This window comes from Spinacia oleracea, chromosome 4, assembly GCF_020520425.1.
Source record: "Spinacia oleracea cultivar Varoflay chromosome 4, BTI_SOV_V1, whole genome shotgun sequence".
Lineage (NCBI taxonomy): Eukaryota > Viridiplantae > Streptophyta > Magnoliopsida > Caryophyllales > Amaranthaceae > Spinacia > Spinacia oleracea.
The window spans coordinates 183,742,539-183,886,717 of NC_079490.1; the positions used below are offsets into that span (position 1 = coordinate 183,742,539).

The following is a 144,179-nucleotide window of genomic DNA, read 5'->3' on the forward strand; positions in this document are numbered from 1 at the left end:
TTAAATTAAGCTGGTGTTTGACAAATGATAATAATGCTCTTTTTTTTTTTTTTGATAAGCAAAATGTATCATTTTCAAACCAAAGCTACTACAACTCAAAGTAGACTAGAAATTCTACTGGGAAGAACCCTGGGCAAGAAGCAGTCAACTAAAGAAAACAAACTAGGCAGCACATACCTAGAACAAACTAATTACAGTTTAGACTGTCAAACCATTCTTTGTCAGGCTGTCAGCTAAACTAATTCGTCTAGGACAAACAGCATGAATTCTACTTTTTACAGTATTACTACAGTATTGTCTATACTAGCAACTTTCTGCTCCTACAAAGAATCATTCCTGACTCGCCATATCAGGTAGATGACTCATGCTCATTTAATATGAGAGAATAATGTGGGGTGGAATTTGCCAGCGGTGTGAAAGGAATAGCCTTAAATCATGAGTCATTGAGCCAAACAAAATGTAATATTTCTAAATGGCATGAGCTTCACTACAAAATATTGAAATCTAATAGTTTCTCCTTTGATAGCCGAACAGAGTATCAAGTCGCTTCTTCTTGTTTCTCTACAGATAATCAAATAAAGGATTGCAGAAAAGAATTTGATAATCAAAAGATTGTAAAACTATACGGTATTTGATCAGATTCTATATATAAGTAAAAAGTCTCTACATATATGAAAACCAACATATTCGTGAAATTCAAGCACAAGATATATGCCCTATAGCACTCGAGAGTGATAGCACTCAATGTTTATGTACATTCCTTATGTTCACCATCCTGGTATAGGCATGTTAACACCACATTTTGCACGGAATTACTTGAGACCTCTTCACAAACTGGGAAGTATACACGTGAACTCAAACTTATTTTGCCCCTTTAGCCAAGTTTTAGTTCAATACTATATTGTATAAGATGTACCGAACATATTTGAAACACCCAAAACAAACCAAACAAGACATTCAAAATAAAAGAAAAGAAATTATATTCTTTCATCATGTATTCAAATGACTTGATTTTTCGTTTTGCTTCCCCTAATAGCCCATTTGGTAGCCGGTAATAAATGTTGCTAATGAAAATAAATTTGTAAGAGAAGTCAATGTACATTCCCATGATAATACTAGTTCACCCAAATTGTCTGTTTTTCTTCATAACTTTTCATTATCATCCATACGATTTGAGTTGGTATTAGGAGGGAATGAAACTCCATGAAGAAAAGATAAGTTAGGGGATGAAATTGCATTAAAATGGACAAGCCGTAAAAGAAATATGCTCAAGCACTGTTCATATCAAGTACCTTTCACATCCTATACACCTAATACATTTTTCTCCCAAAAATGGACATTGTAATTCATAATTTGATTTACAAAAAGGAAACAACATTACTGAGGAAATTGAAGTTATTTTCCCACTATTATACTTCAATTTATTCTCATTGACACCTTTTATTATCGGATATCAAACGAGCCGTAACAACAATATGCTCAAGCATTTTTCATATCAGGTACCTTTCACATCCTATAAACCTAATACATTTTTCTTTCAAAAATGGACATTATAATTCATAATTCGATTTACGAAAAGGAAACAACATTATTGTGGAAATTGAAGTTATTTTCCCACTATGATATCCTCGAAAACCACCCACCAACTCACGAGTTCATGACAATATCACCTTCAACAGTTATGAACTTATAGTCTATGTAACTCACACTCTTTCATTCCACCTTAAGTTACTCGTGTCCGATCCTAGACACTCTGACATGCCATAGAACACCTTGACAATTCATTTTAAGCCAAAACATGGAAATTTTGCTCAAAATGGCCCAAGTAAGACACTTGGACACATACCCGTGTCAGACATGAGTATCCAAATCCCAGTAACATATGTTAAAACTCCGTAATAAAACTCTATGTCAAATAAATGAAACAGAATTCCCAAATCTCCCTAAGACTGTCAGCTAAATTTTTTCTAATTACACTACAACAATTGCACTTAACACAATAACACAATAACAACCAATTGTCTGTCAGTGGTGATTGGGGCTGAACTTGATAGGGAGAACTCGTGTTCGATCCCCCGTAACAACAATTGGGAGGGGACTGGAACCTATCCACCCAGAACTCGCCCCGAATCCGGATTAGCCTTACGGGTGAACCGGGTGCTAACAAAAAAAAAAAACAATAACACAGTAAAAAGGGAAAACAAAAACGGAGTACTCTCTAGCCCCTACATTGCACATGACCACGAAAATACAAATGGGAAAATCTTTAACGAATAGAGGGAAGTATTAAACAGTAAAACATTATTTCCAAATTACACAATTTTGCACGAAAAAGAAGGAAACAAAAAACAAACCAGCGCAGGCTTTTGAGGATGAGACACATCGGCAAGAAGGTAAGTGTAGGTAGAAGAATCCTTCTCTAAAAGCTGGCGAAACAGATACTTTGATGCATGAGACGGCGTCGTATGCAAACCCATTTGGAAGCTAAGATTGATTATGGGTAATTTGTAAATGGTGATTAGAGAAGAGGGTTTTTTGGTAGGGAAGAAATTGCAGAGTTTTTGGGGAGAAATCAAGGAAGAAGAAACTCTGAGTTGATGAAACTTCAACATTATATTTATATTTTTGTAATTATAGTTCTAGTTTCTTCAACAAATCTAAGTCAACAGGCTGATAATTGAAGTTCGGATGTGGTGAATTGATCTGGGTGATTGGGAAAGGGGCGAAATGGGAAATGGGAAACTTCGTCGATTATTTATAGTTGTAGTGTTGTAGGTGGTGAACCGGTAGTGATCATGTTGTGGCCCCGTATGGCCGTATCTCTGCCGATTCCAAGCATTTGCCTACTGTCTCATTCCTCCTTGCTTTGCAACGCTCAGATTGTGCAGGGGTGTGCAGGGTGCTCTTGGTGCACCTGTCCCAAAACACACATAAATAATAATAAAACGCTACCAAAATAAAAACCGCAAAAAAAAAAAACATTAACAAAAGAACATTAACAAAAAGAACATTAGCAAAAAACCAAAAAGAACACTAATATTGACAAATTAGACAAAAGGTACAAATATAAAAAGCAGTTATATTTTTTCTTGTTCTTTTAAGTTCTGGAAATGTTCTTTTCCAGCCAATTTACAGTATGTTCTAATTAAAAAATAAAACGACGAACCTTTGATGAACTTTAAAACCAGATTTATATTTTTTCTTGTTCTTTTAAGTTCTGGAAATGTTCTTTTCCAACCAATTTATGTTCTTAAAAAATAAAACGACGAACCTTTGATGAACTTTAAAACCAGATCTATATTTTTTTTCTTGTTCTTAAGTTCTGGAAATGTTCTTTTTCAACCAATTGATGTTCTAATTAAAAAAATAACACGACGTAGAATTTTAAAAGTCGTTAGTGCACTTCTGATATATATTATTATTTAAGATTAAAAATATGTTTTAATTCCGTTATTTTATTTATCAAAAAATATTTGAAAACAACACTATAAATATGTAAAAAGAACAATTGCTGATTCTAAAAAAGAACACACTATTTTGATGCCACAGAAATAGAAAGTTATAAGAAAAGAACATTAAAATTTAAAAAGAACATAGAATTAAGAACGAGAAAATTTACCTTAATCACCCGATGCACCTTCATCAACAACATAAACCTCTTTGAATGAATAAAAAAAATTAAAAAATAGCGAAATTGAAATAATATTTCGCTTAATAAACTAGTTTTTTTGTAAACATAATTCAATTAAAATCACATTTCAGAGAAAGAAGGAGGAGAAATTTGGTTTTGAACTTTCTCTCTCATAAAATCTCTCTTTTGTTGGGAGAAACTAAAAGCTCTCCTCTTTCTCTCTCAAGAATGTGTTTCTAAAATGAGAAGTTATGAATCCAATAGGAGAAATATTATATATATATATAGAAAATGAAAAAAAAAAGAAATAAAAAAAAGGGGGAAGGAGAAGAAATACAAGCCATGTTCATGATAAGAACGGTGCACTTGTTTTTTTTTGTGTTTTGTTGTTCAGTTCTTTTATGTTTATTATATATAAATCGTATTGTTCTTTTATGTTTGTTCTTTTTTCAAAAAGTACAGTATTGAAGAGCAAATGAAGCTTTTACTTGACCAACAACAAATGATGTTAAATCTTCAAAAACAACTGAAAGAACAAGAAGAGAGGCTGAATAAACAGAGCAATTCCTCAAAAGAACAAAAAGAGGATGAACCTCAAAGAACATTATAAATAAAAGAACATTATAAATAAAGAAAAAGAACATTATAAATACAGAAAAGAACATATCATGTAGAACACTTATTTTAACCATGTAAAACAACATTACCAATAAAAAAAACGAACAACAATAGAGCATAAAAGAACATAATAAAGTAAAGAAAAAGAACATTATAAATAACAGAAAATAACATATCACGTAGAACACTTATTTTAACCATGTGAAAAAAAGAACAAGAAAAAAGATAAAAGAACAACAAAAATGGTAAAAGAACAATTTGATCTGAAGTGTGTAATATCAAAAGAACAACAAGCTAAAGCAAAAAAGAACAACAAGCTAAAGCATAAAAGAACAACAAGCTAAAGCAAAAAAGAACAACATGTTCAATAATTATTTTATGTATTATTACAATCTCTTAATACATATATGAGAACCAATATATAAAAGAACAAAAGATAAGACTAAAAGAACATATAAAATCGAAAAAGAACAAAAATCAAAATCATCAGAAATATATAATCAAGATACATTAATCATCAAAATCATCAAAATATAGAATCAAAATACATTAATCAAAGTTATTGAGAAATGCAGAAACGAAATGATCAAAAAAATCAAAATATATGGAAATGATCAAAATAATGAACATCGAAATCAAAATCTATCATAAATAAGTAATTCGTTTTTAAAAAATTGAAAAATTACCTTCACAAATCGGATTATCGGCAGAGGAATTCAAATTTGAAAAAGAAGAATCTATAGAATTTGATATTGAAGTAGAAAAATCAACCAATATCTGAGAACTTTCCATTACTTTCTCTCTCCTCTTCACAGTTTCTCTCTCCTTTCCATAGTTTTTCTCTCTCCTCTTCACAAATTCTGATTCGAAAATTATAAAAAAGAAGGTATATATACCAGAAAAATGGATTGAAAAACAAAAGAACGAAAAAAAAGGGACAGAGTCGTCATTGTTCTTTTTTTTAACAAAAGAACAACATTTGTTCTTTTTTTTTTTATCAAAAAACAACGTTTGTTCTTTTTTTCTCCAGATTCAACAAGATATCCGCGTTTTATATTTGACGCGTGTCGTTTGGACACTAGTGCACCAAGAGCACCATACACACCCCTGCACAATCGTATTTGCGCTTGCTTTGTGCATATTTATAACCCCTTTCACATTTTCTGCTTATAAATAAGGAAGAAAATAGGAGAGAGATGGAGAATTTTCAATTAATCTCATTAATTGGAAAAAAATTCCAATCAAATGACATTTTCGTAAATATTTTGCTTGAAAACTGTAGGTGGTAAGAATTTCCGAGTTAATCTCAGTGATTGGAAAAAAATTTCCAATCAAATGACATTTTTGTAAATATTTTGCTTGAAAACTATAGGTGGTATAATGTTAGGTATTGACTGTATATTTGTAGTTATTGACTGCATATTACTCGGTGTTGATTGTATATCACTTGTCGTTGACTGTATATTTTATGATTGTTGATGAATTACTAAAATACAATATTGTTTGTTGGTAAGTGATTGACTGTATATTTATAGTTATAGATTGTTTATTAGTAGAAACTTATTGTATATTGTGAGTTGTTGACTGTATATTATATAGTTGTTGATGTATTATGAAAATACAATAATGACCGTACAAGTGGCCCATATTTGATGACATGTCATTGTACTTCAACCCACATTTAATGGCATTTTCGTGATAAAATCATCAATTATTTACAAAAATGTCATTTGATTGGAAAAACTTCTCAATCACCGAGATTAACTCGGAACGGCTCAGAGAGGTGCACCTTATATGTTAGTCGGGTTAACCTTACATAATTATGGCCTGATGGAAGTTTCTATTTTTCTTCAAAATAAAATAAATAAATTTCTTGTATTCGATATTAATAATTGTTATTATTTGTGAATAAAAGAGAGAAATGAGAGAAAATATTGTTGTGAATATATTGCATATAGTATGGATATATGTAGAAATAATAGTTAGGATTCTTCTTGTAAAACAAAAATCTTATAATATTATGGAGATATTGACAAGGTGAGTTATAATGAGAATCCATATAATATTGCATAACTTCCTGTCCATTATACAAAAAAAATCTCTTAAAATAGAATATTTTGTAATGCATGTGAAATTTTGACTTATTAAAAACTTTTCCAGCAATATTCATTGGGAAAACCATGGTGAAGAGAAATACACAATCCAATGTGGTAAACTAACTTCTTGAAAGAAGCAGTTGGAAGCGTCTTGGTAATAAATCTATCAAATTTTCACTTATACGAATTTGTAGAACACGTACATCACGGTTCTTCTGTAGTTCATGAATGAAGAATCTTTTTGGTGAAATGTGCTTTGTTCAATCACCTTTGATGTATCAGTCTTTGAGTTGTGTAATACATGTTGCATTATCCTCATACAAAATAATTGGAGCTTCTTTTCCGATGGATATACCACAATCTTCTCGTATATGTTGACTTACAGATCGATCTTAACCATACACATTCATGACTAGCTTAAATCTCTAAATGGTTTGAAGAAAAGGCTGCAATAGTTTTCTTCGTGGAACAACAAGAAATGCTAGTACCACCACACGTGAACACAAATCCAGTTTGTGATCAAGCATTATATATAGGGATCAAATAAGTATCTTGCATCTGCAATATCAATCGATCAAGTCTTCTTTGGGTGGGTTACAAAAGAATAGACTATATCTTTCATACCTTGGAGGTAGCGAAGTACATGCTTAATCTCATTCTGATGCCTTTGAGTTGGACATGAGCTAACCTTACTCACGAAAAGTGATATGCCATGTTTCCTATGACTAGGAAGGTACATCAATGCCCTTATTTCACTTAGGTAAAATACTTCAGGACCAATGAGTTCTTCATCCTTTTCCTGAGGTCAAAGAGGGTATTTATCAACATTAAGTGATCTTACTACAACCATTACCGTGGTGCTACTCAGCGGATGTGCTTAATTGATATTGGGTTTTGTACATGTTAATCTTGTTGTGAAATTAATCCCTAGATTATGATCTCATGCAAGACAATCAGATCGACAATTAAAATTGGCCAAATACACATAGGTGATACATGTCTTTCATAACCGCGCTCAAACCAAATAAGATCAGAGATTCAGGACTCCAAGTGTCGTCCTTATGTAACAAATCCACAATACGTTTGAATTCTCCTCGAATGTCCTAACTTAAAATGCTAACTCAAGGTAGATGTTTAGGATCAAGGGGATTCATACTCTTGTATAGTTGTATGGCTAAATAACCTATATGCCAAATAATGAGGAGGGCACCTCATATTTTATTTTGAATTAGAGATATAAATATGTAGTATTAGAAGAAATGCAACCGGAGTATTGTAACTCAACTTTTTAGGGGGTTCGTTGTCAATGTTACAGAAGTTGATAACAATTCTCATTTGAAGTAATTGACAGCTTATTTTATACTTCGTAGTTATTACAAGAACAAGAAGTATCTATTTTTATTTTTATACAAGGCCTCAAGAAAGTATTGGTGTAGTCTTGTAGATAAAGGTACCATATAATACCTTTGCCTGACATGTCATCTAAATTTATAACATGTTACTGCCTCCATAAGCTAATAAATGTTGTTTGAGGTTGCACATGCTTAGGTGGTGTTAGTGTATTGACACTGGTACATTATTGTTCCGAACATAAAAGGGATTATTGATTCATATCATGTGAGAAACAATTAGACTCGAAGCAATTGAATTTCTTCAATTGCTTCGAGAGAGTATGAAGCAACTAAGATTTCAATTGCATTTCACCTACCAATATTTTGAAGCATTTGATCGTAGTAAGTAGGAAAAATACTAGCAATTTCTTCGCACCTAACAATGTTTTAAAGCATTAAAAGTTTCAATTGCTTCATGCTTATGGATTATTCAAATCAATTCATTGAAATAATTGCTTTGGTCTTAAACATATGTGAAGGAAATAATGCCCTTGGTCTAATTTAATTTGCATTTAATGCATTTAATGCTAAGTCCATAAATGCGGTTCAGTATTAATTAACAAGTTAATAATTCAGTGATATCAAGTGACCTGAATGCCTATCTAAAGGCCGCTTCAGTTCAAGTGGAATTAATAATATTAATCCACAACTTACTCTTGACTGAACCAGTAGGGTCACACAAATAGTGCGTGAATGGATCAAGTATTTAGGAGAATATAATATTCAGTAAATACTCTATTTATGGACATTCGGAAAACGATGGATCTTGGTTCCAGTGGGAGCTGAAATCATCAAAAGGAAAAGAAAGAATATTTGCCCGAAATGGAAATATGGTTCATGACGGAAATATAAATATTATCGAAGTCGAATATATTACCGGAAAAGGAAATATGGTTTGTTTCGGAAAATATTAACGGAAATAGAAATATTGCCGGAATCGGATATATTGTCGGAAACGGAAATATTATCAGAATCGGAAATATTATCGGATATCAAAAAATATTGCCGGAATCGGAAATATTGTCGGAAACGAGAATATGGTTCGAATCGGAAATAAATTCCGGAAACGGAAAACGAATGGGAAGCACATCGAGCGATTACTCGACTAGCAAGCCCGCAAGGCACCAGGCCCAGCGTCCAGCAGGCCTGCCGGCACAAGCAGCAGCGATGGGCTAGCAACGCCTAGCGTGGGATGCGAGGGTAGCGTGGGCGACAAGCAGCAACAGCGTGGGCTTGGTGCCAAGCGTGGCCCAGCCTCGTGCACTTGTTGGCTTGGGTGCCAAGTCTACTTGCGCGGCAAGTATCTTGGGCCTCAAGCTAACCGTTTTCCTAATCCTACGTAAACTAGAATTTTAGGATAAATTTAATGATAATAGTGTTTGATTATTTCTAAAATACTAAGAGTTTAAGATTAACTAGAATCCTAATTCTAATGGATTTAGTAAATCCAATCTTAGTAGGATATGACTACTCTATTTCCTACCCTATATATATATGTGATCCATGATCACAAATATACAACATACAACACACATTGAATTCAAACGAATATAATAATTTGCCTATCACTTATTGTGAGTTCCCGAGTGCACATAAAACCTTAGATTATATCCTAGTTGGTTGAACCTAAGACGGATCCGAACATGTTGTGGACTATCTGCGTAGGGGCGATATTTGGAGCTCTGTACTTGTTCTTGTTCGGTTCGGGAGCAGCTAGGGAAGGCACGCATCACATATTATGTATACTAAATTATGCTAATTGATTATGTGGCAATTAATTTGGATTCCTAGTTTTATGGTTTTTCCGCATGAATTAGTTTATTCATAACCTTACAATATGCCCCTAGCAATATATATACAACTTTTTTAAAAAAACTTATGAACAACATCTCCATAACATATGAAGCAATTTAGGGTACAATGCATACCACCATCATCTATTTCCAAAGAGTCTTACCATTTTGTCCCAATATTATGGAAACACAACCTAAAATATTTAACTACAACAAAATATAATCCATAACAAAAACAAAACCATTAACAATTCAAAATCCATAAAATCATCTTAAAACGGCATATCTGTCACAAGTTGTCCAAAATATCAAAAAATATACAGTAAAACAAATAAAACTACAATGTGTTAGGTTATGATACATATGACATTTACATAGATCATGCGGAAACAACCATTAACCCAGGAAACATATTATTTACACATAATCATATAGCATAATTTAGATGCATACTCTTTGTTGCGTGCCTTCCCTAGCTGCGCCCGAACCGAACAAGAACAAGTCTTTTAGGACTCCAAGTGTCGTCCCTCCGTAGATAGTCCACAGCACGTCCGGATCCGCCTTAAGATTGACCAACTAGAATCGCCCTTAAGGTACTAGAAAATTCGGCACTTTTATGAGCAAGATGTGTTTTAATTTTCTCTCAAAAAACTCACTTTTGAATACTTTTAAACTTATGTATAAATTATGACCCCTAGGCCTTTATTTATAGAGTTATGGAAAAGGAATCGTAATCCTAGTAGGATGCGAATTAATTGGAATTAGAATCCTACATGAATTCTATTTAATTAATTTATCCAATTAGGAATAGACATTTAATCATACACTGACTCTTGCAGATTCAGGAATCACGCATGAGCACAAACTCACACACACACGGCAGCCACAAGGGCTGCCCATGCGCGTGCGAGCAGCAGCCCGCGCATCACGGCCCACGCAGCCGTGGCCCTTGGCGCGCGCTGGGCCTGCCTTGCGGTAGGCCTGGGCGCTGCCTTGGCTGGGCTTGTGGCGCGCATGCTTGCTGGGCGATGGCCCCGGCTTCGTGCTGGGCCTTCGTCCGGCAAGCCTCGTCCGATGCTAATTCGTACGATACGCTTCCGATTAAATTTCCATTTCCGGAATCTATTTCCGATACGAACAATATTTAATATTTCCGATTCCGGAATTAATTTCCGTTTCGAACAAATATTTAATATTTCCGTTTCCGGTAATATTTCCGATTCTGGTAATATTTCCATTTCCAATAATATTTTCCGATACGTACCATGTTTCCGTTTCCGGCAACATCTACGACTTGGATAATATTCATATTTCCGATACGATCCATATTTCCGTTTCCGGCAATATCATCGTTTCCGGAGTATTCATTTCTTGCCTGTGACGATCTTAGCTCCCACTGAAACCAAGATCCGTCGGTTCCGAATATTCATAGATGGAGTATTTAATGCCATTAAATACTTGATCCGTTTACGTACTATTTGTGTGACCCTACGGGTTCAGTCAAGAGTAAGCTGTGGATTAATATCATTAATTCCACTTGAACTGAAGCGGCCTCTAGCTAGGCATTCAGCTCACTTGATCTCACTGAATTATTAACTTGTTAATTAATACTGAACCGCATTTATTAGACTTAACATAGAATGCATACTTGGACCAAGGGCATTATTTCCTTCAGTCTCCCACTTGTCCTTAGGGACAAGTGTGCATTTCCTAATTCCTTTGTCGCTCGATGCTTGCTCTTGAACATAAGGTAAGAGTTGTCATCCTTATTATGTCCAGAGGTGTTCCTCGGTTTCAGAGTTCAACTGATCAAATAAACAGATAATCATAGCCTATGATTCATCCGAGCACGGCCATGCATTTCACAGTTTCTAGCTCTCCGAGTGGCCTTGTACAACTTTTAAGCATCTCATCCCGATTTATGGGAGGACAATCCCAATCTTGCGATCTTGAGATTAGACTTCGTTTGATAGGTGATTACCTGAGCGTTGCCTTTATAGCCTCCTTTTACGGTGCGACGGTTGGTCAACGTCAAAGCAACCAGTTCTCAAACAAGTAATCTCAAATCACTCAGGTATTGAGGATTTAGTGTCTAATAATTTAATGAAATTTACTTATGACAGACTTTCATCTCTTACAGTAAAGTTTCATAGGTCTTGTCCGATACTAGTCTTCCCAAAGTAAGTATCTATGCAAATGATTATGACATTGCCATGTCCACATAGTTCAAGAAACAGAACTACTAGTCATCTTGCACTCTAATCGTCTAACGTTTTCTATGCGTCCAATCTTATAGAGAACTCCGATTAGGGACCATTTTCAACCTTTGACATTCAAGTTCACTTGATAGACATTTCTTAGTCACAGGACTGGTCCTGACAGTCTATCTTGAATATATCGTCAAGTTGAAGGGACTCATCATTTAATAAACCACAAATTAAATGGAAAAATGAATTTCTTTCATTTATTGTGAATGATTAACCAATAATGTTTTACAAAGATTTAAACTCTAAAACTTTAAAACATTAAACAGAGACATCAAAGCCATTCTCCAATATGCTTGATTCCCATAGCTGCAGTGTGCGAGTTGTGCTTCGCTTGCGGCAGAGGTTTAGTTAATGGATCTGATATGTTGTCATCAGTTCCAATTTTGCTTATCTCGACTTCTTTTCTTTCAACGAACTCTCGTAGAAGGTGAAATCTACGAAGTACATGCTTGACTCTCTGGTGGTGTCTAGGCTCTTTTGCCTGTGCAATAGCTCCGTTATTATCACAATACAGGGCTATTGGTCCTTTAATGGAGGGGACTACACCAAGTTCTCCTATGAACTTCCTTAGCCATATAGCTTCCTTTGCTGCTTCATGTGCAGCAATGTACTCCGCTTCAGTTGTAGAATCCGCAATGGTGCTTTGCTTAGCACTTTTCCAGCTTACTGCTCCTCCGATGAGGCAGAAGACAAACCCAGACTGTGATCTGAAATCATCTTTGTCGGTTTGGAAACTTGCGTCCGTATAGCCTTTAACAATTAATTCATCATCTCCACCATAGACCAGGAAGTCATCTTTGTGCCTTTTCAGGTACTTCAGAATGTTTTTGGCAGCAGTCCAATGCGCCTCTCCTGGGTCTGACTGGTATCTGCTCGTAGCACTAAGTGCGTACGCAACATCCGGGCGTGTACATATCATAGCATACATTATTGAACCAATCAATGATGCATATGGAATCCCATTCATTCGTCTACGCTCATCAAGTGTTTTTGGGCACTGAGTCTTGCTTAGAGTCATTCCATGAGACATGGGTAGGTAGGCTCGCTTGGAGTCCGCCATCTTGAACCTATCAAGCACCTTATTGATATAAGTGCTTTGACTAAGTCCAATCATCTTTTTAGATCTATCTCTGTAAATCTTGATGCCCAATATGTACTGTGCTTCTCCTAGATCCTTCATCGAAAAACATTTCCCAAGCCAAATCTTGACAGAGTTCAACATAGGAATGTCATTTCCGATAAGCAATATGTCGTCGACATATAATACTAGGAAAGAAATTTTGCTCCCACTGACCTTCTTGTATACACAAGATTCGTCCGCGTTCTTGATGAAACCAAAGTCACTGACTGCTTCATCAAAACGTATATTCCAGCTCCTGGATGCCTGCTTCAATCCGTAGATTGACTTCTTTAGCTTGCATACCTTTTTAGCATTTTTTGGATCCTCAAAACCTTCAGGCTGTGTCATAAACACAGTTTCTGTTAAAACGCCGTTTAAGAAAGCAGTTTTGACATCCATCTGCCATATTTCGTAATCGTAATATGCAGCGATTGCTAACATTATTCGAATAGACTTTAGCATTGCAACTGGTGAAAAGGTTTCATCGTAATCCACACCGTGGACTTGCCTGTAACCTTTTGCAACCAATCTAGCTTTGAAAACTTCAAGTTTCCCATCCTTGTCCTTTTTCAGTTTGAAAACCCATTTGCTTCCAATGGCTTGGTAGCCATCTGGCAAATCGACCAAATCCCATACTTGGTTTTCAGACATGGAGTCTAATTCAGATTGCATGGCTTCTTGCCACTGCTTGGAGCTAGGGCTCGTCATAGCTTGCTTGTAAGTCGCAGGTTCATCACTTTCAAGTAATAGAACGCCATAGCTCTCGTTCGTCAAAATACCTAAGTACCTTTCCGGTTGAGATCTATATCTTTGCGATCTACGCGGGGTAACATTTCTAGATTGACCATGATTCTCACCAGATTCTTCTAAAGATCTCTGAGTTTCATCTTGAATGTCATCTTGAGCATTCTCTAGAGTTTGTTGTTCGACTCGAATTTCTTCGAGGTCTACTTTTCTCCCACTTGTCATTTTGGAAATGTGATCCTTCTCCAAAAAGACACCATCTCGAGCAACAAACACTTTGTTCTCAGATGTATTGTAGAAGTAATACCCCTTTGTTTCCTTTGGATAGCCCACAAGGATACATTTGTCAGATTTTGGATGAAGTTTGTCTGAAATTAATCGTTTGACGTATACTTCACATCCCCAAATCTTAAGAAAAGACACATTTGGAGGTTTTCCAAACCATAATTCGTATGGAGTCTTTTCGACAGCTTTAGACGGAGCTCTATTTATAGTGAGTGCAGCTGTATTTAGTGCATGTCCCCAAAATTCTAATGGAAGTTCGGCCTGACCCATCATTGACCTTACCATGTCTAGCAAGGTTCTGTTCCTCCGTTCTGACACACCGTTCCATTGTGGTGTTCCAGGAGGAGTCAATTCTGATAGAATTCCACATTCTTTCAGATGGTCATCAAATTCATAGCTCAGATATTCACCGCCTCTATCAGACCGCAGTGCCTTAATCTTCTTGCCTAATTGATTCTCTACTTCACTCTGAAATTCCTTGAATTTGTCAAAGGATTCAGACTTATGCTTCATTAGGTAGACATAACCATACCTACTGAAGTCATCAGTGAAAGTGATAAAGTAGCTGAACCCACCTCTAGCATTTGTACTCATTGGTCCACATACATCTGTATGGATTAAACCCAATAGTTCATTTGCTCTTTCTCCAACTTTAGAGAAAGGTTGCTTTGTCATTTTGCCAAGTAAACATGATTCGCATTTACCATAATCCTCTAAGTCAAATGGTTCTAGAATTCCTTCTCTTTGAAGTCTTTCTAAGCGTTTCAAGTTTATATGGCCTAATCGACAATGCCACAGATAGGTGAGATCTGAATCATCCTTTTTGGCCCTTTTGGTATTTATGTTATATACTTGTTTGTCGTGATCTAATAAATAAAGTCCATTGACTAATCTAGCAGATCCATAAAACATCTCTTTAAAATAAAACGAACAACTATTGTCTTTTATTATAAAGGAAAATCCCTTAGCATCTAAGCAAGAAACTGAAATGATGTTTTTAGTAAGACTTGGAACATGGAAACATTCTTCCAGTTCCAAAACTAGCCCGGAGGGCAACGACAAATAGTAAGTTCCTACAGCTAATGCAGCAATCCGTGCTCCATTTCCCACTCGTAGGTCGACTTCACCCTTGCTTAACTTTCTACTTCTTCTTAGTCCCGGTGGATTGGAACATAAGTGTGAGCCACAACCTGTATCTAATACCCAAGAAGTTGAATTAGCAAGTATACAGTCTATAACGAAAATACCTGAAGATGGAACGACTGTTCCGTTCTTCTGATCTTCCTTTAGCTTTGGACATTCTCTTTTGTAATGGCCTATTCCATCACAATAAAGACAGCTTGATGTGGACTTGTCCTGCTTTGATTTAGCATTGCCCTTGGACTTTCCACCTTTCTTGAATGGTCTCTTTCTAGCCTTGAGTAAATCTTTGGCTTCACAGTCCAGTACTATTTCAGCCTTTCTGACAAGGTGAATAAATTCTGCAACTGTTTCTTCTCTTGGTTCACTTAGGTATTGTTGCTTGAAGCGACCAAACCCACTGTGTAGTGAATTGAGCAAGACAGAGACTGCCATCCTTTCGCTTATTGGTGTTCCTAGTAGACTTAGGCGATCAAAATATGAACACATAAGATCCACATGGAACCTCAGTGGGACGCCTACCCTCTGTTTAGTGCGAAGGAGCTGAACATGTGTTTCTTGGACCTCCATCCTATAACACCTGTTGGGAGAACTAACCTTTAGACCAGACATTGATTCAATCAACTCATGGACGTTCAGGTCCCTGTCCTCCGTACTTCCACGACAGATATCCCTCAGATTCTTGATGAGCGTAAAAGGTTCATAGGCTACAAACCTTCTGGCCCAATCATCAGGGATATTGTTCAGCATGAGACTCATAACCTTTTTGAGATCCGCATCCCAGGCGTAAAATCTCTCAGGGGTCATGTCTCTGGCATAGTAGCTTGGCATGGGATGTGATAGTACATACTCAAGTCCATTGAGTTTGACTATTTCAACTAGCTTAGCTTCCCATTCAAGAAAATTTGTCAGGTTCAGCTTGACCATAAGCTCAGAACCCATGATGATGTTTTGATTGTTGTTTGCCATATTAAAAACTACAATTGAAAAGAATAAACAAATAAATAACCATTCACAGTTTCTCTTAATAAACTTAAATTCTAGCATACATGCATAATTCAATGTTTATTAAGCATTTTATTCAAGTTATGTGTTCCGGCAGGTGTGAATAAAATGATTCCAAGATCCTAAAATCATTGAAGAACTAAGCACAGTTTGTCGACTTAATCCTAGAACATCTTAGGTAAGCAAAAGCCTTTTGCTAATAGTCTAGAAACTATTCTTGGTTGATAGGTACGTCTAAGAACTTATTAGGTAAACCCATCGAATTTGCCACGACATAAAAGGACTCCTTACTTATATCGTTGAGTTTTACCAAAACTAACATGTACTCACAATTATTTGTGTACCTTGCCCCTTTAGGACCAATAAGTAACACCTCGCTGAGCGAAAAACTATTACTAGATTGATGTAAAGGATATCCAAGCAAGTGTATATTTTGGCATGGCACCTTTTAACTCAATTTTTAAGTTTGGAACTTAAGGCTCTTACTATGTTGGTTAGATTTTAAGTGAACTAAAATCCTTAATCATGCAACATAATCAAGCTTTTGATCTCATGCATTTTAAGACATATTTAAAGCAATAAATAACTTAAAACATGCATAAGATATTTGTGATCTAGTATGGCCCGACTTCATCTTGAAGCTTTGACTTCAAAGTCCGTCTTGAAAATCTCCGTGGGAGGCACCATTTTCTTCAAATAGGATAAGCTATAACTAATTACAACTATTTGATGGTTCGCACACCATATTTGAATTGAAAAATAACTTTGGTACTTTAGACCAATTACATTCAAATTAATGGTACGCAGACCATATTTTCTATCCTATTTGGGCCATACTAGTCACTTCATAACCTGCAAAACAGTACATATACAATATATACCATTCACCCATTCATTATCATGAATGGCCCACATAGCTGGTTAGTAAAACACATTATGCATCACGTAAACATTTGCAGCAATTAATCAAGGGCACCAATAATCTACCAATTATTCAGTCCTTATTAATTCTAATCGAGTTGTTTTAACCTTAAGGATTTGTAGACCTAATCAAGAGTTTATGACTAAAAAGCGCTCCCACTCAAACCAATAAATTCATATGCTTTACTAATTTTAAACATAAAATTGTATTTCTAGTCTAACCGGAAACATACAAATTTAATTAAAATTTAAAGCTCATATAAATTTATAATTGAATCCAAAAATTTAATTTAATTTCAGTCGCATTTAAATTAATTCATGATTTTAATTTTAGTAAAATAATTAGAATAAATTCCATTTATTATAATTATAATATTCAAAATCAAAATCCAAAAAATTAATTCAAATTATTAATTTTAAAATTAATTAAAATTACGTGAACTGAAATTTTCAAATTAAACATTCAAAACGATCTAATCGTAACGCAAACACCCTATGCGTTGCACGCCCATGGGCCGCACGCACACAGCCATTGCTGGCCATGTGCGCGCAGCTCATGCGCTCGTCGCATAGCTGCTGCTGTCCTATCGCAAGCCTCCGCACAGCGCCCCATCGCACGCGAGCTATCGCTCGCAGTGCGCGCGCGCGAGATCGCTCGCTGGGCGCGCTGGCTCGCTCGCTGTGCGCGCGAGCCATCGCTCGCTGGGGCGCGACATCGCTCGCTGGGCGAGCGACATCGCGCGCTGCGCGCGCGAGCCATCGCTCGCTGGGGCGCGACATCGCTCGCTGGGCGAGCGACATCGCGCGCTGCGCGCGCGAGCAGTGCTGGGCGCAGCGCTCGTGGCACGCGAGCTTGCGCTCGCTGCGCGCGAGGCTGCGCGCACTTGTGCGAGGCAGCGCGCGTTGTGGCGCAGCTCGCTTGCTGCCCACACGCGACTGCCTTGGCTCGCCCTTCGCCCATGCCCATTCGTTCATTGCTCGTGGCACACGACACAAGGCAGGGCTGCTGCCTTGTGCTCGTGCACTACGCCCTTGCTCATTGCATTCGTGCCGCACGGGCGACGAGCTCCCTTGCTCGTCGTCGCATGCCCGCATTATACAACACCCCTTAAGGGTAACACGAAGCGTCCATTGCTTCGTGCGTGCAAGTTATTTGAACGAATCGCATAAAAATTTAAAATTTATATTTAAAATTAATGACAAATTAATAAATATTATTAATTTCATAATTTTAGGGCGAAAAATCGAAAATTTATTATCCAATTGATTTCCGATTGTTATGGATTCAAGTCTAGGTCATAAAAATTTAAAATTTATCATAAATTTACAATTTTTATGGTGGTTTTTAATCATAGGTTTCTAATTAAATTACAATTAATTATGAAAATCAAATTAATTCTAAATTATTCTAATTTTCAACAAATTAATCATAATTACAAATTAGATTGCATAATTAACAAGACTAGGCATTCAAACTTGTTAAACATATGCAGTAGGTCAATCAAAAATTCAAGATTTATCAACAGGAATCGCAAATATTTAATTTAACATCTTAAATTTACGAAATTTTGCATTCGAAAAACTAAAACCTTCGAAAAGTCATAGCTAGGCTTCGAATTTGAGAATTCTGGGTTCGGCAGAAAAATACTATTTTTGTCAAAATTTTAGAATGCCTTTTACATGCGGAATTGACACAAAAATCACTCAATTCGGATGAGTAATGAAGAAACTGCCGAAAAACTGCGTACATATAATTAAATAAACGCAATTTGCAATTAATTAACAATTACGAAAATTAATCACCCCTTTTAATTCTTGCAAATTTGTAATATTTAACCATGTTCATGCAATTTAGATTATGAAAATAATAAGGGGCTCTGATACCACTGTTAGGTTATGATACATATGACATTTACATAGATCATGCGGAAACAACCATTAACCCAGGAAACATATTATTTACACATAATCATATAGCATAATTTAGATGCATACTCTTTGTTGCGTGCCTTCCCTAGCTGCGCCCGAACCGAACAAGAACAAGTCTTTTAGGACTCCAAGTGTCGTCCCTCCGTAGATAGTCCACAGCACGTCCGGATCCGCCTTAAGATTGACCAACTAGAATCGCCCTTAAGGTACTAGAAAATTCGGCACTTTTATGAGCAAGATGTGTTTTAATTTTCTCTCAAAAAACTCACTTTTGAATACTTTTAAACTTATGTATAAATTATGACCCCTAGGCCTTTATTTATAGAGTTATGGAAAAGGAATCGTAATCCTAGTAGGATGCGAATTAATTGGAATTAGAATCCTACATGAATTCTATTTAATTAATTTATCCAATTAGGAATAGACATTTAATCATACACTGACTCTTGCAGATTCAGGAATCACGCATGAGCACAAACTCACACACACACGGCAGCCACAAGGGCTGCCCATGCGCGTGCGAGCAGCAGCCCGCGCATCACGGCCCACGCAGCCGTGGCCCTTGGCGCGCGCTGGGCCTGCCTTGCGGTAGGCCTGGGCGCTGCCTTGGCTGGGCTTGTGGCGCGCATGCTTGCTGGGCGATGGCCCCGGCTTCGTGCTGGGCCTTCGTCCGGCAAGCCTCGTCCGATGCTAATTCGTACGATACGCTTCCGATTAAATTTCCATTTCCGGAATCTATTTCCGATACGAACAATATTTAATATTTCCGATTCCGGAATTAATTTCCGTTTCGAACAAATATTTAATATTTCCGTTTCCGGTAATATTTCCGATTCTGGTAATATTTCCATTTCCAATAATATTTTCCGATACGTACCATGTTTCCGTTTCCGGCAACATCTACGACTTGGATAATATTCATATTTCCGATACGATCCATATTTCCGTTTCCGGCAATATCATCGTTTCCGGAGTATTCATTTCTTGCCTGTGACGATCTTAGCTCCCACTGAAACCAAGATCCGTCGGTTCCGAATATTCATAGATGGAGTATTTAATGCCATTAAATACTTGATCCGTTTACGTACTATTTGTGTGACCCTACGGGTTCAGTCAAGAGTAAGCTGTGGATTAATATCATTAATTCCACTTGAACTGAAGCGGCCTCTAGCTAGGCATTCAGCTCACTTGATCTCACTGAATTATTAACTTGTTAATTAATACTGAACCGCATTTATTAGACTTAACATAGAATGCATACTTGGACCAAGGGCATTATTTCCTTCACAATGGTAGATAACTCTAACAATTATACGTAAATGTCTTAAAAACTAATAACAATATTTTTTTACCACCAAAGTAATATAATTTATGAGAATACAAAGTCCAAAATGTAACTTATTGAGCCCAACAAGTTAAAACTTCAAGTCCATTAAGGTTTATTTGTCTTAAAATCCTGCAGAAAAAACTATAGAAAAAACAACGTTAACATATCTAATATCTATAGAGATCGTTAATTTAAATATATTTCCACAAATGTGTACCTTGAATAGATTTTCACTTTCACTATATGAATGAACTATGTCAAACATGAAAGCAGCCTAGTATATATCTCTATTGGTGTATTCTCTGTAGGAAAAAAATGACAACAAGAAAGACGTGAAACAGGAAAACACATAACAAAAATTACAAATTGGAAAGAAGCATAACCTCCATATGTGGTTTACTAAACATGACTCAAAAGTATACCCTACACATGCCGTTTACTAACTACTGAGTATACCCTCCATATGTGGTTTACTAAACATGCATACCCTACACGGACGGCCCATGTGGTTTGCTAAATGGTGCAACATGGCACGAATGACTTGTCTCATAAAATGCTAGACCTTACGTACAATAGCTTAAATAACTTCCTTGCATGCGAATAAACCATACATGCATAAACATACTTGGACAACATGCTTGCTATTTAATTCAACAAACATAATCAACAATAACATGTTGCTCACATAATCAAACATGAATCAATAATCCAAGTAAACATGAATCACAACAATAAAAAAAAATATGTATCCACATGATTAAATTGGCTCAGCCTAGACTTGTATGTACCTTGAATATCTAAGAAAATGGGTCACTTTGTAATTCACTTTCAATTAAGCTAGAAATTGCCTCCTATATAAGAATAAGTTAAATTTAATCATGTTCATTAAATTTCCAGCAACTTTATTTAATTTTTAATCACTTGAATTAATTATAAATTAATTGTTAATAATAAAAATAATAATTCTAATTAATAGTTTAAAACCCTAGCATGAAATCTAATTAATTTCATGCATTTAAAATTCATCTGGAAATTACTATTGATTATCATAATTAAAATTGACATCTAATTATGCTAATCAATTAATCATACGAGTTTAATCAAAATTCTAACTCTAATTCATCATTAAACACAATTAAACTCATAAAATTGAAGCTTTAATATTTATTTCAAATCTGAAAATTATTACTACTATAATTAAAATCATCCTCCATAATCTAATCATCAAAATCCTAAACTTTGGTGTTCATAAGCAATCCTAAATACAATGTAAAACAACAATCATAATACTCCATCCGTCCCAAATTACTCGTTACACTTACCTCTGCAGTCTGCACAAAGTTTTAGGTGATTCGTGGTTGTTTGGTTATCAATTGATATTTTATTGAAAAAATAATGTGATAGGAGTTAGTGGGATATTTTTTTAATTTATTGAGAGAGGTAGTGGGAACCAAAATAATTTAGTGGGAAGAGAGAGACAATATAATAATTGTGGGGTCATTCCTAATTTAGAAGTGTAACAATTAATTTGGTACGAACGAAAAAGGAAAGTGTAACAACTAATCTGGGACGGAGGGAGTAAATAATCATAATTTAAAAACATAATTTAAATAGAGATAGATTAGGAAGAAGAGAAAGCATACCGGCCTACACATCAACGGTCAAGGTGGGTCGTCACCGGTAAAAGGGGATGAGCAAGAACAGAGCACGACAACATCAGTGTTGCGCGTCTGCGGTTGTTGTGGTGTGGCTTCGTGCGAGCAACGCTGGCGAGGAAGCAAGGCAGGGGAAAAGCGACGGGGCAGGGGCATCGACGAGAGAGAGAAGCAGCGCCGCGGTGAGATGGGACGCGGGCAACGACCTTGGCTGGGAGTGGGTGCTCGACGCAAAGAAAGAGGGAGTCGGTTGGAGGAGAGAGAAAAGTGAGGGAGAGAATTTGATAGTTTGTGAAAATTACGAAAGTTGGGATTTAATGAAACATGGGAGGGTATTTATAGGTTTCACTTCCTAGTTGGGCTAGGATTAGGAAACATTAAAGATGGGCTTCATCAAAAGAATTGGGCTTGCTTTGCTTGATTGAGCTCGCAATAGAAACTGGATTGGGCTAGAATAATACAAATCGTTTTGCTTTTCAAAACCCAATTAAATTCCCCAATTAAAATAAATTCGTTTTCTCACTATAATAAATATTTTTAATTAATAAAATTTATTTAAATAAATAATTAAATGCGACTTTAATTTATAAAATAATAAAACGATTTATAAATATAATTAAATATTTTTATAATTATTTTAAAAATACGAGGTGTTACAAAAAGGGTCGGGAGGAATACGGTCTCATCTTGTGGCGAGATGGGACATATATAAAGGGTAGTTCTGAACTTATTTAGATGGACACTTTCCCCCAAAGTCTTATAACTTTGGCAAAAATTGATTTACATTAATATATATCGGGCTAATGATTCCCTCAAAAAAAAAAACTCAACTAGACCCGACTCTAACCAAACCGAAACTCGATTACGTAGTAACTCACACATGGATCTCACAATTAGGGTTGTTAAATCGGGTCATTGGATCGGTTATAAACGGTTCGGATCACTTGAAATCGGATAATGTTGGGTCAATATTTCTGTTCTGGTCAATTCGGATCGGTTAGGATAACTTTGCTTCGGGTGAGGTCGAGTCATAAATTGTATCGGATTGAACTCAATTTCGGATCTGGTAACTTTGGTTCGGTTCAATCTCTGGTTCGGTTGGAACTGGTTCTAGTTTATGACGGTTTTGGTTCGTGTATATGTCATATTCAGATACAATTTGATCGTTTTACTTCGGGTATGGGTCATGTCCGAATCGACTAATTAAGTCTCAGGTTCTGGTCAATTATGGGTCGGTGAGTCTCGGGTTCGGATCAAGTTCGGATAAGACGTACCTTGTATTCGAATCAATTACCGATTGGATTGGGTTTGCGATTCAAGTTTAGTTCGAGTTAAGTTTGTAATCTTATGTTCTATTAATCGAGTGACTCTCGAGTTCACGATAAAGTCAGATCACTTTATTATTCTATAACTTCATGCCATATAATGATTTTTGAAACTTATATTACTTTGTTTCCAAATTATTTTATAGGAAATTTTGTGAAACACTACCTTTAAGTTTGGTGGTTTTGTGAATTGCTACCTTATAAAAACTTTTTTTAATTTAACTACCTTATAAGTTTGGTTTGTTTGACTAACACTACCATTTGACGTTTTTCGTTAATGTTTTCCGTCGTGTATTTCTTCTATTCTTTTAAATATCTCTGTTCATTTGTCATTTTGTGCATTTGCCATTTTAAATAACCGTTGTAGTGGAGTCCAAAGACGTAAAACATTAACAAAAAACGGCAAATGGTAGTGTTAGTCAAACAAACCAAACTTATAAGGTAGTAAAATATAATTTCCTTTTTAAAAGGTAGCAATTCACAAAACCACCAAACTTAAAGGTAGTGTTTCACTAAATTTCCTATTTTATATAAAATAAAACATAGAATAAATCTTCATGTATCGAGTTGGATTTACATAGTTAATAGTTCAATTCGGTTAACTTGAGTTAGATTAATGACGAATAATTGATAGGATTCGGGTAAAATCATATCGGGGTTTTTTTTTAACTGGGACGACTTTTGTTTCGGGTTAACTCGAGTTGGGTTATTTTCAGATATCGGATTTAATCGGGTTGGATTGACAACAATTCAGTTGAATTTAGATTTCGGATAGACCCGGTTCTGGTTAAATTGGAAATCGGGCGTTACCGGTCGGGTTGATTGCGGTTGTTATCTGATTTTTCGGATTGCTATTGGATTGGATGCGGTTTCGATTTGGTTAAAAATTATCGCGTGCAAATCGGGTTACGGGTCTCCTCGGGTTGCTAGTTATCGCAAGCGCCAAGCCCACATGTCAAATCTTATTTCGGGCCAACAACGAATCAATTCGGGTCGATTTTGGGCTGAATATTTCTTGAATATATACAATTCGAATATCGGTTAATTTCGGTCGATTTTTCTGGTCTGGGTGAGTAGTCACAACTCACAAGGTTCCTTCAAGGCTTCAATTGTAAAGAAGAAAGCATCAAGAAGTTGACCCATACATAGATAGTAAATTTTCTTATTTTTTAACTTTAGATAAGTTAGGATACAGTCTTGAGAGAAGACTATCCTAACTTTTATTGTATCTTTCTGTTTTAAAAAAAAATTGTAAAGAAGATAACATTTGAGTCTTTATCACGTACTCCACTAGTCTATATATCCTAGTCACGCACCTGATTACGTGTCCAATGTCTAGGAAGACCAGAACCCCGAATTCAAGCCAGCTGCCTGCAAAACGACCAAATACGGACTACCTTCTTCTTCATCGATCCGTTCTTCTTCAAAATGTTTCATTAGCTAGCTGCAGTTACAATTTTTTCCTTTTATTTTAAAAAAATACCAAACATTTTGTCGGTTTGTCATTTCGTTGAAATTCTACATCCCCAATGAAGCCATCGTTTGACCCACACTCAGCATTCAAAGTTCCCTTTACTCAAATCAATATCACCCCTTTCAATTATTTAATTTAATTACATGATCCTGTTTTTTGTTGTTAATCAAGGGTAATTTTAACTGGGTTTTTTTGATATTACTCAAAAAAAAAAAAGAAGAGAAAATGGTGATAACAGAGATTTCAATTATTCATCATTTGGGCATTGTGCTGGTTTTGCTATGGGTGCTTAATTCCTACGGTTTTTGCCACCCTGTTCTTTATTTCATCTCTTTGATTTACTTGTATCAGGTTTGGATCATTTCTTCCCCTTTTTAATTTACATGATTTTTTTTATAGGGGACTTTTGGGTATTAATTGGATATTTTCTTTAGGATCATGTTGTCATCAGTTGTTTACTTATTGGGGGGGTTTTGTGGGTTTTTTTGGATGATCATGTTCTTCCCAATTGCTTACTAATTGCGTTAAATTTCATGTTTAAGGATTTACTTATTGAGATTATAATTTTGGTTTTTAAAGTACAGAAGATGTTGGATAATTGCTAAGTTTTGGCCTTTTGTTGTGGGATTAGGTTAATGAAAGGTATACTATGAGATTGAGGAGAAAGTTGCAATTTGATGAAAGGAAAGCAGCCAATCAAAGACGGGTATTCATTGTTCTTTTTTGTCTAATGCTTACCTTTTTGTACACTGTATCTAGTTTTTGTTGATTAATAATTTATACAAAGCCACTTTTGTGTTTACCTTTAGAATTTTGCATGCCATTTTTAGATGTTGAGAATGTGATTAAAGTGGGTTGAATTTTAATTGGGTATTTGTCTGTTGTTTGTTCAGATACTCACAGATTCTGAGACTGTAAGGTGGCTGAATCATGCTGTTGACAAAATGTGGCCTATTTGTCTCGAGCCGATTATCTCCCAGAGGATTTTTCTTCCTATTATACCCTGGTTCCTACAGAAGTACAAACCATGGACTGTAGTATGATTCAATTTTTCCTTTAATTTTTGGATTCTTGATCATGACAATATTTTGCTTGTTCAAGCATCTAGCTATGATTATTAACTTGTTCATAGTGAGATTGCATACATATGAACCCCAATCTGCCCAGTTGTGGGATCAGGGCACTGGGTCACTTGTTGAGTCAAGGAAGAATCGGATAATTGTTTAAATGGGGGACGCAATCACTTATTATTAGTTAATAAACTGTAGATACATTTGGATAGGTTGAAGTTCTGAGTACTGTAGGAACTAGGAAATTATATATGTAGTGTATAGTAATTATCTAGTAGACTAGAATGATACCTATCCTTTGCAATTGAATTGTTTGCATCTCATATGTCAAGTTAATTGTACCAGATCTAATTGCAGATTCTCATGCATAATGAATCTGTTTCAGTCAGCATCATAGATTTGGAATTTGAATAATTATCAAAGATTAGATTTGTTCTTTGATTGCCTGAAATCTTTATAAGTAATAACATGGTAAATTCTGTGTTGAAGCTTCACATGCACTCTGATTACTACTAATATTTTCTTCTTAGAGATACCATGTAGCCAAGTTATAAGATTTTTATTTCTCAGCATCTTTGAACTTTGTTTGTAATGCAGTTAAATCAGTTTGTTTAGGCAGAAGTCATAAGAGGCAATAATCGCAATATTATTATGCTATTAAACGAAGAAAAATGGGTCAAGGGCGGAAGATCTCTTTGTTCTCTCTTCAGTAGTTCAATGACACTTTATTAGAGGCCTACGCAGCCTGTTAAACATATAGTTTAAATTGTTTACCCCAATTTCAGTAGATGAATGTTTATTGCTAGTTTTATTTTACTGATGAATCTTGTTAATCCTAGAAACGGGCCTCAGTTCAACATCTTTACTTGGGAAGGACCCCTCCTTTGTTCACTGATCTTCGTGTTCTTCGTGACTCTACCGAAGATGACCATTTGGTATGTTTGCTAGTCTCTGTTTGAAAATAATGAAGGCTTGCATCTTTATTTGGAAACGAAAAGACATGACTATTCTTTATATTTAGGTTTTGGAGCTCGGCTTGAATTTCTTGACAGCAGATGATATGAGTGCAATTCTTTCCGCGAAACTGAGGAAGAGACTTGGATTTGGAATCGCTGCAAAGATGCACTTAACTGGCTTGCATGTTGAAGGGAAGGTATGCACACTACATCTTTTCATGTGCTGATCTTAAATTGGCATTTATGGTAAAGAATTTTGGCAGCCTGCCAGACATTGGTGGAGTTGTCTCACACGACTAAGAGACATATGTTCGGATGGTTTGAAGACCAAGTATGGGAATAGTAAGATAATCACAATATTATCAAAATGCATAAAAATACTTTATTGCGGAAAAACCACGTCCCAATTTCACAACTTATTTTGACTTCTCTAAACTTATTTTGTCTGAAGTTGTGGGTATGTCTGAACTTATTTTATTTTAATTTTATTTGTCTGAACTTATTTTATTTTAATTTTATTTGTCTGAACTTATCTTATCTGAATTTCATTTGTCTTGAAATAAGTCAATAAGGTGAAGAGAACTCGCCCTTGATCGAAACTGTTGTTAACAATATAATCCCATAACCTATTTCTCTCAGACTAAACTTAAGCTCTGAATCTTAAGCATATCATTTACAATGGTGCAGAAAGTATTTACTAATAATACCATAGCTAAGTTGCCGAATCTTATGGAAATCATCAAAGTTTACATGCAGCAAAAGGTTGAAGCTTTGCAACATGGACCGATTATTAAAGTCCATAGCTTTTGGGAATCTTTGCTGCACAAACTTGTGAACATTAATATCTGGACTCCGGACTATTCAGAACCCATCACCATATTGGGTTAATTTCCTACACCTTGTTTAGAGACAAGTCACACCAAATTTTATAATTTCCTTTGAAACTTGAGTAATGACATACTTGTAGTACATAGGGATATGGTGACCTAAAAAGCTACTTGGAGACTAAGAGTTTAACCCATAGCCATATTGACATACCTTTTTTGAAGTCCTTTTTATAAAGCCGATGTTGTGAGACCTATCATTCAAACTGACTATACAACCACCAAAATATTTGAGCCTTAATAAAGAAGGGTCTGTCTACACCTGAACCAAGATGACATCTGTTTTTATCCCTCATGTAGATCCTTCTCTACCGCTCACCCTTTTCTGATGCAATCATGCAATATGACCAGTTAGACCAAATCGTTTTATGTCTTTGACCCCTTCATCGCCCAACTTTTTTTAAATGACTATTATTTCAGCTCTCCCTTCTGCCGACCGGTTCCTCTAAATGTAGTGTTCAACTTGGAAAAATAATTGCAGTCAACTCTCTTTTTCGCAGTTTTCAGTAGTGATACCTCATTCTGGATTATATTTCTTTTCCTACCAAACATCTGCCTCAATATACCTAACTTTACCAAATTCATCTTTTGAAAATGATATTTCTTGAAATCCTGACAATTGAACCCGTAGGGATGTAGAGTAAAGTTGTGTGGACAACAGTCCATAAGAATTTCCTTTCACTTGTAAGGAACATTTTAGTTATACATTCCTGATCCTCCTTCCTAATTGAGGTATTGAGAGAGAATCCTTGCCAAACATCTTAATTGGTGTTTTGATAGATCCCAAGGCCTCAAATACATATAACACTCATTCCTAGGTACTCCCCCCCCCCCCCCCCCCATCCCCTATCTAGTTTCATGATATCTTTACTGGGGTCCTCTTACATGGAAATACATACTCCATATATTTTTAATTTTACTTCAACTCAGTCTTAATTCAGAGTTTCTTTCAACTCTTATCCGTTAAGTTCTAGCTTATCATTCCCACATATTTATCATTCCCACATATTTGGATTAATCCACTAGAACACTATTTCATCATACATCATAACACCACAACTGGTATAATTTTGTCGACTAGTTGATGACTGGTGCAAAAGGGAAAGGACTTTGTAGAGATTTTTGGTGTTACCCAATTGTAAAGGGGAATTTTTCTTACACTCCTGTATACATTATAAACCCTTGCTCTTGAATCTTTATACATAGTTATGCTGATATGTTTGCGATATCTGTAGTTTTATAGATAGCTTTGCAAGACCGCTCCTTTGTTAATGCTACCAAAGTACCAATATACCTTTAGTAGTCATAAGATCTCTCAATATCGATAAACTCATGTAAATTTTCTTCTTCTTTTTACGATATTGCTCTTAGAGATGTCTTAAATGTGAATGGCGTGTGTAGTTAATCTCCAGGGCATAATCTAACTCTTAAATCAGACACTAACAAATAACAATTGTTTCCACGGACAATGCTTAATTACCCTTTCAATACCCTTGGATACATAATATGTTTGCGTATATAGTTTCAATACCCTTGTGTTGCTCCTTTATTCTTGTAAATTGGCATTAAAGTATGTTCACCATTCAAGATCAACCTTGCATAAACATCACCGCACTTAAGTTCAAATCTATACCTGTGATACTGGAGTTGATTCCCAAGTTAGTATAATAACTTTATTTTATTGTTTCAGTTATTGGGTCTTGGTTATTTTGCAAGTATAGGTTGCATTTATTGGGCTGAATGGTATTTTTATTGGATCGTTCAATATCTGTATGATATTCAAGATGGTGGAACAATTTCAAATAACGGGATTACGTGCTGCTGGGAAATGATGTATACTGTAAGTGACACAGATCAGAGACCGGCGACCGCCATGCTGCTCAGTAACAGACCAGAGAAAGATCTGGTTTGAGAATTAAAAGTGTGTTCCTCTTCAAGCAATCCCTTGAGAAACTAAAAGACTAGCTAAAAGCTTAGAGTGCTTGAATAATCCAGAAGTGAGGAGTTTTAGTTTACTGTGATAGTATGTTTGATGCATGTGTTGAGGAGAATCAGTTTCAGTGTTTGTGTTGCTTTGCATGTGCTGATGATATATGAAACTTCGTATTCAAAACTGCTTTCAGACATTTTGTGTGTGTTGTGTTTGTTGGGTGGGGGGATGCTATGGCAAAGAGTCGGGGAATGGTATAGATCATAGATGGTCTAAAGTTGTATTCATGAGATATACTTCGTATATAGTTGGACCGCTGGACAATTCATTGAAGGGTGCTTTAATTGTTGGTTGAAACAAAAGAGTTGATCTGGTGGAATCCCTACATATGACTATGTGAGACCTTTTTTGTTGCTGGCTTTGAAGTAATGACACCACTAGCCAACAAGACAGGCCCTTGTTGCGATGATATCTTATGAAGTATCACTGTGTGTGAGAATGAAAAAGGTCCTTAAATCACTGTGGGTGGTGCTACTATTTATTGCAAACCATGCATGAACATTATGAATATTATTGTAATGCCTGTGGTGAGGCTCCCATGATCCTGTCTAGGGTGGAATAGAGGATCTGACAGGAGGTTTTTTCAGGAGATACTTGTTCTGAAATATTTTTGAATCAGATATAATCAGGTTTACCCACCTACAAAAAGGGGAGTTGTTTCCCTTGAAACTTTGATCTGAAACAAAATTGAAGTCTGCCATTTCACAACTAAAGCAGACGTGTATTCAGTTTGATAAGGCATAAAGGAATTTGACTTAGTCCATTTATTGGTAGTTAAGAACATTTAACGGTGTCAAGTTGTTAGTTGTTACGGTGCCCAACTTATTTCCTTTGTATTATTTATGGCAATGGAGTAAGCATTATATAGCTTATTTCGGTCAAGTCATCGCTCCGTGTTATCCCAAATTCCCATAGTAGGCGAAAGAATGAGGAATTATTAACTGTTACAAACTGTTGGAGACCAAAGGACATGATGAGAAAAAAGGCGTGGTTCAAATGATTTTGAGTTCTTGTAAACTGACTTGTTTGACTTGGTATATGTTCTCTTAGTAGAATTAGAATTGCTGATCACTAAAATTCTTATCTAAACCTTTCTTTCGTAATACAAAGCTTAGAAAGAAATAATTCAAAATCAAGGAGGTCTGAGGAACTAATGTTCTTTTTCCTTGAACCGGGATTCAATTATGTTTGATAATTAGAGATGAGATAAGGTGCATGTTTGAAAAAATTAGTTGTTTTCTGTCATAGTATTTGAGTAGTTATTTGCAGTAGATGTTAGATGTTTCTTTAACAAATACTTGCAATTTTTATAAAACTAGGTGGTTCATTGTAAAATGCATAACCATATTCTATTTCAAAAGCTACAACTTTTTAACCTTTCCAAAACAATCTCAACCTCTAAAAGTTATTTTTAAATATTTCTTGGGACACAGTTTTTTGCCTTTAATATGTTTTGACCTGATTAAAACTGTATAAGCTACTTGAAAAATAGGGTACTTTGTGTTCTTTTTGCTGGCTCCTTTCATTTATAAACCTGTGGAAAGGCCCGAATCTTATTCATGTTCAATGATGGTTAATTTTCTCAAGTTTGACTTTTTGTGGATAAACTACATCAGAGGATTGTGTAGATTAAATCCACAGTTGACATTTACAACTCCCTTTTTCCTAATTGATTGCTTGTAGGTACTGATTGGCGTGAAATTTCTACGCTCTTGGCCATTCATAGGACGGTTGCGTGTATGTTTTGCTGAACCTCCATACTTTCAGATGACTGTCAAACCGCTCTTTAACCATGGTCTTGATGTAACAGAAATACCTGGAATTGCTGGCTGGCTGGTAAATCTTTTTTGCATTAGTTGTGTTTCTGTCAGTTTGCTCAAGTATTGTTGTCTCATATGAACACTGCTTCATGATAAATTCCTGCGGCTTAGGATAAACTGTTGGCTGTTGCCTTTGAGGAGACTCTTGTTGAGGTAATTCTTACAATTCTTCTCTTGTACGCGTACACATCATTTACTAGAAAATTATTGCATTTTTCATTTGAGTTTTACTAAAATTTACGTGTACATAATTTGGCAGCCCAATATGCTGGTTGTTGACATGGAGAAATTTGTTTCACCTGAACCTGGTAAGTTATTCAGCATTACTTCTCTGCAGTACCTCATACATAGTGCCATATTGGTCTGTTAATAGAATTGGTTCCTTCCTGTTTTTTTTTTTTTTTTGTTATTTAGTAATTTAGTTAGATAACTCTTATCATTAACCATTTGGAGGTAGTAAGAGGATTGGTAGCAGATCATTTAGGGAAAGAGTGGTTTTTATTAATTATTTATAAGGAAGTTAGTAAATTAACCAGTAAATTTATAAGATGATCCCTGTTTTCATGGGTAGGAACGAGGAAAAGGGATCATTTCATTAGTTGAAATATGTGTACAGGCCTAAGGTTGAAGTTCTTGATGCTTACTGCTTGTATGTGCACCTTTTTTCTTTCCACTTTCAAGGTCATGGGGTCAACTGCTCATAGGGGTTGCTGGGCAAGGGAGCTATTTTATTATTTTCTGATCTTGTCACTTCTTCCCCTGGTCATGTATGGTTTTTTGTGCAAAAAGTTTGTGCAGGGGAGCACTTATTTTGTAAAATTATCTTTAGTGCTGGATTTATGGTTGGGGAGGCCAACTCTGTTCTTATATCTGGGATTTGGGAATTTGGAGAACTCATTCGCAGAGCAATGAGTTCTGTTACGGTTATTGATTAGCTATCTTGGAACTCCTTAGTTCTTGGTCTGCAGGATTCATTTTCTGATTTTCTTTTATATGTTTTTTATCGATCAAGATTCTTTACCTTATTATCTCCCGTAGTCTCACATCAGTGCATACTTCCCTAAAATGGACATCCCAATCCGTTGCACACTTCACTTTTCAAATAAATATTGCCATATCTTTTCGATGTCCTATCCCACTTTCTTTTACTTTTTCTCTTTATAACCCACCTGAAATTCATTCCTAAATTACGTTCTCTCCCTCAATGAAAAATAATATGGGAGTACGGGGCAGAAGGAATAATAGTTTCTAACAACTACAATGGCGTAGAGGCAACTAGATTTTAAAAATAACTTCTCAATTTGCACTATTATGTTTGTTTGGATGCGAAGTATTCCTTTTTGTGCGGTGAAGTTACATCTGCTTTACGTAATAAGAATGCTAAATAGAAATGTCCTTATACATTCTTTCCTTTTCGCTTCTACACAATATGAAGTGGAGAGATATTAATATTGATGTCTTGGTCCTTTTAAATTACCGTAAACGTAGGAAATAGGAACTTCCAACGTTTAGCTTTCATATATGCATTTGGTGAGCCTTTTAATTCATCATATCAGGCCGTTGATGTAGGGTTAAATAACATAGGACTTGAGAAAGAGGAGCGTAAAATAAGCAATATGGTTTGTGAATAATCACACATCAATTCATGGAGATTTGACCGATCTGTCAGCATTTCTCCCCGATTGGGATGTAAAAAGAAAAATTTGCAGCCAAATGTAGGGGGAAAAAGGTCAAAATTGGATAAATAAAGTAAGAAATATACCTTGAATAGTTGAGCCTCGCAATCAGGAACTCAAGATTGTGGGTAAATTGTGCTGGATAAAGGGTTAGAGGAAAATTAGAAAAACAGGGTCACCGTGGTTGTGGAATGTGGGGTGTGTTGAATTTTGTAAACTCTATATCTCTATGAATAATGAAGAAGGTATTTTGTCTATGATGAAACAGAAAATTGGTTCTCCGTGGATGTGAAAGAACCTCTTGCTTATGCAAATGTGGAAGTTATCGAAGCGGTGGAACTGAAGGCATCAGACCTCAATGGTCAGTGCCTATTTTCCCTTTTACTTTCTTGGACATTGAGTTTGTGAAGTGTTTATAACTTGCAACTTTTGGTAATTCTTCAGGTTTGTCTGATCCTTATGTGAAAGGACATCTTGGTCAGTACAGGTTTAGGACTCAAGTACAGAGGAAGACATTGACTCCAAAATGGCAAGAGGAGTTCAAGGTTCCTATTTGTTCATGGGAGGGACAAAATGTGCTAGCAATTGAAGTTCTTGACAAGGACCATTTCTCGGCGGATGATGTTATTGGGTTAGTCCTCAAGCTCTTATGTGGCCTGTTTTAAATTAGTATACTGGTGATCCAGCTAGTGTAAATGATTGAATTGTGCATTGATTGATTTTTCATGTTTACTCCTTGCGGTACACCCATACACCCAGTTTGACCAGCCTAGTCATGTTATATATTCATTTCATTACTCAAAATGTTATTTGGCCTTTTGAATGTTTTGAACTTTGAAGTTCTTGTGTGTGATTTTAGTCGAAGAAATATGAGATCTGAACTTATAATTGTCTTTTTGACACATGTATGGTTGCCAGATAATATCATTATCATCTTGACTGGTGCTTTTTTATTTTTCTGTCTGCCCGTTGTATTAAGAGTAGCATAAAGTTTGAGAGGATAGGTCATAAACTAGTAAAATAAAGGTCAGGTGGTGGTTATGAAAGTAATAAATTAGGAGATTTGGCCTTTTTTAGTATGATTTTTATTGTCAGTAGCTACAGAAGCAGTTAAATTCTCTTGTATAAGCTTTCACTACTTTTGTACATTCATATACGTTAGCATATTCATTTGTATATGTACCGTCAGTGAGATGAAGACACGAGAAGAACCCAAAAGAAAAGCAATTGCAGTTTTTCTTCTCATGCATGAATCAGCGAATTCCGGCCTTTTCCTATGGGGCAATAGATTATTCTTTAGCTTTTGGATGACAATGAAATAAATAAAAATGGCTCACTTAAGTTGTTTTTGCTTCTTGTTGATTGTACGTTGTCACATATAGGATTGGCGGTTAATCCCTTCTTTTCTGGGTTAAGTTTGTCATATCCAACCCCTCTCCAGTCTCCACAGTCCCCCGACCCAGTTTTGTCTTTAGAGGCCATAGATGATAATAATTTATATTTTGGCCTGAATCAAAATGAGCTTTTAGTAGTGACAAAAAAGTCATATTTCTGCCATTGAATATAAACTGATTTAAATATGCTTGTTGAACTAATCATACATGTTTGTGCACTTTTGGCGATATGGTTTTGTCTTGAGTATGCAAAATGACATGGTCACCCTTGTGTTTATGACAGAAATTGTTCAGTAAACATCAACGAGCTCAGGGATGGCTATAGGCACGACATGTGGCTGCCTCTTGAGAATGTCAAAATTGGAAGATTGCATCTAGCTATAACGGTTGTTGAGGCAATGGGAAAGGTAGTTTGATTGTGTTCATTGGGTTTATTGGGTTTTTAGTGTATGGAGTCATTTTATTGTGAATAAAATTGGAATAATACACTAGGTTTTCATCTAATAAGAATGCTGCCAGGGTAAGGAGCAGAGTGAGCAGAAAGCTGAAGAAGTGAAGTCTGTGTCAAAGAAACCAGCATCAGTTGAGAATGAAGAGGGCGGGAAACAAAGACCTATCTTGACTGCAAATCCGCAACAATTTGCTGATACATTTGAACCAATTGATGTTGAGGGACAGAAGGAAACTGGAATGTGGGTCCATCATCCTGGAAGAGAAGTTTCTCAGACATGGGAACCTAGGAAAGGAAAGAGCAGACAAAATGATACCGAGATCCTCTCAGTGGAGACACCAAAATCATCTGTGCTAATCGACAGTAGTAATAGTAGTACTAGTGGTGATGAAAGTAAGGAAGACCAGAAAATAAAGCGAGGTAATATTATTCAAAGGGGCTTGGACAAGGTATTCCATAGAAATCACGAGAATGAAGATGAAACGAAGAGCTGTGAGGTTGCTGCTGATCTATCACCGCATGCTAATGTCCAAGCCGCTCACATTAAAACGGTTGGAGTTAACCTTGTAGTGGATAATGACCTTTCTGGACCTCTTTCCGGTGATGGAAAAGTTGGAGGGTCAAGTAACGAGGGAAGTGGAGCGGAGGGTTCAAACAAGCTCGATGTGAAAGACAGGGCTAAGAACATTTTAAAGACTGCTAGAAATTCAGCACGCCATTTAAAACAATCATTTTCAAGGAAAGGATCCAAGAAAAAGAAAGATACTACTGAGGTTCCTTTTGAGTCTGATTCTTCTGATGAAGACTCATTCTCGTCTACTGGAATTCCAGTTTCTTCAACCTTGATATCAACTAATGGTACTGACGAGGCAGATATTCACACGAATGATCCAATTAAGCCTAGCCTTGATATTCCTGCCCGGAATAGTACTGACAATATTATCACTGCCTCTCAAGGAGATCAACTGTTGTCGGTAGCAAATCCTTGAAACCAAAACCCAACCATTTTCATTTCATCTCTTGAAGTTTGTACATCAGACTATCTATCTGAGAATATCTATGCTTCTTTTTTTCTTTTCAATTTCGCAATGTATACAACTTGTATAAAGATTTAGATCAGGCTTATTGTCCATATTCTAGTGATTACAAAATATACTTCCTTTTTTTTTTTTTTTTGAATATTGTATTCCTAGAAATTGAGAATGTTTTTAGATTCCACGTCGCTTTACGTAAAGAAAGACAAAGACCTTTTTTTTTTTTTTTTTTTTTTTTCAAGTTGTGCATTTTCAAGAACATTAATCATGCTCAACAGGAACACAGTATACGGATTACGGAGTAGCAGGTTTTTGATGTTTTGAAACTAATCTTTGGATACGTATGGTACTTGAACTATACTCCTCCATACTCCTTCCGTTCCGGAATACTTGACATGTTTTCCTTATCGGGCCGTCCCTTAATACTTGACCTGTTTCTAAAAATGAAAACATTCTAACAATATTATATTATTTCTCACTCCACCCCTATTAACCCACTTATCCCCTACTCCATACAAAAAATAATTAAAAATTCAACCCCTACTCTCCCCCAACCCCACCTCTTAACACATTTCCCACTAACTACATTAAAATAATACCCACTATCAACTACTCCCTCCGTCCCATAATATAGTGCTTGTTTTTCTAAAATGGTGTCCCTAAATGATGTGCCTATTTCTATTTTAAACCATTAATTTTTACTTTGAAAATTGTATTTTTTGACTTTTATTCAACCCATGTGCTTGATTTTTGTCTTTTTTAGGCCTATTTATTATGTACACACCTTTAATCTCTAATTTCTCTCTCCATAAAAGCCAACTAACATGTACTTTATCTTGAAAGAACAAATAATTATTGTTTTTATTATCAATGTTATACTTTACCTTAATAACCGTGATTTTGGTCAAACGGGCACTATATTATGGGACAGAGAGAGTACTACCTATTAAATTAAATAAGTCAATTCAAGTACCTTAAACTCTATGCCGGTCAAACCGGGTCGAGTATTCCGGAACGGAGGGAGTACATGATAGCATAACATAATGAAAAACATTCCCAAAATGGATGGTACATAATTTTTCATACGACAATTTTTTAGACGTCTCATGTACCCAACATTGAACATAGTCAATACATCCACCATCCAAACAACAGTAGAAAGTACACCCAGCCACCTAGGTATATGCAAGAAATGTACCTTGGAACAGTTGTATTCCCAACCTCTTTGGGTATTTTTGTTCTTTTGCATTAGACCACTGAGTTTCGTGTTTTAAGTTTGACAATTTTATAGACCAAACCACTGCAGCGATAATCTTTAGGACACAATCAAATTGCTAATCCTCTAAAATTTCATTAAGAGAAACTTCAGGAGCATTAGGAAAATTCTTCTTAACAACACTTCTCCACATCCCCATCCTCGGTACGAACCCTACTGAAACCATACTCTTCAAGACCCAATCAACATCTCTTAGCATATTCTCTTCACATAGTCCCAACACCAACAACTTGTAAGACAAAAAGCTTGGAATCAAGGCCTTATACCTCATCATATGTACAAACTTTTTGGCAACAACATATCTCTTTGATTTCAGCAATCCATACAAAACCTCTTGATAAGTTCCTTTATTAGGTTCACAACCCATGAGCCTCATTCTATCTAATAACTCCATTGATTCCTCAATCCTCCCTTGTTTTTGCAATCCTGATACCAAAATGTTAAATGTGACCGCATCCGGCGAAACCCTTTCCTTTTCCATCCTCTTAATCAACCCAAATGCCTCATCCACCATACCCTTTTCACACATACAATGCATTATAGTGGAAAAAGTCATCTTATTTGGTTTACACTTTTGTTTAGGAAATTCGTCGAGCACTTGGTATGCATCCTCCAACCGCCCACATTTACACAACCCTTTAATCAAAATATTAAGCGTACAAGCATCAATCTCAACCCCAAGCTTAGTAGCACCCAGAAAAACCTCGTATATCATATCAAACTGCTTCGAACATACAAGATAATTCAGCACAAAGTTGAAGGTTTTCGTCGAAGGCCAACAATTATACTCAGGCATATCGTAAAGGGTTTCGATTACCCTTTTATTCAAACCACCCAAATTACCATAAACCTTGATTACATTGTAGAAAAACTCATCAGAAATGTGGCAATTTTTCTGGGTTTTGATCATCTTCAGAATATCATCAATGGCAGCAAAGTTTTTCGCTTCGCCGAGCTTGGCGACGATCACAGTAAAAAGGGATTCATTGGGTTTATAATCTTTGCGCTTGGATATGTGATCAAATATAGGAAGAACTGAATTGGGCTCTAATGTAGTGAAGATTTTAGCAACTTCATTTGGGGATAACCAATCCTTGTGAAACAGCTTTTGTATGCTACTACAGGATTGATCAGATGAACACGAAGATGATAATGGGGTTGATGAAGCATGTTTATGTATTAATCGTTGGTTAAATAATTGTCTAAGAATTGTTGATTGAAGTAGATTTTGGGAAGTGCTGGCGCAGCGAAAGGCTTTCATTCCGAATGCTTTCACGAGTAAGAAGTTGCAAAATGACGAATGTGAGCTAAATGATAATCATAGTCCAAACTATCCCCAGGCCATGTTGATTGTGCCGAGAGATGGGCATGGGCCGGACTGGGCTAGCACGACACGTGACACCAAATTGACCCGACACATAAGGACCTTATTGTAAGTCCGGCTCGGTATAAGAGGTGAGTATCACCATCTATTATTTATTACATTATACTAAAACAGACACCAGGAATGACAAATGTCACTTCCTGGTGCAAAATTTTCCCGCCAAAAAATATTTTCAAAAAAATCTCATCTTTATTTTATTTTATTTTAGTTTAGTTTTCTATCTTTTTTATTAACTGTTTATATATGGAAACTCAATATTTGAATATAGATTATGAATAATAATTACGTGCCACAAAATAATTTGCTAAAAATAACTTTTGGTAATATTTTAATCAAATCGTTATAATAATAATGGATTTACTTAATATTTTGATCAAATATGTTAGTATATCGAATATTTTGGTCAAATTAACTTATCAAACATTTAAAATATGTACTCCGTAATATTTAGTAGGAAAAATATTTTAGTACGGAGTAGATGATTAAATAAGTATGTTAAATATTTATTTATGATGTAATATTTTTAGAGAAATTTTTCAGTCAAGTACTACTAGAACTGGTCAAATAATTTAAGAATATCCATGCATGCACGGGACCTAATCTAGTAGTCAAATAAATCCTAACTCAATTGTTTTTACTTTCTCCTTTTCTTTTTGCCTTAAATATTTTTTCTTTTCCTTTATTCTTTTTATTTATTTGATTGAAATTAATTTTATTATTTCAGAAATTTTTAAAAATATTTTTTACCAAAACTAAAAATCAGATTTTCATTTTTCTTAGTGGTTGATTCTTTTGATTTTTTCCCCAAAAAAATATGTAAATTCTAAAAAGAAAAATTATCATCTTTATTAAATGAAATCTGAAAATTTGTAAAAAATATGAAAATTTGTCAAACTAAATATAAAAAATTAGAAAATTATCATCAGGAGTTTGTGACAGAGGTTGGACGGAGGTTGGACGGGAGAATCGAGGAGAAGCGACGTTGGGCGGTAGGGGAAAATCGTGGCTGGGCGGCAGGAGGAGAACTGGCGCTGGACGGCATGGGAGAATCGTGGCTGTGCAGCAGGAGGGCGCTGGGCGACGGGAGGAGAAGCTGCGCTGGGAGGCGGGAGGAGAAGCTGCGTTGGGAGACGGGATGAGAAGCTGCGCTGGACGGCGGGAGGAGAAGCGGCGCTGGCGGCGGGAGGAGAATCGAGGAGGAGGGGCGTAGAGAAGAGGGCGGATAGGCGCAGAGGTTGTGTAGTGTTCTTGAGTGGAGGTGCGCGACTACGTAGTCCTCTCTACTTTTAAAAAAATGGAAGAAGTAGTAAACAAGAAAAATGGTGCGCGATTACGTAGTACTCTCTACTTCTAAAAGCTCCTCCAAATATTTTAGGCTAAACAATTGACTTACTCTCTCCGTATTTTTTTAAGAGATACACTTGCCATTTTTAGTAACTTATCAACCCCACCATCTAATTAAATAATACATCTAATATACCATATCATCCACCATCCTATTAAACAAATATTTTCATAAACCCACCCCACCCTCCACCCACCAAAATGACATGGTCCCCACATATTTAATTATTAAAATATCTATCCAACCCCACTTGCTTTATTATTTTATTTCATTCAATTATTCTTCTTAATACCCGTGCCCGGCCAAGTGTATCTCTTAAAAAAATACGGAGGGAGTATATTTTAGTTGATTTTTAACAAACGTCTGTATACGGAATACTATGTTAAAAGAGAGGCAAATTGATGTACCCGCTGACAAATGCCGCTCTGATTTGCCTCTTTTATATTATTGATAACTAACCTATGATAAAAATAATTAATATACTTAATATATATGTTACCTAAAAATCTAAAATCTTCTAATTACTTATGTCAATAATCGATTATACTACGAATTACTTATTTACTCATGTCAATAAATTTCTTAATTTTAATGAATATACTCCCTACTATACTAAAAGATAGGCAGATCGATGCAGAGATGACAAATGTCGCTCTTTGGTTTGCCTCTCTTATAACATAAATAATGACTAATTGTAAGTACTATCAAGTTTCGTTTAGAGTTTGTGTCATATACTGAGTACGGATATGTAAGAACGTTCCTTAGGTCGATTATTATTTGTAATCCAATGAAAAATCTTTGCATACAATTTTTGATAGCCGGTATAGAAAATCTTATAATAGTTTAACTTGGACTATCAATTATATTATTATAATACTATCAAATTTTTAAGAACTTGTGTCATATATTAGTACGGATATGTACAACAAAAATTAACTACTCCGTATTGATTTAGTGTATTTAACAAGGTCTTCCCAAACATTTTATAAGCCCTTTATTTAGTACGAAGCCTATACTTAATCTTAAATATCAAAAATAACTTTTGCAACATTCTCATTATCTCCGCATTCAATATATAATAAAATTCTAAATAACAAATTGATAACACAAACAGTTAGTCATTAGTAAATTTAATTTAACTAATTTAATACATGCTAAAAGATGTTAAAATACTTTCATTTATGTTTTAGAAAAATCATTGTCACGTGGTTGTGAATATTGTGATATTGGAGTATATTCGGTATAATTCTTTTAGTCAATTATCTTGTTGTATTGAGTATATATTCAAAGCATGTTCAATTAGTACTTAGTAGTATATTTAAATTAAGAAATTTACCGGCATCAACATAAATATATCTATTATAGTTAAGATGTTTAAATTACACTCCGTATGCACTAAGATTCTATATATTACACATGTTAAAACTTAATATTTTCGGGAAGTGTGCCAGATATAAGGTTTTGAACAATACAGAATTTATCTTAATGTTAAATGGTGTGTATGCATAAATATCTCAAATTTATTGTTAACTGATGAAGAATCAGTTATATTTGTTAACTGACAATTTATTTTATATATTATGTATGTTAAACATAGAATAACAGTCAAATGTCGGTTAAAAGTTTAGGCCAAACGTATAAATGGTAAACTCGGGGTTAGTGCATAAGCTAAATAGATTATACGATAGCTATGGTTATAAGTGACTAATTTTTATGGTATATAAACCGTATAAATTTCAAATACTTAACCTTATGCGATGTATGTTTGAATTAGATTATGTGTAGAATTTGATTATGTATACATATATAGGAAATCCTCTATATAAGTTGGTAAAAATATTGATGAATCTTTTAATTCTTTATGCATTTTTCCATATTAGTTTTTGTTACCATAAAATACAGTAAGTTGGACATATTACATGATATTATTGGATTTTGAAATATTGGTTGCTTTATTTTTATTTTTTAACTTAATTATTTATATTAAAAGAGAGGTCAATCAATAAGTGACATTTGTCATCACCACATTGATTCCCTCTCTTTTAGTATATTAATATAGATAGATGAAATTAATAACTTAAGCACTGGAATTAATTAGTTAAGAAATAGAACAAATAAATTTATTACAGATATAAAGAAAGTATTTGTTAAGTCTGAAATTCAATAACTTAAGCCTGAAATTAAATTAGTTAAGCAATGAAACTAACTAGTTAAGCAATGGAACCAATTAGTTAAGCATTGGAACTAATACTTAAGATTTTATGAGTTTTAGTTAATTAATAAGTTTGTTTAAAATTCATAACTATTCGACTCATAAGTTTAACTATTTGTCTTTATCCCTTAACTATTTTGTTGTTCAATTAGTTATAATTTTATTATTTTTAGTTATGTTTTACACTAGTTTAGGTAGTAAAATTTTTTTTAACTTTTTTTAAATAAAATTTTAACTTTTTTTAATTAAAAAACGACGTCAGCATGCGCGCCAACAAGGCGGTCTTTCCTGTCAGGCCGCCTGACACAAAAGTTGATGCAAAATGATATATGGGGCAGGAAAAAAAAAGGAAGGTGGTCGGAGGGATTGAGGGAGTATATGTCATATACAAATTTTATTTAAAAGTAGTGTGCAATAAATATTATACATCGGAGTAAAAGTTAAGTCAAATGTTTAAAAGTTACCCCTGTATAATGTAAAAATCATCTACTCTTTAGTAATAGTAATTTTTTTTGCTTCTTTCAAAATTACTAATACTGTATAAAAGTAACTATGTAAACTTTTTTGCTTCTCTTTTAACATAGTATTCCGTAAAAATATTAAAATGTAAAAGTTAATCAAAACATATTAAAAATTATCAAAAACTGGATAAAAATTACCCTAATGTGCACGATCATGCAAGACCTTTTGTGACAGAAATTTCTTGAACACCTTCCATTGGTAGTAAACGGGTCTTACGCGCTAAATCTAATGAATGACTTTGAAAAGGTCTGCGTTGAAAGCTGTCATAAGTCTTTCTTAAGGGCTTTTCTCATTCCATATGCTATTGTATTTGTAGCACACACTTGGTTTTCTTTCTCATCTAAACAATAAACCTGAAATTGTTTGAATCTCTTTATAATAATGTTATATAATAAGTTTATTTGTGTGGCTGTCCAAAAAAAAAAAAAAAAAATGTTATATATGAAAAAGTTAAAGTGTTGGCCAAATCAGGAAAAGAAGAAATGTGAAAACAATTTCATAAGGAACGGAAGCTTGCTACAAGAGGAGCTAATTTCATTCTGTAAGGGTAAAAATCTTCCTATCCATGTTTTCTCAGCTAAACAAGTGAAGAAGATGAGCGACTTCAGTTTATCGCAGCTTCTGGAAGAGGATGCTCATTTCAGAATATACCGAGGCACAATAGAAGATGATGGCAACCGAACTGTTTCCATCAAAAAATATTTCAGCACAATTACATACGTTGGTATACAAGGTATTTTCCGAGAAATTGTAATAGCAACACAAATGAGCATTCATCAAAATTCTCTTAAGATAATAGGGTGTTGCCTTGAAACAGAATTTCCAGTTATAGTGTATGAGTTCCCTGATCAAGGATGTCTCAGAAATTATGTTTACAGGGACGAAGGAACATTACTGTGGAAACACAGGTTAAAAATTGCCTCTGAAATTTCATATGCCCTTGCTTACCTCCAAAATGGTTTTCACAGGCCGGTAATTTTTAGAAACTTGAGCTCTAAAGATGTGTTTCTGGACAAGGATTATGTAGTCAAGCTTACAGGGTTTTATTTTTCAGTATCGATCCCTGAAGGTGAAGTTCATGTGAATGATGCAGTAGTCAGTACTATAGGGTATGGTGCACCTGAGTATATGGCATCAGGAAGGTTAACAGCAAAAACTGATGTGTATTGTTTTGGCCTGTTACTTCTTGAGCTTTTAGCTGGCTGCAGCAGATTTAAACTTCTTGGAATGATAAGAGATCATAACCAAAGTATCGAGATCAGTATGGTAGTTGATCCTGCAATTTCAACACAAGTAGAAGAAAACGGAAAGCAACAGCAATTGAATGATGTGATCAAGCTTGCTTTGAGATGCAGTGTTAGTAATGAGGATGACAGACCAAGTATGATTGATGTTGCTACTCAACTTAAGAAAATTTTACACTCAATTTAGTTCTGCCCAATTATCTCAAATTCATGTAATTTGCAATCTTAATTTTCCAGGACAACGTTTAATACTGGTACACTAGTACTAATCTGTATTTTGTATATCATTTCATTATTCTCTAGCTACATACACACAATTAAATTCCTATTTTTTTTTTCAAAAAAACATAACCTATGTTATTCACAGCTACCTAAGGATCTGCTAATGTGGCTGGACTATACATGGACAAAAATAATCTACCGTGAGCAGCCTAGCCTAAGTGCGCTTCTTCTTCCCTTGAAGAATAGGTTGAATATGTAATCTCCTATTGTACGCTTCGTTGAAAAGAAAACGAGTTTGAAAGGCTGATATAATCGGAAGCCAAGAGAAGGAACTAATGGGGGCAAAAAGGACCACGCCCATACCATAATCATAAGACCGAGCAAAAACCCTAGCAAAGTCCCAAATTCCAGTGTTCTCTATTAGAGGCCTGAGAGTTTGTGCAATCTGAAGGGGGACAAAAAACAGTAATAACAAGTTAAGGTTTATATTAAACTCCTAGATAAAAGGGAAAAGGAATACAGAAAAAAGGAATGTTTTCAACTAGCTTACCAATATTAAACCCCATCCAGTGGGCAGAAAGGCCAGGCAGCATACAAGCAAGTCCATGATAGAAAGATCACATACAAGCGAAAGTGTGATAATTGTTGATATAACAGACAAGAAGAGGCATGCTTTGAATAGTCTGAACAGAAACTGATGACTAGCACTTAGCCAGTGCCTTCCCATATTCACTATCTGCATAAGCAATTAAGCAGTTTAACATTAATTAACATCATCTCAATCACAATAATATCCAAATCCAATTTCACAATTAACAGTTAAGAAGTGAAGTGAGTAGATCAAGCATAATTCAATGACCAGGTGGTAAAAAGAAGTCCAAACTATTTACTTCAAAAGTTGGGGACCATACAATCATATGACTAGATGAGGAGACAGTTTTTCAAACCAAGAAAATTCTCTGGGATAACTCCAGCATAATACTGGATGAGCCATTTGATGAATTAAGCAGTTCTTCCTTTTAGTTAAATATGTTTGCAAGTTATCATCATTAACTTCTACTTTCTATAGGGGAGCTGTTACTTTGTTATTGTGTCTCGGGAACTGCGTCAATGGATTATATTGTCAGTTAGAGATGTGAAGGGTCCTCAAAAATGTTCTCGCCTGATCAAATCAGAACTCCCAGATTCCCCTTACTAGATGCAGCCATGCAGGTGATAAGTACTAACAGGATCAGATGGTCATAGTATGATATGGGGGGGTCCCTACATTCGTACAGAATTCAGAATTCTGACTTCACCAAAAACACTTATCAGAATCAGATCCAGCTTTACGTTATACTAGGAATTCATTTCTGTTTTTTATTTTTAATCTGCATAGGACCATAAGAATTAAAAATTTAAAATTGTATAATTATTTCTAACAAATTATGCAAAATAAATGTGATAAATAGAAAATGATAGATTTTACCTTGACCAAGAGAAAAATCACTCCTATGACAACCCATGAGAAGACATAGACAATAAAGTTGCTGCTGTTCTTGGAAATGTCCAGCTGGTATACCAGGCCATATTGATAGACAAAAAACCGTAGTGAGAGAATAATTTCAATGATCCTAGAACTCCATCTGGAACGACGAATATGCTCCTGCTCATCATCCCACCAAGACTGCCAGCTCTTATCAGGTGGGATTCCTATACCACCTTGCTGCCTTATCCATTTGTTCCAATCTCTCCAGTCATCGACAATTATTGGCCAGTCAAAACCAGAAGGATTAAACAGAAATGGAGCAAACAACCATGTCAGAGACAAGAACCAGATAGCATATGTGATTAGGACATATGCCATGCTTCTTTGATAGGATTTCCGATACAGATCATAAACAATCAACAGGAGCAGCAGCTCAAATCCTTTCACAAAGTGGCTTCTTGAATACAATCTGTAATTCTCTGTAAAGCTAGCATGAAATATCACAACCTTGCGACCTGTAGGAATATATTTGGCACCACCATGTAGAATCGTTCTACCATAATAGTGAGATTTTGCTCCACATGAGAAGGTGAAGAATACAGAAGCTAGTTGCAGCTGCAGTAGGACAAAATCTTTAAGGGCTGTATAGAAGCCCCTTTCCAATGCAATCTCCATAACCATAGGTAGACCTGTCAAGAGTCCTAGCTGTATAAATGACTGTGAAGCCAGAGCAGTTTCTAAGGATTGTACGTTATGGACTCTAGCTTCAAGTATAAGTGCTTTCTGCAGTCCACTAAGAACGAGGTACAGCTGCCCGTAGAGGAACACATATACGGAAATCACTGACACCTGCAATGTTTCAGCAGCAAAATCGGCCAGGTTAATTTCCCCCCACCACATAAATATAGTTACTACAAAAGACTTAGAATATTTGCTGGAAGATAAAAAGAAGATTTTAAATCAATAAAACATGCATATGATGTTAAACCAAGGTAGTAAAAAGAAATATGTCACAACCATTATGAAATAGCTAGCCTAAGGGGGAGGGGTAGTGTAGGCAATAACAGTTTAGTTGCTATAATTAACTTGAAGGAGGAGTAAGTTAGTTAGACTTAGAAATGCTATGAAGAGGAGATCAGCGAGAGAAAAGGCAAAGAAGAATGATGTTGAATGAACTTTATTTTATTTTGCTTTAGCTTATAGTTTTGGAAGTGTCTAGCCACTGATTGTAACCACCATCTGGTGATTTATTCACATCAAATTACAACCAACTATCTATTTATCCCCCAACTTCTTTCTTCTCCACATTTCTTGAAATCTGAACTTCCAGTCTATAACACATTACATATTGTCTGAATTAGCATAATAAGGAAAAAACAGCATGCACAATAAGCAGGAATTACAGAAAGGATATATAGGATAAACAGGGATGCTAATTTTAGAATCACTCAAAATAAGATCTCATAGAAACTAATATGATACAAAAAGAGCTATAGAATGGGAACAAAAAAGGGAATGCCGTAACAAAACATACTAGGTTACTGAAATAGAAGCCAATGGTTGTGTAATAGCATGATAGCATCCGGAAGAAGTCAAATTGCTGCCCAAGACGATATATGTCACGGCTTAGAGTCTGTTCACTGTTCCCGTTGGCTACTTTTGCTTCAAATTTTGATATCTGGATCAGTCCTACATCGCGACCTTTGCCCACTTGGATGTATTCCTGATATGTAACATATCCACGCCGCAGTACAGAGTTGAATCCTGCACATAAATGTTGCCTCACCATACAAATCACACAGAATATGCTAACAAAAAATAAAAATAAAAGCCTGCAAATTTCTACCGGCAAAAACATCCTCGCTTAGGTTTATCGTTTTTGAGGCTTTGCTGATACCACCTCGTGTTATGTGAAATATCCTATCAAATAAATCTGGATGACCATAATGAAACCGTACCCTGTGTACAAATAAGTGAAAAGCAATATCAATGGTGATCCAGGAATCAGATTTATCATCAATAGGATTTATCTACTATATTGAAAGATATAATTATGGAAAGCACAAAGCATATTTCATTCTAGCAAGTAGCAAATGAGCATATTTCACGTGCACTTGTTGAATAAGGCAGAAAACGAGCTCAACCATGGTGGTATTCAGTCATTCTTTTGATAAAAACACTGTGGTAATAGCCCATATATTACCTGAGAGGATTAGCTAAAATTCTCTGGCCAATCGTCACAAAGCTTGTCTCTTGGTACGACATGAACCATGCTAGGGTAGAGACACTGCAGTCACCAATAATTAGACACATCAAGTTAACATACACCACGATTCATGTTTATTAATAATAGTAATAACTTATTGCCAATTTGATAGCGCCACATAGGCACGGTCCATAAGACAAATTAAAGAGAGCATGTTAAATTGAATTTTTTGAGCAGGATACTTTTCCTCACATCCAGGGAGTTCATTCGGTTTATGAAAACAAAGTGTACAAGACTCAAAATTAGGAAAAAGATCAGGTTCTATAGGTAAAGTTTACAGCATAATCTATAAGAAATTATACTCTTTTTTTTGTTCAAAAGAAAAATAGAGAAGGAGACAACTTATTTATGGAACAACACAACAACCAAAAATTTTATATCAGAAAGTGGAATTCAGTAGCTATGATGCTTGGGCTCTTAGAAGCTACAAAAGGGTGTGGACACTTCAATTTTGGCCAATGACGTGGAAATGGAGATCTTTTATTAATTGCATAGGCATTTATAACAAACCATTGCATCCTTGTCCACGTATCCCAATCAAAACTATAGACACTTGTAACCATGACCCCACATCTTCAAGTAAAATATTCATGTAAGACTCGAACTCATACCAGCCTGACACACAAGTTCAACCATCATAGGCAACAACATGCACATCATTGTGTTCATAAGAACTGACCTTCCAGTAAATACGTGTTCTCTCAAACCGACTATAGTGGGAGCCCGGCGTCCTCGATCTTCCAAAAACTCTTGCAGTATGTTTCTCATTTTGTAAGCTTCTTCCAAATAGTTATCCTGAGAGTACACATTATACAAGTGAGGAAGGCATGCAAGTTTCGTAAAGAATCTCTTATAATTTACCTAGTGGGAGACATACTTGATTCATATCTATTGTCTGGAGGGCTTCACCACGCGTAAAAATTATTGCATGGTTTTGGTTTTCTGGCTTTCCTTCACCTATATTAGGCGGACCTGGAAGCTTTATACGATACACTTCCTGCCATGAATCAATCAGCGTATATAGTATTCTTATTATCATATGACATGAGTAATCAATACATCAAAACATTTATTGAAATACGAAAAACCATAACATATGTGTTTCTATCACATTAAAGTACTCCCTCCGTCCCGGAATACTTGACCTGTTTTCCTTATCGGGCCGTCCCTTAATACTTGACCTGTTTCTAAAAATGGAAATATTCTAACAATATTATATTATTTCTCACTCCACCCCTATTAACCCACCTACCCCCTACTCCATACAAAAAATAATTAAAAATTTAACCCTTACTCTCCCCCAACCCCACCTCTTAACCCACCCCCCCACTAACTACATTAAAATAATACCCCACTATCAACTACTACCTATTAAATTAAATAAGTCAATTCAAGTCCCTTAAACTCTGTGCCGGTCAAACCGGGTCGAGTATTCCGGGATGGAGGGAGTATTAAACATTCTATTTATTCAACCAAAAAAAATTGTCAAATAATATGTCAAAGAATTTCGTATGATATAAAAGTTTATTACAACTTATAAGTGAAGATGCAATGACACGAAGATGCAATCTCATTATACTTCGTACTCCAAATGATATAATAGTTATTAAAATAATTACTCTATCATCACTCCACATACCATCAGAATAAATACCCAACCAAAGCAATATGCTCGCATAAAGGAATCTATAAAGCAGGAGCGAGAACTATTTACAGTTTGTTAGTAATCTGGGTAAAATCAAGTGCATCGCTGTAAAACTGGTGCTAATACTAAAAAATAAGACTGTGAACAAGTTCATCAGTTGAATTTGTGCAGGGAACTAACCCAAGCCCTTGGTGCTAATCACTTGCGCAAAGAGGAAGCCGAATGGAAAAACTCTGATTGAGCATCAGAATTAGTTATGGAAGAATGGGAAACGTAGCTAAGGTATTTCACTCGAAGTTATTAGTTAGAATCATCGAGTATTGCGCAAGGCAGTATAACGTAATGTAATCAGTAGAGTTGAGCAGCGTATGTGGTATTTAGAAAAGCTTATAGAGATATACACCTTGGGAGAGTACCAACGTCTCGAGAGTTGGTTTAGGCTGTATTGGTAATTAATCAACTTGATTTCATCAATAACAGTCATATCTGCTCTGCTTCTCCTAAATGATTTCTAGCATTCTTCTTGATAAATTTCTATTGTGTGTGTTGTAGCGGGTATATGTGTTTGTGGTTTACAGCATGAACTTGGTTTTGGGAGTTTGACCTTGAAGTTCAAAGATTTGAAGACTCATATTAATCTTTTTCATGACTCTTGATATATCTTTTTCATTTCACAAGTAATATGTGGTATCTTCATGTGCATCTATAATTTTGTCAAAGATTCACTACTCATTGGATTTTGGACTATTATAACACGCACCCTACCTTTTCTTGGCCAGAGTGTTACAGATTGTATAATATACCCAATTTTAGGCGGCAAAAGTTGTTAGAACGATTAGTTAAAGCTTTGCTGCCAAAATTAGTTAGACGTTTGTAAGCTTAATTTCTGAAAATTAGTTATATTTCGGTTGTAATTAGTTTTGTTTGAATCCTAGTTTGATGTCATAGCTTATGTTGTAAGACACAAACTAGTATAAATAGGGGATGGTATCATTGTAATAATTCATTCAAGAAATAAAGCAATATTCTTCTTCTCTCTCTTTTCGATTTCTCTCTCTCTCTGTATATATCTCTTTACTGTTGAAATCATAAGACTACTGCAGAGTGCAGACATCCTATAAAGAGAAAATTAACTAATACTAGCATTAAAGTTCAGACGAACTCAGAGAATATATCATAGCATTTGTTGTTCGGAAGAGCAACTTATCAGTATCCTTTGCAACTTTGTTAACCGATTTAAAATAAAATAAAATTGTAGAGCTTCTAAACTCCAGAGTGGCAGGAAAGCTGATGGTGGGCCAAAGGAATGCCCGGAGCCGATGAAAGAATAAGGCAACAGCGAGAATCAAAGTTCAGATACACAAGCACAAAAAAGGTGCAAATTCCATGAAAATCCAGATAAAGACCCAAATAGATACATGCCTTACCCATTGAGAAAAGGGGCTAAAAGGAACCATCATTTCACAGTTCAAAACAACATGAATATTTTTCCAAGAAAAGAAGAAAAGATACGTCGTGGAAAGGAAGAGAAAGAAGACAAGCCAACTCAAATAAAAATGATAAAAGAACCTAATGTGAAAGCAAAAGATCAAAGTGAAAGACAACCATTACCTACCCCCTCCGTCCCAAAATTATAGACGTCGTGGAAAGGAAGAGAAAGAAGACAAGCCAACTCAAATAAAAATGATAAAAGAACCTAATGTGAAAGCAAAAGATCAAAGTGAAAGACAACCATTACCTACCCCCTCCGTCCCAAAATTATAGTCCTGTTTTCCAAATCGCGCGTCCCAAAATCATAGTCCTGTTTTCCAAATCGTGCGTCCCATAATTATAGTCTTGTTTCCTTATTTGAACATGAAATATTTCCCATGTTACCCTCACTTGGGACCACAAAACAAAAAGAAAATGTATTTTGTTCCTTTTTACATGAATTATTTTCTCTTCTCCATGTACTTTATTCCCTTTTACATGTACTATATTCTACTTTTTCAACATCAATGTACTATATTTCAATTTCCACACACTATATTCCACTTTTCTTAAATCCGTGTTTTTAGTCAAATAGGACTATAATTTTGGGACGGAGGGAGTACAAGACAAATTAGGACATAAATGTCATATCATGTAAGGTAAGGACCTTATATATACTTGATGGTCAAACGAGGGGGAGGACATAACCGTCGCTTCAAACACCAGGAAATTATTGGAAAATAGAATAGATGTGACAGTAGCAGATATTATCATATTAAGAAATGGGAAAAATATAAGATATTATTCTAGAACACAGAGTTGACACATCAAATTACACTACACGAGTCTGAATGTTTGGGAAGTGTATGCTTGCATCAGGGAAGGTGTTCGAAAACTGACGCCAACAATGTACAACAACAAAGCCTTAGTCCCAAAATGATTTGGGGTCGGCTAACATGAATCGTCATAGGAGATCCTCAATGTGACCAGAACAAACCAGAAAGGAGCGGGACGTTAAAAGAAAAAAAATATTATATGCGATAATAAAACTAAATAAAGTTTAAAATAGATATAAGTAAAATAAGCACCTCTATATATATATTACAAAAAAAAAAAAAACAATTTAAGAGATAAAAAAAAGAAGTTTAAGGGATAAAAAAATAAATAAAGTTAAAACTAGATATAAGTAAAATAAGCAGCTTTCGCAATAGCATTTTAAAAATAAAAATAATAACAATAAAAAGTAAATAGAAAATAAAATAAAAATAAAAATAAAAATAGAAGATGTATAAGTCTACAATCAAAAATAAAAATAGAAAAACCTTGAAGTACCTATGAGCACAGTAAGAATTACCTTCAATGCAGCTATAGAGTTTAAAGATCAGGAAGTTCAGATTAATCTATATTTTGGGTTTACGACTCTTAGAATATCTTCATAAGTAGAGAATATAATATTCTCATATGAGTCTAATATAAAAATGTAATATATCATGTAACATATGAATAAGATTGGTTGCTCGCGAGAAAAGTTTGTCCATGATTGTGCTCTGTAAGGCCATTTTTAGAGGAATTAGCTTACAATAACTTTGTGTTTTTCTCCTAATTATAACTAGTACTGTTGGCCATACACTGTCACTTACTGAACATAATTTAAGTTCTTATATTGCAAGCCCTTAGATTTCAACAAAATTTGCATTAATTCATTACCTGATCTTGACCATTGACTCCTCCTTTGACTAACACAGACGAATAAACCTTCTGATTCTCATCTCCAATGATTTCCTCTTTCTCCTCAACATAAGCAACACGCAAAGCTGGGTACCTTCCATTATTGAAACAGTAGTTAACATAAAAAATATGTCAGAAAAAGATTTCAACATGGCTTGGAAGTAATTATGTTATTCACTCTTAATATTACCTAGTCATTAGATCAATCATGTCTTGAGCACGCGGATCTCCGACAGATTTGCAAGAGCCGTACATTTGCCATGTAACAACATACGTAAATTTCATGTCTGCTAATGCATCCAAATGAGCAGATATTGTCTCATTCCCCCGTTCGATGGCATCATAACCTTGAAGAATGTCTGTGTAATTAATGAAGTCATTAGTAAGGAGATGTAGCTTTTCACAAAGGGCCAAAAAACTTCATAAATCATATATTTATATTAGCTAAAAGATATGCGAGTTCAATCGTAAAATTCAGAAGATTTCATTGAAAGATCAAACCTCGATCCTCGGCCATATCAAGAAATGCTTGTAATTTTAGGGCCTTTTTGTAATACATCATTCCTCTGACTGTCACCACCAAAGAAAAAGAAAAGTTAAACAGGAAATGAACATATATTTGAACCTGATTTTGGAACAAAATTTACTAGCACTTTTCTTTCTCTACCTGTTCTGCTCAAAGTCTGACCCCGGAATGAAGCCCATTCCCTAAGCTCATCCTCTTTGTCTATTTCCAACAAAGAATTTAAATCTTCACAACCCATGCGTTCTAAGAAATTTTTCCACTCGTCTAAAAGTTTACAATAGGAGTTTCATCAGCCAAGACTTGACAAACAGATACAAATTGTGGAGAAAACAAATAACTGATACAAACGAACCTGGATAAATCTTTCTCATATAGTATATAATTGACACTTGTTCTTGGCTCGATAGAAGTTCCTTCACAGAAAACTTGACTTCTTCCATGTAGTGTGGGGTCAACACACTGCAAGAAAAGAAAAACGTGCTACATGAAAAAAAGACCTCTGCACCGAAAGATTTCGAGAGTGACAGCTGTTACACCGAGGTATGTGGAAAAACCAATATCAACGATTCATGTTAGCCGACCCCAAATCATTTTGGGACTAAGGCTCTGTTGTTGTTGTTGTTGTTGTTGTTGTATACTACATTAAATCAGGCTTGTCTTTAAGAACTTCTTGTTTATAATGTGAACTAAAGAACAAAGATTATAAAGAACAAGCACTAGGGTGGAAGTCCAAAAAATAAGTTAAAAGGAATTCAGTAATTTAGAAATAGTTAACTTGCCATGACATATTTCACAATCTAAACCGATAATCAAAGGCCAATATGATCTAATACATGGAAAGTTGGAAACACAGCCACACTGGCCTTTATTGTAATAGAATACTGAAGCAAATATACATAAAAGCTGACCTGAATGAAAGCATATTTCGCACTTTAGGAGCAGCAGGCATATTCATAGAGAGAGAAGTGGCAAAGAAAGAAATGCGCCTTCGAGCATCCAAGTTTGCAGGAACATCCATAGCTTTGTCTTTGACGGTAAGTAGCAAGAGGAAGCGTTTTACCTGTTTACATCCAAATTAGAACATTAATGAAAATTTATGATGTTTCTTATGTAGTTTTGTGCTCACAAACTATCAAATGAAGACAATTGAAACAACAATTTGTTTTTCCATTTTCCACCATGTGTCAGTATGTGAATAGGTTCATATTTCGGTGACAAGAAAACAGTCATGGACAGTGGATACGTCTTTATAATATCAAAGGATAAACATCTTTATAAAACTAACCAACGTAAAAAAGGGTTAATGAAGTTCTGTATAAATTACTTTGGCATGGAGCGTCACATCGTTAGTCAGTGGAAAATGAATAGAATCCTTCGATCCAAATATTTCTGGTTGAATTTTCCTAAAGAAGTATGCTGAATCTTCAACATTTTGCTCAGAAGAGTGGAGGGTATCCAAAGTTCTGCACACATTACATATCGAGTATTTAAAATAAGAATAAGTGATAACTAACCAAAATTGATTGAATAACTCAAACTAACCTGGAACCATTTATCATCATGTCATTTGTCACAAGTTCAAATATGTCTTGGAGTACTTTTACTACTTCAACATGAACAGCATTTACTACTTCAGCATGATGAACCAAATCAATTACTTCAACATGATGAAGCTCATTTCCTTGGACCTGAGCAAGATGATCAATTATCGCCCAACTCAAATTTATATGCAGATAAAAGGCAAAAACTAATTTATAATATGCAAAAATTACCAGTAGCTCAAGCAATTCTACACATTTAGCATGTAGAGCTGGTAGCTCTCTCATTTGAATATTCTGAAGCAGGGTAGATCTTTGAATGCTTTCGTCAATTTCAGCTATTATACCTGACACAATTCTAAACAGCCGGAGATTTCCATAAGAAATAAACCATAACTAGAAAAGATAAAAAGAAAATTTTGGTAGAGATATATGGAGAATAGCAAAGAAGAAAGATGAGTCTGAATCTGATTATTGTTATCCCCTACCTCTTCTCCAACTCCCCAACAGCAATGATTCCAAGAATATATTTCAGTGACTTGTAGCACTCTTTCACTGCATAGTACATAAGGCTCCCTCTCTTTATTTTTTTAATTAGATCTTCATCTTTCCCAAGAAATTCCTTAGCAATGCTCATTGCTGTTGAGAACTGGCAGTTGAGATTTAACAGATTAAGCCTAATAAACAGATCATAGCAAAAGCTCTACAGAAAAGGTTAATAGGCACATCTTACTTCATTTGTCAAAAGGAAGACAGGCCAGCGAACATGGCCAGATAATATTTCTGATGACAAGGGCATAATCATCAAATCCCTCTCCCTATTGAAGTAGAAAAACCATATAAGAATTCATCTGACGAATGCTTATGATTTAGACATCTTAACAAGTTAGACATCTTAACAAGTACCTACCTGTTATTTATCAAGTCCTCTTGTCTGAAACTGAGGATTATTTGGTTCCACATTATTACAAACTTTGCAAGATCACTCTTGTTATCTCCAGACGCCTATGATATCAGTAGTTACAAATGGAAAGAAACATCAATAAAAAGTCAATTTATTACTCCATGTCTCTAGCTTGCAAAGTTGTACCTTTTTGAGTTGACTAAAGAACCCTTTCTTTATCCTGCCTCCATCATTTCTTAAATTTGGCGGGATCAGGCGAGCATTAAATGCAGAAGGTAGCAACTGAAATCTACTTCGTAACATTCCCATTGTCCGTATCTGTACAGTATAAGCAAGACTAAGATAACATAACATAATATAACATGTTTCTGCAGAAGAAGAGAGGGCAAAGCGAGACATACTTCACCAAGATGATGTAAAATTCCATAAATGCCACCAAAAAGTGCACAGAAAACAGAATACCAGATCTGCGTGTCCATAAAATATACCTGAAAGCCGAAAGATGAAAGTATCACAAATCGAACTATATATCAACTTGATTTCATAGACCTAATGTAGTTCCCTGAGATATTGGTTCAAATCCAATTCGTGAGACCCTTCTGTAACTACCCAAAACAACAAGCCAACACGTGTAATTAACGCATAAATAAACAAAATCTTTTGGACAATCAATAGAGGACAGCTTCAATCTTTTTCAAATTGTCAAGTTTTGGGTAGAGACCAGGATATCCAGTTAGTGCTTAATTAAATTGTCTTTTAAAGAACTTCTCTCTCCAACATTTTACGATGATGCATGAGTTTGTTCTCAATTCTCCTAATTGAAACAAGGACAATTAAAGGATACTTCATGTTCCCCCTCATGACAAGCAATGTCAGGGATGAAAAAGAAATTTGGGATGGAAGATAAAAATATAAAGCCATTCTCCAGAGAAAACGCATGCAGCACTTACCGACTAAAAACTTTTGCATGTTCATTGCCTGTTATAGAAATACCAACATAACAAATGACCATCTTAGAGAACGGTTTCTTTTCTTACCAAAACATGAAAATATCAAATTCAAAATGTTATTATTCAGACTTCTCTAATATGGGGGAGTGGGAAGAGGGGGAATAGTCGAATAGGTGAAGGGTATGTCCATATCTTATGTAATCCCTTTCCACATTGTCCAGATAAAATTGTTATCCAGCTAAACATTATGCATTGGGTAGAAATATTTTGACTGAATGACAATGAAAGGTAGAATTATTTATTTCTAAACACTAAATCATAATGACAGGTAAAATTTTCCAATGAGTTAATGTATTTACTCCCTTGCTTTTAGGAAACTTACCAGCAGAATAGGAGCCCAAATAGCAACAACTACACCTGCATTACTTTTGACTGAACCAATATGGAATCATGTAATTAGTCCCTAAGCAAACAAATACAGTAAAGTCCAGCATATTATTAAAGAGAAAAAAAGAAGGTTACCATGAGGAAATAGCTCACGCAATTGATATCTATGCAAACCGATTCGCATCATTTGTCTTGTTGGTTCTATAAGTGGTTTTATCTGCACAGTCCATTGTCAAAAAAGCTAAATTTTTAGAATCAAACAGTAATTTGACGTGTGTGGTCATAACACAGAAAAAAAAAAACATTTGAAGTTTACTGACCTCAAAATAATAACTGAACGACAGTTTACTCAGCAGTAGCAACACCCAGAATAGCATATACCTAACAAATACTATGTGATGTGAGGCACCTTTTAATTTTTGACATTATGAAGCTAGAAAATGAACCCAACAAAAAGTGAGGTAAAGAATATCAATAAGTACTTGAATGCGGAAATTTGATCTTCTTGCATTCCACGTCCAACAAATAATCTAGGCTACGTCACATAAAGAAATTGTCAGAACACAACTGATATAATATCTGAGATAAGGAAATTGGCCAAAAGCAAGCATTATTTGAGCATACATTAACAAATTGAATCTAGCACCAAATCCATACAAGAAATTACCAGAAACATCGGTTTACTATTTAAAGGGGCAGATCAAAAGATGGTTCATCCAAGTAGCTATAGCAATCACAATTGCTTATCATAATGAATGCAGACAAAAGAACAGTGAAGAAAATGAGAGCATAAAATTCAATAGTCAAATTAATTTCAAATGATATATCTAGAACAGAATCTTCTGTAAACACATGAGCATGTTTTGAACACTAAACTAGCATTTATTTCCTGTACACCAATGTTAGATATATGAGTACATTCTGTACATAGGAAACACTACATAGATAATAGAACCTGAAATACTTGAACTATCAGACTACCTATTGTAAATGAATTGAAGCCCATCTATTGTACTCCCTCCGTATTTGTTTAGGAGTTACATTTTGACCGGCACAAGTATTAAGAAAAAGAGTTGAATGTAATATAAATAATAAATCAAGCAGGGAGGGAGTAATAAACAAATAGAAAAAAGATGGTGGGAAAAGTATTTTAATCAAAATACGGAGGGGGTTTATTGTAGAGTGGTCCCATAGGGAAGTAAGATATATTAAATAATTTATGTGTGGGTAGAAAACGTACCAAAAGTATAAATATAACCCCTAAATAAATACGGCCACAAGTGGTATATGTAACCACTAAAAAAATACGGAGGGAATAGAAAAAAGTCCACTGCATCCAACTCATTTCTACTAAAATGAGGGACTCTTTTTTGCACATAAACCACATTAAGAGTTTCTAAACATGATAGCGCTTGATGCTAACTACTCCCGCCGTCCCTACAAGATTGCCCCAACACTCAATTGCACTTTTTTAAGAGGTAAGGCAAAAGAAATGCACATGGGTTCTTATTTTGTCTTTTCCTAGTGTAATTAAAAGATTTAAGCGGAGAGAGAACGTTGAGCACATGGGTTAATTGACTAATTTATAATTTCTCTCTCTATCTCTCTCTATCTCTCTCCTCATTTGCCCCACCACCACAATTTAATAAGGTTCAGTAGCCTTGTTTTCTTCGCTAAATATTCGGGACACGAGTGGTTGCAAGTGGGAAGAGCTACCAAATATGGTATAGGGCAACAAATAGGGACGTTCATTTCTGGTATGTGGGGTGATTTTTTAGGGACGAACGGAGTATTTCATTAGTATTCTTCTATAATTTAAATTATACTTCCTCCGATTTTTAATACTCGCAACGTTTGTGATTTCTACACTATTCATATATTATACTTTGACCATTGTTGGTGATTTATACGTAAGATAAAACATAGTCATGTGGGATCTTGTTAGATTCGTCTTAATGTGTATTTTCAAAATATTAACTTTTTATAATTAAAGATATTAAAGATCAAACTTGTGCATTGGCATGCATGAAAGTGACAAACGTTGCGAGTAAAAATGAACAGAGGAAGTAATATATTTGTGTCATGCCATATGTTCAGAGCTATTATCCAACCATATTACCTGTGTCCACCATGACAGGCAGGTGCAGATCCTGTTGTTTGAGGTCTCAATGTATCTACCAATTGCGGGAACAAAGAAAAGGATAATATCAACTGCACTACCAATCAGGTAAACAGCAACTGCCACCATGTATGATGAATAACACCAATCTCCAACCAAGCTCCCCGGTCGGATGGAGTAGCATGTGTACTTTCTTCTCGTGTGCACGTAGTACACCGGAAGAACTATTGCCCAAATCAAGGCAACAATTAGCCTCAAAACATATTTCCAGATCTGTTTTGAATCCATTGTCGTCCTAGCTTTCCATGTAAATACAATTTCAAGAATAGCTGCACAACATAAGAAATGATTTTTTTTACATTGATATACTCGGCATTATTTTTCAGCAGTTAATATATCAGCAGAAACTGGTGCAAATATTCTAATATGTTACTTAACAGCATAAAAAGTAGATCAATCTTTATTATATTAATTATTCGTTGACTAATTGAGCTGATAACCATAGGAGATGTATTTTGATGAGTTGTTCAATAGAAGTCAAGTGGATGTCACAAGAGGCATCTCTATTAAAGATCGGGATGTCCACTAGAAGTCTAGAAGTATATGCGGAGAATCCAGAAAGTCAAGGTAGAAAAGGCATGACCTAAAGAATGAAGTTGGACCAAATACTCAGATAGCATTCCCATTGAGGTTTGGAGATGTCTGGGAAGATTGGTATTTATTGGTTAAAGGACTTATACAGGAAGATATGGATGACTACTAGGATACCACAAGGTTGGAGGAAGAGAACCTTGGTACAAGTTATGAGAACAAAGGAGATGCTCAGGATTGCTCAAACAATCGAGGAATAAAGCTCATGAGTCATACCATGAAAGATAGAAAATGTACAATCATTCCAGAGAACAATTTGGCGTTTATGCCAGGGAGGTCTACCATGGAAGCTATACATTGGATAAGGAAAATTATAGAGTATTATAGGAGAAGGAAGACGGAAGAAGGATTTGCACATGATTTTCATGGGCTTGAAGAAGGCTTATGACAAGGGGCCGAACAATGTGCTCTTGTTGGAAAAGACTAATTAAGCATTCCTCGGAAGTATATTAGCCTAGTTAAAGATATGTATATGGGAACGTAAAGACGAATTGTAGTTTAGTAACATGGGATATTTCCTATTACGACACTAAGGATCTGCAGTGAGTACTTTCCTCTTTACCGGAGTAACTTATCTGAATTGAGGTCTATCCAGGATGAGTACTTTCCTTTTTGCAGGAGTATCTGCATTGAGTACTTTCCTCTCTGTAATGTTATAGCTAATGTTATAATTTAGGGAATTCTAGGTAGAATATCAAGTAATTATTTCTTGGTCGAGCAATCATTATCCAACTCAGCCATAGGCTTAGAAACAAACCTTAGGAATTAGTTTGTTTTTATGTTGAACTTTTAATCTGAGTTGTGGAGTACTACAGTCCAATCCTGATAGAATCTCTTTAAGCACCCTACTCAAATACACATTTGACCATCATCCCAATCTCCTCATTGATTTCAGCCACCCATGCTCTTGTTATTTTCTGGGCTTTATGGCCTAAACTATTTTGTGAAGGATTGAAGTCTCGTTATACTGATCTTGACATAAGCAAGGATTGAAGTCTCATTTTCATGCTTAATAGGGAGTCCTTAGGCTACTCTAGTGTGCTAGCACAAGAGATGATGGGAAAATTACTCTTTTCAAAGGGAATGGATGAAAAGTTTATTAACTGAGAGGTTACTAGAGAATAACAGATGCATAAAGTGGGCACCACAAAGTGGATCTTATATCTTCTGATGACTACAAAGTCTTTGTTCTTCCATAAGATTTGGACAGTAACAAGTGCATTCTAAATACTTTTACATACAGTCTTTATTTATCACAAACTCAAATATCAAATACTATGCACTACAGAACAGTAAGCAGTGTCGGAGATATCAGACAACTATTGAATTTATTCCTTGCCATCATGTATGATAACATTCTTCCTCCGTTCCCCAAATATGGCACCATTTGGATTTTTATATTATTCACACGATCACATTTGAAAATCTTTTGTGATTTATATGTAAAGAAAAATGTAGCCATGTGTTATATTGTTAGATTTGTATCGATATATACTTACCAAATATCAACTTTTTGTTTATGCATAATTCGAGATATTGAGGATCAATGCCGTTCTTTGGAAAGAGTGGAACTCTCTGTGGTGGGAATGGAGGAAGTACATATTTTAAGAACTAACAATAAGATCAAAATTAATAGAAAAAACATACCTTTTATAACTTTGAGCCCTGCAGATGTGATGAAGATGCTAATTAAATCCTCAAGTATTGTTGTCTCAATCAATTGAAGAGGAGAGCTTACACCATGGCAAGCAATAATAATCAGAGCCTAGAAAGAAACAAAGAGTTCAATGACTGAAAATCCATCAGAAGATGTCAATATTCAGGTGATTTGTGCTCCTATGAACCTACCTGAAGGGCTAAAATCAAAAAAGTCCACATTCTATCAAAACTTCTAAATATCTGCATAAAAGAACGAATCTCAACAAAATTTGTTTTCCCTAGCCATTCCTTTTGACTGTCCTTGTCTTCATCTCCAATGTCCTGAAACCGTCATGAAAAACAGAGAATATAAATAACAACACAGGGATAGGGGACTAGGGGAGAACATCATACATTTTCTGAGACTACTGATTTGCAGTATACTCTAACAGAAAACCACCCAAAACCAAACCTAGTTCAGATAGTTTTGGTACAGTATACGGTTTAGCAAGCTTGCATAAAGTGTCGACACAAGGAAGCTCGAATAAAATTTTATTCACGTTGTGCATTGCTAACAGCCAACATACCCAACCCAGAAATGGAATTTCGAAGGCATACTACCCAAAAACAATATCAAGCTTCTATCTCCGTTTGAGTTACATTGCAAAAAAAAATGGAAGAAGAGAACCAGAGAAGAAGAAAAACCAAAAAAAGAAAATTCATCATACCACCAAATTTCTTAATCTTAAAGACAGGTACTTCCTCCGTTCTTATTTGCATGACACAATTGGGTTTTGGACACTATTCACACAAGCTTCTTTAACTTCTTTTTGTGGTTTATACTTAAGAAAAAACATAGTCGTGTGGGATCTTATTGGATTCGTCTTACTAAATATTTTTTAAATATCAACTTTTTATAATTTTTACTTATCTATAACTGTAGATATTAACATTTGAAATCGTACATTGGCAAACGTGCCTAAATAATTGTGTCATTTAAAAAAGAACAGAGGAAGTATGTAATAAGAAGTGCTGGCAATTGAAGTTTAAGAATGTGAAAATATGTTAAAACTTAAAACAACAAGTGAAATACAGTATAGTACCATTTCTCCTTTATCCATGTTAAAAAAAACTTCCAGTTCGTGAAATATCAGTGACATAAATTTACAGGTATCACTACAGTACAACAAGAACCACTTTAGTTCGAGGAGTAGTCAGCAAGAAGCTTTCTTCTTTTTTAAACCTTTCTTCTCCGAGCTATATGATTCTGTGAGAAAGAAAACTAACCAATCAACTGCCCATGTGAAGAAATTATAAGGAACAATCTCACCATATCTATCAGCTGAGATTATCCTAGAAGCATCTAGCTGCTGATGGTTCTGCTATCTAGCAATGTCACGGAATAATTGAATCCTGGCCTTCACAGAAGCACCAGTTTCCTAACAGATAATAGTAAACTCCTTTGTAAGAATATATCCTTTGCAATTACAACATACAAGTGCATTTTCTGATCAACCTAAAACTAGTTGGGAGTTAACTCCGTTATCAATCATTTTCCCCAATGACATCCATTCCAAAATTTAGGTGATAAAGGCTGTGAATCTTGACTTGTCAACCTAGGAACTGAATTTGAAAATTGTTATCATATAACTAATGTGATAGAGGCAACCTTATCCAATGAGGTATCTGAAATTTCACGATTCTCACTTTTTCTTATGAACATTCACTTGCCTTTCTCTATCAATTTTGCGCAATAAGTCAAAAAAGGAACCAGAGTAGATATTTTTTTGGCCAAAATCAACATAGATCAGACATACTATTCAATTAAAAAATTTGAGCTAAACAATTTAAAAGAAAAGGGAAAAAACCATTAAATAACTTATCTCAAATAAAAAAAAATAAAGAAACAAAAAAATCTAAGCAATGGAAGGAGCTAGCAAGTGTATAGGATATGGCTTACTGCTTGTTCCTCATCCTTCACTGCCCTCTTTCCTTTTAATTTCTTTAAGCGATCGTAGATGTTACCCTTAATTTGATCACCATCAGATTTCGTTTTCACAAAGAAAAAATTATGATCATTTGTGCGCATCGGCCAACCTATTGAAAAACAATCCGGTGACCTGCACACATATATTCATACAAACAATTTGAGGTCTGTGATATTTGATACTTAATTAAAAAGTAGGAGAGAGAATTTCAATCTAACCAGAAGTACTCGTTCAGGTCATCATAGTTTCTCCATTTAGAATGATCAGCAGTTCCCTTGTTGCTTTTCTCAGCTTCCTTGATAAATGTGAATGTAATTAGATTCAGAGTTAAGAGTTAAAGAACAGAAACTGAACAGAAAGAATCCAATTCCAAGCACCTCAGATATAACTTTGTAAAATGGTCCGATAACATTTTTAAGAAAAGCGTCGTTCTCTCCTCCATATGCTGGCATGACCTTCTCCCATGTCATTAAGCTAACAGCATCAGTTAACATGCTGTGCAACTCGTAGGCCATCTGAACAAGAACTTTAAATATTGAAAATTGAGTGACATACTGACATCAGTTGTAAGAATTTAACATGGTACATATCAGGCCATGTACGGCCTATACACTCTAATAGATGAATAACTGTGATAAACATCAAACAATATTTCAAACTTTCTTTTTCATTGTTTAACAGAAGAGTTTTTTATAGAGTATGAATTAAATGATACAGGCATACAGCTGATGGGGCCTTTTTTTTTTTTTTTTGTAAGACTGCCCTCTTATGCAGATTTTATTGAATGGAAAAGTTTCAAGTAGGAGAGTATATTTTGCACGTTGATGCTGAGTCCCCAAAATTAATATTAGACATGGTAGACTCCACCACTAGATTTATTATTACTGATACAACCAAGAAATCCTCCCTCTCTTACCTTTTGCTAGGCATGATATGAGCTGGTCTATTTGTTTACGGATATATATTGATGCTACCAAAGAAAGGGGGAGATACTAGGAACAAAAGGAGATTACATGTAACTACAACAAGATACACATGATAACTCATTCAGGAAAATAAAGTGTTTGTTTCATCTTACATGGTGATAAATATAACAAAGACACTCTGGCATCAATCGCAAGTTTGCAGCTTCTCCCCAAATTAGAAGATAAAGCGCAATATACAACAGTTTATATTGTTGGGCTTCCTGTTTCACATAAGGTAACCTGCACAGATAAGTTATTCGCTTTAGAATCTCCGCCCAAAATTATCAGGCAGAACAAGATATCAACAACTACAAAAACTGGCACTGAACGAAAAGGTGAGTGTTGCCGACATTGGATCGTCTAGATGGAAATAAAGTAATAAACTCAAGTGAGAAAGACTTGGAAGGAAAAAGAAAGGTGGACAGCTTAGTTATGAATACACATGCATGCAAACTCTCCTATTTGCGTTTTTTGTGTTCCCTTTGTCTCCATTTGTTTTGTCAAAAACATCAATTTTGAGAGCATAATAAAATGGAACAACGTGAGGGTATTATAAAGGTTCATCTAGTCTATCAAAAATTCAAAATCAAGACCTCATTTAGGATTAAGATTAATTATAAACATCTTCATGTTTCTTATTGTAGCCAAGTTGTAAGATTGTGTCCTGGCCATGTCATTCAACTGGAACCATTGTATGGCCCAGTCCACCAAATCTGATAAAAATCCGGCCAGTCAATCCACTGAATCATACTTCATAAATATACATGTCTTAGAAGCTCAGGTAAAAAAAATTGAACCAAAGAATTCTTGCTTCTTGTTGATCTATCCACCAAACCCCGTGTTCATATTATATATACACACACACACACACACCACTACATTCAAATTTCAGTTCCATCAGAGATTCACCTTCCAACTTCCATTGGCCTTCATCAAACCACCTTTATGACCAGGAACTCGTAACTTCATAGGTTTAACTCTCACCTTTTCAGTAATAAGTGGTGATAATGTTACTACAAAAAAATTAGTCATGCTAACTTCGAGGGACCTTTCTGATTTATGGAGGACCCCAATGAGAAATAAAAATGTGCAATTTGATATGCAAAAAGAAATGCACACTCACAAGTGACAAGACATAGTGGCTAAAATAAAAATTTGGAGAAAACGGAAGGAACTACAGAGAGAAGCTCATTGGTATTCACTCACCGGATGTTGCTTTTTTTGCCTAAAAACTTGCACCACTTTGTATAATTTTTGAAGAACTTTTTCATTAGTCCATCCAATGCTCCATCAGCAAACTTCATACAAAGACATGCTATTGATCAACTGTTGAACAGTTAAAAATTATTATCTCTCAGAAGGAAAAGTTATGCCAAAAATTACCTGCAGCACTGATGCTTGCTTGTGACTCTGCCGAATGTGGGTGTTGGCAAGAAGTAAAAGTAGATGCTCCCTCTGGTTGGCAACACTTCCTGTCTGATTTCAGTAGAAATTTGTAAGTATTCAGATATTCAGAGAAACCCACAAGTAGGTCAGCACGCTATTCAGCAAAGGGTACATAGAGGACCTGAAACCCGAAGACAAAACCAAGCCAGTCAAATATGTCAAAAGGAGCCCTTGGAGGTTTGCGCTTCTTAAATTCTTCCATGAAAGGTAAACCACGAATATTGCGTATAGCTGCTACAGCAACCTTGATCTGCAGCAAACTTTCAGTTTATGTTAACAAAACAGTTTCAACTAATACATCTCGAAGCATCCTATTATACAAAACATAAAACAATCTAAATGCATAAAACAAGAATTGTAGATGTAATATGAAAAGCTGTGGCATTTTCTAGGGAATCTTTCTGCAATAGCACACCTCAGGGAGTTGCATGATAGGTTGGTGAACACCATCATTGCCCAGTGGCAAGATATTGTATGTGACATAGATTGAACCTCTATCACCGTGGAGCTGTTGCATTAGGTGGAGAAAAGGGTAAGAACGCTGTCAGTGATAGTTCTAGCTGGTGATATAATGAATCAGAAATACAGAAACAAACCTGATGGCCAGTTGCACTTGTAACTGCAACTAATACTTCATACAGAACAGAAGCAATGGCTCGTGCATTTGTTAACTTATCTCTGCAAAATAATTAGATTCAAAACCTACAGATCCATGCACAAAATCAACCTAATAGTAATCACCTATTATGTAACAAAGAACAGCATAACATTCAGCTGTAAATTATACCTGTTGGTGAAATCGTCAGTTCCAGTATGTCTGATGATATAATCTTTATATCCATTATAAACACGTCTAAGTTCACGTACATCACTCTTTTCCTTCCGTCTTGCAATACTCTCGTCCATATCCTATTTGACGAAGAACATATCAGATATAACAACAAAATCAGGAACATTCGAAACCAAAAGTTAAATGATTCACAGTATGCACTTTACTATTGCACAGATGATTTACCAATTGATATTATTTCTCATTCCCTCTTGTGCCAATTGAAATTTTTTATTTTTGTACTTTCTGTATTGATAAGATTTACTCTTCAGTTTCTCATCTACCCTTCTTAGAAGATTTACTTCTCAAAAGCTATCATTCTGAGTTGAAACAATAAATTTAGGGGAAAAGGAGTAATAGTACAATGGCTGTACAAAAATTGTAAACCAATAAGGCTTACCGCGGTAATGATAAAGATAGGATAAGCTGTTCTTATTTAGAGTGACAAGAATGATAGTACAATGAGAATTCTATCAAATATTAGTAACTTATTTTACCTGCTCAAGGCGCTGAAGTAGTGCAGTTTTAAACTGCCGAACACCACGCCCTTTAGAACTTTTGTCCATATTATGTGCCCTCTCGAAAGCATGGAAACGACCTGCCCAAGAACGCTCAACGCATGAATAATGTTGGAGTTTTTTAAGCAGTGAAACACAGACAACGGGATCACCTTCGGGAACCCAGCATCATATCAATCACAAAAGAATTCAGACAACCTCTTTTCCAGCATACGGTTACATTGACTTTCAGAATAGCCATTACATGAATAACTCTATCCATTTTTCTAGTGCTGCAACAACTAAAGAAAGAAGTTTCATCCATACAAAATTGTCCTAGTAGGCCAACGAATGATGGCATATATTGTTAACATCGATAATGATGTTTCATTAAGCATAATAAGAGATATTTCACCTAAGGACATGTGCAAGTTCTTTGCATTTCATCATCGATGTTCTTCAATTATTATTTTTTTGGAAACTCCATGGAACAAGCCATTTGCAAAAAGAATTGGAAGAGGCCAACTGTTATGAAACATAAAATTATACTTTGTATTTTTAAATATTTCCACAGGAGACATGTAAAGGGTATCGAGCAAAATATTCAAAAGTACAAAGGTGTCCCTTGAATCTTCCTTACAAAAATATATGGTCAAAGCTCAGCCCATTTTTATACATTCGGTTGTACATTCTTCTTTGTTTACCAATGCTCACTTGAAAAATATGCACTCAATTGATTTCCAACTATGTCTAGCATTTGGGTCTATCCAATGTCCATCCAAGCCATACACCCAGACGCATAATTAGAAATCGCGAGCAAAGTCCTAGAGGAAGATTCATCATTTATATGCTTTTTTGTCTTTCAACAAACTAACACGTATTTTTCTAAAACAAAGAAAAATTATAAATGTTAGCCACCTATCATTTTGGGACTAAGGCTTGGTTGTTGACTTGTTGTTGTTGTTGTTGTTGTTGTTGAAGAAAAGTTGTAAATATTACAAAGTAAAATCCTTTCTCGATTGCAAAGTCAAAGCATAGCAAGTATTTCGCAACAAAGAAATTAATTTTTACATTCTTATAGGAAAATGATACAATCTTATGGTTATACATAAGGATGTTAGAAATGGAAATATTAACCTTAATCAAACATTAATTACACCAATCGAAGTTGATTTTATAATGCATTTCTATATTAGTTTCAATTTCGGAAATGCATCAAGTACTTATTTACAACTCCAAGGGTTATACTTGTATATATCAATCCTTTTTCCTCATATTTGAGTTTTTCTTTGCTAAATACAACATTTCTCATTACATTAGTACTTCTATCCTATCACTTACAGCTAAAAACAATAATCAAGAGATTCATAAAGTAATGTAAAATAAATTAAGACACCAATTTCAGAACATACTTAAATTTGCACAAACAATCTCAATTCACCACACACCAAACCCGAAAATCAACAGAAATTCAACAAAATTGAACAAAAAAAACAACAAAAAAATACGGAGTAAACATACATAGATAAGCAACACGAGGCTCTTGAATTTCAATCTGATTAGCAACACGAAGAAATCGTCGAATTCCAGAAGACAAAGTGAGAGGCAATTTCTCACTTTCAAAGGGTTTGGGCACATAATTATTATAATCATCATCAGCATCTCCGAAAGTAATAGACCTTGTAAAAGTAGTCCTAGTTCGAATTCCGGTACTTGTACTCGGAATATCCGTCTCGTCAATTTCATGGTATGTTTCTTGAATTGGTTCAGAAAGAACAATTTCCGACGACGACGACATAGTTGGCAACCCGAGAAAACACGAACGCAGCAGCTGCCGGTGATGATGGAGGGTGAGACTGAAGCATTCATTTTGGTGTGGTAGTTGTTTATATGGGGTTTGGTTGTTGGTTTGCTTAACGTGGTTATCTTTAGCTTTTGGGTGCTTTTTGGAGTGTGATCTCTTTTTTGAAGGTGCTTTTGCTTTTGAATTGGTTTGGTTGAAGGAAAGAGAGAAAGGAAGAAGAAAGAGAGAGGGAAGGGGAAGGGGAAGGGGAGTAGCTTTTTTGAATGTGTCAAAAATGAGCGGGTTTGTTTATTTGCTTAAGTATGGAGTAAACACAGTTGAGGAGAGAGAGAAAGGAGAAAGGAGAAAGGGAGAAAACAAAGTAAAGTTTGGATGATCCTGTACTCTACTTTTTGAGGATCCAAAAAGTGACCAATGGAATCATTCTAGTTGTACTTTTGTGCCCAACTGCTGGCATTTTTAGGCAATTCGTGAATTATAGACAATGTTGTACAATGAGGGTGGGGGAGCGGCGCAGCTGCAGCCTGCAGGTTGTGATGTGTGAGCAAATACGTTATAGGGCTGGTTAAAAGGAGGTCCAGGCGGACCTATAACACTGGGCCACAAAATTTTGGGGTCTAAAAAGAAATTTTATTGGTTAAACCCCAAGAACAAATATTATATATTTTACAGCTGCTTTGTTATGCATTATGTAATTTTTGTCCCAGTTGGTAAGGACTAATAAGTGTGGTAGCAGAGACCAGGTTTCGATTCTTCATACCCCAAACGTTAAACCATATTATTAATTTGACTCTATATTTTGTATAAATAAAATAATATTAATATAATAGTTATGTGTTTTACATTAAATCATTGCCCGTAAAAATTAAGAGGGGCGCAATATTTGTATTTTAGCACAGGGCCTCCAAATTGTCGGAGACGGCCCTGACACGTTATAGGGGTATTTTCATAAATATGTACCAAAAAATAAACAAACTGAATAAGACAAAATGAATAAGACAAACGGAAAAGGACAAAAGTAATAAATAAAATAGAGATAAAGATGAGAGAGAAAGTGACATAAGGTACTCCCTCCGTCTCTTTTTGTTTTTTACGTTTGGTATTTTTCACGCGTAATTAATTTGCATCGAGATTCCTCAATTTTTTTATTTAAACAAGATAAATTACATTTATTTATAATGTTTTCACTTTTATCAAAATTCTGATATTGGGAAATGAGAAAATTTTAATGTCCCAATGAAAAAGTGTGAAAAATTAAATGACTCAATGAATTTAATTGGTTAAAATAATAATTGGACACAAATTTTGATAGAATACTAAGTCATTTATGTGATAATATAAAAAGAAATGTAAAGAACATTTTGAAATACCCGAAAAGGAAACGTAAAAAACAAAAAGAGACGGAGGGAGTACCATTTATTTATAAAACTAGATTAAATCCCGTGCATGCACGGATTTTGATATTTTTTTCACTAAATATTTAACTGAATATTTTCCAAACTACTGTATAGTTATAACATTTTTAACATACTCGTTTAAATTTATTCATCTAATATGCATATTTGAAATGCTAATATAACAATTTGACCAAATTATTGAGTGATATATTTTCCATTATTAATATAGCGATTTGACTAAAATATTACAAATTTAGAATAATTATTATTACGTCGTATCTATTATTTCAATAATTTACAAACTAAAATTTGTTTCCATACATAAATAGTTATAAAAAAAGGTGGAAAATAAAAATAAAATAAAACATATACTTTTTTTTTGGGAAAGTGGTTTTTGGCGGGTAAAAATCGCACCAGGAATTGACACGTGTCATCCTGGTGTCTCTTTTAGTATATAGTAATAGAAGTGTCATTTTCTTTTAAAACAGTACTCCCTGCTTTCCTAAATAACTGTCACATTTGGGCTCCGGCACGGTAATTAATAAAATTGTAAAGTGTAATCCCCCGTAAATTTATAAATTTTATTAATATATTTTAACGTATATTATTTATATTTAAATAGAATTTATGAATTTTAAGTAATAAATATATAATTAACGTATATTTATTTTATTTTAAGTACGTTCTAAATATTTAACGATTTTTGAACTTTATTATATTTATATATCAAATGTATATTTAATTTTATTTAAATATATTCTAAATATTTTAACGGTTTGTGCAATCAAAAATAATGTTTGAATTTTAAGTTGAAAAGAATTCGAATTACGAAAATCGATTGAATTTAGAAAACGATCCCATTCGGTTTTAAATTCAAATCCTAAAACTAATATCCTAAGTCTAGCCCAAATGGGTAAAGCCCAATAGTATAAACCAATAAACCCATACTCCCTTCCTCTCATTCAACTTCACGTGAAAACTAAAACAAAGCAAAAACCTCCTTCTCTGTTCTTCCTCCTTCACGTTCGTTTGCTCCTCCTTGCGCAGCCACCACCTCACCACCGTCGGACGCCGCCTCCGTCGCTGGTAACCTCCTTCTTCTTCGTCGTCCTTCTCCTTCCTCTCCTTCTCTGTTTCTTCTTCATCCCCGTTTTTCTCCCCTCCTCAAGCTTCTGTTTTTCCTTGCACAGCCGCCGCGGCCCAGCTGCGACCACCAAGCCAACCGCGCCGCACCACCTGCACCTTCGCCGTGGCCCTGCCCATTCGGCTTGCTCGTCCCTCCTTCCTCCTCCACGCAAGCACAGCATTCTCTTGTTTCGGTTTGTTTGCGGCAGCCACCACCACCGCACGCACCACCAGGCCTGACAACCTCCGCAAGCCGCCGCCTTGCCGCCGCCGTGATCTGTCCGCCGGCCAACCCTTCCCTCTCTCCTCTTCTCTTTTTGGTTATTTCTTACACCCTAAGTAACTAATTATTTTAATTTTGTTTATTAAATTAATTTATGTTTCTTGAATTAAATTTATGATTTTTATGATTAAGTTATGAAATTTCAGATTATATGTTGTTGAAACTAATTTAATTATTTTCAGATTTGTTAATTACGTTAAGTTAGGGTTTTAATGGAGTTTTAATAATTTAATTCATGTTTCTTGAATATAAATTATAAGCTTTTATGATTAAGTTAGATTTTCAGATTACATACTATGCTTAATTAATAATTTAATTTTCAGATTACATAATTGAATTGAAAAAAAGAGTTTTTAATTATTAAAGTGTGAATTTTTAAGGTTTTTAATGATTAAATCATAATAGAATGACTATATATTATTAAAGCTATTATTTTTACGATTTTAAGAACGTTGATTATGTTTTGTGGACGTTTGAAATTATTCTATATTGCTGGAAATTTTAAAAGGGATGTTTTATTGGAGTTTAGAACGTTTTGGGATCATTAGTTTAATAGTTATTATGCTTGGAGATTATTTAATTAAGTTTCGATATTGGGGAATGTTCTAAATAGGTTTAGGATGTATTTAGAATACGTTAGTGTTGCTGTAAATTATTAGGAATTGATTTGGGTACGTTTCTTGATTATTTTAGGCGGAGAATTCTTTGTGGGCGACTTTTGAATTCGTTAAAGTGGCCTATCAGTTTGTTTACACAAGGTACGTCATACCTGTGTGCTTGGAATGTGTGTGATTTGTGGAAACCATGTTGAAATGATTCATGAACTTCGTTATGTTGAAATGATTAAGGAACTTGGTTATGTTGAAATTGTTGATGAACTAGATTATGTTGAAAGTGCATGTTTAATATTGTTGGATGGACATGTTAAGCATATATATTTCGTTATGAGAATTATAGCATGTTGGTATGGATGATTGATGCGAACATGTTGGTTGGGAACATTAAATTATTATATATGTTGATTCAGATCGATTGTTCATTGTTCCCTTTTAGCTTTTCACTACTTTATAAGGGCCGATGACCTTGTTTAGTAAGTTGAAACCTTATACCCATATAGAGGGGTTTATCAGTATTAAAGGAAAGGTTGAATTAATTGGAATAAGTCTTGTGTGACGTCTCTGTGATCACTTGTTTAATTCAAAGATAAAAGAAGTTGCGTTTACTTGTTGAATATAATATTTATGTTTGATGAGTCATAACCAAGTATTAAAAGTTAAGTCATGTAAAGTGAAAATGAGTAGCAATAGCTTTAGACTGTGCACGTCTAAAGTGTCGGACAATCAGGAGTTGGGGTCATGGGTCGCCTATGGCTTTTTCTGGGGCCGGATTGATCACCGGTTCTATTTTATTCAAAAGTCCCTCGATATCGCAGGTCATTGGGGTTTACGGAGTCGCGCCAGTACCTCGTCTTCCTTAGTGAAGAAGAAGAAGTTTCTAGTAGACAACTCAGTCCGTTGACTATTTCAATTAAAATAATGTTAATGATACAAAGGTCTAGTTCAGTCAAATATAGTCTTCAAGTCAATATAATTTGATTATCCTTGCTTATGTTTTAGTTAGTACCATGTTAGGATTGTTCGTTTAATAGAATCATGTTAGAATTATTATTGATTTAGTATGTAGTACTCAGCTTTGCTGATTACGTGCTTTTGCTTGTGCATGTTGATCATGGCTATGCCTTATTGATCCTGTGATGACCCAATCTTTGGTGAGCAGTCTCTAAGGATCAATAAGCATTGTCCATCTGCAGGTTTGAAGATGTTGCATCATTGGGATCGGGAATAGAGAGCTTGTATTTAGTTTTAATTTGCTAAGTTGACTTGAGTTTGTTTAATTTGACTATAAACTTGTCGTACTATTTATATTTCCTTATTTTCTTTTATTGGTTTTTGGGATTAAACCTGTAATCGATTATTTATAAACCTAAAGTTAGTTTTATGTTTTCCGCTGCAAAATTCTGAATAAGCCGTTACGTTTTCACACGGGCGATAATGCTTTGATAATTCTCTACGTTTTATATTAGAAGATTATTTTAGAAAAGAGAGAATTATCGGGGTGTTACATAAAGTGTGTAAGAGTTAATGATTGGGAATGTTTTTTTTGGGAAAAGGATAAAGTAGATAATTGTTTAACTGAATAAAGTACAAATAAAAGTGGATGTGGAGATTGAAAATGGAAAAAGTGTAGAATGTGCAAGTAAAAGTAATCATGATGTATAGAAAAGTGGGAAAAGTGTATGGAAAAGTGTGAAAAGTGTATGGAAAAGTGGGAAAATTATATGTTCAAAAATAGAAATGTGACACTTATAAGAGAACGCCAAAAAAGGAAATGTGACACTTATTTAGGAACGGAGGGGGTATCATTTTCTTTTAAAACGGAGGGGGCGCGTCTTTGTTTTCCGGTTGTATGCTCCTCCTCTCCTTCAATTCTCCTCTAATCGGTGTGAAAGAAGATTTTCTGTGATTAATATCATAATGGTTGGCTACAATTTAGGGATTCTAATGTCTAAATAATGTTACTTATACTAACCCTATATACAAAAGCTTTGACTAAAACTATTAACCATAATTACATAGTGTATTAGGGTGGTTTTTAAAAGAAAATTTTGGAACAAAAATAACAAAGAAAATGAGGGGGGAGGGGGTTTGGGACAACCAGCGGTGTGGTGGGGGGTTGGGCCAGAGGCGGCGACGGCAAGACTTGGTCGGAGCAACAAGTTCTGGAAGGGGTGAAGGGGAAGGGGGTTTTATTTGTTAAAAGGGCAATATTGTACTTTTATCATAAATACGCGGGCGTTTTTAGCAAATGAGGACGTCGAATAAAAACCCCCTAAAAAAACCTGATTTTAGTCATGGGCCTCTTGGCCATCGAATTACATTAGAATAGCTAGCAACATTGTTGAAAACACAAATACAATCTCTGAATTCAGTATATGAAAACTGTGAAAGTCAAAATACAACAATTTCTAAAGGACGGACCGGAGAGAGTGCTTACCTACGTTTAGACTTTAGAAGGAAAATTGCACAATACATGAGGTGAACAAAATTAATCATGTATATATAGTTCTGGAGGAGATCAATTGTTTTTTTTTTTAATAGGTAAAAAGAAGGGACCCTAACTGAACCAACACCTAGCATAGCATAGGTTAACCGGTTAACCAGTCGAGCTCCGCAGGTCATCGCTTGAGCCACTCCCAAGCATTTTGCAGTTGATGGGGCTCAAACTTGTGACCTCCAAGTCACAAGGTGAGTTCCCCACCAACTCCACCAACTTATGTTGGTTATTACAAAGTAAGTACAGAGTATAATTGTTACTCCTTGTACAGAGTACGGAGTATTATATAATTCGTATCATGGATTTATATCTTATTGCATCATTGTACATTCATGTTTCGAGAAATTAAAATCATTGAAGATATACATATGTAATGTATACCTTATTGCATCATTGCATCATTGTACATTCATCTTTCTTCGTAGGTCGTTGTCGGATTGTTCATGCTCCGTCCTTGTTTAGCTTCCTTGAGAAGCTTTGAGAAGCCTTGGTTTAGTTCTTTTTAGTTTAGTTTGTTTTATTTCCTTTTTATTTTCTTGTATTTTGTTCTTATCTATTAGCTTTACTCTGAGATAGGGTGGCTTTTAGATCCTTTGGTCGTTCCCTGTGATAGGGATACCTTAGGAAACGTGTACTTTTCCTTATAAAAAAAAAAAAATGTAATGTATACCAATGTATCAAGGGAACCAATATTAATTACTCCTTTAAATGATGCGCAATTTTAGTGTGATGATTTAAGTAAAAGTTACATTGACATTCTAAAAGCAACAGAGAGTTTAAAGTATAAGAAATCAGCTAAAGCAAATTGAGAAACAAAGAGAGTACATAATGACTATGATCTAGGCCGGCTTGTCTAAAACACATACCGTGACGAGCTCATAGCAAGTTAGCACTGTTGATATAGTGCTAGAACAACTTTAAAATTTCCATAGTGTACAAATTAAACTCATATAACCTTGAATCGATGTCCATAAGCTCTAATCTAGGGTTGAACACATGAAGTTATTATATTTTCTTGACATAACTTGTCATCTTTTTGTTGTTGCTCCAAAGTATCAAAAATAGGAGTATTCTTGGTTTCTGGAAGCCAAAATCCGACTAACCCACTTAAAAAAGATAAACCTGCAATCACTAGAAATGAAAAAGTAGGGCTTAATCTTCCAAGAGCAACCAATAAAGGCGCCATTGCACCACCTAGAACCAATGCTTGACGCATCAATGAGACAGCAAAGTTCCTCACATTCGTCGGAAACAACTCAACACAGTATATAAACATTACGTCGAAAGCCACTGAAGCCGCCATGAATCCAAAACCTTCTATCCCTAGTTGTATCCAATTCCCCACCGTGCCACCATTGCCTGCCAAATTAATTTATAATTATAAATAATGAATATTTACACACACATGCTGTTAAATACGGGTCTGGGCCGTACCCGTCATCAAGAGAAAGGGTCCACTTAACAAGTCCAAAGGAGGTTCCACCTTAAAACCATATGGCAATAAGAGGAGTAGCCACTTTGCCTTATTACAATTGGTAAATGGTACACCCGATTGTATGTAGCTCTACATGCAACCGGGTAGTTTTGATTTGTAACCCCTCAAAAAACACAATTTTATAGTTTAAAGCACATTTTTACAAGTTAAAGTACATTTTTTTATAGCTTAAAATCAGATACATTTCAAAATAACACATTGTTAGTACAAAAGAACATACGAGTGCGAAATTTGAGAGGATATGTAAACTGATGTTGGTTGCTCCCCTTTTAAGTTTAGTTTTTTTGCCAATTGGAAGAAGATATTCAATATCATAATATTTGAAAAACAAATGTGCATTAAAATTGTAAAAATGTGATTTTAAACTGAAAAATGTGCTTTTAAACTGAAAATGTGCTTTTTTTAAGGGATTAGAAAATACAAAACGATCCGGTTGCATGTAGAGCTACATACAACCGGGTGTACCTAATAATTTGTGGCCTTATTAAGTGTTTAACTCTCTTCTCTTTTATCAATGTGGGACTTTCAACACGTGATGTTTCATGGATCAGATCTTAACACATGCGGAATTGATAAACCAAGAATACAAGGTTAAAATAGAATTTGAGAAATAAAAAGGCCGACTTTAATCTATCCAAACTTAAATCAACAATGAGTTTGTAAAGTATTTTATTGATAAACCAATAGAATTACAAGGTTAAAATTACAAAGAGAATATTAAAAAGGAAAGAAAATAAATGGGAATATCATTTTGGGACCACCTAAAAAGAAATTGGGAAAAACATTTAGGTACGGATGGAGTATTTTATTAGCACCTAATCATTTAAGACGACTGAAAGTGTTTGGCAAACTAGAAACTCATTTTTTAAATAAGTGGATATAAGGTGAACACTGGTAGAACATAATGTTTCATTTTAGTTATATTTTATTAATTTGAGTTTTTGAATTCCAAGCAATGCATAGTTGTATGTATTTCTATTCTAAAGAACAAAACAAGAAATAATTAATCTATGCATGTACTCCCTCCGTCCCTTAATACTCGCACCGTTTTGACTGGACACGCATGCCAATGCACAACTTTGACCACTGATATCTTTAACTATATATTATAAAAACTTATAAAATGTTAATATTTTGAAAATATATATTAAGATGAAGCCAACAATATATTATATACTAACATTTATTTTCCTATACTAGAAATAAAATAGGGTTAAAGTGAATTATGTGAATAGTGCAAAAAGTCAAAACGGTGCGAGTATTAAGGGATAGAGGGAGTAATTAACAACAAAGGGAGTTATGCAAACATAAACATAGGAGTAGATATACTTGATGATAAAAGGGTAAATGGATCATACCGTTGGTGAAGATGATGCAAAGCAAGCAAGAAATCCCAGCAAGAACACACGCGATAGAAAGCAACAACCGACGATTCATAAATCCAAGAAAGAAGCTTCCTACGAAGACGGCCGGAATTTCCAACAAAGCATTGATGGCAACACTCAAATACTTGGAAAAGTTCAAGTTTTCGACATTCAATTGAACTGCATAATACACAAATCCAACCCCAAAACCCGCTATCATTGCCTTCAACATCCTCATCCTTGCCCATTTACACTCCCAAAGGCTAATATTTTTCTTATGCTCATTATCAGAAAAGCCCGGATCTGTTAGTTGAACATTTGGTGGAATAGTTTTCCCATTCCGAGTAGCTAACTTAGTTAAAATAGAGTGAGCTTCTGATTTCCTTCCCTTAAGTAGAAGCCAACGAGGCGACTCTGTAACAAAAGGGAGTATGACAATAGTATATAAAAAGACGACGAAGGAGAGGATCCGGTAGAGGTATCTCCAGGAAGATTTAGTGTGCATTGCTATTAAAGGGAGAGAAAGGAACCCTAAAGAGAAGAAGAAAAACCCGTATTGACCTACTTGGCCTCGCCATTTTCGGCCTACAACTTCGGTTGCAAGGACTAAACAACAGATTCCGATCCCAGAACGAGTTAAGCCGTTGAAGAAACGGAGGACAGCGTAAGTCCAGATGTTTGGTGAGAAAGAGGTAAGCAAAGCAGTAATTGATGTTACTAAGCATGCCAGTGTTAAACTCTTCTTTCTTCCTAGAAATGAATCGGCTAAACGACCATATATTGCTGATCCTGCATTGTGAATTCAAATATATAACACTAGATTAGACGGATTTTGATAATTTTTTTCACAAAATATTTAACTGATTATCTTTCAAACTATTGCATAGTTATACCATTTTTAACATATACTCGTTTAAATTTATTCATTTAATATGCATATTTAAAATGTTAATATGGTAATTTTATCAAAACATTGAGTGATATATTTTCCATTATTAATATAACGATTTGACTAAAATATTACTCCCTCCGTTTCTTATTGTTGTATCCGTTTCCATTTTAAGAGTTTCATATTGTTGTATCCATTTAGAATCTATTCTATTTTTGGACATACATTTTATCCTAAAATACCCTTACATTTCTATATATTTACCAAAATACCTAAAGATTCTACCCATAATCCCACCTAATTTTTCTCACCCATAATATTTAATTCTTTTCCCTTCCCCATATACCCACTCTCTCACCTCCTTTATCACCCATCATTATCACTCTTCTCTCTTACCTTATTTCTTTATTATTTTCTCACTCCTTTATTTATTATAATCTCTTACACCCAATCATTACACTTATACCCATACAAACCAATATTCCATTTTTCTTAAAAACCACACCAGATTCCAAATGGATACATCAAAAAGAAATGGAGGGAGTACAAATGTAGAATAACTATTATTACGTCGTATCTATTATTGTCATAATTTATAAACTAAATTTTGTTTCCATATATAAATAGTTTATAAATAAAGGTAGAGAATAAAATAAAATAAAATAGATACACTTTTTTTGGGAAAGTGGTTTTTGGTGGAAAAAAATTGCACCAGGAATTGACACGTGTCATTCCTGGTGTCTCTTTTAGTATATAGTAATAGATTACAACAGACATATTCCAACTAAAATAATAATGTAGGTCGTCCACAAAATATGGAATATTCAGTATAGTGGCCTATGTTTTGGAAATTTCACATATTAATCTAAACTCACCTTGTGGTGTTGTATTTTTGGTACTTCATTATGCGCCGTTAATCGCATTTTGAAAAAATTATATATGATAGGTCTTTTATATAATAAAAAATTCTTACCAAATAGTTACATATCGTGCATGATCAATGATTATGCACCATCAATTATAATCTTCAATCAAATAATATACAAATTTCTAATCCAATGGTTATACTTTATACAAAATAGTTACAAGTTGGAAACATATACTCCCTCCATTCTTGAATGTTAGCCCCTTTTGAAATCTAAAATAATTCAACTTAAGTACACTTGTCATGTGAATATCAACATAATTTATCCCATGTAGATAAGAGAGATAAATTATTAAGAGGTATATTGGTGATCGATAAAGGTTAACTTGAGAGTAAACAAGTGGATCATTTGGATATTTACATGGGTATAATAAGGAAATATTATCATGTCTCTGAAATAATTTAATCAAGTTTAACAAACAAGAATAAATTTAAGAAACAATAATGAAGAAATTGAAATGAGAGAGGAGATAAGGTTACCGTGGGAAATGAGACAAAGAGACAAGATTTTAATAGCATATGCTATGCTTTAATTTATGGTATACCAAATGATAAATTCAATCAAAGAAACTTTAATTTCAACAGTTAATGTTACTCTAAGTTTTTCAGAGGGATTTTTGTAAGTTTTATTGATTTTTCTTCTTCTTTTTATTGTCGACATACTTATTTGTTTTCTTGATTTAAGTCGTTTCCTTATTTATAATAGAGGTAATATAGTTTAATTAGTAACTTAATGAGTACATTTACAACCGGTTGTACGCCGTTCTCTCTCTCCCTCCTCTCCCTCTCTCAAACCCTAGCCTCCATTAGTGAATTTTGAAGGGGCTTCCATCGATTTTATCGGTGGAAAGCCCCGATCTTTTTATTTTGTTGTTCTTTTTCTAATTTTGTTTGAGTTTTAGGGTTTTAATAATACTTCCTCCTTGTGCGAGGAATTGTTCTCCCTCGAAAGACAGGGTTTTTCTTCTTCTTTTAGGGAGAATTTTTCTTAGGTTAGAGGATCTTAAATTTCTGGTTTGGTGTACGAGGGAGAATATTATTTAATTTCGCAGGAGAAATTGATTCAGCGATGAAGATTTGTGTGGTGTCGCAGCAGATGTCAGTTCTACATCTACAATCAATTGAATCTAATTTAATTCAATATCAAAATTACAACAGATCAAAAGACCCCCTCGTTGAAGGTTGTATCAAACAATGATGTGTTAGAGGGTATACAAGATGTTGGATGTGCGATGATCGTAGTTTTGCAGAAAACGAGTTTTATTTGATTCGATTTGTTATCTATTTGATAGATTCAGATTTCTTTTGTAGATGTCGTATGACTTTTTATTAATGAATTAATTTTATTTCAAAAAAAAATAATGAGTGCATTTTAATCTTTTTACATGGACACCAAATCATCCCCTATCCCTTATAGAATAGAGGTCAATATTAGGTGATTTTGTTAAATGATGTAGATAGTCGTAAGCTAAGTAATACTCCTTCCGTCTCTTTTTGTTCTTCCTGTTTAAATTTTTTTTGTGAGTAAAAAAAAGTCAAACCTGGAAGAACATTTAGAAAAAGAGGGAATATTTGGTAATTCAAATATCTTTAGATAGCAATATGGGCAAGCTAAGCAGAATTTAGAAAATAATCGTGCAAATACTTTAAGATGATCATGATTATTCACGTCAATATGAGTTATCAATTTAGAACATATTTGTACTTTTTTATATAGTTTGATATAAATTACACACTTAGCTTATGTAAAAAATAAAAGATATTAATTACACCATATTGATAATGTATGACATGGTTGCAATTTAAGCACATAAATACCTTTCTAATATCAATATTTAGATGGTCAATATTAGATTATTAACTTTGATCATAATTCGCCATATACAAATACTACACCAAAAAGCTACTATGTATATATGAATGTGACATACTTCGTATACTGCGCCCATATATATCACTGATATTAATTATACTGGAGACCATTGTTTATCTTATAATATATGATAAACGGTATTAATAAAACCATTGTGCGCCAATATAAAAACTCTTTGATTGTGACATTCTTGATGATATATATACATACGTAGTATATAAATTATACTCCGTAATTTATTAAAAACCCATAATTTCCAATTTTATGGCTTAAGTAATCAAGTAGATAATTGAAACATTCGTGCAATAATTACTTAAGCCTCTGATTACACGCATAAATATATGTCCATATATAAAAAAATAACATGGATATATGTTTTTAATTAAATAACATATAATCAGATTTTTAGGCATATGGGAGAATATTTAGCATAATATATGAATCATGAAGAATGAAATTTGCAATTTTACTGCGTACGTAATATTTTAGAATATTTATTATCAGCGTAATCTTTAAGCTTTATAATGGCAATGAATAATATCTCCTCTGATGCTTCCTTAAATAAAACTAAATAAATTTAGACTAATAATCATATTTTTTAAAATTGAAAGAGAGACTAATCAATAAGTGACATTTGTCATCACCACATTGATTTCCTCTCTTTTAATATAATACTAGATTAGACCCCGTGCACGCACGGATTTTGATCATTTTTTTCACAAAAGTTTAACTGAATATCTCCCAAACTACTATACAGTTATAAATTTTTTAACATACTCGTTTAAATTTATTTATCTAATATGCATATATGGTAAATTGACCAAAATACTGAATGATATATTTTCCATTATTAATATAGCAATTTGACTAAAATATTACCAATTTAGAATAATTACCATTACGTCGTATCTATTATTGCCATAATTTATAAACTAAATTTTGTTTCCATACATAAATAGTTTATAAAAAAAGGTAGAGAATAAAAATAAAATAAAACAGATACATTTTTTTAGAAAGTGGTTTTTGGCGGGAAAATATCACATCAGGAATTGACACGTGTCATTCATGGTGTCTGTTTTAATATATAGTAATAGAAGTAATAGATATAGATTCTTAAGAAAGAATATTTCCTGCCTTATGATGGCTCTTCTCAAATTTTTCTCTTATATGCTCTACACACCTGAAAGGAAAATATAAAAGGGTATACCCCTGGAATCGGATACACTTTAGATGTGCTCAGTTATTCTTCTCCAAAAGATCATATATCACTCTCAAGTCTCAAGTTAAGTCTCAAACTCTAGTTGTCGTAACAATATGGGCTCTTATTGTTTGTATGTGCATTTGTTAGTGGGTTTCTTTTTTCTTGAGGTAGTTGCCTCGGAATCAAATCTTGGTAAGAATTAATGAGAGGGGATGTTTTCATGGGAGACCAAATATTTGCTTTTATATTGTGGTTCGTCAAACAATTATTTATTAAACGTTTGGGTAAAGAGAGTTGCGAGGGTAGTGATATTGAAAAAGAATAAAAAAAATCGCTCGAATTAGCCATAAGAGAAATATGAATTATAAATGGAGAGGGATGATTCGACATAAGATCTATTGAACACATGCCTCCAGTCTTATAATGAACCTATATTTATAACAATATGTGCTCGTATGGTGTGAGCATATTGTAGAGGGTTTAATACTTTAGGCTCCTGTTTCAACGGAAAACATATAGGAAAATAGTTTTCCTTGGTTTGTTTCCTTACATAAAAGTTGTAAAAAAAAAGAACATAGAAGTGAAAAAAAAAAGGAGAAAAAGAATGTAATGGATTAGAGAGGAAAATGCGACATGCTTTCAAATCTTTTTCAAAAGGAAATTTGGTTTGCTCTAAAAACTAATTTTTTTTATTTGGAAACTTATTTTTCACCCTTAAAAAAAATGAATAAAAAAAGGTTAAAAAATAACTTTTCAAAAAAGTGTTTTTCGTCAAAACAAATAAAACCTCTGTGATTGAGGTAAATGACTAGGGGTGAAATGATGTCGAGAACGGGCAGGAGCGGATCTTGGTTGTGGCTGGGGCGGGCCTGGACCCCCCGGCCGGAAAATTTAGTAGTGTATTTTTAGTTACCGCCCCCTAAAATTTGTGTATAATTGTATAATTACATAATATATTGCTTAATTTTTTTCTACCGGCCCCTCTCGTAAAACCGTTCAAGGTCCGCCACTGAGACCGGGGAGGTTTTCATGGCACGACCAAATATTTAATTTTGTTCTGACAAGTTAAAACTTGTAGGCCTAAAAATAGGGTGGTAATTTGGTTGAGGGGATTAAAAAAAAAAAGACAAGTTAGTGGTGCATGCCTTTTTTAAGGTGGAGGAATTGTGGTATAGTGGTTGGAGATGCTAATTTGAACAATGTCATAAACACACTCAATTATTATTATAAACTAAATTACGAATCACACACTTTATCCCTAAAGACAATTGAACGTAACTCCACACTAATATAGTGGTATCCAACCAATGTGAGGTCTTGACCTACTTAGATAGGTAGCTAGGAAATATTTGGTTTGGTGTAAAATATTTTTCACAAATTTTTTTTTTTTCATTCTCAATCATTTTCACCTATCCACTTCAATTTTCCTTTCTTCATGACTTTTCTTGTAAAAAAACCAAAAAAAGGAAAATTAGTATAGATTTATGGGAAATCGTTTTTCACTAAAAATATTTTTCATCAAACCAAACGGACCCTAGTTGATGAAAAAAACTGGAAGCATGTGTATGATAAGATCACATATTAAAAAAAAAAAAATCTCTATTTATAATTTGTAATGTCCGTCAGTGTATATGACCATAAAAATATTGAATTTTGTTTTTAGTGCAAGCTTGGGTGACTATTTGGTTTTACAATTTGACATATAATGAAAGTTGATAGGGGCATATATTCCTCCGATCATGTATCCATATATGTGTAAAGCATGTAATTAGGAATAGAACCTAGCATAAACACTCTACAACATAACAAGTACGTCCATTTTATAAATAACAAAAAACAATAAGGCCATTAAAATTACCGAGTACCAATTACCGGCCATCATCTAAAAACTCAGTTAGTGATCCTAAAGTTGTACTTGTGGAGGTATATATAACGAGTCAGTATCAATATGGTCATGACTTAATGGTAAAGACTATAACATGTATGTGTATAGTAGGTCACATCTCGAATTGTCAGAGGACCAACTCAACCAAAAGCTTAAGCTTATGGTTGAAGTTCCAAGATTAGTTTTATGCTCTATCACGCCCCCTCACATGAAAGCCCTTTGGGCTTGAAGTGTGGATGCAGCATAGGCCTCCTCATACCTAGCGAGGAATATTCCACTTTGAAAGGAGGGGTGGATGAGATTCGAACTCGTGACCTATGCGTCATGTTGGCTCTGATACCATGTCAGAGGACCAACTCAACCAAAATCTTAAGCTTATGGTTGAAGTCCCAAGATTAGTTTTATGCTCTATCACGCCCCCTCACATGAAAGCCCTTTGGGCTTGAAGTGTGGATGCAGCATAGGCCTCCTCATACCTAGCGAGGAATATTCCACTTTAAAAGGAGGGGTGGATGAGATTCGAACCCGTGACCTATGCGTCATGTTGGCTCTGATACCATGTCAGAGGACCAACTCAACCAAAATCTTAAGCTTATGGTTGAATTCCCAAGATTAGTTTTATACTCTATCACGAATACCCCCATAAAATATATGCAAATAGATATCAAGTTGATATGATGTAGTACTAGCTAGTATACGTAATTAAGTAGGTAGGAGGAGTGAATAAAGATTACCTATGAGAGAACCAAGGAAGAAAGAAGAAGCAGGAAGAGCAGCAAGAAAGTTATGGTGACAAACAAGTCCCCATTCAGCTAAAATAGAACTCTTACGTCCACCTTCCCATTCCCAACTACCAGGTTGAAGACCACAAACTGAACTTCCTTTACCACTAATCTGCCCATTATAACACACATAATTTTGCTTACATCTCCATTTTTCTGGCTCTGCGTCGCTGAAGATGGTAACCAAAGTACTCTGAGCATCAAATATCCATGCTAATGATACCAATATTGCTTGTATTATTTGTGAATAACCAAATGAACCCACATAATTCTCAATCACTTCTTCTACTGTAAGCTCTATTATTCTTGTATTATTATTATTATTATTATTATTATTTATAATAACTTCTTCTTCTTCATCATCTATTATTGTTTCTTTTGAAGAAAGTTGTACCTTTTTGGGGATTACAGCGACCTCACTCTTCTCTTCTTCCATACTCTTTTTGTGCAGTGTTTGTTTATTTGGTTGCCTTTGCTTTAGTTTTCATTCACTACTTATTTATACTCCCTTCGTTAATTAAATTACTTCGTCTCTATTTTATATTTTTATATATTGTCCCGTACTTTATTAGGATTTGAGCGTAAATTAATTGTGAACGTGGGTTCAAAAGATGGAACCATAAAGAGAGACGTAATAGAGACAATGTAAGTGGGTAAAAATTACTCCTTATTGATAAGGACATCCAAAATAGAATATGGAACAACAACAACAATAATAATAATAATAATAATAATAATAAAGGGGTTGATGTAGGGATGATACATGGGTCGGATTTTACGAATTTTATATCCGACCCATTTGTATCCGGACTCAAATATTTTAAATTTTGAATCAGATCTCGAATTATTTATCAGATTTATCTCGGATTATTTTGCCTTGGATTGACTCAAATTCAGATTATTTTAGCACTTAAAAACTTAAAATCACAAAAACATAGCTTTAACATATTATAATGAAAATTTAATAATTATTTTTTTTGATAAAGTGGCAGTAGTAATCGAATTCGGGTCGGATTTTTCAGGTTTTACACAAATTCCACCTTTAACAAGGTTTGGATCGAATTTTCACTTTTTCAGATTTAGATCGAATCGGATTCAGACTAAATTGCCATCTCTAAATGGAGGGAGTATATACACGTGGAGATTGATTTGTGTCACCAACTTTTTTTGCTGGCTGTTTTTTTTTTTTTTGACAACTAAACAAAACAACAATATATCTATCTATCTACGGAGTATATATACTATACTAAAATAGAGAAATTAATGTGGTGATAACAAATGTTACCCTATGATTCACATCTCTTATCAATTAAAAAAGTAACTAAAATTATTTATTTAAGGAAAAATATGTTCTAGAGAATATATTATTATTTGCCAATATAAATCTTAACATTCTGTTGATAATAAGCATCTTAAAAATACTTAACAAAAATAGAAAATGTAAAAAAAATATGCATAAGTAAATGTCTTATTCCCGTGATTATGTAAACGTTATGTAAATATGTTGCATTAAGTAAATTACCTTTTATGATAAATCTATATATTATACTAAAAGAGAGGAAATCAATGTAGTGATGATAAATGTCACCCTATGATTCACCTTTGTAGTAACTAAAATTATTTATTTAAAGTAAACTATGCTCTAAAGAAAATATTATTGTTTGCAAATATAAATCTTAATGTTCTATTGATAATAAGTATCTTAAAAATACTAAATTAAAATAGAAAATATAAAAGAATAAGCATAAGTATAAGTAAATATTCTATTCCCATGATTATGTAAATGTTATGTAAATATGTTGCACTAAGTAAATTACCACTTATAATGAATATTCAGCTAAATATAGCATAAATACATCCTACTTAAGTTGCCATGAGACCACCTGTACAGTTGATACGTGTCACGTCCAGTTTTTTTTGTAATTGTTAACATTATATGATATACTTGCTACTTGTTCTATTTATGAAGCTGAAACAAGGCATACAACATCAGCATTTCAACATCTCAGCTTGAAGCATTGCAAGCTTGATTAGTCTGCACTGTCAGCATACAGTCAGCACCCTAGGTGCACTTTCTGTTATTCTGCTGACATCATGATCAGTTAGTTATAACAACTTATAGATGCTTCTAGAATTCTAGCTTGTATATAAGCACTCCTCATTGTAATTCTGTTATTCATTCAATCGATTATACAAAAGCTCCCAAACACTCTCTGCATTCTTTTGCTCTCAAACTTCTAATCAATTGTTCTTGTTTCAAGTTTTGTCATGGTATCAGAGCAGGATTAAAGATCCTTAGCTCAATTGTTTCTGAAATTCCGCAAAATTGTTTTGCTCTAAATCATTCTGTGTACTTGTTCTTTTGAGTTTCGATCGTTCTGATTCTATCTCCTTCTTTGCTGAATCTGTTTCTTGATTTCAAAACCTGTTCAAGTTTTGATAATGGCTGCTGGTGATCACAACACTGACAATTCACTGAGAAACAATGTTTTACCTCCAAATCAAGATCCAGCAAGCATATACTATATACATCCTTCTGATGCAAACTCAGTACAATTAATTTCTTTCAAATTCAATGGTGAGGAAGGTTTCACTAGCTGGAAGAGATCAATGCTACTTGCATTGTCTGCTAAGAACAAAATTGGTTTTGTTGATGGTAGTTTTATCAAACCTGATTTTGGCACAGCTGAACACAAGGCCTGGGAAAGATGTAATGATCTAGTGTGCTCACTGATTTTAGGGAATTTGAATGAGACTATAGCCAAAAGTGTTATGTTCATGAAATCTGCAAGAGATATTTGGACTGATTTGGAAGACAGATTTGATTTTGCATCACTAGCACAGATTTATTCTCTTGAGCAAAAATTGGCTGAAATAAGCCAAGGAGATAAATCTGTAGCTGAGTTCTTCACTGAAATCAAATCTGTGTGGGATGCAATTGAGGAAGCAAATCCTTTACCATACTGTACTTGCAATAATTGTACCTGTAATGTGACAAAGAAATTTTTCCAGAGGCAACAAGAGAGAATGGTGATGCAGTTTATGATGAAACTCAATGATCATTTTGCTACTATTAGAGGAAATGTACTGATGGTTCCAACTTTGCCCAAGGTATCTGAAGTTTACAGGTTATTTGCTCAAGAAGAGAGGCACAAGGAGGTTTCTCAAGCTAGTAATCAAGTTGAAACACTGGCTTTTGCAGCTGAGAAAAGGAGGTTTACTGGAGATCATTGGAACTCTAGCAACAAAACTTACAAAACTGGTTTTCAGACAGGTTATCAATCTGGTTCTCAGAAATCTGGAGGAACCAATAGATTTAGTAAACCAGGATCCAATTACTACTGCACACATTGTCAAACACAGGGACACAGTGTGGAGAGATGCTTCAAGATTCATGGTTATCCACCTGGCTACAAGACTGCAAGAGACAATAAGGTTGCAGCAGTTTCATTTGGTGACAATTCTAATAACAGTGTGCCAGAGTTGCCACAAACTGAAGCATCTCCAACTATCACAGTGGAGCAATATCAGCAGCTTATGGATATGTTGTCTAAACAACAACAACAGAATGCTAATACCAATCCTAACCTGGCTATGATGGCAGGTAATGTCTGTTTACTCTCTCACACTAAATCTAAATGGCTGTTAGATAGTGGAGCTTCAGACCATTATTGTCATGATTTGTCCCAATTTTCATGTTATAAGCCTGTTGACAATCAGAATACTTACATTACTATACCTGATGGGAGAAACATTGCAGTGAAACACATAGGTTTAGTAACACTGAATGATGGTATAATTTTGAACAATGTCTTACATGTTCCAGATTTTAAGTATAATCTGATATTTGTACATAAGTTGTGTCAAGATTTGCAATGTGAGATTCATTTCACTCATGATAAGTGCTTTGTTTGCTGCCATCAAGGGAGGCTGATTCCTCTTGGTGATATGAAATCAGGTCTATACAAGTTGGGAGAACAAGAATCTGGAAAAGTCAACCCTGTCCAAACACACATCTGTAATGTGGCTTGTTCATCCACAGTAGATAATGCTAAATTGTGGCATTTAAGACTTGGACACTTACCTTTTAATAGACTGAAACTAATAAATCCTAGTTGTGATGTGTCTACTTGTTTACAAGACACCATTTGCCAAGTGTGTCCTGCTGCAAAGCAAACTAGGTTGAGTTTTCCTCACAGTAGTATTAAGTCAACTAAGCCATTTGATCTTGTACACATAGATGTTTGGGGTCCTCATGCTGTAAAAACACCTTCTGGTTGTACTCAGTTTTTGACTATTGTTGATGATTATACCAGATTTACTTGGATCCATTTTCTGAAAAACAAAAGTGATTGTGTTTCTGTTATGGATAATTTCTTGAATATGGTTGAAACACAATTTGGAGTGAAGGTTAAATGTATTAGATCAGATAATGCCAAGGAACTTTGTGAAGGGGATATGAAGAAATTGTATCTGAAGTTAGGCATTCTAATCCAAACCAGTTGTAGCCATACACCCCAACAGAATGGTGTTGTAGAAAGGAAGCATAAACACTTGTTAGAAACAGCAAGAGCCTTATACATACAGTCTAAAGTACCAGAGAGATTTTGGGGGGAATGTATACTTTGTGCTGCTTATTTGATCAACAGGATGCCTTTGCAATCCTTGAAGCTTGAATCTCCTTACTATAGGTTGTTTGACCAGACTCCAAATCTCTCACACTTGAGGACTTTTGGTTGTCTTTGTTATGTGTCCACAACCAAAGTAGGGAGAACAAAATTGAACCCAAGGGCCACTCCCTGTGTGTTCATGGGTTACTCAACAACACAGAAGGGATATAAAGTTCTGGAAATAGATACAAACAGATTCTTTGTATCAAGAGACATACATTTTCATGAAAAACACTTTCCATTTCACCTTTATCACAAACACAAATCCATAAATATCTCTCCTTACACCAATGCCATCTATCTTCCTACTTTTTTATCCCCTACAGTTTTTGATCCACCAGATTTTTCTTCACCCACTACCATTTTTCCTCCTCATTCCATAACACCACAAGCTAATGTGTCACCTGAACCTTTCACTCCATCACCATCACCATCCACATCTGCTTCTCCTTCTGTACATAGTACATAAACTTCTTCTTCTTCTTCTCCAACAAATTCATCCACTCAATCTTCTACTCCTTCTGTACATAGTACAGAAACATCTCAATCTACTTCTAGTTCCACTTCTGAACCACTTCCTTATCCCATCACCAGACAATCTGCAAGATCACACAAACCACCTGCATATTTGGATGCTTATGAATGTTTTACTGCCTCAAATCCAGACACAATACCAGTTGCTCAACACTGGTGCAATCTGGTTTCATATGTTACTTTTCCAGAGGAATTTCAAGCTTTCCTTACTCATGTTTGTGACATCAAGGAACCTTCATCTTATTCTGAAGCTGCTAAACACCCTTTATGGGTTGAGGCAATGACAAAAGAACTGGATGCTTTAGACAGAAACTACACATGGGAGTTGGTGGAACTACCTAAAGGGAAAAGAGCTATTGGTTGTAAATGGGTATTCAAAGTGAAGCTGAAATCCACTGGGGCTTTAGAAAGGTGCAAAGCTAGATTAGTGGCCAAAGGATACAATCAAAAATATGGGATTGATTATGAGGAGACTTTCAGTCCAGTGGTGAAAATGAGCACCATTAGATGTCTTCTTGCAGTTGCAGCAAGCAGGAAATGGCCCCTTTTTCAATTAGATGTCAACAATGCTTTTTTACATGGTGATTTGAAGGAGGAAGTGTACATGCAAGTACCAGAAGGAATTGACAATCCAACCAACAAAGTGTGTAGATTGATCAAGTCTATATATGGGTTGAAGCAAGCTTCAAGACAGTGGCATGAGAAGCTATTAACTGCTTTAGAAAAACAAGGGTTTATGCAGTCTAAACATGATTACAGCTTGTTTATTAACAAGCAAGATGGGCATATCAATATTGCAGCAGTCTATGTTGATGACATAATCTTGACAGGGACTGATTCAGATAAGCTACACTCTTTGAAGGCTTATTTACACCAGGAGTTCAGCATCAAAGATTTAGGAACTCTTAACTATTTCCTTGGCATGGAAGTAGGATACACTTCTGATGGAATAATTCTTAGCCAAAAGAAATTTACCAAAGAACTCATTGAGTGCTGTGGTTTGGATGTATCCAAGAGAACAGTTACACCTTTACCAGTAAATGTCAAGCTCAGTAACACAGAAGGTGAACTTTATTCTGACACAGAAAAGTACAGATCACTAGTTGGAAAGTTGAATTTCTTAACACACACAAGACCTGATCTCTCATATGCAGTACAAACACTGAGTCAGTTTCTGCAATGCCCTAGAATGCCACATGTAGCAGCTTTACACCACACTTTGAAGTATCTGGCACACACAGAAGGTCAAGGGATTTTGCTAAAAAGTTCAAACAATATCAGCTTACAGGCTTTCTCAGATTCAGATTGGGCTTCTTGTCCAGATTCTAGAAGATCCATCACTGGATACATTCTTTTACTTGGTGGTTCACCAGTGTCTTGGAAGTCTAAAAAGCAAGGAACAGTTTCTAAATCTTCAGCAGAAGCAGAATATAGGGCAATGGCAGCTGCTGCTTCTGAGGTGACTTGGATAGTTAATTTATTGGAAGATTTGGGTGTTTATGATCTCAAGCCAATCACTTTGCACTGTGATAACCAATCAGCCTTACACATTGCTAAAAATCCAGTGTTCCATGAGAGAACAAAACACATTGAGATAGACTGCCACTTTACAAGAGATAAAGTCCTAGAGGGATTGTTGCACCTCACTTATCTACCTACACAGCAACAATTGGCTGATATTTTTACCAAACCTCTCTCATCTGTACAGTTCCAGACTCTCTTGTCCAAGATTGGAGCTTGTGAGCCTCCATCTTGAGGGGGGATGTTAACATTATATGATATACTTGCTACTTGTTCTATTTATGAAGCTGAAACAAGGCATACAACATCAGCATTTCAACATCTCAGCTTGAAGCATTGCAAGCTTGATTAGTCTGCACTGTCAGCATACAGTCAGCATACAGTCAGCACCCTAGGTGCACTTTTTGTTATTCTGCTGACATCATGATCAGTTAGTTATAACAACTTATAGATGCTTCTAGAATTCTAGCTTGTATATAAGCACTCCTCATTGTAATTCTGTTATTCATTCAATCGATTATACAAAAGCTCCCAAACACTCTCTGCATTCTTTTGCTCTCAAACTGCTAATCAATTGTTCTTGTTTCAAGTTTTGTCAGTAATCTATATATTGATATTATTAACTTTTGAAATATGCTACAAAGTACAAGAAACTATAATATACTCCGCGTGATGCTATTACACAATCTAATTTGTTGAAAATACAGTACAAAATAATATCATTGGTGCTGCTCACGTGCAAGTCAATGGCCGGAAAAACTCAGTCAATGTCGAAAACTTTTCTTTAGTTGTCTTTCACAAAAAATTACACTAAGATATGATTTTACAAAAAATCTTATATAAGGTCATTCCTCGCAAAATTTGGGACTCTAAAAAATCGATTATGCAAATTTGTCTTTAATATTTCACGTAAAAAAGAATCGTTGGACTCCAAAATCACAACCCCTCCAACAATATTTTTTTGTTTCCAAAACCATATAATCTGATATGCATCGTCAAGTCATTAAGTCAATCTCATGTTGAAACCGAGTACACTTTTTGGTCAAAGAGGCTTCATTTTCTCATGTTTTGACAAGTTAATCTTCACTTATAGTACAAGACCAACTCCTCAAACCCACCAAAATTATTATCATCTTAGACCTGATGACTCCTACAAAGAGCAGAATTATGAACAATCAATTGTATATTCAAATTCTCAAATCACCAAATTTGGAAGATGTGGTTCTACCCAAGAAGCAGAAATGGTGTTCAATCGTATGCCAGTTAAAACCGTCATTACTTGGACTGCTCTGATTTCGGCATATGTTGAAAATGGGGAGCTTGCGAAAGCACGGAAGGTGTTCGATGAAATGCCTCAACGAAATATTGCGTCTTGGAATGCTATGATCACGGGTTATATGCGGAATGGGGTTGGAGTTAATGAAGCTTGTGAGTTGTTTAATAGGATGCCGGACCGAAATGCTGTATCTTATACTGTCATGGTCACTGGTTTCGCCTATGCATTTATGTTTCAGGAGGCCGTGAGATTGTACAATGATATGCCAAGAACTTGGCGTGAGCCTGTTTGTTCTAATGCTTTGATTTGTGGGTATTTAAAGGCAGGTAAGTTGAATGAAGCTCTTCAGGTTTTTTCGGGGATGGTAGAAAAGGATGTTGTTTCATGGACGTCAATGATTGATGGGTATTGTAGAAAAGGATATACTGAGAAAGCTAGAGAATTGTTCAATATGATGCCTGTGAAGAATGTAGTTTCTTGGACAGCAATTATTAGAGGGTATATGAGGGATGGAAATTTCATAGATGGGTTTCTTCTGTTTTTGTCTATGAGGAGAGAAAAGATTGTAAGGGTTAATCCTATGACTTTAACTACAATTATTGATGCTTGTGCTAACAGTGGTAGATTTGTAGAAGCTTGTCAATCCCATGGATTAGGTTTGCGGATGGGATTTGAGTGTGATGTAATATTGTGCAACGCTCTCATCAGCATGTATGGTAAATTTGGTTGTCTAGATGCTTCCATTAAGCTGTTCAACTTAATTAGTGAGAAAGATATATTCTCTTGGAATTCCATGATTGCATCCTATGTTCACGCTAAACAAATTGAAGAAGCTTATGGTCTTTTCCAAATTATGCCCAGAAGAGATGTTGTTTCTTGGACAACAATGATTGGAGGGTTTTGTGTAAAAGGTGATATGGATAAATTAATCCATTTGTTTAATTTGATGCCGCATAAAGATGATGTTACTTGGACTACTGCCATTTCTGGATTGGTTAACAATGAGAGACCTGCTGAAGCTATTCATTGGTATATTAGGATGGCTCGAGGATCCTTCAGAGCAAATGTTTTTACTTTGAGCACCGTGATCAGTGCTGCTGCTTGTTTAGCTGATTTAATCATTGGCTTGCAACTTCATGCTCAAGTTGTGAAGATGGCTATGGAGTTTGATTTATCGGTTCAAAATTCATTGGTGACAATGTACTCAAAATGTGGAGATATTTCTGATGCATATAGTGTCTTCATGAAGATTGCTTCACCCAATGTCATTTCTTTTAACTCGATGATCACAGGCTACGCCTACAATGGTCTTGGACAAGAATCACTTCACTTATTTAAACAAATGGAGAATGAGAGGCTGCAACCTAACGAAATCACCTTCCTTGGTATTCTTTCTGCCTGCATACACATGGGTTTTGTTGAACAAGGTCAAGAGTATTTTAGATTGATGAAGTCCACTTACCATGTAGAGCCAGGGCCTGATCACTATTCATGCATGATTGATCTCTTTGGCCGAGCAGGATTGCTTGACCAAGCAGTTGATATGATCCATTCAATGCCATTTGAACCTCATGCTGGAGTTTGGGGAGCACTTCTGACTGCTGCACAGTCCCTCTTGCGTCTTGATATTGCAGAGCTTGCAGCAGAAGAAATTTTGAGACTGGAACCTAATAATGCAACCCCACATGTTGTTATGTCAAAGATATACTCCATTTTAGGAGAAAAGGAGGCTGAAGAGGTCAGATGGACACAAAAATCAAAGGGTATACTAAAAACTCCAGGCTGTAGTTGGATTCCTGGTGACAGAAAACAGTAACTAGTTTGTGTTGGAGATCAACCTCGCATAAATCATAATTGTGATGATTGGGGAACATATCCAGACATGTTTGGCCTGTTGGTATTATCTAGTTGATCATGAAAGATTTATGATGGGAAGATGCACTTAAGTAGTTAATCTAGTTGCCTTTACAAATCAGGAGTTACCACAGGTTTGCCCCTTTCAAGGTTAAGACATGAAATATAGTACGTAATTGCTATTAAATATTCAACCTGAGCTGAATTTTTATGTTTACTTCTTTTGGAATGCTTAACAGAGCTTATGTGCATTGGTTATAATATCATTTCAAAGCTTGTTTGCTAATTTAATTTCAGTTCTGAAAGGAGACAAAATGAAAAAGAGAAAGTACACAGATGAAAGGCATGATCTTCCTCAAGTCCTAGATTTACTTCTGTTGCCCATTTCCGTGGCTGGTATCCCCTTCTTTTTCAAAGGTGAAATCAAAAGCCTTAAAATTTCATTGCTGTTTAAATGTCGCAAATTCACATTTGTGTTGTTGTAACTTCGAATATTTATTATGTTTGAGAAAAGCAAGTTAAATATCAGCTGTGAGCCCTTTCTCAACAGGAGAATAATATGCACTTTGAGTCTCAAGCTTTTTGTGTTGCAATGCTGTTAACATTTTTTGAAGGGATTATAAGACATTGAGCACTTGTCGCCATTAGGTGCTGATTAATGCCCGGTTTTCAATTGCATACAAAGATGGCCATCTGCAATATATAGCCTCGTAAATATTGTCCTGTAAGTGCTAGCAATGCTTATACAGCTCTGCAGATCAACGATTCATTGATTATGTCTTATACATGTTTTTTTTTTTTTAATTTTCTTTATCTACCATATCTAATAAAATGAATTACTTCTCACCTCTCAAATGCTTAAGTTGAGCTCACTTCATATGAATGATCTTCATGTCCTGAAGTTGAGCCCATTTCTAGGATTCATGTTTAAGGATATGGACTAGAAATTACAAAACTTGACCTCTTAGTACTTTCATAATCCTGCTCATAAGCAGAAGTAGCAGATGTGTTATATAAGCCATATTTGCCAAAAAGGAAGGGTAAAAGCTTGTTTCTAGAATTTGAAGTAGATTTATTTACTTTTTGTTATGCTGCTTGAATATAAAAAATTTTATGTCTTAATTAGAGTAGGGTTGTGTATAGGAATGAATTGAGCAGTTAAGCTCATGCCAGTTTCTTTCTTGGAGATTTTGTTTTCACTGCCAGAGTATTGTACAACCTCCATTCGTAAAAGTTATTTACATGACAGGGTTTTTTAATGCCAGATATCACAGCTTTTTTGTCTGATTTTTATTTCAGGAATGACAAACTTTGACGCAAGAGAAGTGCACCTGTACAATATTTGAGATTCACCACAGGAAATCTAATTAAGAACTGCTGTGGTTCTACCCAACTGTAAGAGCCTAAAAGTGTGCTCCTATGCGTCTATGCCTGACATTTTTTGTCACATATCTTTGACTTCTCAACTTTTTTTTTTCTATACCATAGTTAGACATGAACCTTCATGAAGTGGCTTGTGAGTTGTGATTGGCCAATGAGTTCATCAGTAAAATACTCAAAACAGTATCCTCTTCCATAGTTCCATTGAAGAATGCTAGCATGTTTTTCATCTTTATCTTTCTACACTCGTATTTCAGCTAATTTATAGCTTCTTTTTGGGAGGGGAGGGGCTATATATTTGGGGAAGAAAAAATAAAAAAGATTATTGTGCTCTATCTGCTGCTGATTGTGCTCTATCTTATTCATATCTCTTAGTTAATACTATGATCTGTAAGACAGAAAAATTTATACGAGTTGGTAATATAATCGATCAGCTCTCCTTCCACATGACATAGATAGAGCTATGTCATTTCCTAACAAATGCTAATATAATTTCCACATTCCTGAAAATACTGCATATTTTGTCATCATCTACTGAAGTTGCTCCATTGTTATCATGTATGACAGTTTTCTTGACAAACACTTGAGAATATGTTCTACAAAAGGATTGTGCAGAAAAAGGTTTGAATGCCAGTGAACTTGAAAGTATTAGACTATTTGTAGCGTAGAAAACCGATGTACCTGTCAAGGGTTTATACTTTGGAGCATCCCTCCATTCAACAAAGTTTTTCACTCTTTCTGTTTAAGTCCGTTCCCAAAATTTGTCTTATTTGGTTTTCTTTATTTTATTTTTGTCAAATAATAACCCGAAATAACACAATATTGAACATGGCCTTTTTACCCCATAAAACCCAGTAACAGTAAGTACTTATTTTTCATTTTATTTGATTTGTGATTCTATAGCAAATGGGAAGAACACTATGTTTGAATAAGAGCAAATGGAGAAAAAGGGAGGAGGACAACTGACAAGTAAGTTATGAAAATTTGCAACATTTACTTTTTCATGGTATTTACAAGTATAATGGTTGCACCAAAAAATATACAGTGTAATGGTACAAACCTGTGAAACAAAGGATTTGAATTCTAATGCCTCAATTCATGTATATACATATCACATGACAATTCAGAGAAAAAACATCACAATTCCGATATCAGACCAGCATTCATACAATAGAATCGACTGCATTTTGTTTGATCACCATGAATGTGGGAGGTTTACAGAGCGCTGAGTATCTTCTTCTTCTTCTTCTTCTTCTCTGTTCCTGTTCCTGTAGCTGTTACGTCTGTTTGGGATCCAAATGCCTTCATTGACAAGAGAAAATCTACGCCTTGCATTATAATCATCATCATCAGCTAAGTTCCATTCATAAGGTTTTATTGTCTTTTCCTTATTTTTGTCATTCTTCTTCTTTTTCTTGCCATGGATGCACTCGTTACATAGAAACATTAACGCCACGATCCCAGCCCCACACCCAATAAGATCTATTAAGCAGTTCATCTACCTTTCCCTGGATGATCAATACAAAATCAAATTATGAAGAAGAAATTGTCATGTAGTTTAAAGTCTTGGACAATGTAATTTTCTTTTGAGTTTTATGAACAATCATTTGTGTTATAAAATGGAAGGGGCGGTTTGATTTAGTTTAAGCTAAGCTAGTTCATGAAAGTGATTGAGATTATATTATTCATTTGACTAATCACGTCGCTCTATGGAACTAGATTTGGACTAGTTCAAGAACTCCTTTTTTTTCTTTTTCTTTTTCTTTTTCTTTTGTAAGTCTAACTTCTCCCAAAGAGGCATTTTGATGGCTTTGCTTGTTTTCTTTGATTCTATATGCTTTCTGAAAAGTCTATTACACCCTTGAAAAAAACAGGAAGTTTTCGAAGAAGAAGGATTCCAAGTTCACAATTAGAATAAGGAGATTATTTTAGAACTCTTTCTTTACCTCTTCTCCAAATAGGTTTCCAAAGTGTATTAGAATAAGGAGATCGATCTGGTCAACCTAATCTGATTTTTTCTAATCACATTTGCGGTTGATTTGAAATGGAAAAGAATACGAAGGACTCGAAACATAGTATAGGAACATAACTTTAGGACTCGAAGTATAAGAAGGGGAAGATTATGTCATAGAAGTAACAAATTATAGTCCCCAAAAATAACTTATTGCACAATAATAGGATATTCATTATACATACAACCGGGTGTACCATGTACAACATAAGAACAAATGAGCGGGAAAAAAAAGGTCTGCTTTCCTAGCGCAGCGTGCTTGGGGCTGCTGCTATCGGGTACGACGCAGTGCAGGAGCGGGGTTGTTAGGTTGTGTACAATTCAATTGACATGCGGAAAAACCATAATTGCCAGAATCCAAATTAATTCACATAATCAAATAGCACAATTCAGTTTACATACTTTGTGATGCATGTCATCCCTTGCTGCTCCCGAACCGAACAAGTTAGAACATCAAACGTCATTCCTTCGTAGAAAGTCAACCCGTTCGAACGCCTTAGGTTCAACTAACTAGGATTTAATATATCTTAGGTATTATTAATTCGGGATCTCACTTTTAATGTGATAGGCAAAGCATAAAAAACTCGTGTGTATATTATGATCATCTATATATAGGAAATAGGAAAACCCTAAATTTCCAAAACCCTAATTAATTAGGTTTAGGAAAGTTCGACTTTTAGGAAACATGCACAAAACCCTAGAAGTAATTTTAGGCAGTTTGGGAAAATCCCAAAACCCTAAAACTCCTTAGGTGGCCGGCCAGCTTGGTGCACAAGCAAAGCCTTATATGGGCTTGTTGTGCGCGCTGGCCCAGTTGCTCGCTGTTTGCCGTTGCACGTTGGGCCTTGCGGCCTGACGTGTTGCGCTGCGCTTGTGGTTGGCTCGTCGAGCAATGGTTTGGCCTTGCGCTGCCTGTAACACGTCGTGCTTCCGATTTTTTTACCGTTTCCGGAATAATTTCCGACTCGAACATTTTCGTTTCCGATAATATTTTCGTTTCCGACAATATTTTCGAATCCGATAATATTTACGTTTCCGGCAATATTTCCGATACGAACTATATTTTCGTTTCCGGCAATATCTTTGACTTCAATAATATTTATATAAAAAGATCTTGCATGCACAAGGTGTACAATAAATTTATTGTGCACCAACATAACTTTTATCCTGTTTTCTTTAACTTTTACACAGTTTTCTCTAACTTTACATTATTAAAAAAAAAAAGTTAATAGATAAATATTTTAAAGTGTCAAATGATTAATTTTATACATTATTAGTGATTTTGAAGAAATATTTTTTATTAAAATGAAAATTTTTATTACTAAAAAGTAGATAACTTTTACATATATAAGGGTAACTTTTAAGCATTTTACGTCAACTTTATCTTTGTTGTACAATATTTATCGTACACCCCATGCAAATAAGAATTTTTGTATTTATATTTCCGTTATGAACCATATTTCCGTTTCCGGTAATATTATCATTTCCTGCAAGTATTATTTCTTTTCCTTTTGATGGTTTGTTTAGCTCCCACTGAAACCAATATCCATCATATCCGAATATCCATTTAGTGTATTTACTGAATATAATATTCACCTAAATACTTGATCCGTTTACATACTATTTGTGTAACCCTACGGGTTCAGTCAAGAGTAAGTTGTGGCATTAATAATATTAATTTCACTTGAACTGAAGCGACCTCTAGCTAGACATTCAGATCACCTGATCTCACTGAATAATTAACTTGCCTAATTAATACTGGACCGCATTTATTAGACTTTGCATTAAATGCATTAAATGCAAACTTGGACAAAGGGCATATTTCCTTCAGTCTCCCACTTGTCCTTAGGGACAAGTGTTCATTTCTTAATTCCTTTGTCGCTTGATGCCTGCTTATGAACATAAGATAAAACCGGTCATCCTTATTACGTTCAGAGGTAATTCTCGGTATCAGAGTTCAAATGATCAAATAAACAGATAATCATAGCCTATGATTCATCTGATCACGACCATGCATTTTACAGTTTCTAACTCTCCGAGTGTCCTTTATACAACATTTGACATCTCTTCCCAATTTGTGGGAGGACAATCCCAACCTTGTGATCTTGAGGTTAGACTTCGTTTGATAGATGATTACCTGAGCGTTGTCATTATAGCCTCCTTTTACGGTGCGACGGTTGACAACGTCAAAGTAACTAGTTTTTAAACAAGTAATCTCAAATCACTCAGGTATTGAGGATTAGTGTCTAATACGATAATGAAATGTACTTATGATAGATTTTCATCTCTTACAGTAAAGTTTTATAGGCCTGTCCAATCTTATCAAGTAAGTATCTATGCAAATGATTTTGACATTGCCATGTCTACATAGTTCAAGAAAGATAACTACTAGTCATCTTGCAATCTAGTCGTCTAGCGTTTTCTATGCGTCCACCTTTATAGAAAACTTCTGACCAGGGACCATTTTCAACTTTTTGACATACAAGTTCACTCGGTAAACGTTTCTTAGTCACAGGACTGGTTCTTACAGTCTATCTTGAATATATGGTCAAATTGAAAAGACTCATCATTTAATACTAAACAAAGATTAAATGGAATATGAAAATATATTTCATACGTGATAAATGTTTAACCCGAATGTTTTACGACCATATGGGCCTCTAACCCAGGGGCGGACCTATATAGGTCCCGAGGGGGCCAAAGGGACCCCCATTATTTTTGAAAAAAAACTGTAAATTTGATATTGGGTAATTAATTGCACTTGAAATATTTAAGTTATGTTTGATTAACTTACATTAATGACAATGAAATATACTTGTAGCATAATGGTTGCATGAATACTATGCTACACATGGGACCTGGTTCAAATCCTCTTAATGGGAGACTAAATGGATTTTTTATCCCCTTCTTTTTGTCTTTTATCATTAGTTGATCATCTAAATTCATATTTACCTTTTCTCCTTTTCCTTTTATAGGTCGTTTTTCCGTTATCCCTTTTTAATTTTTTTTTTCCTATAATGGTTCATGATTTTGCTTTTACAAAAAAAAAAAAAAAAAATTAAGTATTGTTATTTTTTCTTAAAAAGGTTTTGCAATTTCCATAACATATACTTCTAATAATGTATTTTCATACTCCACTTTTATAGACTTATAGTTGTGTGTTTCTTAGACTTAGAGGCTTAATTAATTCCTTCGTATAAGCATTAAGAATGATGTTCCTTTTTCTTATTAGTGTTTTTGTGTGCTACTCCGTATTTGTTCAGTGACAATTATTGTAATAAAGTAAACCTCTTTCAAATTATGATAAACTCGTTTTTTCATTTTAAACTAGTTTTGGGCCCGGGCGATGCCACGGGTTATTACATTAATAATATTAACATTTACTTATATATAATTTATGTTGTAATGATAACATGAAACATGTAATAGTTTAGCGGTAAAACCTTTGATGTTTAAACTCAAGATCATGAGTTCAAACCTTACAAAAACAATGTTAGACATTTTTTTCATGTAGATGAAGATTGCATGGAGCGAACAACCCATAACGATAGCGCCACGTGTCACGTATACTTTCTTATAAACGCCTTTTAATATATAGTATAGATTGAAATTGCGTCAAATTATTGTTGTAATTTGAACTTAGTGTTGAGTTTATTGTTATGAAAAACCAAAATTAAAGATCATAAATCCTCCACATATTTCATTATAACGTTTTTAATATTTCGTCTACTTACCTCTCAACTTTAACCCCCTAAAAATAGCAAATATGAGAAATTAGAAAGCAAATCAAAAAAAATAAAAAAAAATTGAACCCCCATTTATAAACTCTTGGATCCGCCCCTGCTCTAACCCATATTTAATACAGTTTAATGACATTCAAAACTATGTTTGATTCCGGTACTACAATGTGAGCGTTGCATCTCACTTGTTGCATAGGTTTAGTTATCATGCTTTGCCAATCTTAATATCTTTATTATCGAATGTTTTTCGAGATAGGATGATAAGAACGGCATCCACACCCACATTTCGAGATAGAATGGTTTCTCATAAATCACATCATGTCCATCCAGTTTTTTGCCTAGCTATATGTCTGTATAACTTGTTACAATTACTGAATAATAGATCTCCTCAAGGAGAATTAGTCTCGTTAAACTTTCCATGTACGTACTATTATCCATGAGTATGACTACCACGAGCTTGCAAATTGATTATCGCGTCTTCTTATCCGTAGCTTTTTCGATCACACAACTCGTTCATTATGTCTCCTTTTCTGTAAACTGTATCCTAGACTGTTAAAATAAATGGTTTAAACTGAACACAGTATGGTACTATGGTAAGATAATTTTTTACAAGTTGTTTAAACGGAAGATGAATGAGTTAAGGCTTAATTTTGTACTGATCATTCTGGCGATTGTTAGATTTTGGTAAAAACGTCGTGTTTGGACTTCACAAAATGAAAAATATTTCTATTTTATCTTATACTCACTCCGTATTTATTTAAGAGATACACTTGTCTTTTCCGGCCGTATTTATTTAAGAGATACACTTACCATTTTTAGTAACTTATCAACCCCACCATCTAATTAAATAATCTATCTATACCCCATCCCCACCCCCTATCCCCTAAAATGACATGGTCCCCACTTGTTTTACTTATTAAAATATCTACTCAACTACACTTGTTTTATTACTTTATTTCATTCAATTCTTTTTCTTAATACCCGTGCCCGACCAAGTGTATCTCTTAAATAAATACGGAGGGAGTATACAACATAAGGGCATCAGTACTCATTACTCATTACTCATTAGGCAGTAACATTCTGAATGGACAAATGAAAGTTGTACGTACAATTTCAAATATGGAATCATCAAAATAATATATTTTTTTTGTTGCAAATGAATCACGAAGACATTGTAAATTACAAATGGGAGAAGGGGGATTCGAACCTGTGACCTATCATGTACACATTATCAGCAAGACGGTGTTGATCATCGTCATCAGAATCAGTGTCAGTGCTATCATAACCCAGGCTTTCAAAGTTAGGATCGCTGTAAACTCTGAGGTTGATATTGTTATATCCTACAGCTCTGGCTAGACCTGGTTATTGGACAGGGTAGTCCAATGGATATAGGGTTAGGGTCAAGTTAATAGGGCTTTTATTGGGCAGGGCTCTTATTGGACAGGGCCTTTATTGGACAGGGTTATTATAGGGTCAAACTTATACTACAATTAGTTTGAAAATAAAAATAGTAATGATACAAAAAATTACATGCATAGCTTCGTATTTACTTGTACTTGCACATGGCTCTTTTGTTTTTCATTTTTCATTGCTCGTTTATTGACCCGCCCAATAATGACCCGCTATTGATCCGCGACCCGCTTTTGACCCGCCCATTATCGACCCTCTAAAAATGACCCTTTCAATACCCGACCCTCTTTTGACCCGTACCGACCCTGACCCGCCCCGCCCGATAACCAGGCCTAGCTCTGGCTATTGCCCTTGCAGCTGTTTTGAAGCAGTCTTTTGTTGGTGTTGTAGCATCTGTCATGCATAAACTTGCAACACATGCTATTCCTACTGCTAATATAGCTGATCCGCAGCATATTATGTTGGCAACACAATTCATCACTTCCCCCACTTCTTCCTCAATAAAGGAAGTGATATGATATTATGATGGTTCGTGGATTCATTTCGTGTAATCTTAGTTTTATGGTTTATAATTAATTAAGTTTACCCCAATCGAATTAAGGCTTGATGAAGTCTATGTTTTATTATGTATAACACGTTTGTTCCTCTTTACTTACAGGTATCTATCTATCTATATATCTATCTGTCTGTACAGTGACATTTGATTTGCTTTACCATTTCAAAATTTTATCTAAACGTCTTAGTTTTGTTTCATGTTAAATTTATTTAATTGTGGTTGCAAGGACTACTTGGTCTCCTCTCCTGGAATAGTGGAGTGTACGTACGATGTCAACTGTTACTTTAACCTGTAAGCATGATGAAGGGAATTCATGGAACAACCATGGATCGGTAGTACTCTGTATATCATAAACAATTAAGAAATAAATCAATTGATCACTTCATCTTGTTTCTTCTCGAAGGAGCTTGGAACAGTGATGAGGTTATTAGAAATCAACAACTAGGATGATTTATTTGCTTAAACTGGAAGTCAGTAAGCATTTGAGAGAGAGAGAAAGATTAGAGAACTTGAAGAAATGAAGATTTTATTATTGAATTAATTGAGGAATCCTTACAGCAAGTACACTATATATATACATTAGGAATGATGAGGTGTTCCATCCAATGAGGTTACTCTATATGTACACCTCAACAGCTACAGCTATCTAGGTGAAGCTATTACAAGAATGTTGTACAACAGAATTAACAGATTCCCTAAATTTAAGGCAGGTTGTTAGAGCAGTAGTAGTTGGTTGAAGTTGATCATTAGGAGACCTTCTATAATGTTGTTTGTATGGAGTGATCATGGTCTCTGTTGGTACTGTTGCGCATTGCTGTGTTGTTGTAGTTTAGGACTGAAGAGAGAATAAGATTGGCGGTTTGTAATAGGACAGTGTACACCAATACCCCCCCCCCCCCCCCCCTCAAACTTGGCATGGGGAAAGTATTGATCATTCCAAGTTTGGAAGATAAAATCTTGTGTTAATAACCAGGTAGAACCTTAGTGAAAAAGTCAGCTAATTGGTTCTTTGTGGGAAGATAACTTAACTAAAGCAAGCCTTCAAGAACCTTGTCTCTAGTAAAGTGACAATCCACCTCAATGTGTTTGGTTCCGTTCATGGAAAATGGGATTCTTAGTAATGTGCAAGGCTGATTGGTTATCACAATGAAGTTGGACAGGTTGAAGACCTTGTATCCCCAATTCTTCAAGGAGCGTGACTATCCAAGTAACTTCATTGGCAGCTTGAGACACGGCCTTGTATTCTGCCTCAGATGAACTCTTAGAAATGGTAGACTGTTTCTTAGATTTCCAGCTGATGGGTGAGTTACCAAGGAGGATAACATAACCAGTAACTGATCTTGTGGTGGATGAGCAAGCAACCCAATCAGAATCTGTTGCTTTTAACAAGATACCCTGACCTACTGATTAACATACCTAAGGGTATGAGTAAGAGAAGCAATATGAGAGAGTTTGGGGCAGTGCATGAATTGACTAAGAGACTAAAAAGCAAATGCTATGTCAGGTCTTATATGAGTGAGAAAATTAAGCTTGCCAACATAGCATCTGTAGAGGTCAAGGTTGGAACAAGCTTCTCCTTCGGAAGTGAGTTTCAAATTCAAGAGAAATGGTGTGACAGCAGGCTTTGAAATGTCAAGTTCACAATCATGTAACATTTTCTTAGTGTACTTTCTTTGGGTGTGGATGTATCCTTCAATTGTGTCACATATTTCAATGCCAAGGAAATATTTGAGGAGACCAAGATCTTTAATACTAAATGTATGATGGAGATGAGTTTTTAGATCATGATCGAATGATGTTCTCATTAGAGCCTGTGATAATGATGTCATCAACATAGACAACAACCACAGTAATGTCATAAGAATCATGTTTAATAAATAAAGAATAGTCATTCTTAGATTGCTTGTATCCCTGAGATTTCAGCTCATCTAGAAGTCGAGCAAACCATTGCCAATATGCCTGTTTGAGGCCATATAAGGACTTGTTGAGTTTATAAACATGACCATTAGGGGAATGAACACCCTCAGGCACCTCCATATAGACTTCTTCATCAAGATTCTCATGTAGGAAAGCATTGTTAATATCTAACTAGAATAGCTTCCAATTCCTACTGGTAACAAGAGAAATTAAGCACCTGGCAGTGGACATCTTCACAAAGGGAGAGAAAGTTTCATGGTAGTCAATACCATATTTCTGACTGAATCCCTTAGCAACCAATCTGGCCTTATATCTTTCTATAGACCCATCTGCATTCTTTTTTAATCCTAAAAACCCATTTGCATCCAATTGCTTTCTTTCCTTTTGGAAGAAACACAAAATCCCATGTATGATTGTTATTCAAAGCCGTAAGCTCTTTTTCCATAGCGTCTAACCAGTTAGTGTCTCCAGCAGCTTCTTTGTAAGATGTTGGCTCAATGTGATCCATGTGAGCAGCAATAAGGATCTTTTGTTTTTCAGGAAGACTATCATAAGAGACTAAATTACACTAGTGTCTGACAGGTTTGGAACAAACAAAGTCACTTAAATGAGAGGGAGGTTTAGATAGTCTTGTGGATCTTTTGTGAGGTTGTTTAGAAGGATGAGATTTCTCAGAAGACTGAACAGGATGAGAGACTGATAATGGAGATGTAGAAGATATAGGAGAGGAGTTAGGAGTGACTGGAGAAGAGGATTATGTGGGTTCAGAAAGAGATTCCGGAGGAATGGGATTAAGAAAAGAGAGAATATAAGTGGGATCTGAAAATGGTGTGGTGACAGGAAGAAAAAACTAAGTAGAATAGGTTGATTTGGAGTACAAGAGTAATGAAAGGGGAAGTGTTTTTCATGGAAGATGACATCTCTGGATATGATCAGTTTGTTAGTGGTTGGTTGAGCACTTTATAAGCCTTTTGGTTAGGAGGATATCCAAGGAAGACACAAGGATCTGCTCTTGGATCAAATTTGGATCTATGGACTTTTGAGGTTGTGATGTAACACAAACAACCAAAGATCCTTAAATGAGAAAAATCAGGCCGAGTATGGTACAATCTTTATAAGGAGTGCAGAAGTTAATGCTTTTCAATGGCATTCTATTGATCAAATAGGTGGCAGTGAGAATACAATTTCTCCAATATTTGTCAGGTAGCTTAGATTAAAAAGCCAATGCTTGAGTAGTTTCAAGAAGATGCTTGTGTTTCCTTTCCACAACACCATTTTGCTGAGGTGTATTGTTGTAGCTCTTCTGGTTTAGAATGCCCTTGTTAAGAAATAATTCCTTCATTGCTCCCTGTGTGAGGCCAGGAGCATTATCTGATCTAACATATTTAAATGACAATTCAAAATGATTTTCAACATAGAGAAGAAATTGAGTCATGATCTTCACTAAATTTGTTTTATTTCTCATAAAGTGTGTCCAAGTCATTCTAGTGTAATCATCAACAATAGTGAGGAATTGATAACACTTAGAAGAATCCAATACAAAATATGGTCCCCATACATCAATATGCAACAACTCAAAGGGTTTAGTTGTTTTAATACAACTAGTTGGGAAGGGAAATCTAGTCTGTTTAGCTAAGGGGAAAATCTGACAAAATGATTCAGCTAAGCATCCTTGTACATCAACACCTTGGAGGTTTTTTATTTTGCCAAATGACATATGTCATAGTCTTATATGCCACAATTTGGCTTCTTGAATTGCAGTTGAGCTAGTGGTTGAAAGTGCATACTTATTGAAAGTAAGCTTGATGTTTGTCACCAAGAATTCTTCAGTTAGGCTGTACAGGCCTTTCTCCAATCTACCAAGCAGAGTATGCTTGTTCTTGGAAAGGTCCTGGATAAAACATTCACCACTTATAAATGGGACTAAACAGTTAACATTAGAACACAGTTTGGAGATAGAAACCATGTTAAACTGAAACCCTGGGACATGTAGTACACCTCTAGGTGCGATTCCTCCACCTAGACTTATGAGACCTTTGTGTTTTACTTGTAGTTCAGTGCCATCAGGTATTGTAATAGTGTGTTTTCCATCATTCACGGGTTCAAAAGAATTGAACATGGACAATCTGAACATATATGATCATTAGCACCACTGTCTAATATTCATTTTCTGTTAAAATTAGACATAAGACAAAATGTAACTTGAGGTTGATAGTTGGTTGCTAATCCAAGAGAGTGAGAGCCAAAATTCTCAGCTTGGTTAGCAGAATATTGAGTGTGCAGACACTTCATTAACTGACTGTATTGTTCTTCAGTGAAATGGCATAAACTACACCACCTGATCCTTCTTCTGTGTGAGTTTCTTTAGGAGTATATTCATCCAATTGAGCTGCTACTGCTATTCTCTTCCCTTTTCCTTTGAAATCCTTCGAATAACCATGTAGTTTCCAGCATTTATCAATAGTATGATTCCTCATCTTGCAATGTTCCCAAAAGAGATTGTTCATGTTATTAGATTTTTGTATTGTTGATTTACTGTTCCTGCATACTGAGAGTTAGGACTATTATTGAATTGACTTTTATAAGGCTTGTTATCAAATCTCCTGGCATTGAATGCTGTAGACTATGAGTATGCCTGAAATCTGTGATTATGCACTTAATTCTAATGTTTTTCCAGAAGTAACAGACCATAGGCTTTTAAAATTATAGGCAAAGGATTCATCATGAGAATAGGCTTGTGTTAAAAAAAAAAATAGTTTCAACTTTCAAGGATTATCATTGTTAACTTGCTTTTTTCATATCAAAATTTACTAGAAAGTTCGTCCCAAACTACACCCCTTTATAAATAAGTCCCTCATTCTTTTTCCAAGTCCTATCATGAGCCGCTCCAAACAAGAACAAAGCCGAGAGGAGGGTGTAGTTTATTAGTAGACTATGAGGTCCAGTGACTAGAACATATTAGGTCCACCCTGATGTACCATAAATCCTATCACATTTTCCCTTTATATGTGAGGAGAAAATGTGAGAGAGACTATTAATGAGCATTAAAATACCCTTGGGACCTAATAATTTTCATCCATTGACAAAGAAACTCCCAAATAGACAAATACATATTCATTACAGTGAGTCAAAACAACTTGTCTATGGTGCCTCCCTTTTATGGAGACCAATTGACATCCCGAGGGGTAAAACGGGTAAGGCAGGTAGAGAGAAAAAATGAACTAAAACCACAGAATAACACAGCCAAGATGTACTCTTGTCTACTTTTGTAATCATAATCTTTTCAAACTCTTCTTTCTCGCATCAATCTTCTTTTTCTCTGCTTGGGCCTTCAACACAACATCTTTCTTTTGCGTTATAGGCACTGCAGCTGCTGGCAGCGTAGTCGAAGATCCAACAACTCCGCTCTCATTTGATTGCGGAACAGTACCTGCAGGCTGATCTTCAAGGCGCGTTGCCTTGCTGCTAGACATTTTTGGAGGAGCCCCAGTACTTGCTAATGTATTTTTCTGATCAGCATTTTGAGCTGAACTGGTGTTCCTCTTGTCGACATTCAAAGCCGTGGTTGACTCAGAAATAGCTCCATTCTTTAACTTGGATTTTGGCTTGGCATGAATTCCTGTGTACAGTCTGCCAAAAGGCACCGACATGGATTGATCAGAGAAGCAGCTCTACTACCTAATAGTATCTTTGTAGATAAATTATATACTCGTATGTTGCTACACGCACCTAAAGGTATAGATGTATTCCCCCCTCATCTTGAACTTCTATTTCAGTGACAATTTAAGGTAGTCCCTAAAAGATTTTCACACTTGGATAAAAATAAAAATAAAATTACGTATTTTTCCCTCTCCATCACATCATGGCATCAGCCCTGCGTCAACCCTTTTCCTCTCTTCATACCAACACTTCCACCTTTTTGTCTCTATAATCTCTACCCCACTCCCAAATTTGTACCAATCCTATATGCAAGAAATTTGGGGTATACTTCAAGCTGAAAATGAAGGGTGGATTATAGGCATATTTCTCTACACAACATTCCAAAATCAAAGCTGTGAAAGAGAAAGTAACTCACCTAGCGAGCCTTGCATACTCCTCGTAGTTTTCAAGTAGCATTTTGCCAGCTTGCTCATTCAAGGCAGATTCCGGAAAAGGTTCTATAAGTAAACATCTTATGACCTGTTTTCAAGGAAACAGTAACCACACAAGTTGGATGAGGATTACACCAAGTTTGGAAGCGAAAAAGGGAAGTGAAGTCAGCATATAGAACGAACCAAAAGAACATGTCGCAATCCCAGAGTTGGGTTCCAATCCTTTTTCAAAGTGTTCACACAAATTTCACCGTTATTTGCGATATTTGGATGGAAAATCTTGGTAAGGAAATAACCTGCAATCAGTAAAATTAATCGCTATTTCTAAATCATACGGTATAGTTTCTTTAAAAAAAGAATTTTCAGTACAGATCAGATTCCAACTGACAGAAAACAAAAGGGCCAATCAGTAAATGGATAAAAGAGGAAAAAACAAGCTATGGAACATTTTGTTTCCAATAATGTAAAAGTCACATAATATTTTAACATAATCAGGCTTTCAATGTAAAGATTGTAATTGTAACCATAGCAATTTGGGGGCAGAAATATATCCGTTGAAGGGATATTGAAGCATCATAGAGGCATCATCATGGATGCATTAGACAACAGTTGAAAGGAACCAAAAATATACAACTGAACAGAAATTATCACCTTTTGGAGGGGTATGGGGAAAGTCGCTCGACAATATTAACTTCATGCGGAAGACACCATTTTCATATGGGGTCCCAGCTGCAAAGTTCAAGAGCAAATGTCACTCTCCAACAGAACAGAAAGTTATAGAAGCTTAGTCTGCTTAAGTAAAATGGTTTGTTCAGTGAATCCCTAAGAAGAGAGAAAGAAAGGCACACACACCAGGGCCATCTATATCGGCAAATATGGTTGTGAAATCATCATCATTAACTCCCACTTTGATTCCTTCCGGAGGTGTTTCATCAAGATTTTTTAACTCTTTTGCGAGCTGCTTAATAACATTTGGCGGAAGATTTTCATTTGTAGCCTACATTAAAAGGGAAGAAAATAAATCGTACTTGGCTGCACAATTAGAAGATTACGAATCTCCCTAAGCTGCTTAAGCATAAATGTGAAACAGTCCAGAGATATTAAGTAATCTCCATGCAAAAGAGGTTTGCCCATTTACTATCACGGAATAGTCAGCCCCACCAAAAACATCAGAAAAAGTTAGATGCAGCTTAGGAAGACCCAAGCACCACCGAACTTGCCTTTTAAATAGATCACTACTTCCATATATTCATATTTAATAAAAGAGTATAAAGGTGAAAACTACAAAAATGTAAACCACACTATTGCACTTGTGCAAGGGTGGGGAATCGGGGATCCAACAGGAATCATGTCACGTGCTTGGGACGTACAGGGAGATTAATAAAGAAAAGTGCCTTGATATCAATCTCGTGCAAGTTTATCCTCACTCAATGAGCAGGCATGGTACTTGACAATCAGTAATTTAGTCTATAGCATATTATTTATAATAATTGAGATTGAGATTAAAATCAAATTTAATTCATATTACGATGCCATATGATGATTGTCATCGATTCCTTTCCCTAAAACCTACTTGCCATGCATTCATATATATATAAATACATCACTATATTGATTAGATTAAGTCGTATTAAGAAAAAAAATATTCAGGAAAGAAAAAACAAACTGAGATAGGAAGAGAAGTTACCATAGAAGCAGATTATTTATGACAAGTAGCTTTGATCTGTAGCTTTCACCCGACTCTTTGAAGCTCCTACAACCACTATTGCAGAGGCGAGGGGCTTCGAGCAGGAGTTTATATCTGCATAAAAAGAGCAAGTTTGGATCATCTTTCTCATCCCAGAACGCGATAAATACATGTGTCATAATGTTTCATATAACTGACACAAATAAACCACTGCCGTATTTTGATTCACAGTTCACAACATCCTATTATGCTATTGCTTGCTTAATTTTAAAATTGCTAGCACGAAATCCTGACACTGTATGTGTTCATTAATATGTTATTCAATTAACCTGAAGGCCTTCTTCTCCTTTATATAGATAATATAGACTGTAAGAACTAAAACTTCATCGACTGACTACAAACACAGTAAATTCTTAGTACTAGTTTGGTTGGCATAACTATGTACAGGAAGATTAACCTCGCAAGATTAGTATAACAATTCAATTTCACAAAACATTGAATACAAGTTGGGGTTTTATAACTACACAAATTCCAAGTATAATAACACATTAAATCAACAATATTAGAAGATATTACTTACCCCAAAAAGCCCGAAAATTTCACAGAGCCGGAGAATTCCAATGAATAAACTACATTTGATGTAAAAAAAAGGGTTAGGGTTTGAAAATTTGAAGCATTTTAAATTAATTAATAAATTAAGAACAAAGGTTACCTGGTTTGGGTGAGAGGGGCCGCGCAAGTCCGGAAGAATAGGCGGCCGACGGTGAAAGCGGCGCCGGCGACTGGTGTTGTCTCCTCTTTGTTCGCCTTCGCTGCCGCTTTCCTCTCTCCCCTTTGTTTTTTTTGTTTCTGTATTATGGTCGACTGGTTTTCTTTCAAAAGTAAGCAAAATGCCAAAATATGATGTTTTTCAAAAAACGAAATGTAACAACCGCTAAAACGGTAGGAAATTTACAAAAGTATTTTCATTTTCAAAAGCTCTTCACTTACAACGTTTAAGATTAATTTTTACCCGGGCTTTCGTAACTTTTACAAAAAAAAAAAAAAAAAAATTAATATGTTTTGATTAATTTTTATATTATAAAATAAGGTTGCACACATTCTTATTTACATGGGGTGTACGATAAATATTGTACACCGAAGTTAAAGTTGACGTAAAATGCTTAAAAGTCATCCTTATATATGTAAAAGTTATCTACTTTTTAGTAGTAAAAATTTTCATTTTAATAAAAAATATTTTTTCAAAATCACTAATAATATGTAACATTAATCATTTAACATTTTAAAATGTTTATCTATTAATTTCTTTTTAATAATATAAAAGTTAGAGAAAAGTGAGTAAAAGTTAGAGAAAATTGGATTAAAGTTAGGTTGGTGCACAATAAATTTATTGTGCAACTTGTGCACGCAAGACCTTTTGATAAAGTTGTTAGATAAAAAATTTAATTGATTTATTTTATACATTATTAGTGACTTTAAAGAAATATTTTTTATTAAAAAAAAAATTATCACTAAAAATAAATAACTTTTACATATAGTATAAGATAACTTTTAAGCAATTTAAGTTAATTTTTACTGTCCCTCAAAAAAAAAAGTTAATTTTTACTGTGATGTACAATAAATTTATAAAAAAGATTTTGTGAAAGATTTTTTTGTCTTTTACCTCCTTAACAAAATCCATTTTTATTGTTAACACATGAATTAAATTTTATTATTTTATTTTAAGACCTTAAAAATTAAAAGAAATTGTCTTTTTGAACTCTATTTTATTTCCACCTTTTTTTAAATTTTTCTTACCGGTTTAATTACGAAAATGTCATGTTATTTTCACTTTTTACATCACATTAAATGTTAAATACATTTTCCAATTCCAGTTTTTTTTTTTTTGGCTGATTTGTTTTTTGTTGCAATGCAGTAGCAGAGCAGCTTAAAATTAGTAGGTACATCTGAGTACATTTGTGTACATCGTGCACCAAAGGATATTTTTATTTATACATTATTTCTCTCTTCAAGGAAGTCAGCTACAAATATAAAAAAAATGCCCTTTATCCCCTCTTAGCTATTGACGATAGCTTTGTTGGATTCTAGAAGGAAAATAATGAAAAAGCTAAAGAATTAAGAATCCCCAATCTAAAAAGGAAAAAAAGTATCGAAAAATCCACAAACCCCAATTCAAAATTGGAAGTATTTTTTTCCTAGTCGAATTGAAGATCCCAAGAAGTTCCCTCTATGTTAGGGCCTTGGGATGACCTCACGGGCGAGCGTAGTTTCTTGTTGTTTGTGGCATGGCAACTTACTGATGAAATTGGCTCGAGCTCGCAACGTCTTCTATCATTGTGATGTAGTTTCTTCGCTAGGCTTCTCGTTTATTTCCGATTCAAGTTATTTAACCTTTCTCGATCACTCCATTTTTTCTGGTGGTATCTACAGGTTGAAGCCCAACAGGAAAAAACTATCGGAATTTATCCCGCATGTTTCAATTCAATAAGCGGGATGTGATTTGCCCCAAATTTTTGGCTGCATACCTATGCATGCAGAGCTGGGTGCATATGAGGTTTTTTAGACATTGTGAAACAGTTAAAATTGAACATGATGATAAAAAAAATGAACATGAAAAAAATATCATTCTTCATACTTGTCTTTTAATAATTTAGACAAATTAAGTAATATTAATTAATATATCAGAAACTCTAGTACGTCCGCACAAGTTTAATCACTACGCTACATTTCGGTAGAAAATTATCATTCGGAAAATAAACAAATAAAAAATATGAACATTTATGAATCTTTTTCTTCTTCTATGTGTTCCTCTTTCCTCTATGTTTCTCTCTCTTTTCTGCAACTTTTCTCCATCTTAATAGTTCTTATTTGCCTTCCTCGTCGATAAATTTTCTACCACCAATTGCAAACGGATTGAGTTCACCAACTTCTCCTCCACCTCTTCTTCGACTCTGTCTTTTTTCCTCGTTAAATTCTGAAAATTGAACGTAGAACCTTTTTTAATTAAAAATGAACTTGACAGGATATCAAACATAGTATGAACATTAAATTTCTAAAACTGAACATTGAGTTTTAAAAATTGACATAACTAGGAATAATAAGTGATTTTTTTAGAAACTAAAAAAAAAAAAAATATTACTGATTTAAACACATTTACTCCGGAATTGAGTATTAAATATTTTAACAGTAATTCAAATTTACAAACCCATAAATCGAACATTCATATATCCTTATTAATGAACATGAGACTTTAGAAACTGAACATCACACAAAATTATTGAACATATAGTAATTTTATTAGTTGAATTTAGTTGAACATGATTCTGTAAGTTGAACATAAGACTTGAGAAACTGAACATCACACAAAAGTGTTCTTATTTATGAACATATCATAGTTTAGTAAGTTGAATTTAGTTGAACATGATTCTTTATAAGTTGAACATGAGACTTTAGAAACTGAACATCACACAAAAGTGTTCTTATTTATGAACATCATATTTTAGAAGTTGAACATGATGAACTATAAACTGAACATGACAATATTTAGACATCGCTACTTTTGATCTTTCAGTAAAGAGAACATGAATGTGTACATAATTCTTTATAAATTGAATATGACATGTAAGAAACTGAAAATCGCACGAAACTATTGAACATATATTAGCTTTTTTAAAAAAAAAAAATTAGTTTTCCGCACTCCAATCAACTAACCAAAATCTCGCAACAAGGAAACAATTCCAAAAGATTAAGAAGCAAATATATTAACTACTCTCTTTTGTACAAGGAGGTGGCAAATATATGAACATTATTCTAATATAAGTTGAACATAAGAATTGAGAAACTGAACATGACACATAAGTGTTCTTATTTATGAACATATCATAGTTTTATAAGTTGAATATGGTTCTTTATATGTTGAACATGAAACTTGAGAAACTGAACATCACACAAAAGTGTTCTTATTTGTGAACCTCATCTTTTATAAATTGAACATGGTAAATTATAAACTGAACATGACAATATTTAGACAACGCCACTTTTGATCTTTTAGTAAAGAATAATGAACATATGCTAATTACTGTTATTGCTTGTCTTTCAGTTGAATATGATTTTGTACATAATTCTTTATAAGTTGAACATGAGACTTGAAAAACTGAACATCATACAAAAGTATTGAACATATATTAATTTTTTAAGTTAAAGTTAGTTGAACATCATTTTATTTAAGTTGAACATAAAAGTTGAGAAACTGAACATCACACAAAACTATTAAAAATATAAAAGTTTTATTAGTTGAATTTAGTTGGACATGATTCTTCATAGGTTCAATAAGAGAGTTGAAAAATTGAACATCACTCAACAGTGTTATTATTAATTTCATCAACAATATTGATTTGAACATCTACATTTACAATTTAAACATGACAAATTCAATCTAGAAACAATCGAACATTCGAACACCAAACCACAACAAAATAGTACAAAAATTCCTAAAAAAATCAACAAAATCAAATGTAACAGCGGAAACATCAAAATCCCAAAAAATCGGCAAAAATCAAAATCCTAAATTAGCAAAATGTAAACAATTAACCATAAACAAAGCAGATCTATCAAAAATAACATCCAAACTACAAAATTTTACACAACAAAATATAGCAAAAGAGAGTTACCTTTAAAAAAACTTCTCCGGAAACGATGATGAAACCCGAAATTATGATTGATAAAAGAGAAAGTTAACCTCTTATAATCAACAACAACAATGGCAGATAGATGAAAATAATTAACCTTCAAAAACCTAACAACCCTAATTTTTAATATTTTCCGATGGCATCTCGTCGGCAGCGGTGACATTAGCAATTCTAATGGCGTTAGCGGCGGAAGGAAAGAGCGGAGCATCGATGTTCGGCAGCCGAGAACGTCGAGCGCCGTTGAGGAAGTGGCGATTCGATTGGCAGGAGGCGCAGCCGTTAAATCGAAGCTAGGGTTTGATGAGAGAGAAAAATGGGTTTTGATAAGAGAGAAAATGGTGAGAGGTTAGAGGAGAGAGAAAAATGAGTATGTTATAATGGAGTGTCGTTTTAGCTCATATGCAGCTAGAGATTGCTGCATAGCTATGCAGCTATTAATTATTATGTGATTTGCCCTCCGTTGGCCTTGGGTAACCAAAGCAATTTTAGTTTTAGCACGTGGTTTGTTATATTTTGCTCTTTAACCTAGATTAGGTTGTAATTGGTTTTCCTTGAATGTACATCTTGTCAAAAGGGGAAAAAACAAATAAATTTAGGAAGGCTGCTTTACCGTATGAAGAGTATAACTCAGGATATCAGAATTCTGCAAAAGCATTAGCTAGCACACGGTAATCATATGTGATTTATGTTCCAGTTGATTTACTGACAACGAAACATCTATTAATGATATACTGTAAATTTACAAGAGGAAACCAAAGGTATAAAAATAAAAGCCTATGCAAGGTCTGCCGAGGTTACCAAGAATAGCGTTGTGTTGCTATATTTCAATATCAGTATGAACATGTACCCCCTATCCAAGTATGCTAGATCCAATAAGATTTTGAGTAAGTATGCTGGTGTGATGTGGTTAAAGCCAGAATAGAGATTGTTCTTGTTTTTCCAAGAAAAAGATGAGTGATTAACTGATGCTCATGATCCCACAAGCCCTTTATAACGAGCATATGCGATTATAACCAAAAAGAGTACAGCGCTAAGAACTCCAGAAATTATAATTACCTGCAAAAAGCGCAATGACCTGTTACTGTTAGTACGTACAATTGAAAGGGGCAACAGTTAGTAGCTGAACTTGAATGCTAAACTTGAATGTACCCATTTAAAGATGTAACCGTGATGTTCCATCCAAGTATAAGGTATATTCATGCCAAAAATTGCAGCAACCAAGGAGTAGATCGATAAGCAAACAGTTCCAGAACTCAGGAAAAGCTCCAACTGCATGACAAGTATCCACAAAGAAACAAATCACATCAAAATCCCATAGACTAACATAAGATTACTATCACTCAAATCATCAAATGATATGAATAGAGATAAATTTTGAAATTTAAGAACATGTTCTGGAACTTCTTGAAACCCACATTCTGGATTCCCGACCTAGTTCCCGCCGAAACCTCTCGTCAGTAACACCAACCAACTCTTTCCCCCAAAAGCAATATTGTGTCATTCTCACAATTAAGTAGAAAAGCAACAGTTCCTCCTAACCCTAAACCTCAACCTTGGATTCCAGATTGACAGAATAGTACAGAAACATGGTCCTTTTGAGGAAGTTTCAAAAAAACGGTGAAACACTGACTGCTCCTAGAGTTCTGGGTCCTTGACAACATCTTCAAGGAGTTAACACAAATTTACTGTACCATACAAGGTAGATACTCTTTTCCTCAAGTCCAAGCACCTTTGTTTTACACCCCTAAGTTCTAGCCTTGGGATTTCCACAGTGAGCAGAAGTCCAGATTATGATTTCCCTTCATTTCGCTCAAACCTTGATAGGGTTGACCCACATAAAACCCTCTTTCTCTAAAAAGGAATTGCCTCTAATCTTGAACAAGAAGAATCACAAAGAACAAGCAAAAAAGAGAAGATTGGAGTCCTGTTCGTTACAAGAACATCATCCAAACAAACCATGATCACAAATTTAAGAAGCCAACAAAAAAAACCCAAAGAACTACTCCCTCCGTATTTTTTTAAGAGATACACTTGGCCGGGCACGGGTATTAAGAAGAATAATTGAATGAAATAAAATAATAAAGCAAGTGGGGTTGGATAGATATTTTAATAATTAAATGTGGGGACCATGTCATTTTGGTGGGTGAAGGGTGGGGTGGGTTTATGAAAATATTTGTTTAATAGGATGGTGGGTGGTAGGGTATATTAGATGTATTATTTAATTAGATGGTGGGGTTGATAAGTTACTAAAAATGGCAAGTGTATCTCTTAAATAAATACGGCCGGAAAAGGCAAGTGTATCTCTTAAAAAAATACGGAGGGAGTATCACTCAAGCAACTTCATGATGTCACAAAGATACGCTAGTGTCTCTTGCACAAATAATCATATCAATCAGACAGCCACAAGTCGATGACAGAACCAAAGCAACAGAAGCCATAGTTTCGCCTATTACAGCCTAAGCAAACTTCACAACAAGACCCAAAATAGAAAGGATTTTTGTCATGAACTATTAAATATTTCAGAAATAACTACTTTTAGAACATTTTTTTGAAAAATTCCCTAAAAACACATAAAGCTTGAGTAGCACACTACCCCCACAAATGGATTCCTTCCATAGCCCCTGGCCCCTTACTCTTTGTTTCCCCTCCAATCTAAGGCATGTGGAAAAGTCATTTATTCCCCTAATTTATGGTTTCTTCAATGACCTACTTTCTTCCCCATTGAATCTCCCTCCTGCATATTATCTTTCATATTTTCCGCTTCCATAACCCATCTCTCACCCACAGCCAGCAGCCCTTCTCAGTCCCCCCCCCCCTTTCTCTCCTACATAACATCTACAACTTCTCGGCCATCAATTTTATTGCTGTCATAGCGGTACAGTACCACTGGGTGGGCAAAAAAAAGGAACAATGGATAAAGCACAAGTTGATGAATTGGACATGGAAGAGCTAAATGGAAGGATAAATTAGACATGTTTCAATTGAAATTAATCACAAAATTAGTGGAGAAAAACAATCAAGTGCAAACATAAACCCATACATTGAAAACCTCAAACATGATATACAAACCCTAATTCTAATAACCGGGTAGAACTGCAACTACATCTAAATTTTAGCTTCCTAGTTGTAAATCAATTAATAATAGAATTGAATAATCCTACCTGTTGTCGAATAACCCACTCACCTTCTCCTTGATGCTTATATCTTCAATTTGAAGGATTTTGATTGACTTTGTGTTTTGAACCATAAAAGGGAAATGCGAGTTATATACTTACAGATTTCGTTTTTAGAAACCAAAGGTAGTTGGAAAGGAAAACAAAAACTGAGGCCTATTGGTGGAAAATTCTGATATAATCCATTTGTGGGTGGTGCTACTCAAACTCATTATGTTTTAAGGGTAGTTTTTTTTTTAACAAAAATTCTGAAAAAGTATTTATTTCCAAAGTGCATATTGGTAATTTTGACAAAAATCCAAATAAAAACAAAGATGTTTCTTGTCATCATCCACTTAAAGAATGTATTATGGATCAACAATGGAGCAGTTCATTCACCATAATAACATATTCATAAAGCTTTTCACCAAAGTGTGACAAGAGGAACTGAGCTTGGTTCCCTTTATTCAATTGAGTTCGTCATTTGCATTGAAATCTTCCTTGCATTTATTCCACTAGCTCAATTATAAAAAAGAATCCTATGTAAAAAAATGATCATTATCAACGCAAGGGGAGACTTTGGGGAGTATCAAGTGGTTAGGGTCAAATAAAGGTAAGGTTCATTTAGACACATAAGAATAAGTTGATTGTTAGTGAAAAAAGCCGATCCAAGTAGGCTCCCAAGTCCTAAGAAAGAAACAAGGAAATGTCACTCGGACAATTTATTAAAACAATTGGTGCTTCAGTTCTATTAGCGAAAGTCTATACCTCAAAATTTGGCATTGATGATTCTGTTTCTGTAACCAGAATTACGCGAGTATAACCCCAATTTTTTGTAGTCACTTGGAATATAACACCAAATGCAACATGTATTCGAGAAATAGTAAAAACCCCTTCCCTAAATACACTAACTTTCCTGACTCTCGTGTAAAACATGTATATATAAAACTTAAAGAAATAAAAAGATTTTGTATATTTTTGAAAGTCAGGAAAGAGGAGGGGGGCTACGCACCTGAATCAACTGATTTCGATGATTGTCAAGCTGCACAGAGATGACCAAATTTCAGTACCACGCAAAAAAGGCATCCATATTTAAATATGGTAATGTCAAGAATGAAGCGAGTCCAGAAAATTCATTCACCTGAATGTTAATGTAATCCTCAGTGTCATCAATGTATTCACGAAGCTGCAAGTTCCAATTCAAAAATCACCAATTAATGATTAAAAAAATTAATAAATGTGCAGAATCTCTTTTCTATAAGGGAACTCTTGAGGTCATTTTGGTAAATAGTCTTTTGGTGTCCCCTATCGAATATACTTTAATAACCTTCGTAAGTTCAGGATTTAGTTAAATTAATTAAAAAATCAAATTGTAATAATTCAAAAACTGATTATTTAATGTCATATTGCAAATAAGGAATTACAATGCAACTAATGCATACAATCTTTCATATTTTAGTATATGGCAGACATTTACAATGTGACAGCCAAATGTCAACAATAAATTTGAAATAATGTTCAACCATCTAAAATTTGAAACCCTTAAATTCTCCTTCGTAATTTATGAAAAATTCAAATCCCTTAATTCTCTCTCCGTTAAATTTGTAATCCTTTTAATTCTCTCCTTAATTCTTACGGAGTACAATTTTTATTTGCTGTGAAACCTCCTTTTGTAACCGCCTCCTCCCTAATTCTAGTCACAGTCACAACCTCCTCCCACACTGTCTCATGCCCGCTTCTATCGTGATATCTTGCTGTTGCTATAGTCTTTTCACCCGTTTTATAAAGCACTTTACAGAGCATTGAGCAAGGAGAATGACCATAATATTCTATGAAGACTCATGTTAATGTAAATATTTTTTTTCCTTATATTCGCATGCATCGCGTGCATATAAGACTAGTGTCATTCAGAAACTAACCATGACCGAGAACAAGCCCATTCCACTCATTCACACAATGACAAATAAGCAACAAAGATACACAACAGACAACTAGCTCAAGGAACACAAAACATACTTTCTTCTATGGCCCAATAAAAAAGAAATATTTTAGGTTACATAAGAGCTTCCATTCCCCTTGGACTAAGCGGTCATTTACATGAACAATGAATCACCTTACGATATTAGTTTCTAGGGCTCACTTTTTCAAGCACGTCTTTATGAAATCGACTGATATCAGGATAACTATGGCAAATCAAAACAATAACTATAGATATTACTTTAAAGTAAAAAGCAAGGGTGGCAACAAATTATGATTTTTGTTAAGAGCTCACACTCTGAACAACTCTTATAGCTTATACGAATACGATGTGGTATATTTGATTTTCTCAACATACTTTAGTAAGCTTCATGTCCTACCCTACTTCGGTTGCTATAACAAGATTTAACTTCTTGTTTGACAAGTTTAAGGATATAGACAGAAGCTAGCAAGAGAGCTTGAGTAAGTTTATATAAAGCTCGAAATAGTGCCTCATATGAAACAGTAATACATGGATTCACATTTATATAACAGAGTAACTACAGAATTGCATTTCAAGATATGGTACGTAATAAATAGTTATTCATAACACCTACCGTTGTTAGTTTATTTAATGTCCCGTCAATTTGCATGAAGTAAGCCTGCAAATCACATCAAAAAAAAATTAAAATTACAGTTATTCACACCAACCTCAACCTCAAATATTCCTTCACGTTCTGTGTGAAATTGGACACAAAAAAGTTTGAAGGGATAAGATAAAATAATGCATGGACGAAGCAGCACGAGAAAGTAAGTAATTTCTTCCAAAGAAAACTATTAAAGATTGTTATAACCTCTAGCAACATCTCGAGTTCCTCAACATCATTATCATCGCCACGACCTGTGACCACGCTTGCTCTGCTTGCTCTCGATATCTTAGAGATAACAGTAGGGGAACTGGGAAACCAAGCAGCTCCTGATCCACTAACAGGTGAAGCAGGAACAGCCAGCTTTCTGGACAGGTAAAGGTCGGCCATGTCATCATCATCATCCAAAAGCTGTTCAAGCTCATCCCTCACCTGCAACCAGTCAAATAACTTTAGCTTATAACAAGAATACGTACGATGATACAAACTATTTACTATGTTCTGAATGATGAAAGATTGACGAACAAAAATTCCAGTTCTAACAAAGGAAACAATAATAGAAAAAAGTAAGTGCTGCCTGTACAACTTCGAATTATAAACATGATACAGCCCCTATTCTGTAAAGTGTAAAACTGTATTTCACCTCAGAAGTTATGCAACGGCTTCATTTGCCTCATAATGTTACATAGACCTATCTTCCTATCTCGTGGTGCTTCTTCCATACTTTTCTTTCCTTGACCTTCTTTAAACCATCCTAAATCAAAAATCTTGGTAAGACTAAACCACAGCAGAATCTCACAAATAATGGACAAAATTCCCCAAGTGCACTTGCATTTCTTTAGGCCTTTCACTTGGATGAATACCTACACCCGTCATGAATGACACAAATATCCATCAAATTTATGGATGTTGATTCATACTCTATGTTACAAAATTATAAGATGATATAGCACTTGTCTTATAGTTATACTTCCACGACACATGTAGAGAATGGAGAGGTGTAGATGAAGGTCAACTGACTCATGTAGAGATAGGAGTGAAGAATTTCTTGATTGATTTTGCCTACTAGTAATACATGAAGGAAAGAAAAGAAGTTCCCCTGCCCTATAAACTAATATCTCATTATTTAACAAAAGGCAAAGTAAGAAATTTATGATGATTAGTTATTGAACGGTATTGTAAGACGATTTATTTGAGATTCCCACAAAAATGATGCAGATGATTTGAAGGATAAGGTCATGATGATATCATTGGAATAGTATATGAAGCTCACGGGTCAAGTATCTGGTTGATTTCATATATATGCCCTCGTAAAATACCTAAACTCCAAGGACAGCAAGGGAGTAATCTGAAGCTTAATACAGGGAAGGCAAAAAATCAGATTAAATACTCCATAAACAAGGCTTTCTTAGATTGTTTTTCTGCTTTTGATATTTCCCTTAGGTTCACCTAAGAAAACTTATTAAATCCTGTTGCAGTTCTCAATTTAAATAACTCTCACTTCCCTCAGCATATTTTCTAGCCTATCAGAATACAAGTTCTCTTTATTTGAGGCTGCACCTGCATTCCCTTGGTGATGCCAGTAACTCCTCTAAGATGCTGCTGATGCTCTAGACTCCTCTTAATGGCCAAAATCAATTAGTCAAGATTTCTTTTTCTCCTAGAGCTACATCAATGTCTTTCCTTCGACCCTACACCTCGATGCCTATTGTTCTTCCTACACCAATTTGTTTAAATGCCACGTTCTGAAACATCAACCTTGGTTGCACCATCTTTGGTCAAACTTCAATAGCAATATCAACAGCAAGATGATCCATATCACATGATGTGTAGGCTAGTGGGATTTTCACCACGGTTTTCAGTTGGTACACTGAGTAGTGAGTACTTACTGACCAATGAAAATTACCAATAGCATGATCTCATCCTTCAAAGCTTGTTTCCTTGATTTTGGCCATGGTGTGTTGCATTCTTGACACCAATATAACTATAGCCTATGGCAAGAGCACATTGTTTGCCATGGTAAATCTGTGGCACACCATCCCTAAAAGATTGGCGCATTCCTCTTTTGTTAATATGGTTCCCACCATCCCTCTTTACTTTATTTACTATCCCACATGCTGAATAGAAAATCTACCAAACTTCTCAACACAACTCTTAACAAAGTAAAAATTGGGATGGGGAAATCTTAAAGGGACGGAGGGATGAAGTTTTATTGGAGGACTTTTTTTAAGAATTGAGTTCATCATTATCGTGCCCTATGTAAGTTTTTACATATCCACTATGCCACATGGAAGATTTTATCATTATGGCTGATATGGACAAGTTGAAAGTGTACTTAACTAAATTGAGAAAGTGTCCTGTTATTTTGGGATGATCTAAAAAAGGTCTATTACTGAAGGACAAGGACTATTTAATATTTATGCCATGACCTCATTTTATGCCATTGTACATACCTAGCTTTGCTCCCAGGTGTTATAAAATATCCAACACAATGTGTAAAATTTAATTTGGGGAAAACATGGGAAAAGGTGTTTTTCCCCAACAACCCAACCAAAGGAAAGGCCAGATTGGCAAGTCATAATTCTAAAACACATATTCACAATTCACACCATTTCTAAATTACTAGAAACCTTATAATTCAAGTTCGTCAATAACTCAATATAGAATAGTTTAACACAAGAAAACCCTTTTACCCTCCCTAAAACAAAAGGGAAGCAAAAGGAGGTTTTTAAAAGATGTAGGCTTATTGCCAATTAGCTCATTAGACAGTTGGTTTAACCATGGATGATAAAGTAGCACCTTTTGAACACGAGCAGTCAACCTCGTCATTGCACTCTTTAATTTCCTCACTCTATCCAAGTTCCGGCTACTTATCTGCCAACAAAACAACACAAATTATCAAAATAATTGGACAAACAAAACAAAAATATTGAAGTGTCACATTCTAAACTCCAAGCAACACTAGATTAGTTTAGTTAATTTAATATTAAAACCTCACGCGAAAGCAAAAGAACTATCATACAACACTTGAACAGAAACAAAAAAGACTAACTTGATATATATATTAACTCAAAGTAAACAATTGAAGAACTTACGAGTGGGTAGAAATAATGCTTATATCAAAACTTCAGTACTATTAAGATTCAAGATTAAAGAAAAGGATCTAGCTTCAACAATGGGTTGCCAGGTAGAACCGTAACAGGGAAACAGAGAGCAATTATCATACAAAAGTGAACCATAAAAATGTAACATATATTGCAAATTTTTCAAGGCCTATTAAGGGGTCACTCTACATGTAAATTCAATCCATTTAACTAACAAATGTAAAATAGATGACTTCTTGGTGTTGGTAATTCCTTACACAGAGTTTATATGTGAACATACAACAGATCTAATCATAGTATCGCTAGGATCTACCCACATTTCACAAAAGCATATTGAAATATCTATATGAAGCTTATGAGTTATTGACTCTAACATACTATCAAACTATGTACGCATTTCGAAAGCTCATCTGAGGAGCGAGTTTGGATGGTTGGGCAAGGCATTGCCTTCCCCCTGTAATGAACTGATATCTGAGAAACACTTAAAGTGAAAAGAAGACGTATGATGAACTGAAAATTACAGAAATGAGAAGGATATTCAAGAGTTTGAGAGGATTGGTTCTTTCCAAAAACAAAAGGAACAAAATGAAACACTCCCATTGTTTGCTCTCCTTTTTTTTTCCTACTGTTAATAAAATAATCAAAAGAAATAATGCTCTTCCTACTTTCCTCCTCTCTAATCTTCTGTAAAAATAGAACTAACTAACTCCTTGCTTCCAAGCTAGACTGTTATGCACTACCATCACCAGCCCTCAAAAATACCCGATGCATTTGTCCCTCTCCCCACCTGTATTCGACTCCTCACCCCCACGCCCCCCTCCCCCTTGGGCATCACTCTCCAGCTGGAAATCTGAGTTTGGTTCTGTTGGTAAGGCCATTACCTAAACTTGTGTTTTTATTTTATTTGAGAGCTCGGATTTTCTATCAAATTAATAGTCAACTTTAATTAACAAAAGTACTCTCACAAAATTATCAGGATAATTCATAAAACCTAAGACTAAATTTAACTTTTTACAGACTAGACGCCATCAAGAGACATGAGTAAACCCAAAACAAGAGAAAGAAAAGGTAAATATCTTCTAACAAACATGCCCAACATCGAATGCTAAATTAAATTTCACATAAAGCACATCCCAATATTTCGAGAACATAATTGTCAAATAGCACATAAGCGTAGCACACTCACCTTGGACGTCAGCTCATCCAATGCTGGATAAGCAGCAGTTTCCAGTTCAGTAGTACGTGCAGCAAGAAAGCTACAAATTGAGTCCAAAGCCACCTCAAGAGCACGGAATTCAAAGGGTGATTCTACAAAATTGGAGATAATCAGCTAAAAAAGAATGGAGGTAGAAGAGTTGGAGAATGAAGAAGGGAATCAAAAGTGGCTTAATAAACAATACCAGTTGAAATTTAATTTTGAAAGGCCAACAGCCACGATATCAAGAATGAAAATACCCACAAGATTTTGCAGATGAAAGTAGCTTACCATCTTCTTCAGTAGCTTCAACATCATGTCCCCCTGACTCCTTCGCATCTCCATGAACTTTATGCGCAGCACTTTCAGGACATAAACGCCTCTGAAGTTCTTGAACAACAGGAATTACATTTTCTTCTGAAGGGTCTCTAAGTAAGACCTAGTAATATTTAAACAACGTAACAAAGCACACCCTCAGGAACACGAAGACTTACTTTTTTGGAGGGAAAAAAAACCAGATTCATAAAGCTTAAAGTGTAAGAAAACGAGAAACAATTTGAGGCACCAATGACCACAAAATCATATGTGCCTTTTATAGGACATTAGGACTGTCCGTTACCCACCAATAAAAATTGGAAACTAGCAAATGAAGCTTGTTAAGATTGTTTCAATTACAATGCCCTGAGTCAGTAAACACCACACGTTGTAAAAATACCAATCTGGCTTTAAAGACAGGTTAAATGAAATGAGAACACCAACAAAAAGTGACGTCAACCAAATTAGAAAAAATACCAAGCCCAGAGGTAATGCAATCAAGTTGGCCAACAAGCTAAACATACAAGCGGAAATTAAAATCCGCCATTGAATAAGATAGAATCTAAACCTTACAGAGATCTTCTTGATGAAAACAACATTAGAATTTAGAAGTCATATACTACATGCAATTGTTCATTATTAGCGCGTAATGCAGCAAATATATTAGTATTCTAAGTTAACACCCACAATACAGTTCCGAAATCAGACACGCTAACTTGAAATATACGAAGTATTTACTACAAAAAGCAAAGAAAATACAGGACAGTAGTAAAAAAATGACAAAACCCCAAAAGTTTTAAAATTTGTAGTACCTCATCAGCAGTGATAATTGCCTTGATATGCTGAGCACCCATAACACCAAAAAATAAAAAATACTAATCAGAAAAGAGCAAAACTTCTGGCACACACAGACCAAAGAAAAAAACAAACAACTGAAATAATTTGTTGAAGTGTGAAGAAAAAAAACCTCCAAATTCAAAACAATAGCTTTCTCACGACCCAAGATGGTGGAAGGGTAAGAGAGAAGAGGATCCAAAATACGAAGATCGCGAGCATGAATTTGAACACGGTGCATAATAGAGTACTTGTCGAGATCAAGAACGTTTTCCTGACCAGAAGAATCAAGCAAAATCCAACTGCGTGATCCAGCAGGTTTCTTCGTCAGACCCACACTCATCTGAGGGTCTACCGGGACTACGTATCCTTCTCTCCCCATCACTGTTTTTTCTCTTTTTTCATTCCTGTTAGAAATTAATTACTATCAGCACTGATGTGGATTTACTAGAGGAATTTAGGATCTTTGAAGTTTGGATATAACAAAATGTAAGGATTGCACATTTTAAGGAGTACCCCAATCATCAAAGAAAAACCCCTATTTTATAGCAATAACACACTTTATAAGAAGGATTCTCAATGGGATGACAAATCTCAACAAGCACAATTTCAAACACTGACAAAGAATCAATAGATAATTGGTTAAAAAACCATGACGTACACTATTGGTTGTTGCTCTCCAGTTTACAATATTATTTCTAAAATCTTGACTTCTAGAATGCAAAAGTAATAAATAGGTGAGGTGGTTAGCTTTACTTCTGGAAGGAAAATTGTTGACTTTAGATGAAACCTTGCTTGTTTAAGCAAACTTTCTGATCTTGTAATGTAAAGTGACACGAGATTAGGAGTAAACAGCTTAGTCTAGGTACCCAACCCTAGCGCCATATAAACTCCTAAAAGTTCTAAAAACACTATAGTTCCTAACAGTAAACATCATATTTGTTCAATTAATACTCCATAAAATCAAAACTGCCAAAAGAAAACACAAATTCAAGAACAATTGTATTTCACAGTCAGTGGCGGAGCCAGGATTTCACGGATGGTGGGTCACCATTCTACGCCGCTCACCATACAATCATTAATCAATGTTTAAATAAAATAAATAAAAAATTAATACTTAAAAAAATTTCTTCCCAAAAGTAACAAGTACCAATTATTACAACCAAATTAGAAAAGGAGGCGTTTGTTTAAGAAAAAAACTAGAAATATCCCGTGTTTTCTTCCTTTTCATTCTGAAAATTAAGTCACAATTACAATGAAGTACTTTAACATTGAAACAATACATAAATCCTAAATCAACAAATTCCTAATTCCTCAACAATTCAATTCAACTATTTAAATATCAAAATCAACAAATTCCTAATTCCTCAACAATTCAATTCAACTACTTAAATATCAAAATCAACATATTCATAAATCTTAATTCCTAATTCACAAATTCACAATTCAATTATTTAAATATCACAAATTCACAAATTATCAACATATTACAATTCACAAATTCACAAATATCATAATTCACAAATATCACAATTCACAAACAATATGTAAATATCACAAATTCACAAATATCACAATTCACAAATTATCAACATATTACAATTCACAAATTCACAAATCACAATTCAATTATTATCGATAGTTTAAAATTTAAATGTTTAATAATTAAAATTTAAATGTTTAATAATTAAAATTTATACCTCACGTTGCACTTGCTGTCTGCTGAATCGGGTTTCGGACTTTCGGCTCGACGGGGACTCCTCCTCCTCCTCGTCTCCTCGAGTCCTCGGTGCTTGGAAATGATGAACACGGTGCTCGGCTCGACGGACGACGGCTCCTCCTCTTCCTCGGTGCTCGCCGGCTCGACGGCTCCTCCTCTTCCTCGGTGCTCGCCTGCTCGACGGCTCCTCCTCTTCCTCGGTGAATCGGTGACTCGGTTCCTCTTCCTCGCAACCTCGCTTAGTCGCCTCGGTATGCTGCGGATCTGGGTGTACTTCGGTGGTCGGATGAGGTTGGTGGCCTGGTGGCTGGTGGCTGGTGGCTGCGGCCTGCGTCGAAGAGAGAGAGGGAGGTAATTAAGGCTTTTAGGTTTTGGGTTTCACTTGGCTGCGTCCCAGGCAGTGAGACAGAGAGGGAAGTTATAATCGTCAACTCAATCACTCAAATCAATCTCAACAATTCAATTCCAAAATGTTGAACTAAATCAAAATTACAAAGCAGCTTCCATAAACAACGAAAAAATCAACATTAAAACCGAAATAGAAATTATGCTTTCAAGTACCTTGTATAAAATTGAAGACTACAAAGCACCGAAACCTTCACAGCGCTGATGGAGACAGAAAGAAGACGCTAGTCGGAGATGCGACGGTCGAGCAGCAGTCGCGACGGCGGCCGGCAAGTTCAGAAATTCAAAAAACTGAAAAAGAGAGGAGAGAGAAATTTTATGAAATATTGCGTGCGTGAGTTGGTGTATAGAGCGGTGGAGAGAGAAAATGAGAATGAAGAAAAGGTGGCAAAGGAGGCTACATGCTGCCGGATTTCGCAGGGAATATGAGTTGAGAGCGGAGAGCTTTGCTCAGAGAATCAACCACCCCGTTCGTATTATTCGCCCTGTCCCCTTTTTCTTTTTTCTTTTTCTTTTGGCGTTTTACTCGCCGTCTCTTCTTGGCATCTTCTGCTTAGTTTTGAGTTTTGAGTTTTGAGTTTTGAGTTTTGACATAAATCTTGGCTCCTTCTTCATTCTTGTATATGGGGAGTCGTTGAAGGTAAAGATGGGCCCTGGTTGAGTGGTTGACGCCGGTTGACCCCAGTTGTTAATTTGTTACGTGGGGATGTCAATGATGTAGGTTAGACTATAGCGGTTAAAAAAATACCCGATCTAAGAAATTGACATGAACCGACCAGTATTTAAAGGATCTGGATCCGATCTGAGATCCGAAATATTGTTAAAATAGGAAACCCAAAAACTCGACCGTATCCAACCCATTAAAATCGAAGACTGATTTCGAAACCCGTTAATGCATGACCTGTACCCCGGGCATGCACCCGACCGAAATATAACCGATAATAGAACTACGTCAACTGACCCGATCAAAAATGACCCGAACCCGATTCAATACCCGGCCTGATGTCAACTCGAAATCGATTATAACCCGATGAAACATGTTATTTACCCAACACATGACAACTCGTTACCTGATTTTACGCGATTTGTTGACAACCTGATTTGTCCCTGAACTAACTAAATAATAACTTAAATCAAGTTAATATTATTTTTATAATTATCTAATCTAGAACAAGTGTAAAGCGTTAAAACAAATTTAACCAAATTTATAAAAGTTAATTATAAGGTTTAAACTTGACTAGACCTAATAGTTATCGGCCTCGGTCTTAACTCCCGTCCAATAGTGAACCTGGCCTGAATTTTAACCGACTCGATAATTATCCGATCTGAACTTGACCTGAACCTTAAATTAACTGCTACAAGTCTGACTCAAACCCGAATCGTTAAGACCCGAACCCGAAATTGTACCCAGCTAGAAAAGACCCGACCCGAACCCTACCTATACCGAAATGAAAAACAAACCCGACATGACAAATAATCAATCTGACCGAACTCGACCTGAACCCAACCTACACCCGGGTGATGAAATGACCCGACACGACCCGACCAAATCATGACCTGAGATTCGAGATGACCAGACCTGGACCCAACTCGAGTAACCGTTTTGACAACTCAAGGTTAGACAGATGATGATTTTTTGGTGGGTAATATGGCAAAGATGAACACAAAATGCTATTCATCATTGATGGTGGGACGGGTATAGATTTTGACGTGTACCTATCCCATATATTCCCTTCGTTTCGTATTAGTGGGGTACTTTGAATTTTGACACTATTTACAAATTTCAATTTCACTATCATTTGTGATTTATAGGTTGTTTCATTCGTCTCAATATTTCGAAACAGAGGGAGTACACCCTATCCAGCCAGTCTTTTAATTGACCACAACTTTCAAATGGTATCATTATGTACCTATGCGCTAACGACGTTAGCACAGGTAACAAATATTAGTGTAAATTACCATTGTTTGTAATTTGTAATTTGCAATTTGGTCGATGTGTATGTGATCGTTTATTGTTCGGTTGAAGCCTTGAAGGGGATGAATCAAAAGTTGTTAACTTATTTTTTCTCTCTCCTCTTTCTTTTATGCGACTTGTTGTTGTTGTTGTTGTTGTTGTTGTTGTTGTTGTTGTTGTTATTCTAGGCTTTGACTCCAGCAGGGTTGGACTTGAACTTAGACCATTTGCATTCTTGACTTTTGGTTGTAACTAGTTGTTGGCCGACGCGCTATCGCGCGCCGTCCCCCAAGGTAGGGACAAACATATGGCGTAGTTATTTTTATTAAAATATATCAAGCATGTTTAATTAGTATTATAACCATGCATTTCTAGGAAGAAACCTATTGTTTAAGGATTACTAATAACATTAGTTTTGTAAGGGAGCTGATATATCATGTTGCAACACCTCCATTTCCGACAACTGAGGATCTGAAATGATAAAAAATTACAAATATGCAAACACATGAGGTATATAAATAAGAAATCAATTACAACAATTCTTGGGCTATTATGCAAACTCATTGGGACTATGTTTTTATAGCAAACAACACCACACCAAGTCAACCTGACCACTTTGGTTAAAACTTCACGGAGCAACAAACACAACCAGCAACAGACGACCAGACTACCCAGCAACCCTGAGCTAACTTGTTGCACTGCCACGGACCAGCAAACTTCATGCAAGCCAGAACACAAAAACATCAGCACACTTCGGAGAATAGAACTGTGGCACCAGTGTTGCTAGTACTTTGAGAGAACAACTAAGAACAGCTGACACAACCAAAAACTAAGTGATATGAGCAGGACAGAATGCGCTGAGTAGATTAGACCCAACTCTGAATAAGAGTATACATAAAAGTCACCCCTAAACACCCCCCCATCTCCACAAAAATAATTACAAAGAACGTATTAACCCAACTTGTTCTGTTTTCCTATCATCCATAGCTTTATCTTGTACCTGTTTCCCGTTGTATGTCATCTATCAACTATCACATAAACGAGCGAAAAAGTTGGGTTAAGCCAAAAGTTAACAATTTAACAACTCACCATCACCACACATCTGTGTAAATGTCAATCTTTTCTCATTTCCTCACCTTCTGAACACTGCCCTGCCTTAAAAATTCGCATAGCATAGACTTTGGATCAACACTTGATCATGCACAATGTACACCAGCCTTGTCCGAAAGAAATTTCATTTATGAACAGAAGTTTATTTATACAAGTTAAAAAATCAGCCAGCTGCTTGAAAATCCTTAAAGTCCTCATCTGTTGTATCTTCTGAACTTTGATTTTCCTTAAAATTAAAATCAGGTTGAACCTGCTCTTTACTAGGATCTTCTTTCTCCTCTTCGAATATTTTATTAGGATTAGAACTTGGGGATCTAGGAGTTTTAGGAGAAGAAGTTGGTGAGAGGGTTGGTGGTGGAGGACTGTGGAGGACTCAGTAATATAGAAATGGGGGTCCAACTTTTTACTTTTTTAAAAAACAAAATTGCTTATCCTTCTATTTTGCCCCTTTTGTTAAGGGGAATTAGGGAACGTTAGGTAATAAATTTTCTTAATATCCATAACAAAATTATGCAGTGAAGATTTAGGAATTTGTGTGTAGGCTTAAGAGCAATAGAAATCAATATATCAGTCCAAACAATAATTTACAGCGATTCATCTCAAGAAAAAAATTATTACGAGTGTATACGATGAGTTTTTACATGTTATAAGAAATCTGATTCATTACAAATTACTAACAAAAAGAATGACAAAACTACACTATTGTATAAAAAAAAGTTGCATCTTTTTCAATACTTATGGGGCATATTGTTATTATATAATTAGACCCCTAAAAAATGCAATGAAATTAAGCAATTATAAAATATAAATACAGTACTAAAATCAGAAGAAAAAAACAAAAAGAGAGCAAGAAATAAATCATGAAAACATCAGAAAATGGTAAAAGTAAAAAACAAAGCCAAAAACATTTTAGAAAGTAAGAAAACATGAAGATGAATGGTCACGGGTAAGGAAAAAAGTGTTACAGCTTTGAAGAGTATAGGGTCGGGACTCGAACACAAGACTTCTGCGTTCAAATGATAGAGTTACAGCAAGAAGATTAACCACTAAGCTACACCAATTTATTATTATTCTGAGCGGACATTAAGCAAGAATATATAGATTCATGGTTTATTTTTTCGCGGTCTGATAGAAAACAAGGGAGCTTTAGCTTTACTTTTATCTGTTATTCATAGGTTGGTCACACCCTCATCAAAGGATTTCAGCTTTATATTGCCACCAGGTTTCTAACAATAAAATGCTGAGCATAAACAGATTATCATTCATTCGAGTAGCAAATTATTTATTTAATCAGTGAGGAAACAGACAAATAGCGAGCTTACTTTTTTCAACTGAAGAACAAGGGTCTCTCCATCTTTCAAACTGTAATCAATGGCTAAAGAATTCTGGAATTGCTGCTCCATTTCTTCAGCAGTTTTCTTGTTATCAAGATATCTAAATTGGAAATTTGGAAATCAAACAGACAGTTAGTTATTCAATACATGCCTCAGTTCTTTCAGGTAATTTTTTGAAGACAACATGCATCTAACACATAAAACTACTTTTTATATGTTAACTTGTTGCATCTAACACAAAAAGATATTATAACTGCAAAAAAGATATTATAACTACTTTTTATATGTTAACTTGTTGCATCTAACACAAAGATGAGGCTGCTGCGCCGCTGGAATGCAGAGCAATACTCAGAGATGTCAAGAAATTAGCTCTTACTTATAACTCTTGCATTATTAAGAAAGTAGCTAGATTATTTGTGTTAAGGGCTCACATCCTGGCCACTACTGCCAGGAAGGTTCCCTAGTTGTTCTTTCTCATTTGTGTTATCAAAAAAAAAAAAGAGTAAGCCCTATCAAACACCATACAGGTATAATACGGAGTTTGAAACTTTATTCAAAAGATATGATTAATATAATAAATCTTATGATCAATGAAGGTTGCTGTTCTTGAAAGAAGCAGAAGTAACTTACGTAAGCAAGAAATTCCCAACAGACTTTTAACCAAAATCTGATAGACATGTCTTGTCCTGTTTTTGACTTCATGTATTATTTATGACCGTCTTACTCGTAATGTTCTTTACATAAACAATTACTTTGAGGTAATATTTCAAAAAAAAAAAAAAGAGCTTTCAGTTTTGAAAAATCAGAAGTGTATTGAATATAGCCGGGATTTTCTGATACCCAAAACCACGTGCTTTCTATTAATGAATTAGACCCATAATTCAGTTGTTATGTTCACATCCATAATTCAGGACTTCGATTTAACATTCAGGTTGCGAATATTCCTTTCGGTGGAACATTGAATCTGAAACAATGGGGTGTCTTATGTCTAATAGCAATCGTTCCAGCCTAAAAGTATCAAATTAGAACAAGAACAATAAGTGAATACCAATCATACTTGTTATAGAACTACTCGATTAAGAGTCATCTATATTCTTTTTTTTAAAGTAGTCTTGTTTTATGTCCATACCACTCCTGTCACACTTTTGTTAAATTATAAATAACGAGATAAAATAATAATCAATAAAAGAAAGAATAATTGCTTCTAGCAATGGACAACTCTACTCTATATAATGGATAGTGTTGCAACTAACCAGAGATTCATCACCTTCCCCTTCAACGGCTCTCACAGAAGGGTAATGATATATTTCAAGTGTTTTCTATGAGTAGGATAACTGATGAGTTTCTTCATCTGCTTGTGACGGCATGAATTTACGAGGATTGTTGCGAACAAGCTGCAAAAGGAGTAGACATCTTTCAATCAGATATTTTAAGATGATAAAAGCAACAAAAGCATAGATATGATGGTAAATTTTCTCTCATAAGTAAAAATCTGCTGATTTCTTACTAAATGGTAACATTCAGTCCCATCTAACTAAAATAATGTCCAACTTGGATATCTATATTTTGAATAAATCTGAGTATCTGACGGAGATTTTGTACAAAATGATGCATCTACAACAGAATGTAGGAGAATTAAGCTAAAAATGAAGTACGAAATATAACTTAGGACAAGCTTAGAAGACACCCATTAGAGTCAGACCATCCCTTAACAAATCCACCACCATTCTGAAGGACATGAGTAGCACTGAAGCCATAGCCTAACCCTCCTGTATTTTCTTGACCCTATTCATAAATAAACCCATATTCCAGGATCCACCACAAATCCATACAACCATAATCATTAAATTTGTGCTAAATCTAAATCAGCTAAATGTTGGCACAATAAAGGCAAGGACTGCATCAAGAGTGAAACTACATCTAAAGAGAATGAGGCATTCAGTGATATCCCTAACCCAAGCAGCTGCCCTGAACCGTATCCATTCATTGGCCACTTGCATATTTTAGTCATGTTGTGGTATACTGTGAAGGCGTGAAGTAAAAAACACAGGCAATGGTCTCTAATTGTTTACTTCGTCTACAAAAGTTCACAAAATCGATATCTACCGATGCATGCATGTTTTCCTTTCAGATAAAGATCTAACTTAAACGGCAATGACTACTACACAGGTCGTGAGCTCTGGTTCATATTTAGCAAAACTCAACAAATATTTTCAGAAACTATGCTAATTTAAAACACTGAAAATGAAGGAGTGGCTAAACTGAGTTTTACCTTATCTACAAGGGCTCACATGTGCCCATTAAGGTCTCCAGTCGCACACTACAGAGTTTGAGTAGTTAGTCCGATGAATATTTATTATGTATCAGGAATGAAGACACTTTGCCTTCTGCCATGATCCACATTCATGCTTGTTACTGTAGTATTTATATCCAGCTGAAGATGGTACTTTATGCTTGAGATGGATTCTGCAATAGATGAAATTAAGAAAAACTTATTTAAAGAACTAAAAGAGGTAAATAGAGGGGGGGGGGGGAATGCAATAAACCATTCACAATCTGACGAAGTAGCGAACTGTAAGACCTCCTCTTCAGTGGGAGCACATAAGCGTATTTCCCAAGTTCAATGATTTTGGTAACTAATTAAAAACAATTAAATCGAGGGGCCTTCTCTCCTTTAGTCTCTTAGGTAGTTCCATTAGCATATTTCCATGAAAATTAACTTACGTAGCTTTTCCAACTATATGATTTTAGTAGCCAACTACGGGTTCACAATGATGCTTTTGAGGTTTTAGAAGCTGATGGGGGGATTTGGGGATTGGAGACATAAAATTACACATAAAAGCAGGTATAACATACTTAAAATGAGATAAACATATCATCACGGGTTCATAGCTAATTCACAAACGAGAACTACATTTTGTCATGTCTGCTCACCTTTAGCTATGCGCTCAACAACTTCATAGAGGTCATTTTTCCGGAAACAACAATAAATTCCAGATATTACGTACATGATTTCATCTCTACACATATAAAGAGAATTGGTAATTTTACGCACGACAATTCCAAAGAGGATACCACTTCTTGACTTCAAAAAAGCAGTCGGGCATGATTCAAGTCTAAGATTGCAGAAAAGCATTAATCAGTCTATTAAAGTAAGGTGACAATTCAAAACAAATACCAAAGAAGTCGCTAATGGGTAATGGGCATGATTCAAGTCTAAGATTGCAGAAAAGCAGCCTCATATACGTTGTCCAACAATATATTTCTTTAGCTAATACATATGTAACACCCCGACAATTCTCTCTTTTCTAAAACAACATTTTAATATAAAACATAGAGAATTATCAAGGCATTATCGCCCGTGTGAAAACGTAACGGCTTATTCAGAATTTTGCAGCGGAAAACATAAAACGAACTTTAAGTTTATAAATAATCGATTACAGGTTTAATCCCAAAAACCAATAAAAGAAAATGAGGAAATATAAATAGTACGACAAGTTTATAGTCAAATTAAACAAACTCAAGTCAACTTAGCAAATTAAAACTAAATACAAGCTCTCTATTCCCGATCCCAATGATGCAACATCTTCAAACCTGCAGATGGACAATGCTTATTGATCCTTAGAGACTGCTCACCAAAGATTGGGTCATCACAGGATCAATAAGGCATAGCCATGATCAACATGCACAAGCAAAAGCACGTAATCAGCAAAGCTGAGTACTACATACTAAATCAATAATAATTCTAACATGATTCTATTAAACGAACAATCCTAACATGGTACTAACTAAAACATAAGCAAGGATAATCAAATTATATTGACTTGAAGACTATATTTGACTGAACTAGACCTTTGTATCATTAACATTATTTTAATTGAAATAGTCAATGGACTGAGTTGTCTACTAGAAACTTCTTCTTCTTCACTAAGGAAGACGAGGTACGGGCGCGACTCCGTAAACCCCAATGACCTGCGATATCGAGGGACTTTTGAATAAAATAGAACCGGTGATCAATCCGGCCCCAGAAAAAGCCATAGGCGACCCATGACCCCAACTCCTGATTGTCCGACACTTTAGACGTGCACAGTCTAAAGCTATTGCTACTCATGTTCACTTTACATGACTTAACTTTTAATACTTGGTTATGACTCATCAAACATAAATATTATATTCAACAAGTAAACACAACTTCTTTTATCTTTGAATTAAGCAAGTGATCACAGAGATGTCACACAAGACTTATTCCAATTAATTCAACCTTTCCTTTAATACTGATCAACCCCTCTATATGGGTATAAGGTTTCAACTTACTAAACAAGGTCCTCGGCCCTTATAAAGTAGTGAAAAGCTAAAAGGGAACAATAAACAATCGATCTGAATCAATATATATAAATAATAATCTAATGTTCCCAACCAACATGTTCGCATCAATCATCCATACCAACATGCTATAATTCTCATAACGAAATATATATGCTTAACATGTCCACCCAACAATATTAAACATGCACTTTCAACATAACCTAGTTCATCAACAATTTCAACATAACCAAGTTCCTTAATCATTTCGACATAACGAAGTTCATGAATCATTTCAATATGGTTTCAACAAATCACACTCATTCCAAGCACACAGGTATGTACGTACCTTGTGTAAACAAACTGATAGGCCACTTTAACGAATTCAAAAATCGCCTACAAAGAATTCTCCGCCTAAAAACAACCAATAAAATTCCCCAATCAATATCCAACAATTTACAGCAGTACTAAAGTATTCTAAATACATCCTAAACATATTTTGAACCATCCCAAATATCGAAACTTAACTAAATAACCTCCAAGCATAATAACTATTAAACTAATGATCCCAAAACGTTCTAAACTCCAATAAAACATCCCTTTTAAAATTTCCAGCAATATAGAATAATTTCAAACGTCCACAAAACATAATCAAACGTTCTTAAAATCATAAAAATAATAGCTTTAATAATATATAATCATTCTATTATGATTTTGGAATATTAAAACCTTAAAAATCCATGCTTTAATAATTAAAAACTCTTATTTCAATTCAATTATGTAATCTGAAAATTAAATTATTAACTAAGCATAATATATAATCTGAAAATCTAACTTAATCATAAAAAAACTTATAATTTATATTCGAGAAACATGAATCAAATTATTAAAACTCCATTAAAACTCTAACTTAAACGCAATTAACAAATCTGAAAATAATTAAATTAATTTCAACAACATATAATCTGAAATTTCATAACTTAACTATAAAAATCATAAATTTAATTCAAGAAACATAAATTCAAATTAATTAAATTAATTAAAACATTTAAATAACTTAGGGTTTAAGAAAATAAACCAAATAGGGAGGAGAGAGAGAGCGACCGGTGGTCAGAGGCACGGCGGCGCGGCAGCGACGCTGCAGGTGGGCGGCGCAACGAACGGAGCAGGGCTGGACGGCGGCTCAATGGTGGTGGCTACGACTGCCTTGAGCTTGCGGCATAGTAAGAACGAAGGGGAGGAGTTCCGGCAAGCGAGAGGGAGAACAAGGAGGAGGACGCGGCGGCGCAACAAGGGGTTGGGCGGCGACGCGGCGGTGGTGCGGCGGCTGGTGGCTGTTGCACGCAAAACAGAAGAAGCAAATAAGGAGAGGAGGAAAACGAGAGAGAAGAAAGAAACAAAGAAGAAGAGGAAGGAGGAGTTACCACGTACGAGGGTCGACGGTGGTCGTCGGTGCAGGTGGTGGTCCGGCAGTCAGAGTGCGGTGCGGCGGCTGACAAGGGAGAGGAGAGGGATTGCTGGTGTTGTGCGTGAGGTTGAAGGGGGATGGAGGGGTTTTGGTTCCACGTGATTTTGAAAAGAGAAAAGGGAGTATTGGTTTGGGTTTTGTTACTTTGGGCTTCACCAATTGGGCTAGAGTTAGGAGTTTAATTTTAGGATTCGAATCCAAAACCGAAATATGATCGTTTTCTAAATTCAATCGATTTTCGTAATTCAAATTCTTTTTTTTTTTTAACTTAAAATTCTAAAATTATTCTTTATTGCACAAACCGTTAAAATATTTAGAATATATTTAAATAAAATTAAATATACATTAAATATATAATAAAGTTCTAAAATCGTTAAATATTTAGAACGTACTTAAAATAAAATAAATAAACGTTAATTATATATTTATTACTTAAAATTCATAAATTCTATTTAAATATAAATAATATACGTTAAAATATATTAATAAAATTTATAAATTTACGGGGATTACAATCTACCCCTCTTAAAAGAAGTTTCGTCCCGAAACTTGACACGAAATTTCCCACATTTTCCCCAAAAGCTTTTAACTTATTCTTACTAGAGAAGTACTTGTGCCACCTATGTGCACTCTTTTGCCAACTCAAAGTTGTTTGTGTTACTCATGAACACCTTTTCTTATGCGGAGAGTCTATTTGCTTTGCCTAAACTTGTAAAATTTGCTAAAATAAGCATACAAATGCATAAAAATGCCATAAAATAGGTGAAAAGCGCGAATTTCTATCGCATTCTACCCCCCTTAAAGAAAACGAGTTACGCCCTCGTAACTCACCTCATGGAATAGCTAACCAAAATTTTCTTTCGACGAATTCTATTCTCAAAATTCCTATTTCATTAAAACTACTAACTTTAGACTTTTCACAACAGATGACGAAACAAAAGAACAAGTCACCCACGAACTAAATAATGCTTAACTTGCGCGGAGTAAATAGAAAAAGTACCAGAATCTATATCGGCAGATCGTTCATCCTCATTCTGATTCATCATGTACAACTTTCCTGGAGCCTTATTCGGGTTGTTGTTATCATTTGCAGGCTTATTATAGTTCTCTTGATTGTTTTGTGCCCCTCCAGGCTTTGAATTTTGACCTCCAGACTGGTTATACCTCACTTGGTTTCCACCTCCATTACTATTTTGTTCCTTTCTGTGCTTAGTGAAGCACTCATACTCCCTATGTCCCCTTTTTTGACAATAGTTGCAGGTCACTAATTCTCCTTTGCAGTTCTTACCAGGGTGATTGTTACTGCACATCTTGCAATGATGCACTCTCTCAGATGGGTTCGAGTTGTTGTGGTGCCCCTGATTGTTTCCTCCTTGGAAATTTCCATTTCCATTCCCATTTCCGTTTCTATTCCTTTTAAAGTTTTCTTGGTTACCCCCAGCATTAAAATCTTTTCTCTTTTCCCCAATTACCACAGTTTTCTTTTCCCTTCTAGACTGTAGCCCATAAATATGAGCAGCTCTCCCATACACTATGTCTAAGGAAGTAAAGGTTTCTCCACCTAATCCCAATTGAATTTCATCAGTCAGCCCTTGCTCAAACCTTTGAGCCTTTAGCTCCTCAGTAGCTACCACCTCAGGTGCAAACCTCGATAAAGCTATAAACTTGCTATAGTATTCAGCAATAGTCATATTCCCCATCCTAAGGTTGATAAACTCCTGCGCTTTCTGCTTTCTCATAAAAGGAGGATAAAACTTCCCCCTCAAGGCAACTATGAATGAATCCCAATTGAATCCCTCAGCAGCACTTAGTCTAGTTCCATTTTCCTTCCACCAAAGGTCAGCCTCATCTTTCAGGTAAAGGACAGCTTGACTTACTCTCATACTCCCAGGGCAACTTACAGCCTCAAATAGTTTCTCAAACTCCCTAATCCAGTTTTCCAGGAAGGTTGGGTCGGCTTGCCCCTTGTAATACGGTGGCTTAACCTTAGAAAGTCTTTCAAACATTTCCCCCGCAGAGTCGGGGCGCTCAGTTCTCTCCTGGTTTAGCTTTTCCGCCAAGAGGCGAATTGCAGCAGCTAGATCATTGTTGTTGGCCATTCTAGAACGCGACCTGCAATTAGTATACTCTACTTTAGGTTTGAAACATCACCTATACGTTATCCCATACAATTTAATACTTGAATTGGCCATAAAGATCGCCTCAACCAACAATGTTCACATTAATACACATCATTTACGAAGGCACGACAATCGTTTACAAATGTGCAGCGATCGTCTACAAGATGCAATAATCATTAAAAAAAAATACTCATCCTCAATAGTTCACGAAAGACATTCACACTGCACGTAAGGCATAACATTTTGAATTATATTGGTCATGAGGGTCTAGATTGGCCCTCACTTCCTTTATGTGCTCATCATTTAATATTATTGTGGCAATTAAATTGATCCACAATTCACATTGAGTATGCAAACAATTAATCCATGACGTACTACCTAGAGGTTGGGGTATTATGGAATCCTCAAAATAGAATAAAGAACAATTCCTTGAAAACTTTAACTTTTATTGCTAACTCCATAGAGGTTTATTACATCCTTGAAAATAATAAAGAACATCTCAAACTTCAATAAACTTAAACCTTAAACAGTTGTAGCTTTGCTACTTATTCTTTAAAACATAAAAGTGCTAATTAACTATTTATGACTTCAAAATATTTGTGGCCTTTTGCCTTTCCATTGCTCCTGAAACTTGCGGAGTGAAATTTAAGTCTCAAGATCATCGAACTCTTCTTCAGGGTCTTCATCGGGGTCTTCCTCAGGGTTTGCATCTTCACCCATGTTTTCATCTTGATTAGGCTCACTTGCCATCTCCTGTTCACTTTCGAACTCTGCATCCGAATCACTAGAGATCTCAATGGTTGGCTCATGAGCCGCTGGGTTAGGATTCTCCGCCTCAACACCTACATTCTCATTCTCCACAGCTACATCATTTTCCTCTAGGTCATTATTTACATTAATTCCCATAGGTTCTTCTGTAACTGAATCCCCAACATGACTCCCTACGATTTTACCGTCTCTAAACCCACTTTCTGCCGCTTCAATAACGGTGGTCAGAATTTCTGAATCATATTTCCATCTACCATCCCAAGTTCCATACTTAGCCAAGTTTGGAGTTCCATTATCAGAATGCATGTCTTTAAACTTTTCCTTGAGTTCTAGGTATGGAAATTTGTTAGGTAAGCAATTAATGATAGTGGCTGCTATGATATCCTTTCTCATTAAGATAGGTTGCCCTTGAACCTTAGCATAATATTCACATCCAAACACAATTTTCTTCACATAAATATCTGGGGTTTCTATATCAAGTTTCTCGAAGGATCCTATATTGGTATACTTGGAAAGAAACATTTTATTCCTGAAATAAACAATTCAAGGTCTCACTAACGATTTTCCAGCCAAAACATAAACAAGGTTCGGTAATCGATAAGTTAGGTGGAATCAAACAATTCTTTATGCACTTGTAAATGTAACACTTAAACAATTAGCACATGCACATACATAACAATCAATTTCTTATCATTGACTAGCTACTAATGCACATATAATTCAATCTTATATGCCCTTCTTATACTACCCATCTCTCATAAGCTAAAGCATTGGAATAATTTAAATAACAAGGTAAAAGGACGCTAATATAATAAAATTATAACATAGAATAATAACATAAATAAAATATAAAATAAATAAAGTAAAATAAATTAAGGAAATGCGTAGCGAATAAATTAGAAAATAAAGTTATTAATTCGAAAAAGATTTATATTTTCTAATAACGAATTCTAAATCTTAAAACAACTAAAAAAAAAATTTGAACTTCTTTAAAAAAAAGTGTACTCATTATTTTTTTTGAATAATAAATAATAAGAAAAATAAAAATGTCAAAAGTATCACTTTAACTTGAATAATAATTTGATTTCGAACTTAAATAAGAAATAT

The 144,179-nt window shown here is 35.0% G+C and overlaps 9 protein-coding genes across 22 annotated transcripts in view; 3 read left to right on the forward strand and 6 right to left on the reverse strand.

The window, feature by feature from the left end:
* Positions 1 to 2,757, reverse strand: part of LOC110775567 (persulfide dioxygenase ETHE1 homolog, mitochondrial) — a 10,383-nt gene extending 7,626 nt beyond the window's left edge. The window contains exon 1 of the mRNA XM_021980178.2: positions 2,355 to 2,757. Within this exon, the coding sequence (XP_021835870.1) occupies positions 2,355 to 2,612 (258 nt within the window). The 5' untranslated portion in view covers positions 2,613 to 2,757. The remainder of the gene's footprint in view (positions 1 to 2,354) is intronic.
* Positions 2,758 to 24,574: 21,817 nt separating this feature from the next.
* On the forward strand, positions 24,575 to 36,230 carry LOC110775568 (C2 domain-containing protein At1g53590). The gene is made up of 12 exons (XM_021980179.2): positions 24,575 to 25,072; positions 25,353 to 25,427; positions 25,615 to 25,758; positions 26,631 to 26,726; positions 26,813 to 26,944; positions 31,305 to 31,457; positions 31,553 to 31,594; positions 31,701 to 31,749; positions 33,386 to 33,478; positions 33,562 to 33,748; positions 34,795 to 34,918; positions 35,031 to 36,230. Exons 1-12 carry the CDS (start codon positions 24,947 to 24,949, stop codon positions 35,949 to 35,951), a joined length of 2,142 nt encoding a protein of 713 aa, XP_021835871.1. The 5' UTR covers positions 24,575 to 24,946; the 3' UTR covers positions 35,952 to 36,230.
* Positions 36,231 to 37,013: 783 nt separating this feature from the next.
* On the reverse strand, positions 37,014 to 38,571 carry LOC110775565 (pentatricopeptide repeat-containing protein At3g14580, mitochondrial). Its single transcript, XM_021980176.2, has one exon. The coding sequence runs from the start codon at positions 38,531 to 38,533 to the stop codon at positions 37,331 to 37,333; it is 1,203 nt and encodes a 400-aa protein (XP_021835868.2). The 5' UTR covers positions 38,534 to 38,571; the 3' UTR covers positions 37,014 to 37,330.
* Positions 38,572 to 40,826: 2,255 nt separating this feature from the next.
* On the forward strand, positions 40,827 to 44,349 carry LOC110775563 (serine/threonine-protein kinase ZRK1-like). The gene is made up of 2 exons (XM_056843198.1): positions 40,827 to 43,468; positions 43,553 to 44,349. Exons 1-2 carry the CDS (start codon positions 43,117 to 43,119, stop codon positions 44,164 to 44,166), a joined length of 966 nt encoding a protein of 321 aa, XP_056699176.1. The 5' UTR covers positions 40,827 to 43,116; the 3' UTR covers positions 44,167 to 44,349.
* Positions 44,141 to 69,349, reverse strand: LOC110775572 (putative callose synthase 8). Of its 2 annotated transcripts, XM_021980185.2 has the most exons (41): positions 68,738 to 69,349; positions 67,217 to 67,317; positions 66,678 to 66,799; positions 66,487 to 66,568; positions 66,306 to 66,398; positions 66,012 to 66,140; positions 65,828 to 65,920; positions 65,651 to 65,742; positions 64,558 to 64,684; positions 63,857 to 63,994; positions 63,698 to 63,774; positions 63,452 to 63,611; positions 61,702 to 61,833; positions 61,501 to 61,618; positions 59,203 to 59,531; positions 57,566 to 57,618; positions 57,404 to 57,464; positions 57,219 to 57,300; positions 57,079 to 57,128; positions 56,148 to 56,234; positions 55,933 to 56,064; positions 55,753 to 55,847; positions 55,576 to 55,660; positions 55,331 to 55,491; positions 55,077 to 55,200; positions 54,847 to 54,992; positions 54,629 to 54,767; positions 54,213 to 54,364; positions 53,657 to 53,763; positions 53,446 to 53,568; positions 53,280 to 53,348; positions 52,969 to 53,137; positions 52,758 to 52,872; positions 48,813 to 48,932; positions 48,615 to 48,730; positions 47,873 to 47,956; positions 47,516 to 47,628; positions 47,204 to 47,433; positions 45,670 to 46,518; positions 44,752 to 44,937; positions 44,141 to 44,646 (listed from the first exon to the last, which is right to left on the reverse strand). In XM_021980185.2, the coding sequence occupies exons 1-41, from the start codon at positions 69,012 to 69,014 to the stop codon at positions 44,416 to 44,418; spliced, it is 5,949 nt and encodes a 1,982-aa protein (XP_021835877.2). In that variant the 5' UTR covers positions 69,015 to 69,349; the 3' UTR covers positions 44,141 to 44,415. The 2 variants fall into 2 exon arrangements, with proteins under 2 accessions (XP_021835877.2, XP_056699175.1); XM_056843197.1 differs by lacking the exons at positions 65,651 to 65,742; positions 65,828 to 65,920; positions 66,012 to 66,140; ... (3 more) ...; positions 67,217 to 67,317; positions 68,738 to 69,349 and having other exon boundaries at positions 63,857 to 64,005.
* Positions 69,350 to 75,721: 6,372 nt separating this feature from the next.
* On the reverse strand, positions 75,722 to 85,892 carry LOC110775566 (organic cation/carnitine transporter 1). Its single transcript, XM_021980177.2, has 3 exons — positions 85,306 to 85,892; positions 77,793 to 78,587; positions 75,722 to 76,298 (listed from the first exon to the last, which is right to left on the reverse strand). Exons 1-3 carry the CDS (start codon positions 85,787 to 85,789, stop codon positions 75,922 to 75,924), a joined length of 1,656 nt encoding a protein of 551 aa, XP_021835869.2. The 5' UTR covers positions 85,790 to 85,892; the 3' UTR covers positions 75,722 to 75,921.
* A 7,069-nt stretch (positions 85,893 to 92,961) lies between these two features.
* LOC110775571 (pentatricopeptide repeat-containing protein At1g53600, mitochondrial) lies at positions 92,962 to 97,557 on the forward strand. 11 transcript variants are annotated; one of them, XM_021980181.2, is made up of 4 exons: positions 92,962 to 95,342; positions 95,506 to 95,625; positions 95,823 to 95,932; positions 96,508 to 96,823. In XM_021980181.2, exon 1 carries the CDS (start codon positions 93,095 to 93,097, stop codon positions 95,168 to 95,170), a length of 2,076 nt encoding a protein of 691 aa, XP_021835873.2. In that variant the 5' UTR covers positions 92,962 to 93,094; the 3' UTR covers positions 95,171 to 95,342; positions 95,506 to 95,625; positions 95,823 to 95,932; positions 96,508 to 96,823. The 11 variants fall into 11 exon arrangements, with proteins under 11 accessions (XP_021835873.2, XP_021835875.2, XP_056699182.1 ...); XM_021980183.2 differs by having other exon boundaries at positions 95,857 to 95,932; XM_056843204.1 differs by adding an exon at positions 97,492 to 97,557 and having other exon boundaries at positions 92,962 to 95,932; positions 96,508 to 96,603.
* Positions 97,558 to 109,277: 11,720 nt separating this feature from the next.
* LOC110775570 (ubiquitin-conjugating enzyme E2 22) lies at positions 109,278 to 112,879 on the reverse strand. Its single transcript, XM_056843207.1, has 8 exons — positions 112,713 to 112,879; positions 112,581 to 112,629; positions 112,001 to 112,114; positions 111,166 to 111,310; positions 110,965 to 111,042; positions 110,497 to 110,609; positions 110,298 to 110,401; positions 109,278 to 109,852 (listed from the first exon to the last, which is right to left on the reverse strand). The coding sequence occupies exons 3-8, from the start codon at positions 112,001 to 112,003 to the stop codon at positions 109,495 to 109,497; spliced, it is 801 nt and encodes a 266-aa protein (XP_056699185.1). The 5' UTR covers positions 112,004 to 112,114; positions 112,581 to 112,629; positions 112,713 to 112,879; the 3' UTR covers positions 109,278 to 109,494.
* A 4,450-nt stretch (positions 112,880 to 117,329) lies between these two features.
* On the reverse strand, positions 117,330 to 130,617 carry LOC110775575 (magnesium transporter MRS2-I). Of its 3 annotated transcripts, XM_021980188.2 has the most exons (14): positions 130,418 to 130,617; positions 130,173 to 130,307; positions 129,592 to 129,939; positions 128,025 to 128,298; positions 127,870 to 127,899; positions 127,034 to 127,181; positions 126,734 to 126,855; positions 125,243 to 125,317; positions 122,651 to 122,875; positions 122,414 to 122,458; positions 120,982 to 121,026; positions 120,853 to 120,882; positions 117,838 to 117,957; positions 117,330 to 117,744 (listed from the first exon to the last, which is right to left on the reverse strand). In XM_021980188.2, exons 4-14 carry the CDS (start codon positions 128,271 to 128,273, stop codon positions 117,658 to 117,660), a joined length of 1,176 nt encoding a protein of 391 aa, XP_021835880.1. In that variant the 5' UTR covers positions 128,274 to 128,298; positions 129,592 to 129,939; positions 130,173 to 130,307; positions 130,418 to 130,617; the 3' UTR covers positions 117,330 to 117,657. The 3 variants fall into 3 exon arrangements, with proteins under 3 accessions (XP_021835880.1, XP_021835879.1, XP_021835881.1); XM_021980187.2 differs by having other exon boundaries at positions 130,173 to 130,617; XM_021980189.2 differs by having other exon boundaries at positions 129,592 to 129,997; positions 130,173 to 130,617.
* Positions 130,618 to 144,179: the final 13,562 nt, after the last annotated feature.

What these genes read in the sequence shown, in the direction of transcription:
- LOC110775568 (XM_021980179.2), top strand. Translation starts at nt 24,947, where the DNA reads ATGGTGATAACAGAGATTTCAATTATTCATCATTTGGGCATTGTGCTG. An exon ending in AGTACAAACCATGGACTGTA is followed by an intron (nt 25,759 to 26,630) that starts GTATGATTCAAT and finishes TGTTAATCCTAG; the next exon opens with AAACGGGCCTCAGTTCAACA. An exon ending in ATTTGTTTCACCTGAACCTG is followed by an intron (nt 31,750 to 33,385) that starts GTAAGTTATTCA and finishes ATGATGAAACAG; the next exon opens with AAAATTGGTTCTCCGTGGAT.
- LOC110775571 (XM_056843204.1), top strand. Translation starts at nt 93,095, where the DNA reads ATGTTGAAACCGAGTACACTTTTTGGTCAAAGAGGCTTCATTTTCTCA.
- LOC110775565 (XM_021980176.2), bottom strand. Translation starts at nt 38,533, where the DNA reads ATGAAAGCCTTTCGCTGCGCCAGCACTTCCCAAAATCTACTTCAATCA.
- LOC110775566 (XM_021980177.2), bottom strand. Translation starts at nt 85,789, where the DNA reads ATGGAAGAAGAGAAGAGTGAGGTCGCTGTAATCCCCAAAAAGGTACAA. An exon ending in CTTCCTTGGTTCTCTCATAG is followed by an intron (nt 78,588 to 85,305) that starts GTAATCTTTATT and finishes TTCACAATGCAG; the next exon opens with GATCAGCAATATATGGTCGT. An exon ending in TTGCATCATCTTCACCAACG is followed by an intron (nt 76,299 to 77,792) that starts GTATGATCCATT and finishes TTAATTTGGCAG; the next exon opens with GCAATGGTGGCACGGTGGGG.
- LOC110775575 (XM_021980188.2), bottom strand. Translation starts at nt 128,273, where the DNA reads ATGGGGAGAGAAGGATACGTAGTCCCGGTAGACCCTCAGATGAGTGTG. An exon ending in TGAAGCTACTGAAGAAGATG is followed by an intron (nt 126,856 to 127,033) that starts GTAAGCTACTTT and finishes CCAATTTTGTAG; the next exon opens with AATCACCCTTTGAATTCCGT. An exon ending in AACTCGAGATGTTGCTAGAG is followed by an intron (nt 122,459 to 122,650) that starts GTTATAACAATC and finishes TGTGATTTGCAG; the next exon opens with GCTTACTTCATGCAAATTGA.
- LOC110775563 (XM_056843198.1), top strand. Translation starts at nt 43,117, where the DNA reads ATGTTATATAATAAGTTTATTTGTGTGGCTGTCCAAAAAAAAAAAAAA. An exon ending in TACATACGTTGGTATACAAG is followed by an intron (nt 43,469 to 43,552) that starts GTATTTTCCGAG and finishes GCCTTGAAACAG; the next exon opens with AATTTCCAGTTATAGTGTAT.
- LOC110775570 (XM_056843207.1), bottom strand. An exon ending in TGCCGATATAGATGGCCCTG is followed by an intron (nt 111,043 to 111,165) that starts GTGTGTGTGCCT and finishes TGAACTTTGCAG; the next exon opens with CTGGGACCCCATATGAAAAT. An exon ending in GATTGCGACATGTTCTTTTG is followed by an intron (nt 110,402 to 110,496) that starts GTTCGTTCTATA and finishes CCTTGAAAACAG; the next exon opens with GTCATAAGATGTTTACTTAT.
- LOC110775572 (XM_021980185.2), bottom strand. Translation starts at nt 69,014, where the DNA reads ATGTCGTCGTCGTCGGAAATTGTTCTTTCTGAACCAATTCAAGAAACA. An exon ending in TTTTGATTTTAGCCCTTCAG is followed by an intron (nt 61,619 to 61,701) that starts GTAGGTTCATAG and finishes GTTTCTTTCTAG; the next exon opens with GCTCTGATTATTATTGCTTG. An exon ending in TATGAGAAAGATTTATCCAG is followed by an intron (nt 53,569 to 53,656) that starts GTTCGTTTGTAT and finishes GTAAACTTTTAG; the next exon opens with ACGAGTGGAAAAATTTCTTA.